Source organism: Vigna angularis, chromosome 4, assembly GCF_016808095.1.
Source record: "Vigna angularis cultivar LongXiaoDou No.4 chromosome 4, ASM1680809v1, whole genome shotgun sequence".
NCBI classification, from domain to species: Eukaryota; Viridiplantae; Streptophyta; class Magnoliopsida; order Fabales; family Fabaceae; genus Vigna; species Vigna angularis.
The window spans coordinates 34049351-34193529 of NC_068973.1; the positions used below are offsets into that span (position 1 = coordinate 34049351).

General features: G+C 33.1%; 12 protein-coding genes, 2 long non-coding RNA genes and 1 pseudogene across 28 annotated transcripts; 5 read left to right on the forward strand and 10 right to left on the reverse strand.

The window, feature by feature from the left end:
• Positions 1-4046: 4046 nt before the first annotated feature.
• On the reverse strand, positions 4047-4892 carry LOC128196097 (uncharacterized). The gene is made up of 2 exons (XM_052875789.1): positions 4656-4892; positions 4047-4573 (listed from the first exon to the last, which is right to left on the reverse strand). The coding sequence occupies exons 1-2, from the start codon at positions 4856-4858 to the stop codon at positions 4369-4371; spliced, it is 408 nt and encodes a 135-aa protein (XP_052731749.1). The 5' UTR covers positions 4859-4892; the 3' UTR covers positions 4047-4368.
• Positions 4893-12927: 8035 nt separating this feature from the next.
• LOC128196098 (uncharacterized) lies at positions 12928-15292 on the reverse strand. The gene is made up of 3 exons (XR_008248213.1): positions 15178-15292; positions 14959-15106; positions 12928-13211 (listed from the first exon to the last, which is right to left on the reverse strand). It is a non-coding gene; the product is annotated as an uncharacterized LOC128196098 (long non-coding RNA).
• A 5415-nt stretch (positions 15293-20707) lies between these two features.
• LOC108330863 (serine/threonine-protein kinase Aurora-2) lies at positions 20708-23394 on the forward strand. The gene is made up of 9 exons (XM_017565444.2): positions 20708-20866; positions 21026-21145; positions 21649-21795; positions 21887-21982; positions 22208-22303; positions 22389-22485; positions 22589-22706; positions 22967-23039; positions 23128-23394. Exons 1-9 carry the CDS (start codon positions 20828-20830, stop codon positions 23227-23229), a joined length of 888 nt encoding a protein of 295 aa, XP_017420933.1. The 5' UTR covers positions 20708-20827; the 3' UTR covers positions 23230-23394.
• Positions 23395-24206: 812 nt separating this feature from the next.
• On the reverse strand, positions 24207-32506 carry LOC108331776 (ATP-dependent 6-phosphofructokinase 6). 2 transcript variants are annotated; one of them, XM_017566692.2, is made up of 13 exons: positions 32055-32499; positions 31904-31950; positions 31767-31806; positions 31352-31414; positions 31125-31262; positions 29845-30003; positions 29640-29693; positions 27707-27775; positions 27451-27580; positions 26812-27077; positions 25487-25535; positions 25168-25322; positions 24207-24768 (listed from the first exon to the last, which is right to left on the reverse strand). In XM_017566692.2, exons 1-13 carry the CDS (start codon positions 32157-32159, stop codon positions 24487-24489), a joined length of 1557 nt encoding a protein of 518 aa, XP_017422181.1. In that variant the 5' UTR covers positions 32160-32499; the 3' UTR covers positions 24207-24486. The 2 variants fall into 2 exon arrangements, 1 of the variants encoding a protein (XP_017422181.1); XR_008248214.1 differs by lacking the exon at positions 24207-24768 and adding an exon at positions 25626-25690 and having other exon boundaries at positions 25285-25322; positions 32055-32506.
• Positions 32507-36296: 3790 nt separating this feature from the next.
• On the forward strand, positions 36297-38750 carry LOC108330670 (uncharacterized). Of its 2 annotated transcripts, none has more exons than XR_001832312.2 (4): positions 36297-36461; positions 37176-37207; positions 38153-38224; positions 38433-38750. It is a non-coding gene; the product is annotated as an uncharacterized LOC108330670 (long non-coding RNA). The 2 variants fall into 2 exon arrangements; XR_008248215.1 differs by having other exon boundaries at positions 36314-36475.
• A 1818-nt stretch (positions 38751-40568) lies between these two features.
• On the reverse strand, positions 40569-43255 carry LOC108330846 (uncharacterized; annotated as a pseudogene).
• A 5793-nt stretch (positions 43256-49048) lies between these two features.
• On the forward strand, positions 49049-54997 carry LOC108331406 (nuclear poly(A) polymerase 4). Of its 10 annotated transcripts, XR_001832386.2 has the most exons (14): positions 49050-49369; positions 49476-49553; positions 49819-49926; positions 50379-50441; positions 50528-50689; positions 51243-51356; positions 51456-51518; positions 51617-51946; positions 52021-52185; positions 52463-53176; positions 53263-53469; positions 53569-53665; positions 54239-54279; positions 54369-54997. XR_001832386.2 is itself a non-coding variant. In XM_017566056.2 (13 exons), the coding sequence occupies exons 1-12, from the start codon at positions 49232-49234 to the stop codon at positions 54277-54279; spliced, it is 2187 nt and encodes a 728-aa protein (XP_017421545.1). In that variant the 5' UTR covers positions 49050-49231; the 3' UTR covers positions 54369-54997. The 10 variants fall into 10 exon arrangements, 6 of the variants coding, with proteins under 6 accessions (XP_052731753.1, XP_017421545.1, XP_017421546.1 ...); XR_008248217.1 differs by lacking the exon at positions 54239-54279; XR_008248216.1 differs by lacking the exon at positions 54369-54997 and having other exon boundaries at positions 54235-54284.
• Positions 54998-55153: 156 nt separating this feature from the next.
• LOC108331405 (receptor-like protein kinase HSL1) lies at positions 55154-59281 on the reverse strand. Of its 2 annotated transcripts, none has more exons than XM_017566054.1 (2): positions 55989-59281; positions 55154-55834 (listed from the first exon to the last, which is right to left on the reverse strand). In XM_017566054.1, exons 1-2 carry the CDS (start codon positions 58618-58620, stop codon positions 55473-55475), a joined length of 2994 nt encoding a protein of 997 aa, XP_017421543.1. In that variant the 5' UTR covers positions 58621-59281; the 3' UTR covers positions 55154-55472. The 2 variants fall into 2 exon arrangements, with proteins under 2 accessions (XP_017421543.1, XP_017421542.1); XM_017566053.2 differs by having other exon boundaries at positions 55154-55900; positions 55989-59279.
• A 3171-nt stretch (positions 59282-62452) lies between these two features.
• Positions 62453-67220, reverse strand: LOC108330987 (amino acid permease 8). Its single transcript, XM_052875794.1, has 7 exons — positions 66933-67220; positions 64519-64752; positions 64329-64422; positions 64014-64231; positions 63483-63622; positions 63132-63359; positions 62453-63043 (listed from the first exon to the last, which is right to left on the reverse strand). The coding sequence occupies exons 1-7, from the start codon at positions 67009-67011 to the stop codon at positions 62621-62623; spliced, it is 1416 nt and encodes a 471-aa protein (XP_052731754.1). The 5' UTR covers positions 67012-67220; the 3' UTR covers positions 62453-62620.
• Positions 67221-74164: 6944 nt separating this feature from the next.
• Positions 74165-77054, reverse strand: LOC108330778 (amino acid permease 8). Of its 2 annotated transcripts, XM_017565324.2 has the most exons (8): positions 76793-77054; positions 76587-76700; positions 75999-76232; positions 75809-75902; positions 75509-75726; positions 75108-75247; positions 74802-75029; positions 74165-74661 (listed from the first exon to the last, which is right to left on the reverse strand). In XM_017565324.2, exons 2-8 carry the CDS (start codon positions 76657-76659, stop codon positions 74239-74241), a joined length of 1410 nt encoding a protein of 469 aa, XP_017420813.1. In that variant the 5' UTR covers positions 76660-76700; positions 76793-77054; the 3' UTR covers positions 74165-74238. The 2 variants fall into 2 exon arrangements, with proteins under 2 accessions (XP_017420813.1, XP_052731755.1); XM_052875795.1 differs by lacking the exon at positions 76793-77054 and having other exon boundaries at positions 76578-76703.
• Positions 77055-82204: 5150 nt separating this feature from the next.
• On the reverse strand, positions 82205-85427 carry LOC108331364 (histidine-containing phosphotransfer protein 4). The gene is made up of 6 exons (XM_017566015.2): positions 85287-85427; positions 84226-84356; positions 84079-84147; positions 83790-83861; positions 82615-82687; positions 82205-82372 (listed from the first exon to the last, which is right to left on the reverse strand). Exons 1-6 carry the CDS (start codon positions 85344-85346, stop codon positions 82346-82348), a joined length of 432 nt encoding a protein of 143 aa, XP_017421504.2. The 5' UTR covers positions 85347-85427; the 3' UTR covers positions 82205-82345.
• Positions 85428-89283: 3856 nt separating this feature from the next.
• Positions 89284-99545, reverse strand: LOC108332001 (tryptophan--tRNA ligase, chloroplastic/mitochondrial). The gene is made up of 15 exons (XM_017567077.2): positions 99366-99545; positions 99192-99281; positions 99006-99093; positions 98663-98704; positions 97820-97909; positions 97599-97721; positions 97095-97166; positions 96757-96869; positions 96610-96631; positions 96454-96519; positions 96097-96153; positions 93740-93786; positions 93526-93607; positions 90880-90969; positions 89284-89771 (listed from the first exon to the last, which is right to left on the reverse strand). Exons 1-15 carry the CDS (start codon positions 99422-99424, stop codon positions 89634-89636), a joined length of 1179 nt encoding a protein of 392 aa, XP_017422566.1. The 5' UTR covers positions 99425-99545; the 3' UTR covers positions 89284-89633.
• A 10071-nt stretch (positions 99546-109616) lies between these two features.
• Positions 109617-115006, forward strand: LOC108332050 (uncharacterized). Its single transcript, XM_017567153.2, has 9 exons — positions 109617-110115; positions 110206-110283; positions 111022-111134; positions 111243-111308; positions 111737-111838; positions 111957-112470; positions 112925-113130; positions 113259-113422; positions 114651-115006. The coding sequence occupies exons 1-9, from the start codon at positions 109866-109868 to the stop codon at positions 114799-114801; spliced, it is 1644 nt and encodes a 547-aa protein (XP_017422642.1). The 5' UTR covers positions 109617-109865; the 3' UTR covers positions 114802-115006.
• An 852-nt stretch (positions 115007-115858) lies between these two features.
• On the reverse strand, positions 115859-120701 carry LOC108330603 (NADP-dependent malic enzyme). Of its 2 annotated transcripts, none has more exons than XM_017565096.2 (20): positions 120559-120701; positions 119971-120134; positions 119445-119565; positions 119121-119195; positions 118806-118957; positions 118616-118721; positions 118465-118530; positions 118262-118357; positions 118076-118147; positions 117906-117989; positions 117724-117822; positions 117559-117606; positions 117426-117479; positions 117222-117320; positions 117033-117122; positions 116869-116946; positions 116673-116747; positions 116494-116584; positions 116224-116352; positions 115859-116127 (listed from the first exon to the last, which is right to left on the reverse strand). In XM_017565096.2, the coding sequence occupies exons 1-20, from the start codon at positions 120613-120615 to the stop codon at positions 116039-116041; spliced, it is 1845 nt and encodes a 614-aa protein (XP_017420585.1). In that variant the 5' UTR covers positions 120616-120701; the 3' UTR covers positions 115859-116038. The 2 variants fall into 2 exon arrangements, with proteins under 2 accessions (XP_017420585.1, XP_017420586.1); XM_017565097.2 differs by lacking the exon at positions 120559-120701 and adding an exon at positions 120225-120359.
• A 3717-nt stretch (positions 120702-124418) lies between these two features.
• Positions 124419-125296, forward strand: LOC128196099 (uncharacterized). Its single transcript, XM_052875796.1, has 2 exons — positions 124419-124619; positions 124702-125296. Exons 1-2 carry the CDS (start codon positions 124477-124479, stop codon positions 125294-125296), a joined length of 738 nt encoding a protein of 245 aa, XP_052731756.1. The 5' UTR covers positions 124419-124476.
• The last annotated feature ends 18883 nt before the right edge of the window (positions 125297-144179 follow it).

Consider the following 144179-nt stretch of genomic DNA (forward strand, 5'->3'; position numbering starts at 1 on the left):
AATTATAAAATAAAGAAATTAATTAATGAATTTGAAAAAATAATTAGCTTCTTTATGATAAAATTCAAATGATAAGATATTTAGACGAAAATAGATTAACACGGACAAAAAAATTATCTGGTACAATGGTGATGGACACTTGGTTAAGCTTAGAATCATTTATAAAATTTAACAAAGTTCAATTCAAAACCAATACTAGAAATTGAAAATATGAGAAGAATAAAAGATATAATTTTCTTTTTCTCCTTAGGAATAACTAATTAATATGAAAATGGATTTGAAAAGAAAAAAAAAAGTTTAAATAAGATTGTTTGGATTAAGAGAAAATGGTGAAAAGAAATTATGGAATGTCTTGCTCAGTTGATAGATGATAGAAATAATTATTTTAATAAACAAAATTGTAAAATGAACAAATTGTAAAATTAATTTTCAAAAATAATTTGGTATATGTAACCTCTCAATTATTTATTATTAAACTATAAAAGAGATATCACATAGTTAATAAAATAAAATAATTAAAAATACGAGAAGTAAAAATTTCAACATAATTATACAAAATATAAGTATAAAATGTAATTTTATATAGTCTAATTGAAGCAAATTTATGTACATAAAACTAGTCTATAAAATATTTGTTGTCTCTTAGTCCAAAGACTATTCAATAGTTTGTTCACACCCACCAAATGATCATAGTTAAGAGAGAAGCACACTAACATACCAACAATGCACAAACAAAAAAGGTAAGATAGTGATACAAAATGATTCATATAATACTATAACATCACAAGCATGAAACATAATTCACATATCATAATCCAACATCTTAAACATGCCAAGACTTAGGGTGTGTTTAGTTGGAGGTAATTGGGGGAGAGTGATTGAGTGGATTTGAGGGTGATTTTTTTGTGTGTTTATTTGAGTGGATTTGAAGGTAATTGAGAGTGAATTTTGGGTGAAAGTTTGTGAGAATTAGTGTAGGATTTGATTGATGTGATGATTTTAAAAAATTAGTTTAATTGGTAGAAATTGAAGATTATCAAAATGTCCCTAGGTATTAAAGTAATATAAAATTATATTTGTTAATGTTATATTTAATTGTAAAAATGTTTATTAAAAGATAAAAATTTGGAATAATTATTAAAATTAATTTAAAAATATAATTAAAATATACTTGATTGAAATGAATTTTTTTTTAAATATAGTACTTGTTTGTGATATAATTTAGTTTTAAGAAGTATAAATTTAATTGTTATGGAAGTAAAATTTATTCATTTTGTAGACTGCATAAAATTAACAGAAGTTATAATTATCCATTACATCAAATATAAACTCATTGCATACAGTGACGTCATAATTACAATACTTAATCATCTAAATGGTGTAGAATCAAGTTAACATTTTGATTCAGTTGAGCAAACTGTCGATTCATGTCGAGAGAAAGGTTTGCCAAGTTATCTTCAATACGCTGAACCCGCCCCTGCATTTGTTCCATACCTTGCATTCTGTGTTGTAAGTCTTGTACCCCCTCCCATATTTGAGTAATCATATTAGGATTTGACTGATCTGGAGGAGGTTGCACAGGGTTGGCATCATGTTGTGGTTGTTCTTCTTCTTCATCATCGCCGACATCGTGTTGCCAAACACCGTTGACTTTAACTATATTCAACCTCTTCAAAGAATTAATTGAAAAATGATGTCTGGTCCCAATATGAGTGCTAACATCGTCATCTACATGCACTCCACAATATTGCATGATTTGGGTGATCAATACACCATATGGTAGGGGTGCGTCACTGGCCTTGCATTTGAGCATATGCTGCATGATGTGATGAGGCCAATTGATAGGTATATTATTTTTAAGCAGCCATATCATAAAAATATCCTCGTACAATACCCTTGCAAAATTTGCAGGTCGGGGAGATAACATGTGCACAATAACATAATGTAGAAGTCTATCATTAATATTCAACGAACCAACTGTTCTAACACGTTGACCCTGCATTTCTGGTCTCACCATAGTAGCTAATGTCATCTCCCGATCATAAGGAAAGTCGTCTGGGATAGTGGAATAACTCAACTTTTGACCCTCGTACTTCATATTAACAATATTCAACCAATCGGCAGGTTTGAATTTGATTCTTCTCTTGTGGACCTCACTAATCAAATATCCATTCCCAGAAATGTTGAGATTAGAATAAAATACTTTTATTAAATCGGGATAGAACGGTGCCTGCAGTGTCAGAAATTCAACAACCCCTTGATGAATAAGATTATGTTGGAAAAATAACCCTGAACCAGCAAATGATTCGAAATTCATTATTTTAGGAGCGACAATATTCCTCGTGTAGAAATCACTTGCATAGTTTTCCATCTGCTGCCTATGAGTAAAGAAACGACGCTGATCTAATTGTTCCGCTAGAGATGGTCTGATATGTGCTGGATCTTCTGACTCAGTGAGGGTTTCTTTTCCCTTACGACTTTTTCTGGACCTTTTGCTTGATGATGACGCCATTTTACAATTTCTTGAGTAAAACAATAAATGAAAACAAATTATTCAATATTATAAACAATAACAACCAAAGTCAAATAATTAGATCATAAGCATAAACATTACTAGCACAAGTAGTGATAATTAGATCATGAGTCATAATTACATTAGAAATAGAAGTCATAATATAATATTAATACAAGTAGTGATCTAACACATCCTATCAATTTCCCCCCGCAAACATTTTACATAATTTATTCCACCGCTTATGCGGTGGAAGTCCCATCAACCTCTTCACACATGTGGGATTTGCACATAAGAAGTCATAGCATTGCTCGAACAAAGTCTCATCAGATATCTGCATCCCACTCAGCATATCGTAAATGTCAGCTTCTGTATATGAGTAGTTCGGGATCCGACGAAGAATTTCTGTTTGAGAACGTAATATTTCATTCCTATCTTTCATCGTCGAAACTTGTTCTACGGCTGCATTAGAAATGACCCCGAGATGCACATTTGAAGAGGTAAGGGCATCAGTGAAACCGTCCAGACTGCTCCTCAATCACCAGTGCAGAAACGGCTTTTTACGTCCGATATTTTGGCCTTTTGACGTCCGTCGTACGCCGGACGTTTATGCGGTAGACGTCCCTCAGACGTCCGTCCTGGCACGACGGACGTTTATAATAAACGTCCGCTGCCTCAGGACGGACGTTTATTATAAACGTCCGCTGCCTCAGGACGGACGTTTATTATAAACGTCTGCTGCCTCAGGACGGACGTTTATTATAAACGTTCGCTGCCTCAGGACGGACGTTTATTATAAACGTCCGCTGCCTCAGGACGGACGTTTATATAAACGTCCGCTGTCTGAGGACGGACGTCCATATAAACGTCCGCTGCTGTCTGAGGACGGACGTCTACCTTGCTGAGTTTTTTTTGGTGTAGGGCTGGGGTGGGACGTCCGTATGTGCACAGACGGACGTCTATAGACGTCCGACTGTACACTAACGGACGTCTAGTGTGCGTTTTTTTTTTAAAAATTTGTTTGTTTTTTCAATACAACCACACCTGAAAAACAACAAAATGTCCCAGAACAATTCTCCAATAACATAAATATGCGTTTTATATAAACAGAATTCTACCTAATGTTCAATCCACTACCAAACTATTAACATAAAATTACAACTAAAACCAAACAATGTTCAATCAAGAAGAAATATAACTATTCCTAACTCCATCTTTGTAGAAGATAAGCGGTCCACTCCTGCCTTATCTGGTTAATTGTGTCCTCTGTAATAGGCGATGTAGTCTTGAAGCGCTGCAAAATTCAAGAAAGATTCATTATTGTTTCATATATATAGTTGAAGATGATTTTGATTTGTAATGTATTGAAGGTATACATCATTACCTCATTCCAGTCATCTGTAATGACAGCTCGAATGATGGTCTTAATCCAACACATCACATAGAAGCCACATTCCCATGAATCTACTTGCTGGTTACACTAAAATAACAAACATAATAGTTAAAAATTTAGATCATTGAATAACATAAATGAATTAGAAACTATAAATGACTTACAACCTTTGGATACAAAATTTGAACCAATTGACCACGAGATTTACCAATAACTCTGTACAGATTGAAAACACAAAGTATAATTAATATGACTATTTTATCATAAAAGTTGAAGGTTAACATCAAATTGAAGTCATTTTTTGGAGAAACACTTACCCTTGAAGCATGGTTCTCAAGTCATTTTTCATCTTCCTGTGCAACGAACAAAACCATATAATTTTACATTGTTTGGGAATGATAACCATCAGCTGCCAGTGAGACCTATCACGAAGGACAAATAGTTATTCAACTAATTAAGGAAACTATAATAATAAACTGACCACATATAAAAACACGTACCCGTCAATGTATGGCACAAGGTATACGTCTCTTTTGGACTCATCCATCCATGTTTGCAAATAATGTTGTCTGTTTTGAAGTGTGTTACCAGACGGTTGAATGGTCTGAGGTTCAACAAATCCGTACATGGAAGACCGACCTTGGTCTACAACGATTGTGTCCATGTACCTAAAACAACAAAGTTAAGTCGTTAGAAACTATATAAGAATGTAAATAAAAGTAATATCAAAGACCAAATTGACTAACTTACATGCACCACAGCTGAATGATGGAAATATTCAACATCCTGTCTCCCTCAATCACCTCCAATGCATCAGAAAATGTGATATAAACTGGCACATGTGGGGGAAGACCAAATACCCTCAAATCCCAGTATAGTTCTAATGATGCTTTCTTCAATCTGGGTAATTTTGTCACTAACTTTGATATAGGATCATCCTCTGCTTCAGCCATGTCATCATCTTCATGTATGACTGTATCATGAATTGGCTGCTTCTGAGCACGTGTGAACTGAAGATAAGAATTTACGACAAAGCTTTATAATATGAAGACAATTAACATAGAAATACTAAGGAAAAAGACATTATACCTGTGGAGTCGCGATGTGGGACATGATCAATGCTCTAGGCCAGGCAATAAATGTTCCTATGGCCTCCCCCACAAAGTTAATTTCTGGAGTGGGTACAGGCACCTGAGCCTGGGGATCCCGAACCTCGTCAATGGTCACACGCACGTGCTGGGGTAATATGGCAACACCATGAATGGTCTCCCCTCCCTCAAGCACTCGTCCGACAGCCACAATGCGTGGGGGATCCCCATCAACCAACAGCTCATATTGACCGTTATACTCATTGGGTTCTACAGCAGAGCATGATCCTCTAGTGCTGACACGAGGTGCTGTGGGAGTTTCATCGGCCCCCATGTGGCCTTCCGTCATGGAATGCAGCTTTTCTTCAAGCGCTCTTTGTATTTCTTTTTGTTCTTGTAGCTGCTCCATGAATCGTTGCTCCATTGATCTCATGCTTTGGTTGAGTCTTTCCTCCCACTGAAGATCCATCTGCCTCAGTGTCTCCTGACTCATTGATTGGGGGGTTTTTTGTGTAGGGCCAAAATAGTCACGAAGACCAATCGCCCCTAGAACTCCACGTACACGTCCTGGGTGCTCGGGCCTTCCTATGGCCGTTGTCAGAATGTCGTCCCTACCTTGGCCAGCAAATGTGCCCTGAGTCTGCTGCTCAACCAACTCATCCTGCACATAAAAAAACCAAGTTACTTAGAAGACATGCTGTGATAGATACACAATCAAATAACTGCTTATAATTTGAACTTACAATTCTCTGTGAGATCAAGGCAGCTGAGGAAGATGTCATGTTCCCATCAGATTTAGTCCTAGCAGCCTTCCACAGCTCGTACCTAGCAGGTGCAGGTGCTAGGTCAGGCGACTCAAGTCCCAAGGCATCGGCTCTAGACTTTCTCAGTTTCTTCTCCAGTTTTGCATATCCACCTCGTGATAACAAGTGGGGTGTGTCGTTTAGCCTTTGTCTTTCTTGGGCGGCTAACCTTTTATCCTGTGAAACCATGTATATAAGTAAGTCTAAAATCATAAAAACTCAATGAAAGATGATCTTAAGAAACATACCTTCCATTCTTCAGACTCTCTAGATGCACGAAACTGCATCCAATCCTCCTCTGTGAAGGTATAATGCTGAGATGGATTTTCATGTTGTCTATCTCCAAAGACATATAGTCGTGTCAGCCTTGTCTTGAAATCCCTAAATCTTATCGCTATATGCGATAACACTTTCCTTCTGATTTGCAATGTGTTTGGAATATCAAAATGTTGCTGTTTAAAACAAAAAACTTGTTACCAAGAGAAAAGTTAACAGATAAGTATATCACAAATTGCATGAAGTCTAAACATACCTGAACATCTTGCCATAAGAGGTTCTTGTCGACCTCTGGGACGTCATCCCAACATGCATGAAGGATAGAGACATGACTTTTTGCTAACTTGCCCAGATAACTCCTAAACCTATCAGCATTTGGCCCTGATGGATGACCTGATTTGGGGTCAATGTCAACATGCCTCCTCTGACCATCCACGCGTCCGGATGTCACATCTGCCACTCGGGTGACGCCTCGTCCACGTCTGCTCTTTCCCGATCCTGAGTCTGAGGCCGACATACCTGAAAAATTAGACAACGTTAGTAATAATTCAATTATGATGAACATACATATAAAGTCAATAAAAGTGAAAATATTAACCTATTAATTAATTGTTTTTTCCCAAATGCCTTCGTTGTGATCACTACGAATTGCCTGCATTACATCGGCAACGTCATCAACTGGGTCTTCAGTGGGTCTACATGCAACAGATGTTGTCTCAAGTATATCAAGAGAATCGTCATCATCATGTCCATGCATGTTTCTACCTTCTAAAACCACTGACCATTTGTTATTCGATGGATCACTTACGTAGAATATTTGTCTTGCTTGACTAGCCATGATAAATGGTTCATCAGTGTAATTCATCTTGTTCAAGTCTACCAATGTGAAACCAAGGTCATCCATCACGACACCAGAATTTATATCAACCCATTTACACTTGAAAACTGGTACTCTAAAAGTAACGTAATCAACTTCCCATATTTCTTGTATTATTCCAAAATAACTGATGGAAGCTGTGATTGGATTTTTGTCTTTAGAACTAGCAAAGTGCACAGACTCAGCTTGTAGTGTGACGCCACTATTTTGAACTCTGCTTTTGTCATCTTCTACCTTTGTCTGAAAAGAAATATTGTTTATATAGTACCCACCATATGTAATGACCTCTGTGTTCGGTCCACGAGATAACCTCAATAAAGTTTCAGAAACATGTGGAGTCGCATACACCTTTTTCTTAAACCATCCCAAGAAGGTTTTCACATGTTCATTAAGATGCCATTTTTCACTCATTTTTGGGTTTGCTGCCTTTATTTCATTAACGTGGTCAGAAATGTAAGGAATCACATCAACAGTGTTGTTTAAGACGTACAAATGAGCTTGGTCAATTTCTTTTCTGCTAACACTTTGAATTGTCACACCTCGAACACCCTTACCTTCACATTTTCCTTCGTTTTTGCTCTTGGGAAGACCGACGGGTTCACAAGATGGCATATAACTTGAACAAAATTCAATGGCTTCTTCTGCAACGTATCGCTCTATGATTGAAGCTTCTGGTCTATACTGATTCTTGACATATCCCTTTAAGATCTTCATGTATCTTTCAACTGGGTACATCCACCTTAAGAAGACCGGCCCACATATTCGAATTTCTCTGACTAGATGAACAATCAAATGTACCATGATGTCAAAAAAGGAAGGTGGAAAATACATCTCCAATTGACATAGTAGTCTTATTCCCTCATTTTCCAATTCATCTAAACCTCGAGGGTCAACAACTTTCTTGCAAATGGCATTAAAGAAAAAACTCAGACGTGTCAGAATACCCCTAACAGAAGGAGGTAATATGCCTCGAATAAGAACCGGTAACAATTGTTGCATCAATACATGACAATCGTGAGACTTTAAACCAACTAGCTTTAAGTCTTGCATAGACACAAGGTTACTAATATTTGAAGAATAACCTTGCGGAACCTTCACACTTCTTAAACAGTTACAAAAACTTTGTTTTTCTTTTTTGGAAAGTGTGTGACAGGCTGGGGGCAGATAGGTGCGTCTTCCTATTATCTGTGGATGTAACTCAGATCGGATTCCCATGTCAGCCAAATCTTGTCTTGCCTTTATTCCGTCTTTGCTCTTCCCTTTGACGTTTAATAAAGTTCCGATGACACTGTCACAAACATTTTTTTCAACGTGCATCACATCAATACAATGTCTAACATCAAGTTCACACCAATATGGAAGCTTAAAAAATATCGATCGTTTCTTCCAAATGTTCTTTGCAGAGGTACTTTTATGATGTTTTCCAAACACAATGTCAATGTTTTTGACTTCGTTGTACACCTCTTGACCATTCCGGGGTCTGCACACAACCTCATCCTCAGCACTTCCATTAAATGCTTTTTTCAATCTACGATAAGGATGATTACGAGGAAGAAATTTTCGATGTCTTGTATATACTGTCTTCTGACCATGCTTCAACTGAAGGTAACTAGTGTTTTCTTCACATATGGGACATGCAAAATGACCTTTAACACTATAACCGCTCAAGTTTCCATATGCTGGGAAATCATTTATAGTGCAAAACAACATTGCACGCAAACGGAAATGTTCCTGAACATGTGAATCAAACACGTCGATGCCTTCTTCCCACAACAGTTTCAAATCATCAATTAAAGGTGCTAAGTAAACATCAATGTCATTTCCAGGTTGTCTAGGACCCGATATCATCATGGTCAACATCACATATTTTCTCTTCATGCACAACGAAGGAGAAAGATTGTAAATCATCAACATAACTGGCCACGAACTGTGTTTGCTACTTAAGTTTCCATAAGGATTCATACCATCAGTTGCAAGTGCAAGCCTTAAGTTTCTTGGATCTGCACCAAATTCAGGGAATTTGTCATCAATATTTTTCCATTGTGGAGAATCAGCAGGGTGTCGAAGAAGATTATCGCACTTTCTTTCGTCAGAGTGCCATTTAAGGTTCTTTGCATCTTCTTTAACAGAGAACATACGTTTGAACCTAGGTATTATAGGCAAATACCACATCACCTTAGCAGGTGCACCATCATTACCTTCATTACCAGTGACTCTGTCAGATTTCTTTTTAAAACGGGATAAACCACATGTTGGACAATAGTTTAACGAAGCAAACTCCTTTGTGTACAAAACACAATCATTAGGACAAGCATGTATCTTTTGATATTCAAGACCCATTGGACATAAAATTTTTTTGGCCTCGTAATTACGAATAGGTAGAGTATTATTTTCTGGAAGCATCTCCTTCAACAACTCCAACAACTCGGTGAAACTTTTATCGGTCCATCCATTCCTTGCTTTTAAACTAAACAACTTTAAAGTTGAAGACAAGCGTGTAAAGTTTGAGCATCCTGGGAACAACGGTTGCTCTGAATCATTAATAAGAGTATCATACAAATTAGCCCTTCCAAAATTATCTTCACCGACATCACGTATCATGTCCTCTAAATGGTCACTCATCCATTCTTCCACATAATTTGTTCCTCGTGACGTGGTAGGCTGCTCAAGTACTTCTCCATGCCAAGTCCAAACGGTATAAGTCCTCATTATGCCGTACATGAATAGATGGTCACGCACATTGCCTAAGTCTTGGCGTATTTGATTAAGACAACGCACACAAGGACAAAAATATGTCCCGTTGACAGACTTAGCATTTTGTTGAACGTATTGCAAGAACTGCGAAACACCCTTGTCATATTCTTCACTCATGCGACGTTCGTTCATCCATCTTCGATCCATACTATGTTCGTAAAATCATTAGTTCAAGTGTTTTAACTCTCACAAGGTTAGGCCCTACCCATTCAAAAAAATTAATTTTCATAATTTGCTCAGCCACATGCATTGAAGTGTACGTCATAAAATTGATACAATTTCGGCAGCATTTCGCATTGGTCTCCAAAATACACGAAATGAGAGTAGTCAACGATGACCACAATCAAATATGCATCCGGAGAACAACACAAGTACTGAACCGAAATTTCATCAATCTTATCCTTAAACTCCAATTGACATGGTATTGCAAATTATGAAAATTAATTTTTTCAAACTGTCCAATCGGACAATTCAAAATTTAACACAAACGATTAAAAGATTAATCGTTTGTCTTAAATTTCAAACGGGAACTAAGTGTCACTCAATGTATGGCAATAACTAATACACATTTTACACAATAACACATACATGCATACACAAAATTTAACAGTCAAAAACGTCTATACACTAATACACATTTCGCATTAATCGTTTAACACAATAACATAAGTCAAAAACGTCCATACACAAAATCCACATACATGCATACACAAAATTTTCAACCAACAAGCTAACCTGAAAAGTTGATTCCAAATGAGAAGGAGGGAAGTGGAGGACTAAACGGCCTAACTCGCAGTCCAAAAAGAGGTCAAGGAAGCCGTCCAAGAACACGCAAGAGTCTGCAAAAAAACGGACCCAAAACAATTTTTAATCGGTTCAAATCAAAGACATTTCATCACAGAGCAATGTAATCGGATTAAATGTAATTTTAAACGGTCCAAAAGTGAGAAAACGCACCTGCAAATCAATGGCGCAGCAGCGTTCTGCGGAGGAAGACGATGAACAGTGGTTGCGCGTTTGCGGAGCAAGGTAACTGGTCACGTTCGCGGGAGCAAAGGTTTTATAATCTTAGACGTCCGACACTCTGGGGGACGGACGTTTATAATAGTATAGACGTCCGTTTCGTCACTAATATGACGTCTTTGACGATTTAAAAATCATATTCGCGGGTGCTTTAAACGTCCGTCCTGGGTCACGGACGTCTATTGTACTGAACAACTGAACGTTTCAACTCCCCATGGCAGCCCATAAACGTCCGTCCTACGAGGGCACGGACGTCTATAATATTATAGACGTCCGTGCCCCCAGACTGGACGTGTAAACCCTAAACCTAAACCTGCAGAGAATTAAATACCCAACCACCCCTGAAAGTACATAAACGTCCGTCCTGGGAGGGCACGGACGTCTATAATATTATAGACGTCCGTGCCCTCCAGACTGGACGTGTAAGGACTGAAGACAATTAAATACCCAACAACCTGTCAGTACTTTAAACGTCCGTGATGCGGGGACGGACGTCTATAATGGCTGCCATGGTATTTGAAACGTTCAGCTTATAAACGTTCAGTTGTCAGCATATTAAATTCATATCATTATAAACGTCCGTCTCAACCTGGGACGGACGTTCAAAAAGCTACACACAGAACAGCCTATTAACCTTATGAACGTCCGTCTCGGCCAGGAACGGACGTTCACAAGTGCACATGACGTCCGCTCACCCAGGACGGACGTTCAGAGATTGACTCTGTCAGTCCTCTGAACGTCCGTTCTGAGGACGGACGTTCGCGCACTCACAGGACGGACGTTCTTTGTTAATGAACATACTCGCCACGCGCACGGACGTCCGCTCACCCAGGACGGACGTTCAGAGATTGACTCTGTCAGTCCTGTGAACGTCCGTTCTGAGGACGGACGTTCGCGCTCTAACAGGACGGACGTTCAGAGATTGACTCTGTCAGTCCTCTGAACGTCTGTTCTGAGGACGGACGTTCGCGCACTCACAGGACGGACGTTCTTTGTTAATGAACATACTCGCCACGCGCACGGACGTCCGCTCACCCAGGACGGACGTTCAGAGATTGACTCTGTCAGTCCTGTGAACGTCCGTTCTGAGGACGGACGTTCGCGCTCTAACAGGACGGACGTTCAGAGATTGACTCTGTCAGTCCTCTGAACGTCCGTTCTGAGGACGGACGTTCGCGCACTCACAGGACGGACGTTCTTTGTTAATGAACATGCTCGCCACGCGCACGGACGTCTGCTCGCCCAGGACGGACGTTCAGAGATTGACTCTGTCAGTCCTCTGAACGTCCGTTCTGAGGACGGACGTTCGCGCTCTCACAGGACGGACGTTCGAGGTTAATCAACGTACTCGCCACGCGCACGGACGTCCGCTCACCTCAGGACGGACGTTCAGAGATTGAAAACGTACGCCTATAAAACGTCCGTCCGCGTGTGACGGACGTCTATAATACTATAAACGTCCAGCTCGACCCAGGACGGACGTTCAAGGATTGACAACGGCAGCCTTTAAAACGTCCGTCCGCGTGTGACGGACGTCTATAATGTTTAAAACGTCCGTCTCGACCACAGACGGACGTCTAGAGGTCCACTTATTTACTATTATGCCACCGGTCACATATATACGTTGGGGATTCGTGGGACGGACGTCTATTGGGTGACGTGAAAAGCCGTTTCTGCACTAGTGAATGCACTAAAGTGAGCATCAACGACATCGACCAGCGGTGCCTTCCTTTTGGAGCCTCTTGAGGATGAAGTTCCACCAGATGGAACGGAAGGCACAGATTGAGTATTCCCTGGACTATATTCATCTATAGATGGAGGAGGTGATGTTGGAGTTGGGTCTCTGTATGTCGTCCAGTCAGGTTGTTCTGGAATGTACTCTATGTTGTGATTCAAATCAACACTAACACGAGGCGTAATCCGACGACGTGTTTGACGAGCGGTCCGAACACCACTCCCAGTAGCTCGATCAGAAGCCCACAACTTCACCATTAAATCATAATGTCTTATGCTGGTAACTCTCCACTTTGATGCAGCTGGCCTCGACTGAAACAACATACATGAAAAATTTAGTGGTTGAAGTTATATATTTTAAGAATGTACCAAAAGTCAATGTTTAACAAATACCTGAATTAGGTCAGCCCAAACCTCGTCTTCAGCTTCAAACCTCATACTGACACTATTCCAAGCAAAGCCACTCAATCCACTAAAGAGGTCATGAGCCTCCCGCCATCTGTCTTTTAATACCTTTTGACGATTTTTTACATTAGCTTTAGTAACATAAACATAACCAGCGTTATGAAGGAATTGAACCATGTTATTGTATGCTTGGGTTGTCCAACTACCATCAATCCTATTCCCCAAACGATTCTCCTCAATCATAGAATGCAAAAGTTTTGCATCCATGTCCTCAGTCCATTTGCAAAACTCTCTCATACCACCACAGGTATCAGTCGCAGCACCCTTACCCCTGTCCATATTAAACCTATTTGATAGAGAAAGCAGTAAGAAGTGAAGTTCAATTAAACATAAAACTAACAGCATGGCATATTCAAATCATAGAGTCATAACAATATATTAATTACAATAACTAAGAATTTTGATAATCTCGCCACATTTGATCCGCTATGGCATCCCTAATAGTACTACCAAGCCTATAATCATCTTCACGAACTTGAGAGGATGACACATTCTGCTCTTCCCTTTCATTTAACTCGTTATCAACCTCATTAAGAAATGGGTCATCCCTATCAACTCCACGGATAAAGTTGTGTAGGATACAACAAGCCAAAATAATATTCATCATCGTCTCCAATTCATAATGTGGTTCAGTGCCACTTGCAATGATAGAGAACCGTTTCTTCAATACACCAAATGTTCTTTCAATAACATTTCTGAGTGATGAATGTCGATGGTTAAAGAGCTCTCGTGCATTTTGTGGTCCTCTGCGAGAAAATTCTTTAAGGTGATATCTGACGCCTCTATATGGTGTCATAACCGTACTTTTCAGCATAAATCCTGCGTCGCCGAGATAGTATTTTCCTACAGGTATGTTCACATCAGTACTGATTAATTACAATAAATTCCCAATCATTATATTCCAATGAAGAGACTTACCTTGGGGGATGACCAACGGATCATCTCGATCAAGAGCATTTTTTAAGATTCTAGAATCAGATGCTGTGCCTTCCCACCCAGCTAGAACGTATGTGAATTTCATAGCAAAGTCACATGCGGCAAACACATTTTGAGTTGGCCAATCTTTTCTACCACGAAATCTTGGAGCATCTTCTCGTGCCACCCTTACACGAACGTGAGTACCATCTATGACCCCTAAGCAATCCTAAACATTGAATTAAGAAGTCATCATACAACTGCTTAACATTAACATCCTTTCATAAAATCACAGTCTGACTAACACATTGAAATCATTACCTTGAAGTAAGGATAAAATCGAGTGTTGTTCAACACATATGGATGAACCTCATCTCCTGATGGCTGAGTTAAAAATTCTGATTCTAGAGTTATAACAGCATCCAGCACATTGTGAAAGAATTTGCTTACCGTCGCCCCAGATCGATGAAAGAAAAATGCGACACTCCGATTCTTGACATTATGCCCAACTATATAAAGAAATTGAGCTACTTGTTCCTCCACTGTAGACCGAATGGCATCTTTAACTAACCCAGTTGATCTTAATCTCTCACAAAGATTAATAAATGCCTCTTGACCCATCCGAATAATGTCACGACACTGAGTAGTATGCACCAGGTATGACATTAACTCCTGTCTGCGACGGTCTTTGTCGGGAAGGAAATTGCTAACACTACTTGGATCACTTGAGAACATATTCAATATATTCAAAGCATGACAAACAATGCATAACATTGTTAGTGCAACCAGGGAGGTTGTTATTTGTAATTGTTGATGTAACATTGCGACTATATTAAAGTCTACACCAACCACATCGTCGTCTATATCTTCACGGTCCAAGTACGACAAATCTAATTCTTCTTCCATCTATTTTTACTTAATCAAATAATCATACTATAATTAAAATCATGCATTCATATATTCATCAAACATATGTTATTCATATTATCATATATTCATATATAAAGAAATTTAACTAATACATTCAAATATTACTAAAATTAAAGGACATATATTTAACCTAAACATTAAAAACGCATTCTTATATTAATTAAAAATAAACAAACAGTCACATTTACCTGTTCAAGATCTGTGTATGTAGATTTCCAAGTATGAATTAGCCAAAAGAGTCAAACCCCAACCACAAATATACTCAAAGATTCATTGATTCTTCAATTGCCAAAGTTGGATGGAAAGTTTATGTATTCCAACTATGTCACACGAAACCTGTGAATATGATAATATTAGATAATGGTTAAAAAGCAATGTCTACAAATTAATTGTAATTATTAATCAACCTTCTTCAACAAAGTAAAGTCAATTCGTGATCCAGAGAAATTAATACAGCTCAATCTTCAATGTTCAACTAAGAAACTAATTTATCTGGGCTTCCCCCAACAACATTCACAAATAAGCTTCTTCAACCACAGAAATTACTCCCGCTTGGTGGACAAAAACATGCACACACAACCTTTTTCACCGTAACCAACAACTCCGGTCCAACACCTGCAAAATAATAAAAGACCGCATGATGAAGTTCATAACAAATCACAACACACACCCTGTATTCTACAATATTGAACCACAATCATCTACTTACACCACGGAGCAGCTTGCAATTCAATGTTTAAGCTTGTAATTCACCACTCTAGCAACACCTGCATCAAAAACCATGACAAACAAATCGTTAGTCGTATCATATTTCACCCAATAACACCACATCTGCGTTCTTCTCAGCATCCTCATGTGTGCCCATCCTCCTCCTTGGTGCACTGCTTGACGTGTGAAACCAGCCGCCGTGCATCCTTCTCCAATCACATCGGCATCGTCGCTGGTTGACGGACCATCAAATGTTGCCTCCATCCTCCATCATCACGGATAGCTTCGTCTACTGGTGAAACCTCCATGCGCAGCGAGCTTCTCGACGCCAAACATCACATGCTGCAAGCTTCTCCACGCCTGACTCTGCCAACGACGAACCAAACTGGAGGACCTCCATCACATGCGCGTTGCCAACTTCTCCACCCCAAACTCTGCCAACAACGAACCAAATTGAACGACTTCCACGGAACGACGACGACCTCTGTATCAGGATCCAAGCCGCAACGTTCAAACCGTATCCGAATACGCATGATAGTATCCGGATACGCATGAGTATATTCGGATAACGTTTCCCAGCGATTTCTTCATCCACTGTGTATCCGGATACGCCATCTCTCATCCGGATACGTTCACACCGTTCTTCTTCTCCGCCTTCACGCAGAGTCATCTTCTTCATCACCGATTCTGTTATTCATCTCCTCACTGATAGTCTTCATCTACCTCCATCACTTGCAACATAAAAACGATAAACAGCTATAAACAACTACAATCAAAACTCACCATAGCTTTCTCTCTTCGACCAGCACCAGCACTGAAACACCTTAGCTTTCTCTCTTCCAGCAGCACTGAAACACACTTCCACTTCGAGCTCTTGAACTTGCTTAACCCAATGCTACTCTCGCTTCTTCAATTAACACAACCAAACAATGCTCTTCTAGGTTCTGCATTTAACATAACAAGGCTAACACTGTGGATGAAGAAACCGTGTGAACTGTTGATAATTCATGCGCGAATCTTCACTGTTTGGTGTTTGGACGTCTGAACCAAAGCCTCAGGAATCTCTTCTGCATATTACAGCTATTCCGTGAGTGCACAGTACCTTCCAGCTTTCGAATACTTACTCAACCTGCAACGTACGAGTTGGAAATTTTTTCAAAATTGGGGGCACATGAGTAATTATGCAAGGTATCCCTCCAAATCTTCTCAACTTTGCAGGTGACCAAAAAGAACGACATCTCGCAATTCATTCGCGTCTCTTCTTCGCAAACTCCTTCAACTGAACACGAGTTTTGTTCCTTTTCATCGCTCGGTAAACCTCATGAACAGTAAATTCATGCGAACTGAACACAGCCTTAAACTAAACTATCCGGATTTAGTATGAATGTTAAGTTATGGCGGGTTGTGCACTTCTGGTGGCTTCTACTACTTTGCAAAGTCATTGTCAATGAGTTTTACCCTACCACACTCACAACGTTAGTTTGTGTCGCGTTTCAAGCCATATTGGAAGCATCTAGACTAAGACATTCTGTTACTCTCATCACATGCATCAATCTTCTCTAATTCAGAATGAAAGACTGTTAGAGTTTCAAGATAACCCCCAAGACTAAGCTTCCTACATTCATACTAACAACACTTGTAACCACCAATAAGAAGTTTCTCCTTATAACTCTTTTACACCACTTTACATTCATAAGTATATATATATAACTTCATGTAACGCATCAGAAACTCACATAAGACAATTATACATTCATCACAGTATCCAAAATAGTGCATCAGTAAAAGGGCGTCCAAGCGCCAAACTCACTAGAAAATAGCGTCCAAAGGGTGCTTAGGGGCGCTCAACTCCAAAGCTTGTGCAAAAAGGGTGCTCAGGGGGCACTCAACGTGACACCAAAACTTGAATTACTTATAATCTGACATTGAACACTAAAACATTTGAAAACATATTTCTCACTCAAAGTAACTACCTTAAACCCAATTTAACTACTTTAAACTTACCCAAACTCAATTCTACTTCTTTTACTATTGATTTCAGCAAATCAAAAGTTTAAACAGGTCATAAATGACTCAACCATAGACCCAAACTCCCAAATTTAGTTAAAATCTCTTACTTCAAAATCTCATTACTTAAATCCTCAACTTAAACCCTCCAAAACACCACCAGATGACTATCTTTTAGTTCTAAATCAGATTTCAACTAATTTACACTTCTAATAGGTCTCAAATGATATCACAACATACTTGAAATAAGAGTTTACTCAAACCAACACTTATCCTACAATCTCGCATATTAAGACCTATTATATTTTAATTGATTGGATAACTTTTTTTTGACATCTTAAATAAATATATTAAGTATGCATTCAGATAAACTAAAATAAAAGAAATAAAAATATATGAAATTAAATATTCTATTAAACTTGTGGTTCATTTTTAAAATAGCGAGATGTATGCCTCTATTTTCATATTTATTATATATATATATGGATTTACTAATTTATTATATATATATATATATATGGATTTGTTAATTTATATAATCTGGTACTATAATTTTAGTTATGTATAATAAATTTTAAGTTTTAAGATCAAGAGTGTTTGAATAATTTTTGATTTTTTATATATTTTAAATTAAAAATAAAAATTATTAAAATATTTTTATATTTAAAGTATATCTTTATTTATCAATAAGAATTTTTTTGTATCTAAATTTTGATACTTAAGAAATTGAAACAGTTGATTGAACCATAAGAAAATAGATTAACTTAGGTTTGACTGTTGATATTCTTCCAATAAAAAAGAATCATTAAAAGTTTTAAGTTGTTTAAAGACTACACAATTTATAAGTTATTATTTTTTTCTGAAAAAAAAAGTCTCCAAAACTTGAAAAAAAAAAACTTCTAAATTGTATAAATTATTTTTACTTTCCGATTGCATAATACAATTTTTTATTTTATTTCTATAATAAAAAAATATTTTCTTAAAAAAAATAATTAAAATTACACAATGTAAAACTTGTACAGCTTCTTGAATAATCTCAAAGATTTTTAAAAAATGACATTTAATTAATGTGATTTGAAAGTTATTTTTTTACTTTTGAATTATATAATTTAAAAGTCATTTTTTTTTTCAAATTACATAATAAAAAGATAATTTTAACTTCGTTTATATAACATGTTGGAAGAAATATTTGAATGTGCACAAAGAAACTCCCTTGCCTCTTTAACTTTAGGACGGGCAACGGGAAATTTGCAAAGATAAATCTTTGTTAGGACATGATTATATTAAACCAATTTTGTTGTTATTAATGTTTAAAAAAATATAGTTATTAAAAAATAAATTAAAATCTGTTTTATATACTTAATAATCTTACATTACTTATTATTATGCATTATAATAATTAATTTTTTCTAATAAAAAATATATGTTTAATACACTTGTCTATCATAAGGAGTACATAGTCAATTTTCACATTCTCTCATTAACCATTATAAATATATTTTTTACAAATTCCTGATTTGTCTGCTTCTAATTATGTATTTGAGATTGAGGGAGGGATATATAGGGAAATGAGGTATAATAATAATAATAATAATATTGTTGTTATCCTTAGAAAGATAAATAGGAAAGAATAATTTTCATAAATGCACTCAGTCCATTCAAATCTCCTCGTTATGAAACATTTTCTCAAATAAATAGGAATAAACATATGGATCATTCCTTCCTCCATCCTTACCAAAATAATTTTCTGAAAGCAAACAGTTTTTCATCTGTGAAACAGTCTTATTTTTTATTAGTTTTTCTTCGAAATTTAAAGTTTTTTCATTCAAAATTCAAACTTTTCTGATCAGTAGTCAACAACTCAACTCTTAAAAGTCTTATTTGTTTTAACCAAATTCATACAAAACAAGATTATATTTGAATTGATGAAAAAAAATTAATGTAAAATCAATTTAAAGTTGTTTTTCCCATTAAAAAAATAAAAATAAAAACAATATATTGTCAAATAATTTGTAACTATGGTACATATGTCATTATTATTTTTATTGATATAATTTATTTTATTAGTTTACCTTTTAAAATTTTTAATTATTTTTAAATTGAATTAATTATTTATAATAAAATTGTTTATTTTTTTAAGAAATTTACAAATATATTTTATTAAAATATAATAATATTATTTATTTTAATAATTATGATAAAAATTAACTTTTCTATTTTTTATTATCATAATAAAAAAGTTGATACACATACATCTAAACACATATGTTTCACTATTATATATAACAAAAATATTTATCGTAACTTGAATATTTATCACATATCATTCTTTCATATCATCATCAATTTGTTTAAAATTATTATTTAACATATTTCTTAATAAATAAAATAACTTTTTTTCCTTAGTTTTGTTATTCTAAAAACAAGTAATTTTTTTATGCTTTAAGAAGAAAATTCCATATATTTCTTAAATGAGTGATTTTTTTAAAATGTTTTATTATTAAATGTTACACATTGGAACACATGTAAAGCAAAAAATAAAAAATAAAGGGTGAGTCGACGACTGATTTTAAAACAATCTTATAATTAAAAAAGTTATAACAAATTTCATAAAAACGTTATTTTGTTCAATTGTTTAAAAGAACAGTAATCGTTTATTTATTTATTTACGAAAAATATTTGTTTATTTTTTTCTGGACATATAATATAACGTGCTAGAAAGGACGCTCCTCTTCCTGTAGAAAAAAAAGGTTTAATAGCCAATTTAGTCCTCACTTTGGTTGGAAAATCTTAATTTAGTCCCTCGTTATAAAAGTGTTTTGAATTAGTCCTAACTTTTAAAATAGTGGGTCAGATTGGTCCTTTCTGTTAAATATAAGTTAACAAAATTAATGGATGATGATGTGACACAACTTAAAACTAAGAAGGGACCAATCTAACACATCAGCTTTAAGCTGTGTCACATCATCATCCAGTAATTTCGTTAACTTATATTTAACGAAAGGGACCCATCTGACCCACTATTTTAAAAGTTAGGACTAATGTAAAACACTTTTATAACGAGAGACTAAATTGAGATTTTTCAACCTGGGACTAAATTGGCTATTAAACCAAAAAAAAAAAGACAAAAAGGAAAGGAGGTATTTGAAAAGCTTAGAAAGCGGGATTGGAACACGTGGCTTGCTATCCGTTATTCGACCGTTGCAGGAAGAAAGCTGTTGTTGTGCTGTGTGTTAATGCAAACACAACCCAACACAACACAGCACAGCCTCTGTGTCCATTAAAATCACTCTCTCAAATTCTCTCTCTCTCCATCATTCTTGCAATTGCGCTTCCATAATCATGGCCATCGCAACAGAGACTCAGCCTCAACAACACAAGGTCTCTGTTCTCTTCTCTTCTCTCTCTCACGCTCACAAATCTAGGGTTTTCGTTCCTCCAAATCAAACCATTTTTTTTATTATTTTGCTTTGCGGAATTAATCGGCAACAAGGTTTCGTCGCAGTTCTGTTCTGATTCTGTGGTGTTTCGTTTTGCCAGGATTCTTACGAGTTGTCGGGTTCAGCTGCGGAGAGGAGGTGGACGCTGAACGATTTCGAGGTTGGAAAGCCTCTTGGAAGGGGGAAATTCGGTCACGTCTATTTGGCAAGAGAGAAGAGTGTGAGTTTTATTTTGTTAGGGTTTCTGCTGTTGATATTGTATTCTTCTGATCAGGGATGATGACTCGTGATTATGCTAATTTCTATGGATTATTTCATTGGTTTTTCGATTTATTTGGGGATAATTGTGCGCCACTGCTTTGTCACGAGTTCTACGGTGTTTTCGTTTTTTCTTTTGTTCTCTTAATTTCGAATTGAGGGTTTGAACGATTAGCTGTGTAGAAGTGTAGCTACTTAAGTTTTTACAGTTGTTGGATTGTGACTACTTGTTGTTATAGTCTTTTGATGAGATGGGATGCAATATAAAGCATCTAAAATGTTTCACGTAACACTGATAACAGGTTTTTGGAATTGTTGGTTTAAGATCAGAGCTGTTATTGACCATTGTATTTGTATGAGATGACTGTGATTTATTGTGCTCTAATGTGTACAGAATGTTTCTCTTTACTTTTTTGTTTTCAGAAGTTAATTGTAGTGTGGGACTGATATGTGGTTTTGGTACAGAGTAATCACATTGTTGCTTTGAAAGTACTCTTTAAGAGCCAATTGCAGCAATCCCAAGTTGTGCATCAACTTCGGCGAGAAGTTGAGATTCAAAGTCATCTCCGACATCCCCACATCTTGCGCCTCTATGGGTACTTTTATGACCAGGTACGTTTGTTTTTACTTTTTATGCTGATATTGTCGAAGAAGTTTAAAATGCTCTGCTATTAACATTTTATGTGAAATAACATTACTGCAGAAAAGAGTGTATTTGATTTTAGAGTATGCACCCAAAGGTGAACTTTACAAGGAATTGCAAAAGTGCAAGTATTTCAGTGAAAGGCGTGCAGCTACTGTAAGTATAGCAGCTATTGTTTTTTCCTCTCCCCTCGTGCACTGTTGTTTGTGTGATGCAAAAGATTGACTCAAGTGTTTTCTTCCACATTACTGTCTTAATGTATTAAGAAGCAAGTAAATACTGGAACATTTGACATAATATTTCACTTGGAGTGCGGTTGCTTAGATACGTGGTTGGCATTCTTCTGATATGGACGAAATGTTTATTTGTGTTTGAGAGCAGTATGTTGCGTCATTGGCTCGGGCCCTAATATATTGCCATGGAAAACATGTAATCCACAGGGATATTAAACCAGAAAACCTTCTTGTTGGTGCACAGGTGATCGTCTAAACTCAGGCTGCTGTTTCTTATGTGGCTCTTTTTGTTGTCCTCGTTATTTAAGTTAACATTTTTTTAATCTCAGGGTGAGCTAAAAATAGCGGACTTTGGGTGGTCAGTGCACACATTTAATCGCAGGCGGACAATGTGTGGCACACTGGATTACCTTCCTCCCGAGATGGGTATGCTTATGCCACATGAACACTGGACAAATATTTTTTCTGTTACTCTTTTCATAAATGGTGCTGCACTATATTTACTGTTTAATACTTTATGTTTCAACAGTGGAGAGTGTAGAACATGATGCGAGTGTGGATATATGGAGCCTTGGTGTGCTGTGTTATGAGTTTCTTTATGGGGTCCCTCCCTTTGAGGCTAAAGAACACTCGGATACTTACAGGAGGTAAAGCACCAATCAGTTGAATATAATTTAGCATCAGCATGATAGACTGTTTTTTCTATTGTCCTAACTACTTTTTTATCATTATTCCCGCTGAGGGGACTAAGATTTAACCAACTAGGGTGATTTTGCTACTGAATCTACCGAGTTTCATGCCGCTGTCCACTTTGGTCTCTTATTAGAAACTGCTTTGTAAACATTAAATCAATTTAAATTGCAGTGCAAGTGGATCTTATGTTCCCTTTTGAAAACCTTATTTACAGGATAGTACATGTGGATCTTAAGTTCCCTCCTAAACCAATTGTATCCTCTGGTGCAAAGGATCTTATCAGTCAGGTTTGTTATCAACTCTCAATGTTTATTATATATGTTCAAACGTTTTTGCCTTAGTAACTCTTTCCTCTATTTTTTTTTTTATTGACAGATGCTTGTCAAGGATTCATCCCAACGGTTACCATTGCACAAGCTCCTTGATCACCCTTGGATTGTTCAGAATGCAGAGCCCTCTGGTGTATATAGGGGCTAGTGAACTTATCATTCTTTTTCGGTATTTTCTTAATCAGGAAAATCACCTAGATGAAAGAATCGAAGCTTTTCATTTGTTTGTAAAACCTATTATAAAGAATAACTCATCAATTGTTTTTCTTTTTATTGTTGTAACCCTAAATATATAAAGGTATCTTTTTCTATATATTAATTTTGATATTATAATACCGAATGATTGGAAAGATTGTAAAATAATTTTTTAATATATCATTAACAATACAATACATTTATTTCTAAATAAATAATAAATTAAAAAATGTAATAATAAATTAAAATATAATTGAGTCTTTACTGTTTTTTTGTTTTGATCTTTACATAATTTAAAGTTAATATAACAATTGACTTAAATGGTTTACATATTAGATACCTAAAGTTTGAACTATCTTAGTTTACAAATTTTTTTGTTATATTAATTATGAGTATAAATTAAAAAATGTAATAATAAATTAAAATATAATTGAGTCTTTACTGTTTTTTTGTTTTGATCTTTACATAATTTAAAGTTAATATAACAATTGACTTAAATGGTTTACATATTAGATACCTAAAGTTTGAACTATCTTAGTTTACAAATTTTTTTTGTTATATTAATTATGAGTATAAATTAAAAAATGTAATAATAAATTAAAATATAATTGAGTCTTTACTGTTTTTTTGTTTTGATCTTTACATAATTTAAAGTTAATATAACAATTGACTTAAATGGTTTACATATTAGATACCTAAAGTTTGAACTATCTTAGTTTACAAATTTTTTTGTTATATTAATTATGAGTATTTTTGTCAAATCAACCATAACTAGAAATAAAAACTGAAATAGAATAAATAAAAACGAGTAAAGGTTTTTTTTTTCCACTAAATAATATTAGCATTGTGCTCAGGAAAGGTTTGGTCTCACTCTACCATGACCATGTCAGCTCAAGAAAAAATCGTGATCACAACAAACGTAAGATTAAAGGGAAAACAAAATGTAGTAAAAAGGAGTTTGTTTATGCCTCGTTCCAGTAAAACTGTTTATAAAACCAAAAGAAAGAAAGAGAACAACAAAAAGCAAATAATCTAGTCCCTTCAAGCCCCTGATTGAATAATTCTGATCAATTCTTAATATAACGATCAAGTAAAGCAAGACGTACCAACTTTCAAAACATGCTCCCAGTACTCCAGGCTTTTGGAGGGGCATTGGGTAAAAATGATACAACATGTCACCAAATACACTTGTAGGTAAACAAATCTATATCTAATTTATCGTCTCGATACCATTGTCTGCATGGTTTTCAGATTGTTGTTGATCTTTGAAATTGTCCCCTTCTAACAATTGACTGAAAGTGTTTTCTTTTTTCTCAGCTTCACCAATATCATTGCAACTGCTCCCTTCTAACAATTGACTCGGAGGTTGTTCCGCTTTCTTGGCTTCGTCTAAATCTTTCGGGCTCAAAAAGCTTGGCTGGTTGGTAGAAGAAAGGAGTCTTGCCCACATTCTATCAGTAATCACAACCTTGTTCTGCCTCTCAATGATTCTCTGGGATCAAAATTTGAACATAAATTCTCCATTTTATAAAGAATTCTGAATATAAACCATCAATGTAAAATTGGAGAAGCAATAGAAAAAGGCTAGCCATGTTCATATGTACACGGTGTGGTAAAACATATAACTAACTCTGTATATTTTAAATATCATCATTCTTCCGTCCCAATGATAGTAGCTAACTAGCGAAAATCTCTGTTTTTTTTTGCTTGACCACAGGAATTTTCCATAGAAAAGAGTCCAGTTCAAGTCCGGCACACTCAAAAATAGAACTCAGTCCAACCTCTTAATCCAACCACCGCTTGATATTAAGCACCAGAAGAAAATTATTGTACCCAACCAAAAAAAAGAAGAGGAAAACATTATGAAACAGTCCAAAATTTAGTAACTCACATTGAATGGGATATAAGTATGTCTGCCATTGACCAGTCCAGATGTAAATCCGGTATACCCTGCCATTGCACCATGCACTGCACTCTGAGCAAGAAGTGTACAGTAGACATTATCTGATGCATTGCTTGGAATTGCTCGGATCATGTAGGTTGGATCTGGCACATACAACAACAATAACAAAGCTTTATTCCACTAAAGAATTAAATAGTTGCCGAATTCGAATTTTAAGAAACCTTTCAAATTCCAAATAAAAATGAAAGACTAAAGAAGCTATAAAGAATTGGTCAAAAAAGAAGAAAATAATGTAAGAGAAACTGACCTATATATTTAAGATTGATGGCAATCTTATCCTTCCTTGCAAAGTGATCCTGTTATAAAATGACAAATGTTTTTTAAAAGGGAAAAGAAAAAGAATTGTACAGTTGATTTTTCTAATTAGAAAACCCTAAAACACTGACTTGTAAATGCACTACTTGATGCCGGGATGATGTCGGTCACCTACACGGACATCAGCTCAGAGTAGCTGAATAAACGCAACTAAATACTCAATAAGGCACTAATGAGGTATTAAGGCTATTGAATCAAGTTAATTTAGACTCACTCAGATAAAAGTCCATTAAAATATTATAAATAGGTTTCCATTTACGAGCTATACATTGTTTATTGATTGCTTATTTGTTATGTTTAAAATAGGCTTTGCTGAATTAAGTTTCAGAGTGTCTTTGTAGACACACCATCCCTCTCAATCAGAGAAGTGCCAAGGAGACATCCTGGCATGCCCTAAAACCTGAAGACGCAAGCAAGGAAAACAACGCACCAGAGAGCAAGTTGAAGCAGGCATCTCAGTCCTTGCAAGAACAGTAAATATATATATATATATATATATATATATATATATATATATATATATATATATATATATATATATATATATATATATATATATATATAAGTGGATAAACAATATACATCTACATACACGTATGCCATCTAGCTATTGGCTGAGATAGAGAGGAGTGTGATAAATGGTGAGCTTTTTACTGATATGCAATGATAAACAGTAGTCATAGTGCAGAGTAAACAAAATCATGAAAAACTCAACTCAAAATGTTTTTCCAAATGACGCATAAAAAATTTCAATCTACTTTTGTAGTTTTTAACAGTTCAAGAATCCAAAAATGTTTTTAGAGCTCAGCAAGGCAGAGATTAGATTATTATGAACGTCAATTTTAAGGGAGTGAAATACAGTCCATTAAGATTGAAATTAATCAAAAGAATATTGTTAGGTAACCACTTTACTAGTTAATTCAACATATCAGTAGTTAGCCTACATAAGTTAGTTGAGTGGAGATAATTAGAAGCATCAAGGGAAGTTTCCGATAGGTAAGACGAGGGAACACAGATGGAGGGATATAATTAGAGAATGGGGAGATAACAGGATCTCTTGCATACCTTGAGTATTCCATTCATTGATTTTATATAATATAATTCTAATTCAGCTTCTATCAAATATAGTCCAACCAATTAATAGTAATTGGAAAGATCTCCCTAAGTAATTAATTCCTCAGCGAGAGTAGAATTATACTACAAAAATTCCAAGGAAAAGGAATTATGTTTTAAAAACCATCTTATGTATAAAAATACCTTGATCTTATGAGATATCCATAAACCAACATCTTGAAGTAGTTTGTTTCCAGAAGCATCTTTCTGGTCCATGTCTTGCATACTTTCAGTAAGAAGATCTTGTCCTGCTCCCTCCGCTATGACTATGACCATATGCCCATTTTCTTTCAGCCTTTTCTCAATAAATTCAAAAAGTCCACCCTTTCCTTCAAGGTAGAAGGGTGACTCTGGAATCAAGCAACAGTCCACATCTCTGCTAGCAAGAGTAGCATACATAGCAATAAAGCCTGCAGTTACAGTACCCATTAAAACACAGGAAAAGGAAAGCAAATAGATCCAGCTCCTTTAAAACAACTGGTCCACTTTATTAGAGGATAAAATGCAATTACACATGTTGATTAAAAAATAAACAGTTGAGGATTATGATAAAATCAAATAAATGTATAAAAAGTTTCAAAGTTAGTAACAATGTCAATCTTTTTTTTTTCTTTCTAATTGACAGTTATTAGTGCCTTTATCCTCTAAATTGCACTTCGCCCAATTTAGAGGAACCAGCTCCAGAAAAAAGAGTGTGACCGAGCCAATTGGGAAACCAATTAGGGCTTAAATAATCTGAATTAGATGCCTAAAACATAACAAACAAATGCAATGTAATCATACCACTATAACGTCCCATTAGCTTTACAACACCAATGCCATTCTCAATACTTTCAGCTTCAACATGTGCTGCATTGATGGCACGTTGAGCCTCCTCGACCGCAGTATCAAAACCAAAGGATTTGTCAATAACCTAAAGACAAACAAGACAATTCCACATGAAGTTTTCTCAAACATAGATAACAAACACTTCAGATGCGTTTAATAGTAAAACTAGAGTTCTAGAGAAACAAAATAACAACATTTGGAACAAGCATACCGGGATGTCATTATCTATGGTTTTGGGAATTCCTGCAATTGCTACTTTCAGACCCCGCCGTCTAACTTCCTGTACAATACCAACATCTGTTCAGAATCTTTAATTCATATATTAAAAGAATGATTTCAGGTCAATCGGGACAGACAGCTATAAATTTTATGCTACCAAATTTCTTTGAGTAAAATCACATGCTCTTAACAATCCCTTGAAACTACCATGAAACTTGGCCTATATGAAAAAGACTGCATTATATTTGCAAACCAGCATAGTTTAAGGTTTTAAGACTCTATTTAATTTGCACTTAAGGACCTGGGTCAACTTTGCCACTGACACTACATCTACATAAGATATATACTATCATCATTGTGCTGTTTATTGGAATAAAACGGAAAGGGCTCAAGCATAAGAGCGGAAATATGCATAAATTACGAAAAAAACAGTTCCCACCTTGAGCAAATAGAAGGAATGAATCTGAGACTTGTCAGTTGTCTACTTGGTGTTGAGATGATGACGGTCACCAACACCAACATCAGCTCAAATTAGGTGAATAAACAGCATTACGCGATTAAATATTAAAAAAGGCACTAATTAGTTATTAAGGCTAGTTGATTAAGTTAATATAGGTTCACCCAGGTAGAAGTCTACTAAAATATTATAAATAGATTCACGTTTATGAGGTATACATTGTAAATTGATTGCATAATTATTACAGTTTTAATGTGTTTTGTTGACTCAAGCCGTTAGAGTATCTTTGTTAGCACACCATCCCTCTTAGTTGGAGAAGTGTGAAGGAGACATAAACAAGCAAGCAAGAGAAAGGGGAATCACTATGGACCTTTATGGAGCACTTTGGCAAGGTGGTGCTTATCATACGAAACATCCCAAGGTATACCACATGATCACCATTCTAAGACTAGGCCCCTTTGCCGACAGTTTGCGGAACAAACCCACAGCCGACCTAGAAGAATTAAGACATCTAGCAGCTAAGTTCAAGTAGTTAGAAGAACTTAAAAGGGTTTCGCAACAAGGTCCAAGTCAAGACAACACCCATCAAGAAAAGGACATACGAGAAGTGCTTGAGGGTATATTGTGATAGCCAAAAAGATCTCAACCACCAAAGAAATGGAAATTTTCTTCATTAGCCTCTCAACTACCTCTTGAGCTTAGGGCCAATGTACTCATTGGTGCTTATGTTGGTCACGACACCAACATCAGCTCATATTAGTGGAATAAACACCATTAAGCAACAAAATATTCAATAAGAAACTAATCAGGTGTTTAGGATATTGGATTGAATTAATCTAGGATCATCCAAGCAAAAGTCCATTCAAATATTATAAATAGGTTCACATTTCTTAAGTATACACTATTCATTGATTGCACATTTATTATGCTTTCAATATGATTTGCTGATTTGAGCATTGAAGTGTTTTTCTTTGTAGAAACATCATTTCTCTCAATTAGAGAAGTGCAAAGGAGACATACTGACACATCCGGAGACCTGAAGACACATGCAAGCAAGCACAAGAGAGCAAGTTGAAGAAAGCATCTTGGTCTTATATGGTTATTTCAGTTCTCGTAAGAACATCATTAATTATTAATAATCTATAATTTGTCATTCGAAATTATTTTATTTGTACTATCTTCTCTTAGTGTCATTAGCAAATAGAGTGAACATAAGTAAGTTTATGAGATGTCAACTAAGATTGAAAAAGTAAATTAAACTTGGAATGGCTAATCATCTGCCTTCATTGAACATAATCAAGAAAATCAACAAATAAACCAAATCAAGTACACAAATATGCTACTCATAATCTTAAAAAGGTATATATTAAACATATTTCTTTTTCAATGAAATGATATTCTTATTTTTCTTATCGTAGATAAAAATAGAAACATTACATTTTTAAAAATTTTGAATTTCAATACCTACCTCATAAATCACAGTAGCTCCTCTCTGTGTACCATCTCCTCCAATAATATAAACCTGTAACAAGAATTCAAACAATGTAAACCCATGCAATGACAATAACCTACTCAAGTTTCAAGCACATCGATATAACTAAACTCTAAATTTGTAATTCCAGCATTCATCATCATTAGAAACTTCACTATAATACAGTTGACACATGGTAAACCTGATTAATTCCTCGATCCTGGATGCTGTCAACTATCTTGCTGGTATCATGCCCCCCTCGTGACGTCCCAAGAATTGTACCTCCACGCTTATGGATGTCATTGACCACCTTAGGTGTTAAAGTAATGGTGTTCTTGGAATAAAAACCTCTATAACCTCCCTGTATAAAGTTTGGATACAATATAGTGGTGAAGACAGTGGATGAAGAAGTGTAACTGAGGTTAAAAGACCAACAACAGGAAAAAAAAGTGTGAATAGTAAATTGTCTCCATGAAACCCAAAAGTTTGTTCAGTCAAGTATCTGCGGGAAATTCTCAATAAACACGTGCATTAATTTGCCAGAACTTGCAAAAACAATGAAATGCACATATCTCATGTAAACACTACATCACACATTGTATTCAATATGCTGTCTTTTGACAATAACTACAAAAATGTAGGATTCCTTAAACTACCAGTTATTGAAAGGTTTCATAGCAGCTAGTCAGCTTACCATCGTTACTAATGTTTTATTCACATATGTTTATCATCATGGCAAGAAGTATTTAAGAAAAAAAGGTTCATGATTTCTTTCATAACCATAGGTCATCAAGGTTCCAAACTAAACAAAACAAAAATTCCCAAATCTAATGCAGTGAAGAAAAACCAACTAGGAGAGAGAGAGAACTTGCTTGATACAAACATTAAAATGATCACAAAGACAATTAGATGTGTCGAAAAACATTTAATGACAGCTAGTTTGTATAAACTTCCTGATAAACATTTATGGAAGAAGAAAATAAAATGAATTAAGGAGATAAGCTGAATCTAACTTCTGGCTGAGTTTAAATTAATTCATGAACCTTAACCTTTTTCTAAAACCTTTTCATTTAACTTCTCCATGAGCAATTATTAAATAAACAGAGTTTGGTATTTTTACCTAGAAAATGTTTAACAAAAGCTCTCCTAAGCAAAAAGCTAAACCAAAAACTGAGATTTAATTCGAAAGTTGCAACTTATACTACATTTAACTGTATTTAAGAATGTCTCTAAAATAGGAAAATAAGGAATAAATCCAAACCAAGAGTTTGTACGAAATCAGAGTCTGTTTGATTAATAGTCCAGTAAACTACACATGCAATTTGATTTACAAGGATGAAATAAGATTTACAAACACAAAGAAGGGACAGAGAAGCACATCATAGCGGTATAAGCTTTCTTACCATGCAAATCACAGGATATACAATTCACAGCAACAGATAATATGATGAACATACAACAAAAGAGAATTTTCTCACTCACATCTATGCCAAGGACTTTGTTAACACCATACATGTAAGAAAGACCACAGACAATTTCCCTTATGACAGTGTTGAGGCCAGGGCATAGTCCGCCGCAAGTGACAATGCATGCGTGCACATCATCCGATCTAAAGTATACCTATTAGATTAGATGTCGGTGAGTTGAAATGGAATAGATTATTCATTCTCAAATATTCTTAATATATGCAAACAACCAAGTGAAATTACCTTTTGTCGAGGGCCTGCACGTCTAAAATGTACACCTCTTGGACCATCCTTGTGAACAACAACCTATCAAAAAGGCCAAATAAAAGCATAAACAACAATGCTTCTTGGTAATGCTGATGTACAATACATAAATCCACGATTCCATTTATTTTCCATCTTCACCGTTGAAAAGAAAGAGGTTCAGTTCAGTGTTTCCGTTAATTATAATTGATCAAGTATCAGTAACCGATGTAAAGAGTTTCTTGTTCCGCCAACCATCGAACGACGAAGCGATAAACATTAATTCAATCGCAAAGTCGTTGTTGATACTTAATAGGCAACGCAAGAATAATACATAGCAGAAGTGTTTAAGATGGATAAAACGGAGAAATAAATGCACAAACAGGTCGCCGTCGCAAATAAAAACAGACAGAACCTTCTGAGGCACAGTGTCGTCCATATGCACGAAATACTGTCTGAACAGATGAAAAAAAAAAGCGAATCAAGGTTTCGAACAGAATACATTCCATTCTCAAATCACAATCACAGCACGAAGCAAGGCGATTCACTTACTTAACAACCGAGTAAGCAGGATTGGACCGAAGCGGATTCGGATACATCTGCAGAAAACAAAAAAGCATTACACAAACAAGCGGCGAGTTAATGCGTCAATGTGACGCGGTTCGCAAATGTAACCGAGTAAATCCTAGAGAGACAGAGATACAGGAAGATTTAGAATGTAATCGGTGAAATGAGGAACGTCTTCGAGAATGTAACCAGCGTCGCCATGGACGATCTTCAACTGCGAATCGGAATCGCTGGACGCCATTGTTCTTTCCTACGGAATCTTCGTTATTTTTCTGTTTATTTTATTTTTGCAGATTTTGTTTTGGACTGTAGAGTTGGTGAACGACGATTCAAAAAGAGGTGGAAAGAGTGTGAAAAGAGAAAGAACACTGGACTTGGTTGTGCGCGGATTTGTTTAGTTTCAACGAGAATCTAAGTCCTGACAGGTCACGATGGATTTGAACCGTCCGTGTGTGCCATCATCGTGATCGTGGTGGATATGGACGATCAAGATCGAATCTGATAGTAGTGAAGAGCTGAGAGTGCGCGAAAAGTGTTTCTGGAATCTAAAGACTCGGTTTTACCCAGATGCGGTGGTCGCAGAAAACTGGTGGCGCAGTTTTACCTGTTACTGTTCAATTTAAACAAAAAATAAGTTCTACGACCTCTGTTTTGGACTTCTTTTTTACTTGTAGAAGCGGTATTTCTTGCTTTTGCAAAAGTGTCTTATTACTAGTTAATTAAACCTGTCTTTTAAATAAAAACTGGATTTGGAGAAATAAAAAAGAAAAGAAATAAAGACCAAGAAAGTGAAAAGTTGTGCTGTTGGAAATAAGAGAAAGAGGGTGAAAAATGTAATGAAAGTTTGTAATAAATATGGTTGATGTAATAAAATAAATCTAATCAAATATTACTTTAAAAAGTGATTTTTAAATGATTCTATTTCAAAATAAAAACATTAAAAAATGTATTAATTTAATTTAATATTTATTTTTTTATATTGAATCATGTATTATGTTAAAATAAAGATGCATATTTCCATTGTATTTTATTTAATTTTAATTGAATTTGTTTATTTGATTATAAGATTATGTTTAATATAAATATTATATATATATATATATATATGAGTGTGCGCGCGGGTGCGTGTGTGTGATTTTATCTATTTTGTTTTACCTTTAAATTGTTTTGCCTTAAAAATGAAAATATATTTTCAACTTAATTAATTTTTTTACTATTTCAACTTAACTTTTTTTAGTCGTATTTATTTTTCTGTTATATGTCTTTAGATAGTTTTTTATACTGTTTTTTACTTTAAAAAACTTTCAAATTAAAAATATCACTCTTTTTAAAAAAGGTAACTTAAAGGAATAAAATGAAAAAACAATTATTTTAATTTTAAAAAATAAGTCATTTAAAGGGTTAAAATGAAAAATAGGAACTATCTTTATATAATACTATATAGTATAAACATAGATACGCAGTCTAACAATAAAAACATTAAATAAAAATGAATTATATTTAAAATATTAATTTTTTATATTATTTCTCATTTTTAATTTGTTATTTTATAATTTTTAATTACTTGATTATTTAATAAAATTAAAATTTTAAAAAATATGTTTTACATTAATTTCTTAAAACAATATTATTTAAATTAATATATATTTATTGATAATAGAAATTGTTTATACTATCATATAAAAACTATAAACAAAACTACATATATATTTTTATGTTAAATTATAATATAAATATTTTTATTATTAAATATTTCCTGTTTTTATCAAATTAAATTATAATACAAATATTTTTATTATAGAACATTTGTCTTAGTATGTAAAAATTAAATTGATATTATTTAATAAAAATTAACCTTAATCATGTGTATATAGAAATTTGTATAAAATTTTAAATAATTATATTTGTAACATCATAAATTAAAAAATTATATTCAATGTCCAATTCAAAGATATAAAATATATATTTATGATAAAAAAGACATTGTTCTTAATATAATAAATTTTGTTTTATATTATTTTAACTCATATTTTATTTTTTTAACTTGGAAATATAGAGTTTAAGATTTTAATAAAATTTAAACAAAAAATTAAAATTGACAAACTAATTATTTTGAAATATATTATTAATGCATGTATATTATCATGAGAGAGGAGTTTATAAATATATATTAGACCTACACTAATTATATATATATATATATATATATAAAAGAATTGAAAAATTGTATAAGTTTATAAATAAGTGAGTTATTCAGTGTTTTGATAATAAAATATGTATTAATTAGTATCAGTTTGCTACTTTGAATTGAATTTTTGTCTTACTTTATTTGATACTTGATTCGTGTTCTCGTTCATTATAGTAGTATGGAAATGTTTATGCTATGATATGTACTAGGTAAAGTCTGATATGATGTTGATTTTGTTGCTTGCTTCCAAGTAAGGATTGATCAATATGTTATTGCCTGATAGGTAGGATCTTTCGTGGTGTAGAATGAGACATTTGAGTTTCAGAGGTTAATACTCAAGGACAAGATGGGATGAAATTACTTTTGTGACCATTAAATAGCTTTTAGAGAGAGTCACAATGTTGTATCCACCATAAGGGATAATGGTTATGTCTCTAGGTAATACTTCGTTAATATAAGGTTGTACCTTTTCTCTCTTGAAGCGTAAAAAGAAAGACAGTCACCTTTCTTCTTGTGAGAAAGTAGAGAGGTGAATCTCTTCGTCTCTAAGAGACGGTAGAAGATATGAGTATCTTCGTCCATAATGGGTGGTATAACGGATTGAGATTCGAATGCTGTCATTTCTTCTTTCGAGGGAGTAGAAAGGATAAATGTTTCGTTCGTAGGGTTCCGACTTATGTTGAGTATGGTGTCGATGTGAGTAGCATTAGATTTTTTATTCATGAGTCCTTGAGGAGTATGGGAGATAAGTCTGAAGTTGTGGTGGAGGACGACTCGAATGAACCTATTTTGGTGAACAAGAGTGATGTAGTGAAGCATAGAAGATGACATACATTTGTAGAGATAATGGGTATTGGCATAATTTTCCTTTAACTGATAGACTTATGTAGGATTATTAATGGTATGAGGTCATGTAGGGTTATTAATGGTATGGGGTCATGAGTGATCTTGTCTTCGTCTCTGATTGTTAATATGATAGTTATTTATTTACTAATTAATTGCATGACATTATTTTTATATGTTATTGTTGTTGGTTCACTCCTGTTGTTTGTGTTTGTTGCGATAATCATACAACATTTGTGTTATATAGGAACAAATGGTGATAGAAATATTACAAAAGTCGGGGTAGGAGCAACCAAAGGATGAGATAGATAAAAGAAAAAGGGGAATTTTCATTAATTTCATTTTGAATAAGATTTACTTTATGACAATGTAATTTTAATTTGAAAATTAGAGTCATTTGGTTACTCTTTATTGTATTATTTGATATTTAGGAATTATTACAAATAAGTCCACTTAGTAAATGTTTTAATTTTTTTTTTAATTTATTGTGTGTTCATGATACTTAAATTGGAGTGTTACAATATGAATATAGTAAAACACATACATTAGATTTTTTTTCAACACCAATTAAAAGTGTATAAAAAAATTAGACGAATGATTTCATATATTAATTATATAAATTTAAAAATATCCAAAAGAATATATACAATGAAAATTATTAAACAAGTTTATTTACATTGATTAAACAAATCATTACATACATATTTTCATACAACTTAACCGAGTATAATAAAAAAATATTAAGCAAATATTCTACATGTATGAGTTTATTGATACACTAATAAAATAAAAATAACTGAATATATCACTTTACTGAAAAATAATTGAAAATAATGTAGTTAACTCAATTTTATAAATTATTAATTTAATTATGTTAAGAATGATAACTTCCAAACGAAACAATAAAATTAAATAATATATAAGTAACTTTGACCATTTTGTCATAATTTGAAAATTGATTTAACTAAGTTTTTAAATCTTTGATAAATTTAGATATACTGACTTGAGTTTCTAATAAATTGGATGTGTACAATAAATTATAAAATAATAAATTTTTGAAATTATAAAACGATGTGATATTACATATTTATTTTTTAATTTTTATTGAAATGCTATTTTCTGTTTTGGTTTAAAATTTTTACACAATTAAATATATATTTTAAAATATTTGATCTAAAAAAAGATAAGAAAGTAGATACAATCCATTATCTAATAAAGATGAAAATGAGAAGAAAAAAATTATCAAAAATATTCTTTGACACGGCTAAATAAATTGACACTCATTTGACATGGGTGGGGTCCAATTTTTCTGAATGTCATTAAGGGCAAAGTTGTCATTTACGGTGCGTGAAAAGTTTATTGAAAGTTTTCGTTCCTAGTCGACCCTTTCATCTTGGAAGAGAAAGTCTAGGGTTAGGGTTGAGAGAGAGCGAGAAAGAAAAAAAAAAGGAGAACTCCATGACTGCCACAGGCTGGACGTGATCGGTGATCAGAAGAGTTGGAACCGGCAAAGTGCGAAGCATCAGGTTTGTCCCCTTTCTATTCCTTTCTTGTTTTGTCATCATTTCTCTATCTTTCGTTTTCTTTTTGATTCATTTACGAAAACCCTAGAATAAAGGGGCAAAGGTGTGAGACAGAGAGTTTTCTTTTTGATTCAGTTTCGAAAACACCAAATACGCCCATTCCTCCAATCCGTCCTTATTCCTCTCTGTATAAGGATTGACATTAGTTTTTATGAAAGGGGGTCCACTTTTTATTGGGTTAATCGAATAAAATTAATTTGCTGCTAAGTACATAGAACCGGGAAATTCATTATTTTTCATGTCAAGGTACTGAGGCAAGAACACATACATTTCTATGCATTGTTGTGGCTAGGTTCTTTGGGTTTTCAATTTCGTAGGCATACATAGTGAATTGAATACTAACTATAACAAATATCATTGTGGTGTTTGAAATTTTGAATGCATGTTTGGGTCTCACTAATTATGAATACTAGAGTAGAAAATGCATTTTTTATCAAATAAGTTGGGGATTATTGTTTGTGGGCTTGACAATTTTGTACACAGAAACAGTAGATTGATATGCTCAAGTTAAAATTAAACACCGTGGTTGTGTTTATACGCCGTTATAGTATATTGTAGCTAAAATGTCATTTTTCCATGGTGATGTTTGTTTTTCCTGTAAAATATGATACGGTTAATGACATTTGATTTAAATGTTGATCAGGATGATGCACATATTTTCTGCAGGGAGTCCAGGTGAGTTTATCTTTAAATTTATGCAACATAAATCTTTGTAAGTCCCTTTTGAGTTTCAGTGTGAGCTATTGATTTTGTTTATTTTACATATAAAGGATGAAGTGAGGAACGCATTGAGTTTCATCAATTATGTGTATAACATATTTGGTTTCACATATGAGCTGAAGCTTTCATCGATATGCTTTCAATCTAAATTGTTATTAATGCCCATGTACCTTTCTAAATGTCCTTAAAATCAGAAAATTCAGAGTTTCAAAGCTTAGTCTTCAATTTAAGGTGCCTTCAATAGTATCTTAGTTGTTCTTGCCTGTGGACTGTTTTTTAGATTTTATTATGATGTCCCATTAATGTGACAGTTTCCTCCAGTAGATTAAATTATAATTATGGCTATACTAGTCTCTTATTTAAATTTACTGAGAAATATAGTTTTTTTTATTGTGGGTCTCATTTATTAGTGGTAACACTGGATTAAATTTTGCAAAATAATGGGGATTTTCATTATAGTCTCGTTTTAACTTCACAGCAAATTTGTTATCTTTCTATCCTGCTTCCTAGTTAAGGAGAAAAGCATAGAAAGTTTTTTCAAATCAATCCTTGTTTTTTTTCTCTTTCAATTAAAGATAATTATTTCATGTGTCGGATACTTCATTAAAGACCAGAGAAATACCTAGGAGATATTGCAACCTGGGATAAAGCTTTATATATATCTTTCTATTTTTACAAAAGGCTCATTAATATTCCACCTTGTACAATATTTTGGAAATAGGAACCAGGGAAATATTTGTAATGATTGGCAAAGGCAGAAAACGTTTCTTAAATAAAACAGGCTATTGACTTTTTATTGTCTGTTTGTAATTTGTTAGGAAACTTGTACTGCTATATATATTGATAGTGAAATGAAAGGGTTTGTTGGTCATGTAACTTTCTTGGACGGCGATTTTCTAGGTGAAAGATCAGATCCAACAAGCAGGATTTCACGTTTAGGCTTATACAACTGATAGGAAGATTCAAAAGAAGGTAAACTAAACCTTTAGGCCCAGGAGTTTGATTTCATTACATATTAGTCATTCAGAGGTTAATAATGCCCAAAATGTTTTCTATACTGCCAATGAAATATTGATTATATGATGGTATTACATTTGAAATATGGGGGTTTAATTTTCCTGTATGTTTTACAGTGTTCACAGTTTGTATATAGTGTAGTAGTTATTGTTGTCTTGTGTAGGTCAAGGTATTGGGCAGAAGGAATCCACATTGCCATATTTAGAACCCGAAGTCACTGGGCAAAGATTGGTTGTCAGAGCCAACTTTGTTTGTGCTGGAATTGGAATTGTCAATACTGGAAGAGTTTGAAAAGTGTTGCTTTGAAAACCCTTGGACAATATTAGATAGAAAAAATCGTAGGTACATTGAATAGATTATTATGAAGTTTTTTGTCTTCGGATATATGTATGAATTCATATGTATTGTTAGGAAACACAATTGTAATTTTGAATGATCTTAACTCTTCATATTTTTTGATGAATAAAGGTTGAATATTTGATCCATTTGTATTTGTAATTATTATTGATTTGTTCATTTTCCAGGTTGAATCAATTTGATCTGGGATACTTTATTTTTGTTTTTGTTCAGAATGCCAATCTAATGTAACAATGTGTTTCATAACAAATAACTAATTTTAAAGTGAGTGTTGTATTCATAAAACATAACCACAACACACAATGAAATAAATCATTGGTATCCGTAAATTATTATTCATGTTTTAAAACAAAATGGTTAAAATAAAAATGGTCAAATTGTTTTACAACAAAATGGTTACCATACAATTGGTCAAATACATTGGTGTAGTAAGTTGTTATACATTAAACTTTTTGTGGTTAGTTATTATACAGATTTTGTACAACAATAAATTAATGAACCTGATTTCAAGTGTTTTGATATCAATAGTTGAGTAAGCAGTTAATGTGCATAAAGTTATGTGGTTAGTTGGATTGATATTATGCACAATAACAAAGTGGTCATTTTAAGTTGTCTGATTTCATCACATGTTGTTTTTTACTCAATTGTTTATGAACAACAAATGTTGTGGTTTTTTAAGGAAAGATTTTATCAAATTTATTGGTGCAGTAACTAGTTATCTAGTCAGTTATATGTGGTTATTTTTTAAAGGAGTTTTGTACAACAATAAAAGTGGTTAAATTCAATATGAATGATCACATTTCTTTGGTGCAGTAAGTGGTTATATAGTAAGTTGTATGTGATTTTTTACTCCATTGCTTATGAACAACAAATTTTGTGGTTTTGAGGATAGATTTCATCAAATTTATTAGTGTACTAACTGGTTATCTATTCAATCCTATGTGGTTATTTCTGAAAGGGATTTTGTACAACAATAAAAGTGGTTAAATTCAATATCAATGGTCACATTTCTTTGGTGCAGTAAGTGGTTATATAGTAAGTTGTATGTGGTTTTTTATTCAATTGCTTATGAACAACAAATGTTGTGGTTTTTGAGGATAGATTTCATCAAATTTATTGGTGCACTAACTGGTTATCTACTCCGTCCTATGTGGTTATGTTTTAAAGGGATTTTGTACAACAATAAAAGTGGTTAAATTCAATATCAATGATCACATGTCTTTGGTGCAGTAAGTGGTTATATAGTAAGTCGTATATGGTTTTTGACCCCATTGCTTATGAACAACAAATGTTATGGTTTTTGAGGTTAGATTTCATCAAATTTATTGGTGCACTAACTAGTTATCTACTCAATCTTATGTGGTTATTTCTGAAAGAGGTTTTGTACAACAACAAAAATGTTAAATTCAATATCAATGATCACATTTCTTTAGTGCAGTAAATGGTTATATAGTAAGTCGTATGTGGTTTTTTACTCAATTGCTTATAAACAACAAATGTTGTGGTATTTTAAGATAGATTTCATCACATTTTTTGATACAGTAACTAGTTATCTACTCAATCTTATGTGGTTATTTCTTAAGTTGTTTATGTACAAGTACAAATGCTTCAATATGTGGTTTTGTATACTAACAACTACAACAAGTTCATTGATTTAAGTTGTTCACCATACCCCAATTAAGAATATGTTAAAAGAACTACCTGGAAGAAAAAACAATAATGACCTTCAACATATATGTAAAACAAAATACTCTTTTAAGATATGGCTCCGTTTTAATCCAATACTCTTTTATTACTTTAGTTTTAATCAAAACAATAGATGCACAATCTATTTATTTCAAATAGATTAAATAGATTAGTCCTCTCACAGCTACACCACACACAACAGTTATATCAATTTAATTTGAAATGACTCACTAGGTAGTATCAAAGAACATACAAAAACAAAAAAAAATGCTGTAATCTATAACAGTTTACTACACCAAAAATATACACATCAATATTCTTGCTAATTTGACCATAGAGTGCATATTGTGGACCTAGCATACTCTCCAGACCTAGACTACCCTCAGCACCGATGGAAAGAAGATAATTACAGGGAAAGACAATAAAAGAAAGAGGTAAAGCTTAGGTTGATCAGAGATGATTTTAAAACAAGCAATAACACTAGAATTTAAGTGGAGGGTGTCAAGGTTTTCTTCTAAAATAAGGGAAGGTGTCGGAGCTACTGCTCTCTTCATGCTCATCTGATTCATGAGTAATTCCACTACCGACAGAAGATGAGGAATCGGTCTTGCTCTGCCAAAAAGTTATAGAAAACCATCTTCGACTTCCTCACCTTCCTATTATCCACTCCGCCTCTCAAACTCTCCATCTCCTTCTCCTCCCCGTTTCTACAACCACTTCTCCTATTCAAAAATATCCGACACAGAACCCAGTTTTCCATGGGAACCTGAACACACAAACAAACCAAAAATAAAATATTGTATGAATAATTAATGCGCACTATTGTATGAATAATTAATGTGTGCGCGAGGATAATTGCGAGTTAATTTACTTTCTTTGAATCCTGACCTGAGACAGAGCGTTGAGGAGGCGATACTCGTGCATGATCCAATCGGTTATGGATCCATGAGGTGGTTTTCCTATGTAGAAAACAAGTGTCTTCTTCATTCCCACTAATTGGTTCCCTTTTGAAGTTAAAATTTGTTTGTGTAACCCAATGGCCTTCTAGTAACCTGAACCGGTGGCTCAGTTGGAGCGATAGCCGTTAGGATATTTGGGTTCTTTGGTGCTGAAAAAGTACCTCTCTTTCTCTAAATCACCTAAACACATCATCAACAAGGAATTGCAATTAGTATTAATTAGTTAAGAAGAAGAGAGAGGGGAAGACAGGAAAATTATCAACAATAAAAATTCCTCCAAATACAGAAGAAAAAGAAATAACAGAATAAACAACCAAATCAAGCTTACAAATTTCATCAAAAGAAACCCCACAATGAAACTTTACAATCAATATTTATATATATTACCTTCTGAAAACAAAGTTGTTAAGCTTTACAATTTTCATACAACAGTAACTAAGAAGGTTTGTTTCACAATGCAATCTTTACAAAAAAGATCCCACAATAAGATGAATCATATCTCTTAAAATTAAAACAATCAGTAAAGTCTATGATATTTTTTCTCAAAAGCTATGGAGTCTCCCGACATTGATAATATAAGACTCTTTTTAAATAATGATCATTTTTTAAGATAATGTTTAGCCAAAAGCAAGGCCAGCTCGCTCTCTTAGGCGGTGTTTTGGAGGTTCTCCAGCCAGAAAAAGATAAATAAGTTGACACAGTAGATGGGTGGCCAACATGTGTCCAAGGTGTATGGACAAGTGTCCTGGTTTGTGTTTCAAAAATGTCAGGCACACCATTCTATTGATTTGTGTCAGTCTTTATAGACACAGGATAAAAACACTGAATTAGATTCAAATGATATAATCTTATATCTAACAAAAATCATCAAAACCATGGTTAGATTTTATTCATAAATACAATTCTCACTCATGTGGTAGGTCCAGCTAATAAAATTACAAACCATAATACACAAACTGGAGAGAGCGCATAGTTTATAGAACACGAGCATAATGTAAAGTAGTGAAACTACTACATTCAATGGTTAGAAAATACTACCTAGGCTCATATATATATATATATATATATATATATATATATATATATATATATATATATATATATATATATATAAGCCAATAATAAAAAACTAATTCATGCTAATTTAGAAAATTAATATCATTAAATTTTACTACATTCTTTTTAAAAAAGATTTTTTCCCAATCTGTGAAAATACAACCCACTAAAATAACCGGGGTTTTGGGGATGATATCATTAAATAAGGTTAAATTAGTTAAGATTTGTTTATATTTTTGTTCACTATATATGTTTTTCTTGTCACATTTATTTGAGTTTAGAAGGAGTACCTGTTAATGTTGAGTGCCTTGGAACCACCATCTGGCTCATCAAAATATTCAATACTTTGATAAGATGAAGAGTTGACATTTTCATTTTCTCCCCCCTCAACTTTCACGGAAACCAAATAACCACAGTATCTTATAACAGCAACACCTGAAGTGGTAATGTCATGCATGCAGAATGTGGAGTGTTTATATGTTATATGAAGGCAAAGAAACAGCTTTAAGGAACTACAACCACTCTTTCAATGTAAAAGTTATCATACATGGGCTGTAGTATTCTCATCAGCAATAATTCCTTTCCGTAGATTCCTCTCTATTAGATCCTTTTGATTTATTCGAGTAGTTTCAACTCCATCAATTTTTGAATCAACCTTGCAGTTAGCGACAGACGCATCCTTCATGACTCTAATACTCAAGTCACCTACTCTCTCGGTGAAATGAATACCATTTTCTGTAGGAGAATTGTGTACATCGGACTCTTCCATTACATGTTTAACAGGCTTAATAGCTCTGAAAATGGCAACATCAACAAATAAGGTGTGGAGAAGGAATGCTTTTTTATCACGAATTTGCCTTTCTTCTGTTGTCTTACAAGGCATAAATGCAATAAATGAAAACTCCTTGGCCCAAGGAATCAAAATCATTGTAAGCATGTGAAAAACTTTCGGAAAAAGGAAGTCTTTTCTGTTTTCACAACATTCATTCAGACTATATGGTATACAATGATGACCTTTGATTAAAAAGATAGTCTAAACGAACATGACAAATATTGTTTTGGTTACCTTCCAAAAAAATCAAGACAATGTTATTTCTTTCCTAACCGAAATCAATCTTAAGCCTATACAACCCACCCAAAAGTCAGTTGTACCATTCTTGTCTTTGGTTCCCACATCCTCAATGATAAAGCACCACAATATAAAATGAATGTAAGGACTGTAGAAATGAGTTTACACCACAATATACTTCAAAATGGAAACGTGAAATCAAAATAGAAAAAAACCTCCCTTACCACTACCTCAAACTCACTTACGAGAAAGCTAAAAATGGAAATACTCACGGATGATGCAAAACCCCGGAAACCTGCACAACCACCGATTGGGAGCGGCACAATGATGCACCCAACAATAACCTCCACAGCCACCGATTTAAGCAGCTCAAAAACAGAAATGACAATCAAGGGCACCAATGAAGAAGATGGAGAACAATGCAGGAGAGAAAGAAAACGGGATTTTCGAATGAAGAGCGAAAGAAGAACTAAATCGAAATTTCGCTTTTTACCCTTTTATCCTTACCCACTGTGCAATTCTTTTTCAAAAATGCTGAGGTGTACCGTGTCAAATGAATGTAAGTCACACGTAGTCGTGTCAACGTATTACTACTAAAAAAATATACTAATTAAATATGGGAACGAGATAAAGACGACTTTCTATAGGTGGGATGATGAAAACCTCTGTACCACTCTGGCCATGTCTACTTTATGATTTTAGCAAATTATAATAAGAAATAAATTTTAGTGAAACTTCAAAAACAACGTTCCAATAATCAATATTCTTATTCAACGATATAGGAATCAATGCTTTTTTCATTGAATATTTCTTATGGCTTCTTCCGATGATAATCAATCGGAGAAACATGATTCTGGAACTTTCGTTGCTTCCAAGAGTTATATTTCTAGTACTGTCGGATTTGTGATCAAGTCAGGTATATTTAGCTCTGTCCTTAATCTTTTTATTGTTACTAAGGGTAGTGATTGGATAATTGATTCGGGTGCTACTGATCATATGACCTGTGATCCTCATATATTTACTAATTTTTCCTCTAATTGTTCTAAAACTGTTATTATTAATGCCAATGGGTCTCATCTCCTATTGAAGGTATATGTACTATATCCCTATCACCCTCCTTATCGATTACTGATGTTTTATTTGTTCCTACATTAAACTGTAATATTATCTCCGTCAGCAAGTTAACCAAATCACATTTTTGTGTTGCCTTGTTTTACCCAACCCATTATCTTTTTCAAAACATCCATTCCAAGGAGAAGATTACTAGTGGTAGAAAGAGTGAAGGACTGTATTATCTTGAAAATGTCTCACAATCAAACCATAAAAGATGGTTGGTTTGTCTTGCGAACGTTCACATACAAAATAAAAACAAAAAAGAAAGTTGGTTGTGACATAGACGGTTAGGACATCCCTCTTTTGGTTATTTAAAAAAATTATTTCCATCACTAATTCATAAATGCAATATTTTTTTTTTTTGTGAAACTTGTGTTTTGGCAAAAAATCATTGTGTTGTGTTTCCTTTAAGCAATAACAAAACTGATTTTCCTTTTTCATTAATTCACATAGATGTTTGGGGCCCTGCCCCGCAATCTACACATAATGGAAAAAAATAGTTTATTAGTTTTGTTGATGATTGTACTCGGGTAACTTGGGTATATTTGCTTAAATATAAAAGTGATGTGTGTGATGTGGTTCGTTCCTTCTATCATCTGATTGTTACACAATTTAACACATCTATTAAGGTCATTCGATTAGACAATGAAGGGGAATATTTTAAGACTGAATTAATAGAGTTCATGAACTCTAAAGGCATCTTGCATCAAACTACATGTCCTTTTCACCACAACAAAATGGAGTGGCTGAGAGGAAAAATAGACATATATTAGAGGTGACAATATCGCTTTTGATAGATGGTAATGTCCCATGTCATTTATGGGGTGAGACTGTGAGCTCTGACGTTTATTTAATTAATCGAACATCTTCTAGTGTGCTTAACTTTCGAAGGCCTTTTGATGTGTTGTTTGATCATTGTATCCTTCCTCCCATAGTTTATTTACCACCTCATATTTTTGGATGTGTTATATATGTTCACTTACACCCACATCAACGTACAAAGCTTAAAGAACGAGCGATCAAATGTGTTTTTGTTGGGTATGGATCAATTCAAAAAGGTTATCGTGCTTACCATCCACCATCAAAGAAATTTTATATTTCTATGGATGTGACATTTAATGAGCATGAATTTTTTTATGTTGATTCTCCACTTCAGGGAGGCAATGAAAGTAAAGTGCATAATCATGATGTTGGTATGTTTGATTGTGAAGATAAATTATCGTGTGATGATCATTCTGCAGGAAGTGAGCCAATCCTAAATATAGACCCTTCTTTTCTGGATAATACAGTGTCTTCTGGTCATAACCAATTGACTCAATCTTCTCCACAGATTCAGCTTGACTCTTCAGAGGTACCTTTTGATCCTATCTCTGATAATACTAATTTAGATGAAATTAATCATGAAATTGATTCTTGTCTACGTGAGACCACCAACACACCAAACACTGAGTCTAACCTTGTTCTAACCATGGTCAACCTCCAGTTAAATATGAACCAAATCTCCAAGCCAAAGTTAAATATCCCATTAGTAAATATGTGTCATCTCACAGGTTATCTTAGTCATATGCATCATTTGTATCTCAATTATCTTCAATTTCTATTCCCAGTAATATACAGGAAGCTTTGGCAGATCCTAGATGGACCGAAGAATTGGTTGAGGAGATGACAGTTTTAGAAAAAAACAACACTTGGGATCTTGTGTCCTTACCAAGAGGGAAGAAAACTATGGGCTGTAAATGAGTCTTTACAATTAAGCATAAAGCTGATGGAACTATTGAGAGGTATAAAGCATGACTTGTGGCTAAAGGTTACACTCAGTCTTATGGTGTAGATTACCAAGAGACGTTCGCACCGGTAGCCAAGCTCAATACAGTGAGAATACTTTTGTCGCTAGCTACAAACCAAGATTGGCCTCTTCTACAATTTGATGTGAAAAATTATTTCCTACACGGAGAAATTTAAGAAGAAATTTATATGGATTCTCCACCAGGCATGACTGATTCAATTGGAATGAAGGTTTGCAAATTAAAGAAGGCTCTATATGGATTAAAACAATCCCCAAGAGCATGGTTTGGAAGGTTTACCAAGTCTATGAAGGCTTTTGGCTATAGAGCAAGTAACTCATCACACCTTATTTTTTAGGAGAGGAAAAGGAAAAATTACAGCTTTGATTATATATGTAAATGACATGATTGTTACAGGAAATGGCCAAGATGAGATTTCTAGTTTACAACAATACCTTGCATCTGAATTTGAGATGAAACAACTTGGAAACCTCAAATATTTTTTGGGTATTGAAGTAGCTAGATCAAAACATGGTACTTTTCCATGGCAAAGAAAATATGCTATTGATTTACTATCAGAAACTGGCCTGCTTGGGAGTAAACCAACTGATACACCAATTGAACAAAATCATAAACTCTTTCAATGCTCAAATTTAGCAAGCATAGATAGAGGAAGATACCAAAGGCTGGTAGGAAAATTAATTTATTTGTGCCATAGACGTTCAAATATCACCTATGCAGTGAATGTTGTTAGTCAATTTATGCATGACCCATGGAAGCTTCATATGGATGTTGTTGAAAGGGTTTTGAGATATTTGAAATATGCTCCTGAAAAAGGAATTTTGTTTTCAAATCATGAAAACTTAAAGGTAGAAGGGTACACTGATGCAGATTGGGCAGGTTCAAAAGATGATAGAAGATCTACCTCTTGATACTTTACTTTTGTAGGAGGGAGTCTTGTAACTTGGGGGAGTAAAAAACAACCTGTAGTAGCAAGATCTAGTGCTGAAGCAGAATTCAGAGGCATGACACTAGGTGTGTGTGAACTTTTGTGGATTAAAAATGTGCTATCAGATTTGGGCTTTAAACAAAATGAAGCTATGAGTTTGTACTGTGACAATACTTCATCTATAACAATTGCTCACAATTCTATGCAACATGATAAAACAAAGCATGTGGAGATTGATAGATATTTCATCAAAAAGAAGCTTGAAGTTGGAATAATTTCATTTCCTTTTGTAAGATCAGAATTACAGTTGGCTGATGTTCTCACCAAAGGTGTGTCAAGAAGATTGTCTAATGAGTCTCTATTCAAGTTGGAAATGTGTGATATCCATGCACCAACTTGAGTGTGGGTGTTAAGATATGCCAAATATTCTATTAATGGATATTAGGCAATCAAATTTTGTGTTAGTTATAATTTAGATATTATTATAATTTGTGCACCTATCATTCCTTTAATAGATGAAGAATTATAAGATCCTTGAATGTATATATATGATACTCTACTATTTGAAATAATACATCAAAATTATTCTTTAAACCTTTTATTAGTTAGCACGTTAGATTAAGAAAAATAGTTTGGAATTTGCAATGTGTGTGTATATAATAGGGTTAAATATGTTTTTCGTCCCTTAAGCATCACACGATTTTGGTTTTAGTCCCTACTCGAAACTTTGATGGTTTTTAGTTCTCATAGTTTTGAAACTCTTACTATTAGTCCTTAAAATTGGACGGCGTTAACTTTTAGTAGATGTGGCTAACGGCCAGCCCACGTGTGATGCCACCTTCCCTGACTACTTTTAATTGACGTGACAGTAAAGGTGTGGTGGTCGGTCAGACTGGTGGATGGTCGGCCACAATGTCTGGTGGTCGGTCGGCCTAGTAGGTTCTATTACAATCAACAGAACAATGCAATAGAAGCAGACTATATTAAAGACCGAATGATGTTGGGCAAAGACCGAACGATTATGATGACGGGTGATGTTCAATATATGAAAGACTGAACGGTATTGGACAAAGACCGAATGGTGTTGAGAAAAGACGAACGGTTATGGGCAAAGACCACCATGCCGACCACCAGACCGAGTGGTCGACCACCCACCAGGCCGACCGACCACCACACCTTTACTGACACGTAAATTAAAAGTAGTCAGGTGACATGACACGTGGGCTGGCTGTTAGCCACGTCAAACAAAAGTTAACGTCAACCAATTTTAAGGACTAATAGTAAGAGTTTCAAAACTACGAGAACTAAAAACCATCAAAGTTTCGAGTATGGACTAAAACCAAAAATCGTGTGATACTTACAGAACGAAAAACATATTTAACCCTGTATAATATAATATATTTTACATGACTTAATTACATAAGTTATTTTATAATAAATTTATAATTACTTGATTTTTTTTGTATCAACATACATGCATCTTTGTAATATATAGTATTTAGCTTCAAAAGTTCGATGAGTGCTGTAAAAAATGTTTTTGAGGAGAAATATGCAAGAAAATAAAGTATCTAGAAAGCAACACTATGGATAAGAGATACAAAACTGAAAGTTCTAGTCCTGAAGAAGACAGAATTATTGTCTCTCTCTCCCAACAAAAATAAAAATCTCAAACTTTATTTGCCATTTGAGGCGAGAGATGAATTAAAAAAAATAAAAGAAAAAAAAGTACAGGTGGAACGTTCCGAGTGGATACAACGACGTTAACACAACATGAGTCCAGTCCGCGTAATAAAAATGATTTTTTAAAGTTCCATTTGCGATTGCGCATCAACACCAAACGCTCCCTTAACCCACCCAACCCAAACCCCAAATCCGAAACCGTCCTATTCCACGTTCGAATCAGGGGCATCTCTGAACTGGAAAAATCAGATGCCAGCGATTTGAGCGATACACTGTGAAGAAGCTGCGTAGTGCGTTTCGCTCTTCCAAATGGCGGTTTCCGATAGTCCAAGCGGTGCCTCCACGCCGCCTCAACAGGAACAAGCCAACAAGTACGGTTTCACGAAGCCTCTATCTCTCGCGGGTCCCACCGACGCTGATCTCCACCGTAACAACGAATTGGAGAGGGTAATTAGTTTGTGATTCGTCTCATCTCGATTGTTTAGGGCCCGCGCCTTCGCATTCTCGCTTTCGTGTCAAACCTAAACCTCAAATTTGTTTTCTTTTGCTTCAGTTCTTGCTCGATTCGGGGCTTTACGAGAGCAATGATGAGTCCGCCGCGAGGAAGGAGGTTCTTCACCGCCTCGATCAGGTTAACTGTCTCTTCGATCTCGCTTTTGTTGTTATTTGAGCGCGTTGATTACTGCGTCGGTGTTCTGTTCATTAGCCTGTTCAGTTTTTGTGAACAGTATTGTGGAATTTGTTTCATGTTGAGGAACATGATTTGAATTGAAACCTTTATGCTTGTCTAGGGTTCACCAGGGCTTTCGGATGGTGCCCTTTCTTTTTGTGATTGTGGTTTTTCACTGTCCTTTGGATTGGATTTTTTGTAATGACCAAGTTAGCTTGCAATGTAGATTGTGAAGAGCTGGGTGAAGCAGTTGACGCGCCAACGTGGCTACACAGATCAGATGGTTGAGGATGCAAACGCAGTCATTTTCACTTTTGGTTCTTACCGACTAGGGGTGCGTATGACATTGTGTAAATATTCATGCTTGTTTGGATTGTGGGGGTTTACATTAAAGGCTTGCTTTGTAGTAGTTGATATCTGATAATTTATCTAGAGAATGCTTGTGTTGTTTAGATTCACCATAGAAATTAGCAAGTTATGAGTTGTCAGTAGAAGAAGGAAATTAAATCTTGAAGTAGAAAAGATTTGAAGGAGAATTAATTTTATGAGCAGGAATGCATTTATTGTTATTAGGATTTGCGAATAGCTAAAAGTCCGAGAATGCTTAGTCTGGTGGATCCTTTATACTTAACTTTTTATAGCTGCTTAAAGAAAGAGATCCCTGATGATGTTAAAGGTTTTCTGCTTAGATTATATTAATGTACACGTTTAATTCTCCTGGACTCGGGAATGCTGTAGTTCCAAGCCTTTTGTTTGTAACAATATTAATATTTCAATAATTTGCAGGTTCATGGACCTGGAGTTGACATTGACACTTTGTGCATTGGTCCTTCTTATGTGAACCGAGAGGTGACACACTTCTGCTGGTTATTTCTCCTCAATTTAGTAAAATCCCTGACACTGGTTATATTTTAGCCAATTTCTCTCTTTTGCAGGAAGATTTCTTCATCATTTTGCATAACATTCTGGCTGAAATGGAAGAAGTTTCTGAACTTCAACCAGTTCCTGATGCACATGTTCCTGTAATGAAATTCAAATTCCAGGGAATATCTATAGATTTGCTGTATGCAAGTATATCACTTTTGGTTGTGCCAGAAGTAAGTTTGGTTATTCATTCGTCAGGGTCTTTGTATCTTCTGAGTGCACACTTTCGTGGGGGACAATTTTATTAAAACTGCATTCTCGTACACTGTCCTTCACAAATCTTTTACAGTTTAAACCAATCACGTGTCGTATATAAGTACTGCTCTTTTGTGATTTTATCATGTTTGGTTTGGAGGTAGGATCTTTGTCTTTTTACCCACGTTCCATGGAACACTATTGCAATTATTTAGGGGTAGATGTTTTTGTTTGATTTGAGAGGGAAGATATTAAATTAGTATGCTGATTATTGACCTTCATGTAACATGTTAGGTTGGCAAACTGTATTGTATTTATAACCTGTCACCATGTATCCATTTCCCGTTGCCTTTTTGCATTCTAATTTTGTGTGTTTGGTTGGGTGGAAAGCAAATAGGAAGGAAAGAAAACACAGATAAACACAGAGAACATGTTTCTTTCCATTGTACTTTCTCAGTCTTCCACCTTAGAATCTAGTTTATTTAAACTTGCCTTTAATTTGATTCGGTTATCTAACATACTTATCTACAGGACCTGGATATCTCTCATGGTTCAGTGCTGTATGATGTTGATGAACCAACTGTTCGAAGTCTTAATGGCTGCCGTGTGGCAGATCAAATTCTTAAACTTGTTCCAAATATTGAGGTTAATACATATGTTCTTTTGTTTGATTAAATGAGATATTATATTTAATGGTTGTTCATCTTATTAATTTGGTAGTCCATTAACCCTTGATAATGATAGCACTTTCGAACTACACTGAGATGCTTGAAGTTTTGGGCTAAAAGACGTGGTGTTTATTCAAATGTAAGAGCCGCACCTACATTCTTTGGTTGTATTTTATTTCAACACCAATGGTATTTTCTTTTATAATGATTTTAAATACTGTTTTTTGGTGTGCTTAGGTTACTGGATTCCTTGGTGGTGTAAATTGGGCTATTTTAGTTGCTCGAATATGCCAGCTTTACCCTAATGCAATCCCTAGTATGTTGGTTTCCCGGTTCTTCAGGGTCTATACACAGTGGCGATGGCCAAACCCTGTAATGCTATGCTCTATTGAAGAGAATGAACTGGGATTCCCTATATGGGATCCTCGTAGAAATCCCCGAGATAGATTTCACACTATGCCAATAATTACTCCTGCATACCCTTGCATGAATTCAAGTTACAATGTCTCAGCAAGTACTCTTCGTGTCATGATGGAACAGTTCCGCTATGGCAATAAGATTTGTGATGTAAGATAAGTCTATTATTTCTTGGTGTATTTTATTTGTGACTGTCTTTATTTGATTGATACTTCTACTGTTAGGAAATTGACCTCAATAAAGCCCAGTGGAGCGCACTTTTTCAGCCTTATATCTTTTTTGAGGCATACAAAAACTATTTACAAGTGGACATAGTTGCATCGGACACTGATGATTTACTAGCATGGAAGGGCTGGGTAGAATCTCGATTGAGGCTGCTTACCCTTAAGGTACAGTCTTGTCATAGTTTAGTACAAGATATCCCTGTATTGGGTTTAATTGAATTCTGCTCTCCATTGAAAAAATTTAATCTCTGAACATTTCATAAATTCTTTTCTCGGTAGTATAGGTTTATCATGGTTTGGTACGTACAAGCTTTCTTGAACCTGGATCATTCCAGTTCTATTTTTTTATTCATTGAAAATATTTAATTGTTGAACATATATGTATATTCTTTCCTTCCCATGTATTAAACATTGACAATATGGTTTTCAATTATTTGAGTAGATAGAGCGAGATACAAATGGTATGCTGCAGTGCCATCCTTATCCACATGAGTATATAGACACATCGAAGCCATGTGCTCATTCTGCATTTTTCATGGGCTTGCAAAGGAAAGAGGGAGTAAGAGGTCAAGAAGGACAGCAATTTGATATACGTGGAACGGTTGATGAATTTAGACAAGAAATAAATATGTATATCTACTGGAAGCCTGGAATGGAAATTTTTGTTTCTCATGTTCGTCGAAAGCAACTTCCTGCATTTGTTTTTCCTGATGGTTACAAACGCACTAGAATGCCAAGACACATAAGCCATCCGACCGAAAAAACAGGTGATGATGCCACGAAGTGCTACTCTGGATCTGGGCCATCTGAAAGATGCACCAAGAGGAAAAGTTACCCTGAAATGGTGGAAAAGAAGCCAGACAAACCAGATAAACGGGCATCTATTAGCCCACAGAGGTTAGAAAGTGTTTCTCCTGAAAGTTGTACTAGTAAATCAGGTGGTACAGCTCAAATGAGTATTGATAGTATGGAAGGGGTTTGGGTAGCTGGTTCAACAACCAATTATGCTAACAGCAATTGTGAAATTAAGTCATCTGATGTGCTCCCAGGAAGTGGACTAAGCTCTGTCGTAGCTGACATGCAGATAAGTGAACCGGGCTTTGTTGACACCACACATGATATGTTGAAACCGAGGTGTGTAGAAGTTCCTAATGAGGTAAGCTGCTGAATCAGTGGTGGAACCTTTGGAAGTTGTTTGGTTCATGTGAACTTCCTTAATTAGACGTTGGTGATGCATTTCAGAATGGAGTTGTCGATGGGGACAAAGCTCAGGATCTGGCTTTAGATTGCTTGGAAAGTGAAGAAACCGAATCTACTAACAATTTTTCGAACTGTAAAGCGGGTGTCGTCGATATGGATCAGCAACTAGACAAAGCATGTAATTTCATCACAAGGGATGAATGCTCAGATTATGTACCAAATGCCAGCTCCCAGAACCTCAGTTGCGAGGTGAGTTATTTCGTTTGAGGACTTTTTGGATTAGGACTATTGTGGATGGCAGTGAAAAAACTGGAAGTCTGGGAGATAGTGAGTCAGGGATCTGTGCAGGGTGATGTTTGTGTGGCTGTTCCAGATCAGTTCTGAAGAGAGTGGGTGTTTTCTTGGAAATAGAGTATTTCAAAATATCAGGGCTCAAGAATATAAGGTTTTGAATTTTCTAACCTATTTGTTTTCTCGGTAATAGAGGCCTGTCTGATCTTACAATGATACTATTCAGTTCACCTCATCCTTTGCTTCGTTCTTTCATGGAAGTTACCAAAAATTTATATTTAATGAGTTTTCAGAATAAGGAGTCTAATCTTGTTTTGTTTTTTGGTCTGATTTGATTCTTTTTTGTTTGATTTTAGCTTTGTTTGCATATTTATAGCCAAATTTAGAGTATGGCCTGCCCTTTCTCTCTTCCCATCTTTTTGGGTCTCATTTCTATGAACAACTGTTTTAATGTTGTATATTTTTCTGTTTCTTTCAAGATAATTTGACTGTCAATTTCCATGGTAATTTAATTTCTTAGTTTTCTGACTGGTGAATGTGTGGTCGCAGGTCCTGCACCACTATACGTGCTATGTTTCCAGTAACTGTGCTTAAGAACCTAACTTGTTTTGTGTGTAGAGAGACTCAGAGACCAGACCTTCCTATTGTTTCATTTAAGATTTTTTGTTTAATACATTTTTCCCTAATTGTTATTATTCTTTCTATTGTCTATATTGTGTATAGCCAGATTTCAGACTCAGAAGTGTTGTAAAATTGAAGATGGGCTAGGTCAGAATCTCTGCGGAACTTTTGAAAAACATGTTTGTCAACTCTCTAAGATTGTTTTTATACTGTGCTCTTTGCTTTTGGTTTTGTAGGTGGACGAGTTTGGACTGAATCCCATGATGTTTGAGAGGGTTAATGGCTGAAATTCCTGTCACGCTGCTACCCTGTGCATTGTTGGTGGCTGTTGCTGTGCTGAGATCCTGTGAGCGGGACTAAGGCTGTAATAGAACAGTGAGAAAAGATACAACAAATGATGGCAGTGAAAGAGATTGGGGTTTGGGGTATATGGCATTGCGATGATCGTTTCTGTACATAGATGAACAGCATGACGGAGACTCTTAAATTGTGGTCTCGTCCTGTTGTGTGAAACATGCGCTCATCTCATCTTCAGAGCTCTGAATTGTCTCATAAACCTTAACATATCTACTTGGATTTTAAAGGAGTGGGAACTTTGTATTTTGCTTGTGACGTAGATGTGATCGATACGTTATGTAAATGTGAAAAATGGCTACTTCGGCTAGGTTATTTAGAAGAGAAAGTGGTAAAACAAAAATATATTGGCGGCAGAATGGGGGTAGTCTTCCTTGTTTATCCTTTCTTCGAAGTTTCGGTGGGAGGTTCCTTCTGTTTATTGCGTTTCGTTGGTCTTTCAATTTAGTGAAAACACTTTATCTTGTGAAAATGGTTTCTTTCATTAGTGCTCTTACATGGCTTTCTTTTATGTTTTTGCTACTTAATTTGCTTGACATTAATTTGTCTTAGAGTGAAAAGCCCAATGAAGCAGGATTATTCTGAATTTCACGCTGGTCACTAATGTATGTAAACCTGTTACGGGTAAACCTAGTTAACAAATTGTGGTGCTTACACGTTAATCATATCCAAAAAACTTTGCATTTTCATTGCAATGAAACACTGGGTCACTGGTATAAATATAAGACGTTTAAAACATTTTTATTGGAATTCTTCTTTTGGTCGTTTGTGTATCTCGTCTACCTTTGCCTCACATTCATCGAATACGCTGTTGGTATGAAAAAAAACTTACGTGGGAGTATACTATGCTTTTCAAAATAATACTCTTTTAATGAGAAAACGTTAGTAATTCACATTCGCGCATAATACTATCTTTACATGCCGTACCAACAGCTTGCTTAATTTTTTATTACAACATTCTCTTGCAACTAGAAATGTACCTTGTATCACCAAGATGAGTTATTGGTTGCAGCCTTACTCTCCTTGTAACTACAAACGTACCTTGTGTCACCAAGTAGAGGAGCGATATCAAATTCATTTCCCATTTTTCTACGTGTAGAACCTGAATGACAACACCGAAGTACTTGCAAAATCTCTTTCGTGGAAGGTCTGGTTGACGGCAAGGTGCTTGTGCAAAGGAGGCCCAATTTGAAGACATTAGCCATCTCTTGCGCATAACGTGGTTCTTTGATATTCTCATCGAATGCATCAGTAAGGCTCTTGGCTTCATTAAAATGCTCCCACGCCCATTCAACTAAGCTGCATGCACGCTCGCCGCTTATATTAGGCTTCCTTCCCGTAACAAGCTCTAAGAGCACAACACCAAAGCTATAAACATCAACTTTCTCGTTAATCTTAGTTGAATAAGCATATTCTGCAATGCAAGTGAAGCACATTATCAGACCAGCTTACTTCAGTATCAATATAAAAACTTCTGTAGATGGCAATTTAGCATCATTTACCTGGTGGAATGTAGCCAAAAGAGCCTGCTAGTGCAGACATGGTGTTTAGTTCACCGGGCTTTGCCAACATCTTGGCGAGCCCAAAATCTGCTATTTTAGCTCTGAACTCTGAGTCCAACAGTATATTGCTAGATTTGACATCTCGGTGGATGACGGGGGGTGAGCATTCATGGTGCATGTAACACAGGCCTTGTGCAGCCCCAATGGCAATATTCAACCTCGTTGGCCAACTCAACCCAGGAGGCGATGTTTTTTCCTCTGCATGAAGCCATTTATCCAGGCTCTGATTTTCCATGTATTCATAAACAAGAAGTTTGGAGTTCTCACTTGCATAGCAGCACAAAAGCTTCACTATATTCGAGTGCCGAATGTTGCCCAGGATCTCAACCTCAGCCTGGAACTCTTTCTCTAACTTGTCATCCACATCCTCGCGATTCCAGATCCGCTTCACCGCAACATACTCACCTGGACGATTTGAAGCAATCCGGTAAACTTTCCCAAACCCTCCACTCCCTATGAGGTTATTGTCTGTCAAACTCGAGAGGAAGTTTATTTCCGTGAGATCAAGCTTCTGGAATGAAGTGAGCCTCCACGTTGCAACCTTATTTTTATGCCCGCAGTGCTTTTTGCCCCATTGCGTTTTCAACATATAGAAGAAGAGCAAGGAAGCTATTGCCGATAACACAACCGCAGTGGCAGCCAGAACCAGGGCCAGTGATTTCGAAGACGAATTGCTCGACTGTGGTGCCGCTGACGCGGTTTTGGTCAAGCAGTTGTCAAGGTGGACGTTTGGATTGTAAGCACATAGATGAGGATTGTTCAAGAAACTATTTTCAAATGCGAGGTTATTGAACTCATCAGGGATTTTCCCAGATAGCCGGTTGGAGGACAAGTTGAGGAAAACAAACCGCAACCTATCAAACTGAGGAGGTATTTCACCTGATATGTCGTTTTGAGACAAGTCCAGGTAAGCCAGGCGGGGAAGAGCAGTAATAGCCGTGGTAATCTGGCCAGAAAGTTTGTTTCGTGATAGTGTCAAAATGTTCAGTGATTGCCACGAAATAATCTCAGATGGAAGTGCACCCGAAAGTTGGTTACCATCCAGCATGAGAGCAGTAAGCTGTGAAAGTTGAGTCAATTCCCTTGGAATTTCACCCAAAAGCATGTTGTTTCTGGCATCAAGAAACATCAGATTTTTGGCCGAAGTAATCCCAACAGATATCCCACCCGAGAAGTTGTTGTTGGCGATCTCAATCCTCGTCATATTCCAAAACACTTGACTCGGAAGAGGCCCAGAAAAAGAGTTGTTGCTCAAAATCAAGGACGAAAGGTTATTCATAGTCCACAAACCCAAAGGAACCTCACCCGAAAACTTGTTATTATAAAGCTGAACCGTGGCTAGAGAAGGACAATTCCCAATCCACTCAGGCAAAACCCCACTAAAATTGTTGGAAAATGCAACCACACCAATAAGGGCACCACCTGCACATAAATGTTCCGGCAACCCACCACTGAGCTGGTTCTTAGAAACCTCAAACACTGTAAGCTTGGAATGCAAGCCTAGTTCTGGAGGCAGTGTTCCACTCAAGTTATTGCTAAAAACCCTGAAATAGATGAGATTAGGAATTTGGCTTAAACTTACGGGAATCTCACCGACTAAGTGATTTTCGTACAAGTGCAAGGTACTCAAGTTCTTTAATTTTCCAAACTCTGGCGGTATGGAACCCGTCAAATTATTCTTCGCGAAATCAAGCTCGATTAATTCCAAACACTGCATCGTATCACTAGGAATCGCACCCGACAATCTGTTACTGAACAGGTACAAGAACCTCAACTTCCTCAGCGAGAACAAATTCCTCGGAATGCTCCCTGATATCTTGTTCTTCCCCAAATCCAACCGTTCGAGGTTCGTGAAAATATTCCCGAAATATTCTGGAATCTCTCCGATCAAGTTACACTGCGGCATATACATAGACCTCAAATTTCTTAATTTCCTAAACTCCAACGGGAACTCCCACGGCGCGAGTTTAAGATTATAACCCAAACCCAAAAATTCGAGGTTCAACAAGTTTCCGATTTCCCTGGGGACGGTTCCCTCGAAGTTGTTTGCGGAAAGATACAGCGTTTGCAGTTCCAGCAGGTTCCCGATCGCGGCCGGGATCTCTCCGGAGAAGGAGTTGGCGGTGAGGTCGAGGAAAGTGAGGGTTTTGAGGCGGTCCACGTCGGCGGGGATCGCTCCTGCGAGGTAGTTCTGCGACAGGTTGAGGTACCGGAGGTTGGAGCATTCGTACAAGGTTGTCGGAAACTCGCCGGCAATAAAGTTGTTGAAGAGGTTAAGCTCGAGTAGGTGTGTGAGGTTGCAGATTGTGGAAGGGAGGCTCTTGGTGGTGGTGATGCCCTTGCTGGAGAGGACTAGCTTCGTGACGGCGCCGCCGCTGTTGCATCCAATCTCCGTCCAATCGCACGGCGCAGACGGCGACGGTTTCCATGATCGGAGCGACGGTGGGTCTCCCAGTTCACGTTTGAGAGTGAGTAGGATTGTTTGTTCAGTTTCTGAAATTACCCGAGAGGGTACAGCGACGCTGAATAACAGGAAGAAATGAAATGAAATAAAGAGGGGCACTTTGGACATTTCGCAGTTTCAGTTAGGGATTTTGCCGGGAAAACGTGACCATCAAAATTTCGAACATGAGGAGCTTGAGGTTTTGTTCTGTCTCTCTTTACTCTGTTATGTGTTTGATGTATTGTGATGTGTATGAATGAGTTTATTATATATTGAAAATAATCACGGGAAAAATAATATAAGCACTAGCAATGAACTTTAATTACACGGGCGATGCTGAAAATGATGGAAGCAAGAGGAAAGTGATGTTTAGCTAGGTTAGAGTTTCGTTCAAACACGACTGATTAAGATATTGTGTGGCATTTCTTGGATTTTTTTCAGTGGATATCTTTGGTTAGTTAAAACTACACAATTGAAAGGACATGTCATCATTGTTTTTCTTTTCTCTTTTTTTTCTTCTTGTTTTGGTTCCATTTTCTACCATCAATATTTATTCTCTGGCAAATGGATTTGGTTTAAATTGTTTCATTGGTTTCTTGAGCCTCTAAAGGGGAATTGGGCCACAAACGCATGGATGATGGAAAAGAGAAAGCTAGTCAACAGTGCTGAAGTGAATATCTTTATGTTACTAGACTGAAGCACGCTACCTTCATACTTTCTACCTCGAACCACCATTTTTCTTTCCATAATATGTATTCAATATGGGACAAAGGACACCTAATATCATATAGACCAAAAATTCAAATTCGTTTTTTTTTTTTTTTTAATTTTAAAAATAAATAAATATAATCTTTTTAATATAATAATGTTCATAATTTTTTACGTATTAAATGATGTTTCAATTTAACACAAACTAACTCAAAAAGTATTTTACAACATACTTTGACATGTCACAAAAATACAATGTAATTAAATTAACAGAATCACATTTATTTATTTTTAAAATTTAAAGGTTAAACTGTATCAAAATTTGGAACTTGATGAATATCAATTTTAAGTTAAAGTTTAAGAGAAAAAAATATATTTAATCCTGTAATTAAAAATGAGTCTAAGTTTTAGATTAATTAAAAATAGAAAATTGAACATGTTTATAAATTAGAAATTGAGTCACAGATTTTTTTTTTATTCTCAATCTGCTAGACGTTAAAAATTAGTAAGTTGTTTTGATTATATAATATCTAATTTTTATTAACAACCTCAAATATTCTTTTAATACCTTTTTGGAACTAATTTCAACAAAACATGCATTACCCTTTTACTCATATTGTATGGAGTGTAGAAACAATTGGTACAAGAAGACCCATATACAAAGGAATCTAAGTTAAACACTTGCATACATAAGGAAATTTAGATAACCTTTGTGAGATCAACAAACCCAAAAGCCTCAATTCCTAACTATATTCTCTTCGAAAGCACACCCAAATGCTTCAATTTTACCAAAAAGATTCACAATGCCACTTGCTTCTTTGTGCATCACCACTGCACTTTTAGAAAACAATTCTCCACAGCTGCAACATACATTTGTCAGCTATAGGGCCAGAACTGAATTAATTCCTTTCCATTTAGTATGATCACTTCCAAAATAAGATTGCACAATATTTATGGGAAATAACTCATGACTAGTATTTAACCTCCTTTCTATCCTAACACGCCACTGAGATTCCTGTATTTTGTATTTCACCCTTCAAAAACATTTTACACACAGCAGAATTTGACCAAAATGTAGATAACGCAACATACACTACACCATTTGAGCTCTTTCAAGTACTTTCATCAGAGTCTTGTAATGTAGTACACAGATTGTAGAATCATTAAACAGAATACCCAACAGAACCTCCCTGCCAACTGGAATTGTAATATGTTTTTGCTAACACAGTCAGTGCCAATGAAACATACACTAAAGGTAGGAACAACTTTCACATTCAAAGAGCATTTTACTTTTATTTTGCCACACGTTATCTGTTTTGTCATCTTTCATTTTGTTTGGCACATCTGCTAGTACTGGCACAACTTTAATTCAATAATTTAACTTACGAACTGTTTAATTTTGCCCAAACGTAGCCTGTTAGCATTATTGGTTCATGATCTTCTTACGTGAAGAATTCATATTTTCAGTTTCGAATATGGAGGAAAAAAAGAGAAGGAAATTAAGACCACATCATGTGCCTGTGATTCTGATTCCCCCGACTTGAATTTGATTAGCTACAAATAGAACCACTCAGAAGAATTTCCGCAAATAGAAGACTGCATATTAGCTTGTTTATCATGAAAAATTTGGGATCAAACTCAAATTTTTAGTTCAAAATCTTAATAGAATAATTTTATAATATTTTTTTATTTATTTAATATTTAATATTTAATTTTTTTTATGTAACATAAATTCACACTTAGATTCTTAATAATAATATTGTCATTTAACTTAGCCTTTTAAGATTGGAACTTATATTTCTTGAGTTTACATTTGAACATTACAGCTTGTGATATTTACTGTGGCCTAAAGAAAACAGAAAAGAAGTTGGAAGTACTATTAAAAGTTTATTCATAGCAGGAGGGTTTGCATTTTAAATTTACTTCTCTTAGTAATAATAACTAGTAAGACTCTTCTAAGAATTTGATCTGATCTTACCATACCACGAATTACAAGTTGATATTTTGAGAAATTGGTTTGGTATTACCAACCATGAACCAAACCCCACTTCATTATTTGTCTTAGTTCTTAGAAGATGCTAAATTGCTTTATTTGTTTAGTTGCAACTTGTAACAGACCAGAATAAGAAGTGTTTGACATTGGAGAAGGAAAAAAAAACGCAGGAATTGGCACAAGTTGTAGATATGTTTTCTTCAAGAGCAATGGACATAAGCACACGCAAGTTGTTTTAATGTTTAATGGAGAATAACTTATTTCCAAAAGTAGCTAAAGCAAAAGAAAGCCCCAGTGAACTTATATTGCACTTGTTCAGTCACTTCTCTTACTCCTCTTCCAGCATATATACGTAACAAACGTTCATGAAAATGTACCTAAAATTTGACCTAATGTGTTTGGTTTTTCTTCGTATCAAACGTGATTTTGTTAACAAATGTTTATTTGTTGAATAAAATTGATTATGTTTTGTTCTGAGATAGGTTTTCTCTGTCTATTAAGAGCACTCAGAGTTCTTTGAATGTCAGCGTGCTCATGTACCTTATATGTGTAAGTTACTTCAGATTAATGATATGACAGGCTTACGAATTCAAACTTGGAATTGATACTTTCACATTAAAAATGCCAGTGAGATAAATAATATATATATATAATAATCGTAAATTTATTATTATTTTCAGAATATAAGTGTAAAAAAAATAAAACACTTCATAAGATGTTTCACCAACTATTCTATAATTACATTAATGGTAGTGGTGTAGCGAAAAACTATATTGACAAATATTGTATTGTTCTATGAAAAGCTTAATATTTTATAACTAACACAAAAAAGTTAACACTTCTCACAATCAAAATATTATTAAAATACACTGATAGTATAAAGTATTTTATATTATCATATAAGTATTGTATACAATAAGTTTGCTAATTTTAAAATTAGATTGTGTAATTAAAAGGAAAATGTGATCAGTTTTTTTCATAAATGGTTGTGCATTTCATACTTGTAACCAGCCATTTAGAAATAAATAGGAAAATTGTATGGATCATTATGAGATTATTTAACCACATTTTTACATTTATACTAAAATGATTTCTGACATTAATGTTTCACGACAATCAGACTCAGATAATTGTGAAGTTCATGACAATCAGCCTTCACACTTATCATCTCAATATAAAGAATTGACAAATGCAGATAAAATATGAATCAGAAGAGATAATTAAATGAATATAAAACGAAGATAATTTAATGTAACCAGAAGAGTTTTTTTACTAGTTGGAATAATGCTGTTCACAAATGGTAAATTGAAATAATGCAGCTAATATATATATAATTCCACTTTATTCAGATAAATTATCTTTTCTGCCTATCTGTAGCTATCTTCACACATCTCAAATGAAAGTCATTTGAACGTGCAAGCAAAGGCCCTATTGTTTATACATAAAAAGTTTGTATTTTGTTATGTTCTTGCAAATTCCACGAATGGATCCAACTGCAGCAACACCTGTAACGAGGAAGCACATGAAGCTCAATAATTGAAGCATATACCACTTCAATGATTGTGTTTTGATCTGTTTCTGTGCAATGTGCATTTGTATAGGGAAGAAAACAATGAGAGGCCAGAACCCAATTGCTCCAAGCAAGCCAAGAAACTCATTGAAAAATGGCATGGCCATGGCAAGAACTGTGGCTATTATCACATATGCTGTCCTCCAAACAAGCCTAAAAAAGTTGACTTCACATGACAAGAACCCCATTTTGATTGGGTAGCCCTTGTTTATGAAATCTGAATGAGGCCACGCCATGTTAGCTCCCATCTCAACTACACGAAATATTGGTTGAGCCATTACCTGTGCCACACAATGTTATATCCACACTGCAGAAAAGAGAGAGAGGTTGAAAACTTGATAAATAAATAAATAAATAAAAGGGTCGAACCTGATATGCTCCCACCATGTGGATTACAATGAAAACATTGCCAAGGGCGACCAACCAGAATGGCTCATAAAATCCAAAGCCAGTGAGGATGTTCCCAGGTGTGTTATTTCCGAAAGCAGCATACCCCAGTCCACCGCATAAGATGAAAAGTACTGTCATTAATATGATTCCTAACACATTGGCTCTTTTCATCTGTACGCTTTCTGGTGGATTTGACTTCAATGTGTCCTAAATAATATGCATGCATGTAAATCCATATACTACCAAATTTAATGAAATCACTTCTTTCTATATAGTATTTTCTTAGTATAATTAGCTTACTTTAATAACGTGTTCTTGCTCATCACTTACCATTATATCATAAATAACTGTAGCAAAAGAGGAAGCAAGTGCAATGTTTCCCAAAGCACCGAAAACCTTCCAAACTTTTTCTCCTGCAGATTGGTCAGGTCCTATTTCTTTTCCAAATAAACTTGTTGGATGTCCTTTACCTGTTCACAACCCCAAATGTTTCCATCGTAAGTTGTTAGGACACTGCTGTATTGAAAATCTATGACGACTATTCCGTACTAGGACTAATTTTTAGAAGAATTCTCTGCTGCCCATTCACATAACCATTGTAATCATAGGATGATGTGCTTCCTGGTAGTTCTTTTGGGTCGTGCAATTGGTTGGATCGCTATCATAAGCAGTTAAACTTACTCAATTGAAAGAATGTTTGTGGCATCATACAGAGAATCGTTGTATACATCACTCTTGTTTACAGTGGAAATCTCCAGGAAAGAAATTGGTGCAAATGTCTAATAAGCTAGTGGCATTCTTTGGAAATATATAGTATAAAAACTAAAACCTCGGAATTAATATAGGTGAGTGCTATAATACCTTGGATCACCGTTGCCAGAGAAAGCCCGCTTCCAATGAAAGCATAACCAAAAGAGGTAGCGGCAGCAACGGTTGAAATCCACGTTAACTTATGGAAATTTGGGGTTTGAGACAATAAAACTTGCACGAGCCCAAAACCAATCATATAGGGATTATTTGAAAACTTGCAATAAGCATCATGGCCTTCTCTGTGAAAGCAAATGGCTTTTTTTATTGCCCTGCATGCCACAACCATGGCATTATCATTATGTGCACCCACCAACACAGATAGAATTAAGTAGTTGAAGAATGTGATAAAACAAAACAAAAACGTACACCATGCTTATAGAACTAGTTATACAGTAACCCACTGTAACCCCAGCGAGCTTCGCATACAGAACCGATCCACAAAACAGGTGCATTGTTCCGCCTAATTCATCAAATGGCAACATGAAACTCATAAAACATGTAATGGGCAAGTAAAGAATTTATGCACAGGAGTTGCTAAGGAAGTAGATTATGATACCTAGGTATGAATTGACGGCTTGCATGTAAGTGTAGTTTCTCTTGCCACTGATTGGGTCAGGAAATCTGTAGCAATCAGCTATGCAATGGTAAGTGTACATGGAAATGCATGCAAATATGATCATAACACCTATCCCAGCAAGCCATCCAAGTTGGGCCATGGCCCATGCCAGAGCCAGCACTCCTGCTCCGACCACCACCGTCACTATGTGCGTCGTAGCAGTGAACACGTTCCCTGCAACCAACCATGTCAGCCCACATAAACTTTTTTTCAGCTTATTCTGGTGCAGGTGAAACGATGAAACGATATCATTTATATTACTTGAAGAATGTATTTTCTTTTAAAAAATCAGTACTTTAAGGGACATTCTCTAAGGTTGAACATTGGAAGAAACAATCAATAGATAAAATCACTTTCGACAAATTGTTGACTAGTTGTTTATGCTCGAACTTTTTTGATTTGGATGAAAATAACACTTTTGACGAACTTTCCAACTTTTGGTCAAATCGAATGCGTGACTTCATTTTTCTTTCAGTTCACGTGTCTAAAAAAAATAAACACTTAATTCCACTTCAAAAATATTAAATGATCGTTTAACATTATAAATGTCAAACACTCCACCCGTTTCAATATATAAACATAACTTAATCCACTTAATGTTTGTCTTACTAAAATGTTTCACTGGACAATCCAAAACACGAGAATTTGTTAAAAACGTTCAAACAAGTTGGTGAGCAAAACGAATGATAAACAAAGAATACCTGAAACACAACTTCATACATACAACTGTTCATTAAAAAAGTTGACCTAAACTTCTGTCTTTCAAAAAAAATTATTTGTTTTTGAATTTATGTATTTAAACAATTTTCTTTTACGAAAACAGACAAATAGTAAAGATCTACGCAACTTTAAATAAAGAAGTAAACTTCAGTCTTAAAAAAAGTAATTTAAATTAATTAAGTTATTAAAATAGTGAAAATAGACTTCTATAGTTAAAGTCCTATGTTTTCCTTACATCACCAATTTTTTTTAAAAATTAATTAATATAAATTATATTTACTTAATATAAATTAATGAAAATATAATTTTAATAAAAATTGTTTAAAATTAATTAATTGACAAAATTAAAAAACAAAATTAATTTAATTACAAACATAATTACGTAAATTTACTTTTGGGATGAAAAAACATTTCTGGGATGAATATTCTAACAAGAGACACCCATTTCAAAAGGGGAAGGGAGGCGTGAAATTTTTGCAGGATAAGCAAGAGATACAGTAAAAATATCCCGTGAACATGGGACTTGTCCATTTCCCTGTGGAAATGGAGTGAATGACTTGGGCAACACAGAATAATACGCGTCTTGATTGTATAGGGTACGTTAAAAATGGCCAGAAGATTTTCTGGCATTTGATGAAAGTGTGTCGGCATCTTTATCTTCCCACTCTTTGATGTCTGAATTATAAAGGATGAAACTTTGCACGTGGTTGGTAAGAAACTTCATCAGTTGCCTCTTTGGACCAGCTAGCTAAATAAAATAACACTCTATTCCTTCAACCAGTTTCTTAGAAGTGAAATTCCATTCAACTCATATTACATAGTTAGTAGTATGTTTCATTTGTCTTTTCTAGGTGAATTCATTTCTCGTGAACTTGAGCAGTGCTCTAAAGGGCATATCTACATATACTTGCGTTACATCACATATGCAGGTAATATAGCAGAAGATGAAATGTTCTGAGAAGGATAGATACATGAAAATAGGGAAATGAGAAATATGTGGAAGGAATACCGAGTCCTGGAGAAAACTTAGTAAAAAAATTTGATAGATTCGAATAATCAGGGAGTTAGCAGAGAGATAGGAGAGGCTAACTGAAAAGAAAATGAAGAACAAATAAATGAAAAAAAAAAAGTGTGGATTAAGAATTGATTAGATCCGAGAATTCCATCACTCTCATTTTTTCTCACTGTCTAACTTAACAGTCTGTGTTCACTGTCAGAATCAATACTACAAAAAGTGGCATTCTCTTACATGACAAGATTAGCTTCAATTTTAAGAATCTTACCCACTCATGCATGAACACGTTTTAAAGGAATATCTCAAATAGCGTGTACTGATCCAAGTATATACATAAATGAAAATATGCTGACACGCAAATCAGCCTTCACAAACGTCCATGAAAAGTAGTTTTCTATATTTATGACAGAAAAAAGTTGTCATTAATGTTAAAAACGCGGTATCAATCGATCCAAACGTGAAACGCACGGTTTTTTAATTGACGTTTTTGTCGTATTATAGGAACATCGGTTTCAGATGGCATCCATCGACAACAGGAAGATGCGTTGAGTGCAACAGATTGAATGAACAAAATGATGAAGAAAGAAAGAGAGAAGCAAAAGCAAGCACATGTACTAACCGGTTCTTTTGGCTCTTCCATCATCATCGAATCTCGAGGAGTCTCTCTCGTGAGCGTTTTTGTCTGCTTCAACGTCCATGGTTGTGAGTGAAGAAAGTGAAAACAAAAGGTTGAGAAGTTAGAGCATGAAAATGTAGAAGAGAAGAGAGCAGAGTGATGATTGAGATGAAATTGAGAAGAGGCAATGAGTTTATATAAGCGGTGTGATAGCAGAAACAAGTGTTGTAGCCAAATGGCTTTGCATGCGACATTGTCTTAATCCCAACCCCTAATTACTGCATTCTAAACTATAACAGCTTTACAATGATTTTCTTTTTTAAAAAAACATGACTGTAATGAAACATGTATTCCCTGATCACATGCCGTGTTTTAATTCATCACGTTTATCACACATCACATAGTATTTTTTTTACTTTTTACTATTTCAGTTAACTTCAAATCTATTAATGGTGTTTATAATTAGAGCTTAAAAAACAAATATAAAAATAATCAACATCCTTCAATCTTATTAGATCCGATCCTTATGATATGCAAATCAGATCTCGATACAATCCTAGATCCAACAAATACGAGTAACAAACAACACATATTTCCTTTGAATCTTACATTAACTAAAAATGAATCTTACCTTAAATCTTCCCTTAACTAAAAATGATAGAGTTATCCCAAAGAATCTATAAACTTATTACTTTATCATTTTGGATAGATACTCACCCAACTATACCTCCACGAATTTAAGTCATTAGATTAGATTTCAAATAAAAGAAAAATTTGTAACATAATTAAAATTGTAACTATTTGATCATACGAGTTCGTGATTCACGAAATTTTCCATTACCGAAAATTGGTTCACTACATTAACCGAAAAATATTATTTTGTAGAAAAACAAGAACAATATGTACGTGCCGAATAGACCTTAGTCGTCACAATTCGGAAAGAAATTATATATATATATATATATATATATATATATATATATATATATATATATATATATATATATATATATAATTTAAACAAAGTTATATAAAAGATTCTAATCACTTTAAATATTGAAACATTATATATATAATTTATTTTTTGTTATGACTAAGATAATTATTTCCATCATAGGTTAAAAAACGCTCTACAAAAAGTATCATTTATAAAAAAAATGATTGTTTGACACAAAAGATTAGAGTTAGACTCTTTTTTTATTAATTATACTTGAGATTGAAGTTGGAAAATAATTTTCGAGAACTTGAAAGATCCTTTCACTCTCATTCTATATATATATATATATATATATATATATATATATATATATATATATATATATATATATATATATATATATATATATATAAAAGAAAGTTTTGATACAAAATATATGATAAATAAAGTAATCCTAGACACAATATAATGATGATAAATAAGGTAACCCTACATACAATATAATGATGATAAATAGGGTAATTCTAGACACAATATCATGATGATAAATAGGATAACCCTATACACAATATAATGATGATAAATATTCTAACACTCCTCCTAGAGCTAGAGCATACAAATTACATGTACGAAGCTTGGAACAAATAAACTCAATATGAGGACCCCTTAATGATTTGGTCAACATATCTGCGAGTTAATAGTTTGATTCAACAAACTCAGTACATATTTCTTTAGTCAACAACTTTTCACGAACAAAATGATAATAAATTTCTATATGTTTAGTCTTATCGTGAAACACTGAATTTGATGCAACGTAGAGAACAACTTGATTATCGTAATGCATCTTCATAGTATGAACACTAGTGCAAAAACATCCTATAATGTCACGCGTTCAACGTCGAACCACTCAATAGCCAACGTCGTTTAGAATTGTAATTCGACGTAAAAGGATATAAAACGTCGAATGCCCCAGCGTTAGACGTCAAAATTAGTGAATTCAATAAAAATTTGAGCGGGAGATTGAAAATTCATTCACTTTATCTTAGCGCGCGAGACCCTCTCCTTTGCTCAAACTTTTCTCGAACGAAGTTTGACGACCATCACATGTAACATTTCTTTCATTTGATACAAATGCATGTTAATTTACTACTTTAAGTATGATTTTTGTTTGTTTTGACCGATTATTTTCGTGTTGTTGTCCTTCAAAGACGCATTCTGCTTTCTCTCTCACGTGTGACAACACTTTATTCCGATGAACCAAGGTTAGTTTTCGTTTTCGTTATCGTTTTGAAGAACTTATTTGTTGAACTTGTTTCTTGTTATTTTTTGTTGAACTTATTTCTTGTTATTGTTTGGGTGAACTTGTTTGTTGTTGTTGTTTGATTGAACTTGTTTGTTGTTTTGATTGAACTTGTTTGTTGTTTGTCATTGTTGTTTGTTGTTGATACTATATTACACGTTCATAGTTCATTCTTTACAAAATACCAAAAAGTGAAATTTGTTGTTTTTCTGCTTTTCAGATCTTGTAGAGTTGTAAAAAAGAATCACAATTAATTTAAAAAAATAAAAAAATTGATTAATGTCGTTTATTGATAAAATTCGACGTTAAATTTAACGTCGAATTTAAAAATTCGACGTCAATTTAACGTCTCCTGATATGACGTCGTTTTCGAATTCGACGACGGCCCAAAATATTCAACGATGTACGCTGTTTTTGTACTAGTGGAATAACACAGAAGTTAAGTTCTTGAAGAAATTGTTTCACCCATATAAGTTCACATGTTAGTGATGTTGTCGCCCTATACTTGGCTTCAGCGGTTGATCGAGCTACTACATTTTGTTTCTTACTTTTCTACGAAATAATGTTTTCTCCCCGAAAAACACACCTATAGCCCAATCTGCATCACAATACCTAGAGACCTGAATGCTTCATTTATCTTCATTTAACAATCCTTGTCCGGGAGCCTTTTTGACATACCTTAGAATGCGAATGAGAGTATTCCAATGGTCAACACATGGAACCTGCATGAACTGACTAACCACTCCAACTACAAATGATAGATATGACCTTGTAATAATGAGATAAATCAGTTTTCCAACTAGCCTCCTATACCTCTCTTAATCGGAGAATAATTCACCTTATTTTGTCCTTATTTTCTGTTTTGAGTCCATGTGATTATCTATCGGTCTGCAATCAACCATGTTTGTTTGTAATATATTAAGAGCATACTTCCTTTGGAAGATTACAACTACATCTTTTGATTACGCTACTTCAATGTGTAAGAAGTAGTTGAGACTTTCAAGATCATTGGTTTGAAAATGTCTACATAAGTATTCTTTCAGTTGAGATATTCCAACAAAATTATTTCTTATAATGACAATATCATTAACATATACTATTAATTAAATACATTTCCCAATAGAAGAATGACAGTAAAACACTTAATGGTCTACTTCACTGCGTTTTAGTCCAAATTTTAAATAATGAAGCTAAAATTTCAAAACCAAGCAATGGTAATTGCTTGAGGCCATATAAAGATCGATACAATTTGGATACTATATATCAGACTCCCCCTAGCAACAAACTCAGGGTTTGCTCCATATAAACTTTTTCCTCAAGATCACCATGTAAGACATTATTGATATGCAATTAATGAAGTGACCACTTATGAATGACGGTCATGACAAAAAAGAAGTGAATAATAGTCATCTTAATTACAAGAGAAAAAGTGTTACAATAATTAAGACCATAAACTTAAGTGTAACTTTTTGTAACAAACTAGCTTTTAACCGATTAATTTCACCATCAAAATCGATTTTAACTACGTACATTTGATACAAAGTATATTATAAATAAAGTAAAATGTAACGAGGTAAATATTCTAATAATTATATAACTAAAAAAAATGCAACTGCAGTGATTATGAAATGTCTGTGAACTGCGTGAGTGGGAGACAGATTCGAATAAAACAAAACGAACAAAGCACGAACTAAAGGGAGGAAAATTTGGTGCAGAGAGGAGAATGATACAACATTTTAGTGTTGAAAACTTTGTTTTTTTTTTGGTAAGGTGGAAATCCTTGATCTTAGTCAGAAAGGAGAAAGGTATGGTTACAGTTAAATTACCTATTTATTAATGAAAAAAGTGAAATATATTTTCTTTTGTTTATTATCATGTATTTGACGAAAGTAAATGACCAATGGTTTGTTTCCAACAAAAATTACTTGTATTGGTTATTGATGATTTTGATAGTGTTATTGTTTGGGTGAACTCGGATTTTTTTCCCTTAGTGTTGGAAGCATGATTTAGTGATTGACTAATTCTGATTATTCAAAAGGTCTTGATATTTATGATATGAAAAATTATCAATGTTTGAGTCATAAAGACTTTGAAAAATGTATAATAGTTTAAAGCCAGGAGACCATTCACTAACACTCACAGGTGAAGTCTTCGGACTAATTAATAACGTTGAAGATAAATTTGAAAGAATTTAACAGTGTAAACGACAAAAGTAAATGAAAGAGTTATAGTCTTTAAGTGAGATAATTTGATTTAACTTATATTAATGAAAATTTAAGTGGCCTTTTGAATATTGAAAGGACAATAACCTTTTTTGTGGTAAATATTAAAAGGCCAGATATTACATTAAATAGAAACCTTTCTTAAATTTATAAAAGTCTAAATTTCACTTATTCTTTTGAGTTTTTTATATTCTTGGATCGATATTTTGTAAATGTTGACCTTTCAAAGCATATAATTAATTAAATGAACTGATAAATAATTCAATATTTAAAAGTGGCAACAAATACATTATTTTAAGATGTGTTAATAATAACAGCAATAAATAATAATACACAGTATCATTATTTTTAATAATACAATTAAATGCATAAATTAAATAGTACAAAAATTGCTTTAATTTAGATTCGGTTTAATCCTTTTCGACATCCCTATTTGTGTAGGATTGTCTCAGATAGGTCCTGATTTTCTAAAGTGTGTCAAAATGGTCCTTAATTTTGAAAATTGAAATCAATTGAGACCTTCCCGTTAAGTTGGCTGGACGGCGTTAAAATTGAGCGTGCGTGGCAGGATGACATTACTGACGTGGCAGTGTACGGTTTACTGAGTTGGATTTGTTTGATTTACAAATTAAATTTTATTGAAATAAAATGATTCAAAACACAATTATTAAATAAAAAACAATTAACAAATGATTAAACCTTTCCTAAATCAGAATCCTTTTAGAACCCTAATTTAAAATTTGCATAGAACCCTAAATTAGTTATCTTTGTATCGCATATGGTTTCTGCCATCATTCTTGGTTTTTATCATAACTATAATTCTTTTGAAACCCTAAATTTGAGAAATGGCACCTTTTTTTTTTAACCCTAAGAAAATTCTCAATTTTCTAGGGTTCCTTCTTCTATGCGTGGGAGACCCACATCAAGAAGCTTCTACTTTTCCCAGGTTCAGCTCGTGCATATGCAGGCAATGGCAAAATCCTTTCACTCGCAGATCTGGTATCGCGTTCACGCTGCAAAAACCATTTGTACATGCGTCTCTCCCCTCACCAGCTTGCCAAATTAATTGTGATGGACAACTATAGGTTTCAAATTCAAATTCAACTAAATGTTTCAAATTCAAATTGTTATTTTCTATCAAACAATTCAAAAATATTCTGTTTCATTTTTTTTTCTGACTAATATCTCTTCAAAATCAAGCACGTCAGTCAAATTCAAACCGTCATGCTCTTCAGCGTTCATAAGTGGTGCTCCATGAAATTCCTTTTTCTGGTTGCTTTCTTTCTTCTCCGGTGCTTCCATGGAGGAGCGACTTCCTTTCGTTCTCGTTGGTGGAGATGTGAAAGCTTCTTTCGTTCTTGCTCTCCTCAGGCACACGTTTCATTTCTCGGATTTCAGTCTTCCAATTTAGGGTTTTTATTTGTTAACTGCTTTTTACTTAAACGATGCGTTTTGAATCATTTTTTGAATCATTTTATTTAGGGATTCTTCATTTAAAACGTTCATTTATTCTGTTAAGATTTAAAAATTTAACTTTTTTAAATATAAAAACTCACCATTAAGCCAGGTCAACAACAGTACTGTGCCACGTCAGTACTATTTGGTCATCTCAGCAACCCACGCATCAATTTCTTTAACGCCGTCCAACCAACTTAACGGGAAGGTCTCAATTGATTTCAATTTTCAAAATTAAGGACCATTTTGGCACACTTTAAGAAAACGAGGACCTATCTGAGAAGGGATGTCAAAAATTAAGATTCATACTACCATTATTGTTACTAAATGCATGTAATTGACACATTTTACTATTGGTTTGATTTAGGTTCACTAAAAATTTTTCAAAATCCAAATGAAACTAATCCAATTAAATACTTCATTATCACTTTTCAGTATAACTAAAAAATGTAGACATTATTAGGAAAAAAAATGAAACATCGACATCGAATATGGTTGTGGAGCTCTGCTATATAGAAATTATTTAAATACAAAAATATAAGTATTTTTAAGAATTTTAATTGATTTGTTTATATTTTGAATATAAAATTGATTAAAAACAATACAAACAAAACCATTTGTTTTATTAGCTCTCTTTCATTCAACTAATTTATAATGCTATCTCACTATCACTTGCAATTCCAAAATAGTACTATAAAAAAAAACACTGTTGTTACTTTGGATCAGTGTTGAGTGGAAGATGTTAAACATAGTGTTGCTGGGGAACTTCTTATGAACCACAGATTCTTTCAATGGTACGCGCTTTGATATCGACAATCATTAATTTGTAAGAGTTGAAACTATTGAGAGTGAAAGGAACAAAACACTTTTGGAATATCTCAATATTTTCAAATATTTTTCTAGATTTCTTATTCAGACAGATGCAAATGGGCCATTTAATCCTTAGCTACGTTAGCTTCTCCTTCTCTAAATGACTTCGTTTGGAAAATTTTCAACCAATAATTATGAATTTAAAAATGAGTTAAATTTAAATATATAAGAACAATTAGACCTACGACATGTAAAAAATAATGTCATTTTTTTCTTTTACAAATTTTAGTTGTTAATTTTTTTTAATAAAAAAGTTAAATCCGCGACTTCTTTTTACATTTTTTTTTCAAAGCCTTCAAACCAACTTTATATATTTTAAATGTTGAAGAAGTTGAATCATCTTTCCTCTTAATTATCTAACCAATTTCTACATCCCAGAAATTGGAATGTTACATTTAATAATGTTACATCTGCATAATTTGCAGCCCAATAATAAGTGGTTCCGTATGCCATTTTCTGTTCCTATATATTCATTAATATATCTTAAATGCACATGATACAGGTGGTAATAATGCGCAATATAGCCTATTGTTTATACATGAAAAGTTTGTATTTTCTTATGTTCTTGCTAATTCCACGAATGGAACCGACTGCAGCGACTACTGAGACAAGGAAGCACACAAAGCTCAATAGCTGGAGAACACACCATTTCAATGATAATCTTTTGATCTGTTTCTGTGCAATGTGCATCTGTATGGGGAAAAACACGATGAGAGGCCAAAACCCAATTGCTCCAAGAAGAGCTAGAAACTCATTGAAAAACGGCATGGCCATGGCTATAGTTGTTGCCACTGCCACGAATATTGTCCTCCAAATTAGCCTAAAAAGGTTGAAACTGAATGTCAAGGAGCCTATTTTTGTCGGGTATTCTTTGTTTATGAAATCTGAACGTGGCCACACCAAGTTAGCACCCATCTCAATTATACGAAACAGTGGTTGAGCAAGCACCTGTTCCATTACGTAACATCAGACATCATGGTTTAAAATATACAAGTTGAAAACATTTATGTTTAGTTAGTTGTATGATTTAAGTTCACTATTTTTGCACCTTTCATACTCAAGAAATGTCACAGAAAGAGAAATGGAACCTGATATGCTCCCACCATGTGGGTTACAATGAAGACATTGCCAAGAGCAACCAACCAGAATGGCTCGTAAAATCCAAAGCCAGTGAGGATGTTTCCAGGAGTGTGATCCCCAAAAGCAGCATAGCCAAGGCCACCACATAGCAGAAAAAGTAGTGTCATTATGGTGATTCCTAACACATTGGCCTTTTTCATCTGTTTGCATTCGGGTGGATATGACTTCAAAGTGTCCTATATAATACACAAATAATCAAATGATTATACCAGTCAAATCTATTTGTTTAACACTATAAAATAATGCATTTTTACCATTATATCATACACAACAGTTGCATACGAGCAAGCAAGTGCAATGTTTCCCAAAGCACTGAAAACCCTCCAAATTTTATCTGCTTCTGATAATCCTGGCCCTACTTTGTTTCCAAATATATAGCTTGGTTCTCCTTTACCTGTTCACTCAAACAGACTTCGTTTAGATACTTTAGGTGTAGGTGAGGTTTGCATCATAGGTTCTATCTCCTTTACCTTTTAAAAATTAAGAAGAGAATTTTAAACTTAATTCAATTTTACAACACTCATTCGTAAAGTAAGGTTTGTATTTATTTATATACTATAAAGTTGTTTTATTTTTAGTTGACATGAGATCTCCGACAGATGTTCCTATAACCCCAGAATAGAAATTGGTGCAAATATTGTGTTGGTATGTATACCTGAGACCACGACTGCCAGAGAAAGCCCACTACCAATGAATGCATAACCAAAAGAGGTAATTGCAGCAGCGGTTGAAAGATATGTTAGCTTGTGGAAATTTGGGATTTGAGACAGCAAAATTTGCAACATCCCAAAACCAATCATGTAGGGATTATTAGAAAACTTGCAATAAGCTTGGTGACCTCTTCTGTGAAAGCAAATAGCCTTTTTTATAGCCCTGCCAAATCAGAGGAATTCAGAGTCCCTCATGTCATTTGAGCGTGATTACAACTCTATACATAATGTGATAACGTGCTTACACTAAACTAGTAGACGAAGTTATAGTGTAGCCAACAGTAATCCCAGCAAGCTTCCCATACTGAATCAATCCACAAAACACATGCATTGTCCCACCTAATTATCAAGTTGAGATACGAAAATTAGAACATTCCGAAAGAGTGTTGAGTTGAGTTTACTTACATAGATGAGTATATAGTACTTATATGATACCAAGATATGCATGGACTGCCTGCATGTAAGTGTAGTTCCTTTTGCCATTGATTGGGTCAGGATATCTGTAACAATCAGCTATCAGATTGTAAGTGTAAACGGAAATGCATGCAAATATGATCATGGTGATTGTGCCGGGTATCCATCCTAATTGAGCCATGGCCCATGCCAGAGCCAGCACTCCTGCTCCTACCACCACCGTTATTATGTGCGTCGTTGTGGTGAACACGTTACCTGCAAGTAACACCAAATCTTAAAGTTGAAGACGGTGAAAGTGAAACTATAATAGAATATAGTATAACATGAGCAAACTCAATCCAACATCTGAAACACCTATGAAAACAGAAAATAGAAAACAGAGTTGTTCTTCTCCTAAATCTTTGTTTTACAATTTTTTCTTTTCAAAAGGAGAAGTTCTTTCAAATGCAGAATCTCTTCAGAAACACAATAGGGAAATTAAAAGAGTTGTTCATCGGGTTTGAAACTCAGCCAGATAAGGATATGCATATATGTATAAACAAGTAGTCTGAATTGATAAAAGAAAATAATATACGCACTGATGTAGATAATGGAACCAACCATACTAACCAGTTCTTTTGATTTTGCCATCATCATCCACTTCTGCACTCCTACTAACACTCTTACCAGCTTCAACTTCCATCAAAAGTTTCTTCCTTGCAACTCACAATCTTGTAAAGAAATCTGATTTAAAAACACAGCACCCAAACATCAAGCATGAAAGTTAAAAAAAGATAATTCAAACCGAAAAATGTTCACAGTTTATATATACATACCTGTTAGCTTCAAATCAGAATGCTCCGTTAACTTTCTGCACTAAATTAAGAGTGTTTCTGTGTGAAATAAGAGTGTTTCTCTGTTACTCGTTTTATCTTATGTTAATTGTACTGCTTAAAAACGCGCTTCCCTGCACCGTCATTCTTATTCTTTTCTTATTCATTATTTTTTGCACAGTAATAAGTGAAATCTATAACTAGAATGGGACACGGCAAAAATCTTACACGTCTTGTCTGTTTTCTGGTTCTGATATGATTTATTTGTCATTCGAATTTATTTATTTTGGTTAACTTCGACCTCAAATTCATGTACCAAAATGATTTTCCACTGTTTGAAGTATATATTTTCTTTATAAAGATAAGAACTAACTATGATTCGGGGAAAAGAATGACGTAAAAGAGGTAATTAAGGCGCCTTATCAATGGGTTCCAATTACATTTTTGATTTCTCATCTTGCTTTTTAAAGTAAGCTTTTTATAATTTCAGAACACTAGCAATCCTAAAATACTCTTCTAAGCACAAAACATGAAGCAATAAAAGATTCCTAAAAGTTCCTTCTGGAACTAGCTGACTCATATTTTTGTGGTAATAATATAACAAAAGAACACTGTTAATGTTCCTTTTGGGCCTAACAATAGAAGATGGGTCGAATCAATACTACCTTCTTTGAAAATAATCTTATTCCAAAGCTGTGTAAAGATTGAAACTTTCCTCTCAAAGAAGACTCCCCTTCGAGTGGATTCGGATTCATTGATCATGGCGTGAGAATTTTCATCACAATTGAAACAAGGTAATTTTGATATAAATTAAACCATAAACAGTGCTAAAAAAGCAACATTGGATTTTTCTCTTTTCTTCTCACACTTGTCAAATGAAATGATGCTTTTGGGGAAATTTAGCTCATGAGTGTACGTGAGACATTACTGGTGGTCATGTGAGGGGTCAGTTTGGGGAATGTGGTTATAAATAAGTTAAAATTGGTCCATTAAAACATGAGTAAAGATTTTTTTACACACGTAAATCTTTTACATTCATTTGACACTACCTTTACTCACTTTTTATTCTTTTTCTTTTCTTGAAACAATACAAAATTTACATTTTTTGACCATTTTATTCTTGTAATCTATGTCAAATAAATATAAAAGTGTGTCATGATATCGTTACTCTTAAAACAATGATGAATAGATAATTTTTACTTTTCGGTATGCTAATTGAGAAGAAGGTAAAAGGTTGGATTCACCTTCAATTGAATAAAATACTGAACACATTTTCTTACCTGCAACAGAGAGGTAAGTTAAACAGTAAGAGAAATGCGAGAACCTCAAATTCATTAGTAGAGACAGTGACTAAGAGATTTGAGTTAACTTGAATAGCTTAGAGCATAGGTTAGTAAATTCAAAATCCTGTATCAAATATAGGGAAGACAAGATTATTTTTCCCCTGGACCACACATAATCAATTTAAAAAGTGTTTTTTTTTTAGTTTATTCAACATAAAAAAACATAATTGTTATGTGTCATTTTTTTTAGTAGGTAGTTCTGAGTGATGGCACATGTAATGTTAGCTATGCGTCATTTTCATAGGCAATACTATCATTAGTGTTGGCCTTGAAGTCTATGCTAATATAATTGATTTAGCATATGCACAGATCGACACCAATGTACAGTATCTTTCTTTTTTCTCGTGAGGATCCAAGTTAGTCTCTATCTATTGGCCAACCTTAGTTATTGTTAACTAACCAAAATATGGATGCAACTGTGTAAGGAGATAAGAAGATTCAAAACACGAAGAATAGTTACATATATAGCAAAAGTGAGGAAAATCATTATGAGGAGAAGCTAATGATGTTGGTGGAGCAATTTATGTGGTGACTATGAAACGTTTGTGATTGAATGAGTTTGTGGAGGGCACTGAACCAGTGGTGGTGGGAATGTTTCTGTCGTGATTATTACATTGAATATAACAACACACGGAGAGACAAAAACACAGTAATGTTGAGAAAGAAAAGTCCAATAACAACAATGACTCTTCTGAAACTAAACGACCATATGTGTTTGCCAATTGTCCTACCACATCCAGCTTCTGTATATGTGGATGATGCGCTATTTTTGTTTTAATTTTTTTTTTCTATTGTTTCTTTTCCTTTTTATATATTATGGGATATGCAGGTACACATTATAAAACGAATAAGAAAAATATGTCATGAATGGTTATAGATTTCGTACAAATATGTTAGTTTGGTTTGCATTGAGTTTTGAGAATGAGGCAACCTCTTAATTAGAGATGTCAAAACGGCCACCCGACCCGATCCGGTCCGGTCTACCACGGGTTGGTTACTTAGTGAGTCAACCCAACCCAGCTCATTTATTAGTGAGTCAGAAAATTTTGAACCCAGTCCGACCCACCACGGGTTGGTGGGTAAACGGGTTGGTTCAGTGTCTGGCTCACTTAATTACAATTTTTTTTAAATAAAAAAAATTACAAATTTTCTATAATTCAAATCTAAACAAATTTCACCCCAACATGGGTGTTTAATTAATTTTGAAAATAAGAAACTTAAATAATTTTTTCAAACAAAAAATAATAATAAATTTTTTTTTATAAAATTAAAATTAAAATTAAATTTTAATAAAATAAAATTAGGTAAGTAGGTTGGTGGGCCAACTCGGGCCATCACATGTTCAACCCGCATGAGCCGGGTTTAAATGAGTCAGGTTTAAGTCTGACCCGCATAAAAAAATACAAATTTTTCAAATTCAATCCGACTCAAACCTGTGGTGAGCCGGGTTGACCCACATGTTGTGACCCATTTTGATAGTTATACTCTTAATAGTGTTTCCAACTTGTGATTAACATAGTGTACCTAAATAGAGTTGAGAAAGATGTTTTGGTAAAAGATTGATGAGAAAAAAAAGGAAAATACAAATCTAAAAAGTGATCAAATAATGCATGATCAATATTGTTTAATTTTGCAAAATAAAATTGTAATTATATTTTTATAAATTCAAATTAATATAATAAATATATTATAATTTTTATAAACCCGTGTGTTCTACGAGTATAAATACTAATTTATCACAAAGAATAGCATTCTTTAATTATAAACATTGTATTCTAAACAAATAAGTCAGAGAAACAATTCTCTCAGCAAAAATCAATTTCAATTAGGTTTATTAAAAGTTTTTTCATATTAACGGGGCATAAGAAGTGAAAAAGGAGAAGAAAATATAACTTTTTGTTCATCTTTTCATTAAATGTATAATGGACATTTGACCACCCCCATGGGGTGCAAGGGTAAAACATGGGGGGAGTGCAGGAAGAAACTGGCAATGATGGAAAATCCAACTAGGGTCCAAAGTTACAAGCTCTTATTCTAGGGGTATAAACACAAGTCTTCCACTTGGACATAATTTGGCAGTTGTTATGCTAATATTTTTTTCTTCTATATTAATATTTTATTTAAAAATTTCATGCGTGGGTGTCAAAAATGGCTGTAGTTGGTTCTCAACTAACCAAATAATAATAATAATAATAATAATAATAATAATAATAATAATAATAATAATAATAATATGTTAAATATGTTTTTATTAGTAAGTTTAGATAAAAAAAATTGAACTTTGTTTATATTCTAAAATTTAATACATTTTATTCATTAAAATAAATGAATATAATTTTTTTAATATTATTGTGATATGTTAAAAGTGTTTAAAGATGAAATTTGTAAAAATTAAACGAGTGGAAGAGAATTTTATTCATTCCCAATAACAACTTAATAACCAACGTTATTATCTGAATATTAAAGAATATGTGGCCAATACATTGGCAATATCAGCAAAAGGAAAAAGATAAAGAAGCTAAATAGTATATATATACTAACCCTAACTAAACAGAAATTATGACATTAGTTGATAAACAATTTCAACAAATCAATCTTGACGTTTACATAATTTGAGACCTTTTTGTTGTTCATCTTCACTTAATTTCTCCTGAGTCACCAGGGAGTGATAGAAAACTCTCTCTGTACATACCACAACTTAGGAAATCTGCTTCCCATATCTAAGCTTGCCTTTCTTGTTGTTTTTTCACTAACGTGTTGTTTCTGTTGAATGCCAAATTTTCCCATTTTCTGTGAAGCATATGGGGAAAATAAGATAAAAAGACATCTCCAAAATTGGAGGAGAAAACAATTGTTCTGATCCAACACATCACTTGTTTGAATTCTTTCATCGACCATATTTCGATCAGGACAACATGATTACGCGTCATGTGAGTAAGACAGAATCATATATTATTAACTGGTCTTGCATGGATTTAACAAAGAGATGATTAGGAGAAATTAGTAGATTTTTATCATCATAAGTTATTAAGTTATTAAGTGATTAAGAATATCATGATATCATTTTAGTCGATCTCTATACTATATATTTAAGTTTTTCAACTTACAGACTAACACTACTTAAAAATAATATACTTTTCTAAATCAAATAACAGCTGCTACAAATAAGCACTGACACACCAACAGAACCCTTTTCCTCTGGAAATGGAACGAACAATAATCATGAAGAGTTGGATCGGTGGCCATAAGTTAATTAATGAAGAATTGGTTCTAGCAACCATGTAATATTGGAAACTTATGTAAAGAGAATTTCTGATAAATAGATATTATGAGTTATAAGGCTGAAAATGTTTATTTTAATAGATTGATAAGCCAACAATATTACAAAGATGTTTATAAACAATGAGAATATGGGTGGATCGTCTACACGTTGTTACAATAGTAACTAATAATATAAGCTAACAGAACATTAATTGGCCCAATGTACCAGTAGTTGAGGCTAACTCATACAGATTAGCAGTGATAAAACCGCAGAAAAACCTAAAAGCTTAACCCACAATAACGAGGGATTATAAACTTATATTATGGAGTTTCTATGAGAAATGATACTGGACATCAAAATAAACTACACCATATACTACACTTATTTGTTTGAGTTGTAGAAGGTAAAAGTTTGATTAGAACACCATAAAAAAATTTCATGTCTTCACAGACAACATAATAGTAGTCAGACTTGTTCTGGTAATATAATTTTCGTCATACAAGGATAGTGTTTCATGAATTGTGTCAAATGATAATATGATATACTAAGGATATACCATTTTTTATATTAATAGATAAATATATACTTATTATTAAATAATTTTACTATTTTAAAACTAATGCATATCGTCAATGCATCATAATATTAGTATATAAATATATAACACTGATAATAAAAAATAATTTTATTAGATAAAAGATATTAGATATGGAGAATATAAAAGAGAGAATAGTTAAGTAATATGAAGTGATCATAAGGAAAAAGAAATAAAGTGAAAAATAAGATATATAATTAATATAAAGGTATATATATGTTATTATATTTTTTTTATTCAGAGAAAATTGTGTGGTAATGGTGTAATGATGCATAAAATCATTATTGTTCTGCTACTGTACATAATACTCAAATCTTCTGGATAGGATATATGAGCACCAGCTATACAAGTGTTGTTTAATCTGAGCAGCTTTCCTTCATTAACTGATGAATAATAACATAAAAGAGACAGGTCAAATAATTAAAGACGCAGTTAATGGAAAGAAATCTAATTATTAGTTAAGCAATTGCTTAGTTCATCAAAGAATTATTAGTATAAATAGACGAATAACTAACAACAATTGATGGCCTTACACGCAAAACATCAAAGTTATATACACACACACACGTGTGTTTGATAAAAGGGAATAGCATCACCAGAAAATGACATTAAAAGTGATTGATACCTGAAAGTAAGTCTGGAGCTTCTTCTTCAAAGTCGTATACTCTACATTGATCTGTTGGAAAGTCATGAAGCATCTGAAAAGGGTATTCTTATTAAGGGGTGAAAAAAAAATTCAAATTCAATTCACAATAATATAAATCTATATTATTTTAAGTTTATTTAAGAATTTATTTCAAATATAAATTTAATTTTAAGTTAATCTACCTAATTAAATTTGAATTGATATAGATTTGATATATTTTGGATTTTAAAAATCTAAATTTAAGGTGTGTTTAATATGATTAAAAATTAAATTCAGTTAAGTGAATTTGAATCTAGGATTGAGTAGAATCAACTTAAGAAAGATTAAGTCGAATTAATTTAAGTAGAAGTAGAAGATTAAGATAAGTCAATTTAACTTAAAGGTTGAGTTGAGTTGAACTGATTCGGGTCGAAAAACAAGTCATAATTAACTTGCAGTCAAATAACTTAACTTGACTTAGGTCAAAGGCAACTTGATTCGATATCCGGTCAAAGTTGAGTCAGTTTGACTTTCGATTGGGATCAATTTGATTAAAAATTCGACTAAAGTCAACTTAACTAGATTTTTGACTGGTGCCAACTTGGTTAGACCTTTAATCCTATAGTCAACTCGACTCAATTTTCATCGTTTAAACTGACATGACTTGACCTTAGATTTAAATTGTCTTAACTCAAATTTTTGACTTTGGCTAATACTAAAGTGAAATGTCCAAATCCAAGTTGAATTAAATCAACACAAATCTATATAAACCTAGTGTAACTAAGTTAGTACAATTATGTCTAATAGACCTAATAATCAAAGATATTTTTATTTTATTTTATTAGATTTAATATAATATGATTGTTAAAATAGATTCAATATAAATTTAATTCGATTTAAATTGGATAGAAAAAATAATCCAATTAAAATAAATTTGAAGATTTTAAAAAAAATCTAATACATGACCATCCTTAATTTTATCCATAAAAGCAGCAATAAGATAAAATCAAAACATATGAGAGATTAGAAGAAATTTGCGAGTTACATGCACGTTCATTTTTATTACAAAATTAGAGAAATAGATGAAAGTATTTAAATACTTTATAAAAATTATATATTGTGAAAAAGTTATCGGAAATAGTCGTAGCGGAAGCAAGGAGGTAAATATGAGTTACCCCTCAAAGTTTTCTGCTGCGCAGTATTCACTGAATCTGCTACATTCAGTCTTCACCTTCTTTGCTCCAATGCTGCCAATGAAAACTTCAAGGTTGTTTTTACTAGTTTAAAACATAGGAGAGAAACAATGATGTTCCAATCCAAGACATGAATTAAGAAAATCTCCAAACTCAGACATGTAACACTTAATATATAGTTATAACCTTGATTTGAAACAATATCTGCATTAATGAAGGAAAAACTGAAATTAAGTTGTTAAATTATAAGAATGAGAAGCATGAACTTCACCTTGAGCAACTACCCTTGAATTGATGCATGAAATCATCTAGCTTGGTGAAATTTGGAGGGTTACTCATCCTGCGTACAGTAGCAGTCATTACGCAGCAAGGAGAAGAAGAGAAAAGTAATGTAAAAATTTCAGTGATTTTCACTCACAGTCCTCTTTCTATGTTGTAGATCAGTCTTACAGAGTCACTGTAGAAAAGGGTCACAATTTCTTCAACAAAATTGGGATTAACATCGTCTTGCAGTTCTTCTAACTGAATGAATTGCTCGTCAAGGAATCCCTGCAATAACATCAATTAATGCTGAGAAAATTTTAACAGATATATGGACTCAACCTAAAGAACATAAAAAGAATACAAATATAATATGTTTTTCCTCAATATAGTTTTTGCCAATATCAATAAAAACAAATGTGTCAGATATGAATAATTTTTTGTCAAAATTCTAACACCTATTTTTATTGAATATACTGTAAATTGTTAATAAAATTCGTTAATTAAAGTGTAAAACTCACAAAAGAGATTAGTTTAACCCAAAAGTGATTAACATTATTTTTAGTATAAATTCTTAAAATAATACATTTGTAAATCGCCTCTATCTATAAAAAATAATTTGTTTAAAAAAATATAGTTGTTGACTTTGCATATATCTAAGTTTAAAGAAAAAAATGATAAAAAATGACCAAGTCTAGCCGACTAACCCTCTCATCCGGTCAAAAGAAAGCAGGTTGCAATGACATTTTTAATTCGAGAGTTCAAACCAATTCAGTCTGCCAAATTTGACAGTTTGACAGATTAGTCTCACATGCCAATTGGGTTAATCCTTCGGTTCGATTTCATTAAAAAAGATTAAAATATGTATCACAACACTTCATAATTAACACAGACATCCAATCGAAGTCTGATATAGCTCGGACGACAACTTGTTTCAGCCTTTTTAACTTAGAATCATTTCGACAATTCGTCATCAATCCATTTTTCATATAAAAGTAAAAGAATTTAATCTATTTTCATGTGATATTAAACTTTTAATGATAAAAAAAAGCCGACCAGGCTGCTAGTCCAACCGTATTGTAAAGTTTAACGTAATTTTAATTGGCAAATTAATTCAACCTAATCTATTTTTGGTGGACCATGTGGGACCAAACCATTGACCTTAAGTAGAGATAAAAGAAAGAATAATAAATAAATATAGAGAAGAAAGTTAAAGACCTGATCAAAGAGTGAAGTTCGTATGAAGAGCGCTTGTTGTCTCAACTTAGTCTTGTCCATGTCTCCCTTTCTTGAGACCGATTAAAATTTTCAACAAAAAATCAAATCAAACCAAGAAAAAGAACGAGAGTCAAGAAAGGATATAGATTTTCACTTGTTCAAGTGGCTAACTACAACAATGTGGCATCTAATATTTATAGCAATGTGATGATTGGGAGGAAAAAAAATCAGAGAATATTATTTACTAATAATCCTTCCTTTCTTGAAAGCAACTACAAATTCATATGTTTCCTCTAATAAATTGACCACTCTAAAGTAGAAGATGACAAGATGTAATTAAAGGAAATATTACTCAATGTATATCATCACTTTTTCTAAAACTTTACATGGATTTCCACTCCCACCCTAAAATAAAGCCTATAATTTAAATTTACTATATTCATGCCATTAAAGTTTTAAGTAAACATGAAAATTAATTGGATATTTTATTGGATGAGAGTGTAAAATGTCTTTATTCTTTTTCTCCAAGAGTAAAATTATATATTTTTTATTATTATAATACTTAGTCAACAAAAAAATATTGTAATAAAAAAATTAAATTCAAATATTTTATAAATATTCTTTTTTAAATTGTTAGAAAATATTAGTACTTTTTTTAATTGATGGATCTTAAAAAGTATGTGATTATTTAAATATTTTTTTAATGAATCATATTAGAGATGACTATGAATCTTTCATATAAGTTGGTATTCTCAAGAATCATCATTATCACATGAGTATATATCTGTAAAAGAAGAAACCTAAAAGAGATATTCATAGTATGTTAGCATGAAAATAAATGCTACAAAAACAGTTTTATATGATCGTAAAAATCAGTAAAATACAACACAATATGAGAGTGATGTAAGAGCAAAAAAGGGGAATCTTAGTACAGATGTAAAATGAGATATTTTGATTGATAAAAGAAAGTAAAGAAAGAATATAAAAAAGGAAGGATGAAGAAGGCCCACAATATTTTTTATCTGGCTTTTTTAGAATATCTATAGGTAAATGACAACCACATTCTCGTTACTATTATCTCAAATATTAAACCCTGCATTTTCATCTTTACTTCAAACAACATCATGAAGATAAAATAAGTAAAAATCAAAGTTTTCTTACAATGAAGGATAGAATGCTGTAAAAAAAAAAAAGTTGTAACTCGCGAGTCAATCCGGCTCACCACAGATTTGAGCCGGTTGAGTTTGAAAGAAATGTAATTTTTTTTATGCGGATTAGTTTTCAACTCGGCTCACTTAGAGTCTGGTTCATCCGGTTAAATTCGTGGTGAGTCGAGTTGGCTCACCAACTTACCTAATTTAATTTAATTATTTTATATTTTAATATTATTAGCATTTTTTTTATTATATTGTAGATAGGATAAAAAAAATGTTTCAAACGAGAAAAATTTTATAGATTTATCTATTCAAGACTCTAATATTATAAAAATAGACAAATTATACAAAAAATTATCAATATTAAAAACTTATTTGTTCGTCTTTTGTGCTTATTTTTGGATTATGCTATGATATATTTTTTTAATTTTGAATTGTGGGAGTTTAACATCATTTTAAAGTGAAATTTATTTAGATTTGAATTAAAATATATATATAATTTTTTTATTTAAAAAAACGTATAATTAGGTGAGTCAGTGAGTCAATCCATTTAACCCACCAACTTGAGGTGGGTCAAACTGAGTTCGAATTTTTTCAGCTCGCTAATAAGTGAGACGGGTTAGATTGGCTCACTAAGTGATCAACCCGTGGACAGAGCTGGGTCGAGCCGGATTACCCGTTTTGAAGCTCTAGATAGTATAATATATTTTTCTAAAAGGGGATATAATTTGCTCTTTACAAATATAAAATTAACTTAAAATATTAAAATTGAAAGTTAATTATATATGTTTTCAGTAGCGTTAAGCCAAATCAAATTAATTGCTAAAATTAGGTTCCGTTTCAGTCAGCTTTTATGATAAAATTAAAATATTACATCGAGTTAAACTAAATTATTGGATTAGGATGACTTTTCATTTAAAGTTAAATTCGAAATGCAAAGAATACTAACCAATCTTATTAGTTTATGAATTTACTTTTTTCTTTTCAAATAATCAATCATATAAAAAAATCCTCCTTTCAAAGGGAAAAAACTATTTACATGAAATAATTGTTAACAGGTATTTTTTTAGACAAAACTCTATCAGACCAAAAATATTCTAATTGCTAGAACGTTAATTTTCTTAAAATATCAATGACTTATCTAAATGGAACTTATAACTTCAATGATATTTTAAAAAATAATAAAAATCAAAATCACATTTTTTTTGGAACTTATAACTTCAATGATATTTTAAAAAATAATAAAAATCAAAATCACATTTTTTTTTGTGTTTGTTTCTCAATTATTGATGTTTTTTTAGAAACATACTCTGCATCAGGAAAAAAGTTCTCAATCATTTGACAACTCTCATATAAGAGTAAATAGTCAATAAAACAAAATAATTTTTTTGTATATTTATAAAAAAGAAAGTAAAAAATAACAAAAGCTAATGTATTCTAAAATAAAATATCACTGACCTTAAAAAGAACAAGAACATTCCTGCGTTGTCGTCTTCTGCAAAAGCATTGTCTTTCTAAACTCTAAAGACGACAACAATCCACACAACAGAACTTTAGTAGCTACTTTCTCCCAAAGCATAGCACCTTGCCCAATTCTATTCAGAGAATATGTCTAGTGAGATGGGAAGCAAGATGAATAATTAAAAAGCAAAAAATATCATTACAAATGCAAAAGATGAGACACAGGGAATCATGATGATCAATTATAATTTTTTTTATGAAAACAAATAATCATTATTTTAGTTTTCTGTGTTAATTTCAATTTTTGTAACGACCAGAAACTAAATTAAACAGAGTTTAAAATCTTATTGAAATGATAGATTATTTTTAATGAGTTCCCATAAAATCAGTTGTCTTACCATTGATTATAAGCTGGTATAAATTAAAAAAAAAATGTCTAACAAGTAATCACACATTATTTTTCAATTTTGAAAATAAGGCATAAATTGGGAGTCTAATTGCACATAAAAATGTATTCAGTGTGCGTGAATTGCATAGAAGTTTACGGTATACATGAATCACACAACTGTTGATCTTTATAGGCGCATATAACCGTCCTCACATAAGAACTGAAATAGCATAAACATGACACTATTTTTTTTATTTTTTTTTTTCATTCGAGAATCTCACTTTAAATAATCAAATGGTGGACCCTGTCATGTCCTTATAGAGTTCATCCCACCTCGACGAAGTCAGCGTACTGTTTCTGATAAGAGACACATCATTATTCTGTTGGTGCCCATAAGGAGAGAACAAAAACTAGCACACATTTTGCAGTGCCATAGTCATTAATTTTCACTTCTCTCCAATGGTTTCTGCAGATGCTCCATCACAATCACAACTATGCCTCGAACTAATTCTGTGGTGCATCACAAGACTCCTTGATGCCTTAATCCACAAAAAAAAAAAAAAAAAAAAAAAAAAAAAAAAAAAAAAACTCCTCGCTGTACATGAAACAAATAAACAAAAATGTTCTAGATGAAAAATATAACTGATTGGAGGATTTATTATTCTCCTTTGCAGTAAGTATTCGGTGTTGATAAGAATGTCGGTGTGGCCTCACTAATCCCTCTGCCAAATGTTGCTTCCACATTTCACCAGTTTCATATGGGCACGCATGTTTATTGTACTGATCAACAAAATAATGGCCCTGCCAAATTTCTCATGTAATTATTTCCTTCAAGGATATTTATTTCCTAAGTATCATTTGCCTAGAAATAGATTGAAAAACAATAGGTTGTCCAGTGCATTTGCCCGGGGAGGGTGGAGTAAGCACACATGAAGTTATTCCAGATGGTTAGTAAAATAAAGATCCAATTAGGGAGCTAAAAGGGGTTGTGATGCCATCAATCATCATGAGAACTTGATGATAATAGAGTTAAGATGACTGGGTCATGATTCCATCAAATACAATACAATGACAATTTGAATTCACTGTAAAATACAAGTAAATAATGGAAGAGATAGAGATAGAAAAAATAAAATAAAATGAAGGCAATAACAAATTTCATCAAGAACTTATGAGACCTTTAGGCTTTGTATAAAATATTATCTAAAAAATAATATTTCAACTTCCAGTAGCCAAGTATACGTTCACAAGATTACGCCAAAAAATCCTGAAGCCGGTCACGATCGTCCATAAGTTAGCTTTTAAGTTGCTGTATCGCGATATTAATTCATTTGGTATCAATTATCACTTTCTCCTCAAAAATCCCATTGCTTGATAAACATTATCAAGTGTGGCATCTGCTATTTCTGCTGCATTTCTAGCACCTTGTGCCAATACTTCATCTAAATAACCTGAATCGGACATGAATTCCTCATAGCGAACCTGCAAAGTTGGGGGGAAAAAAGGAGTGATAGCGCAGACCCCATGCTCACTAGTAAGTAAAATATAAAGAGACCAACTTTAGGAAGAAAAAAAATCCCGCTAAGCAGATAATAAATCGAATAGTAGATAAGCTGGTGGCCTACTAAAGCTCAAGAAATTAGCAATCCAATTCAAATCAAAGCAACTTTAAACATTGTTCAGCTTACTAATCTCCAAAGAAAATAACTTATGAACTGACTTTTTTCGTATAACACTAAGATTGTGTTTGGATAACTCTTTCAAATATAATTCTGAGTTTATATAATACATTTGACTTAAAAATTTCTCTCTTTAAACAGTTAGTTGATTATTTGGGCAGTAAAAAACTGAAATAGCATGTCTCTTGTATGCCGAGAACACATTCCAGCAGAAAAATTAATATTTGGGAGATTTATATTTTTTATCTCCTAAAATATCTTGAAATTCAGTTTTAGTTGCATTTTTAGCTCATACATTTATCATAAGTGATGTGATTATAGTCCCTCGTGAGGGGCTAAAAACGTGTTTTTGTAGAGACAAAATCATAAATATTTATAGGAACTAATTTCAAGATATTTTGAGAGACCAAAAACATTTTACCCTTAAAATATTTGTTATTCTTGTTGAATGTCATTTTGTAGATTTGGCAGTTCAGAACTACTTTACAATAATACTCTCTCCCTACTTGTTATAATCAAATAATATTGCATGGTTACTTTATTTGTAATCCATATCACATTTATATTATGACATAAAACTGTCCAGGTTTTGGATGTCACCATTTTATAGATTCTTTCCCGCCTAATCATTTTCTTAGGGAGAAATGAAATTGAATTGGTTGTGTTTTGTTTACAAGTGGGATTTTTGTCTAGTTTTTTTAGTACAAAACCATCCAAACAAAACTTATTATAATATGATTAAATCCAAACGTAAAAACCAGTATTTTAATATTGAACTTTTCACAAGTAATTAAATACTACTTATAAAGCATACTTACGCCAACTTAGTAATTAGAAATGCTGACTAACAAAAAGAGTAATTTAGAGAAAACAATCAAGGCATTCTTCTCAAGTAATTTACTATATGAAACCTGAATGGGATGTAAGTGATCAATCAAGGCATCTGTCAAAAGGGTTTTGAAAGTTCCCCAGTTCATATTTTGGCATTCCAGAACAACTTCCTGCATAAAGAATGAGTTTCAAGTAGAATTGACCAATTAGAAAATCAGGAATTACTACATGATTGGGGATTAATTTAAATAAATTAAAAGTTGGATATTTTAATAGGAATTTTCTACGTACACAAAAGTTCAGCAGCACATCTGATCAACTAATTTTTGGTTGGCAGATTAGAAAGAATTATTTTACAAATTAATGCCCTAGAATTATTCTCAATTGGCAGCAATATGTTGAGGAAGTTTAAAAGATACTCATGTTAATGCCATAATTTGAGAAGACTAGTTCATTATAATGAATTTAAAAACAGATATGTGTTCCTCAAGCATATAACAGATCATCCTAGTAAACTATTTCGCATCTTCCCATAGCCTAATATCTCTAGTTTTTTAATAACAAAAGACATGCACAAGACAACCAGCCAGTCCTAATACCTGTATTTTAGTTTGTTATAGAAAAGAAACTGACAAGACCAATCCCACCATACAACTTAAAATCCGACTCTTCCCCGTTATAATGAAAACATATAGCCTTCATTTCTCAGGTAAGGCCACTCCTGCTCTAATGCTGATTTGGTAGTTACCAAAAAACAAACGACCCACTTCAGGGTAGTGGGTTCTACTTGGAGGAAACCTAATTAACAGAAGAGGAAGAAGCAAAACAGCTTCCAGATTCAATGCAAAAACTGCGTAGTGCATACTACACTATTATAGCAGCAGCTACATTTGAGCTTATGTATCTTGAGCAACTACAACAACTAAAACCAGGAGACATTCAGGGCACGAAACTTATCTGCAACAATCAAGCTACACTTCATAATGAATCAAACTCGATCTTCCATAAAGGATCAAATGCATAGAGATCAATTGTCATTTTGACAGAGAAAAGGTGCTTCCCTGAGAAATCATAACCAACTTGGTAACTTCAACGACTAACTAGCTGGCATGTTCAGTAAATCACTTCAAGGTTCTTCGTTTTGAATGAATTTGTAACAAGTATGCTCTAGTTTGAGGGGGCTTTGAATAACATGTTTTACTTATTTTGCACACGCCAATATCTGTGGATTATCCAATACAGTAAATTAGGGATTCAATTTAAATCCTTTGTATTTATAACTGTACACTAATTTTTCATTAAATAACACGTGTGCAACTCTAAGATACACAATATTAGAAATCCTCCTCTCTTTATAGGCATTTATGAAGATGTTTTTCTATATCTTAAGAACCTTGAAAACTCAAGGATCATAATAAAATCAAAAGGGAGACTAAAGATCGTAACTCAACTCATAAGAGTTTCCAAGTATACGAAAAACTATATTTATAGAGTTGTGCATGATTAAAAATAACAACACCAGTGTTGCAATGGCTAACAACATCAACGATGATGATAGTGTCATTGATGATGAGAGCACCCTCAATAGTTTTTCTATTTTTTTCTCATTTGCAAACGAGAACCCTAGCGGAAAAGGGTCATCCTTACAAATTGGGCTTCTTTTTGGGTTGGGTTTCTTTAGCAAAATAAAGGGCTTTTTTAAACACAAACCCTGGTTGCTCAAACAAATCAACAGGGCACAGTACGCAAATTTCATAAGAAACCATGAGATCCCACTTCGATCTGTGCATCTCCTGATTCACTGTGCTTGTTCACTTGCTGTGTCTCCCATACCACAGGATCATACGAGCACACAAGTTATACTCACAATTTTCACAACATTGCTTTGAATCTCCTTATGTTGGGTCAATGGCTGTGTTTTTAAAAAGAATTGCTGATCATATTTATGCTGAAGGATATAAACTTCAGAAAAAGTTGGCAAATCACCAATGGACCACTTGGAGAGTAATTCTCTGAAGGAGCCCTAGTCTAAGAAACAAGAAACTAAAGTCAACACTGTGCCAACTCACCAACATGTCTCGATACCCACCATCAAACCCAAATACTAAGCACCACCACGACCACCACCTAACAACCCATACCCTCACCTTCCATATCAAATGCTAATATTAGCAAAATAGACCTTGCTATATCCTTTGAGTTTATATGACACAGGCCTCATTTTTCAACCACCTCACCAATAAACCTTCACTTAATGGCCTTTTCAAAATTTGGAATTTAAAAGAAGTAGAACACAATGGCATTGTTTGGTCTAAGTATTATATCTAATGATAAAAGGCTTTGTCGTTTTTCATTTTGTAATGAAATAGAAGTTCATCCAGAAAGAAAGAAACAGCTTAGAATAAAGGGGCAATGGCTAATCTCAGTACCAATAGCCACTATGACTGTAGTGGATGAAATCTACAATAACCCAATGTAAGCATAAGGTGATTCTGCCTTGTGTCACTTTTTTAGGCCAACTTTTTTACTTTTAAAAGACCAAAAACACACACTTCATTACATTTCACAGTAAACGTAAAATCATAAAGAAAATAAAGAATTACACATGGAAAAATTGAAAAATTAATTGAACTAAGTAGATTCAGAACCACTGAGAACGTATTGATAACAGAAAAAACTATAATTATCAGTGCAAAAAACATAAATATATATATAGTATTTCTGACCTCTTTCGCCTTTCCTGAAACAAGCTGGTATATGGAAAGAAGATTGTTACATTCAGGCCTCTCAGAGTTGTCAAATTCCAAGCTGTACGATTTGTCATAAAGTGCACACCAAAAAGGATTTATAGAAAACAGGTCAATGACAAAAAAAGAAAGCATTTATAGACTAAAGCTCTGAGAACCAATATCATCATATAGTAATATTGCCATTACTAACCTTGGAAATGAATCAGTTTTGCAACGTTTGATCTTGTTTGCTATAAGCTACAGAATAAAATAAGTAAACTCGTCAACAGCAAGCAAAAGCAAACTAAAATTTAAGGACAGATAGAAAACTTATATTCATAGTTAAATTTACTCAAATATTAATATGTAAGTTGCAAGCAACAAATCATTGAGTACAGGTGGCAACAAAGATTGCAAATTAAGCACACCTAGTAGGGAAGCCTGGTCAAAGAAGTAAGGGCAGCAAAAATATTCGGTATTCTCACCAAGTGGGGATATAGGGAGGGGTAGACACAGACTAACACCCCCACCCCAAATTTGAACCCATAATCTAGGTCACAGGGCAACAACTATGCCATCACACCAAGGTTCATCACAAATTAAATACACATAATCGTATAAAATATAGGTCATGTCATGTAAGGGTAACTTCAAGCAGTCAAGTCTACTATGCCTGAGAACAAATAAGAAATTTTTACCCAACACTTGATAATGCTGTGGATCTATCTCAATGAGAAATTATAAAAGAAATTTGATTCTCCTCTTATTTTTGTGAGTAAGAACCTCACTGTTTCCAATGTAAGTCTCCATGATTTAGACACTTTGTTCACATCATTTAAAAGATTTGAAACTAAACCTCTAGATTATTCATAAATCCTAAACTGTGCTAGTGTCCCAAAAACATGTGTCCTTACCTCCTCCATTTATCTTTATCTTTCTTATAAGGATATAGAACATGGATTAAGAAACACATAAGCACCCTTGATTCCTCATTTATAATTTATATTAAAGTCATTGTTCCTGTCATACCATTAAGCTCTCCTTCTTGTTATCTCTCTAGCTAATTAATTTCTCTAACACTACCTCCACTCTTCTCTCTCGTATGATAAAAATATTTAAAAATTAGGTGAAGGCAAAAGAACAATGATAGGATAATGTTGAAGATATCACATTAACTAAAGAGATGAATAAATTATATTACCGAATGTAAACATCACCTTACAAACTGGTTTTGCAAGGTTGTGAAATAGGTTTAAAACTACTTTCTAAAAGATAGCAATGATGCTCTTTTAAAACAACAAACAATAACAACATCTCGTTTCTTCTAAAAGGACAAACAAAAAGCAATGGTACTAGTAACAAGATCTAGCAGTTCAAATTTCATCAAATGATGCATATGCAATTTATGTTATTAGACTATGAAAAATAATGGACAAGAGAATATGAAGGGCTAACTATCAATCAAGTATGTTATTGTACTACCTTACAAACTATTAAACACAGTAAAAAATGTAATGTCTTTCATATCCATCGCATCATATAGACATAGTGTTAGGACATGGAAGGTTTATGAGAGGAGAAAGGTGAGAAAGAGTACTTAACTGCTAAACAGTTAAGTGGGGCGGGAAAAGGGTCTTTATAAAAGGACTTCTTTTATTGTTTTCAGTTAGACAGTTTTGTACTTTGAGTTGTAGACCGGTTCAGACCTGGTGAAGGAAGTTAAGCTCCTCGTTTTTCCCAGTTGTATTCTTGATTCTTTGATGTGAATACAACCGATTCATTACCATTTCTTGTTGTGAGTTTTACTAAAGTGTGTGAGTGAGGTAGAAAGTTAGGATTCTTACCCAGATTCCTAACACATAGTAAATTTCATATCCACTTTTATATAAATTATAAATAAAATCATTAGCAAAGGGAGAGGTCAAAATAAAAAGGAATATCCTAAAAAAGAAAGACAAACGTTAAGAAATGTAAAATAAAACAGAAATTAAACCCTAAGAGTACGAAACCAAGAATAAAATATCAGTGTGGTGCAAACCCCACCAGTCATGAATCATCATACCCATCATATTGCCCCAGTCCTCCTAGATATAACATCTAAAACAAATGCTAAGAAGCCATCATAAAATTTGCCTGAAAGATAACTGCTTAGTTTTTACCCCATTACCTTTCCATCCAAAGTCACGGACAGGATAACCTCTAAAGTTCTTTCAACTCTTTCCCACAGTTGTAGAATTAACCCTTGACCAAGATGAGAGGATTTACAATGACAACATATATACCTATCAACTTACAACCATGATCATACAGTCATTTAGAAACAAAAAAACGTATACCATAAATTCAATATTTTATAGTTGAACGCTACTGCCTATAAAACTATGCCTGTGTTGAGATATAAATTTACTCATCGTGTAAAAATCAGAATTGCTGCCTTTAGCATCAACCTATTACAGATCACGCCAAATTCCCATATAGAATCATAGATTACACGTAAACAGTTCAGAGAGTAATTATACATTATGCACCATGCAGTTAGACCTACAAAATTGAATTATTCTTACTTACATCTTTAGGATCAAGAATGTTGATTCTGGATTGATCAGAAGGTGCAGACTTCGACATCTACAAAATTGAATCCAAAATAAATGTAAGAAAATATATATAAGTTAAAATCAATAAATACTGTTCTGTTTTCCATTTCCTGGAAAAATGGCATTCACAGCAGGCAACCTCCCTTAATTTCTTTTATCTAGCATTCTGCACTCTTTGATGGTAAAACGGAACTATCTAACATACCAGTTGAATATTCAAGAGTTAATGATTTATACAGCAAATGAACAGGCTGATAATTACAAACAGAAATGTTGTGTGTGTGTGTGTGTGTGTAGTGTAAGTACATATAAGCAGTACAAAGTAAAAAACCTTGGACAGGCCATCCGTAAGCGACATTATCCTGGCACCAGCTGGAGGTATAAGGGGCTCTGGAACCTACATCCCAGAAAGTGCTGTAAGAAAAAAATACAATTCCATTGTGTAATGATACATTAGCTCCTTTTAATGGAATGATATATAACTTGCCTTAAATATAGTACCACCTCGGCTGTCATAAAGATGCAAAATAAAAGTAAAATAGGTCAAACCCAATGTAAAATCTATAAAAAGGTAAAGAATTTCAACCACATGATGTGGATAGCATTTATCTCCAGTTTAGAAACAATTACTCACCCCCCTAATTTCTTCCACTTTCTCCCTCCATATAAATTATTAACCCGCTCAGCTAAGTCTCGAGTCAACTCCAAATGCTGCTTTTGATCTTCACCAACAGGGACAAGATCAGACTGCAGAAGCATGCTGCAATTATAAGAATTATTCTTATTCAAGGTAAATTTAATATAATGCATTTTAAATAATTTTTTCTAGAAAAATATTGAGGTTGCAAAAACTAATCAAGCAAAGCAGCAACCATATTATGTAACATTAGCTTATGTATTTGGGTTTTTTAACTTTCACTGTTACATTCAAGGACCTACAAAATTTCCACAAGTTAGAGTGTTAGAAGTCACCTGATATAGAAGTATATCAGAAGCCATCAGAACAGGATAAGTCAAAAGAGCAACCCCCACTTCTTCATCTCCCTGCATATCCAATTCCACAATAATCTATTACTTATACAAATGAAAACATACAAGCCAGTATGAGAGTACAGAATAAAAAAGTGCCTGCTTTAGCAAACATACACTGATCAAAGACAAGCTACATAGTACAATCCATCACGATGGAACACGCATAAATAGCACATACAGTGATTGAGAAGTTTTTTTTATTATTTATGTCAATATGAAAAGATAAAGTCAGTCCAGAAGAAATATTACTCCCAATGTTTGCTTGACTAAAGAATCAAGTTGATCAATATTACTTCAGAAGACCACTGCCTAGAAGGAAAAATACTGATATAAATTAAGTAATGAGATAAGACTTACAAAAATCAAATTATATGCATAAAACAAGAAAAATAATAAATAATTTTATAAAAAAGAAATTAAGAATTCATACAGCTATGAACGCACCGCCTTGCGAGATTTCTCTTTAAACTGTATCATCTTGTTCAGCCAACCAATCGGTGTTGTGGAACTTAGCAGCCACATCAATTCTACATGTGAGCGAACATGAGACTGTACAAATACTGAGGCCTGTATGCACAAAACGAATGCCATTTATCCACAGTGATCTTGACACTTCCAACATAAATACACTTTACAAAAGGTTCACAGAAAAAGTTGAGAAGGACCTTGGAAGGATCCACTCCACATGCTAGGTAAATAGCAGCAGTTGACCTTGTAGCCTTAGATAATTGTTGGGTGTCATATGGTAATGTAATCTGTAAGATGAAAACTAAAGGGATGAGAAATGGGACAGTATCATTCAAAATCAAGAAAACAGAAAACTCGCCTTTACCAGTAATTAAGTACAATGAAAAGAAATTTAAAGCATAAAATTAGTTCACAAAATCCTCTCAGAAAATCAATATACTTAGCCTTTAAAGCGCAACTTTGAAGTGATGACATAGAGAGAGAAAAAAAAGGGCAGTATGACATAGGTCAAACATGAAGTGATGTTACATATCCTAACAAGACACTAGAAATTTGCTGGAACAGTGCTATATTGTCTGTGTCCATAACCTCCAGCAACCATGATTCACATGTTGTACATCTTTGACATAGAAAGTCTGGCCTTTCTTTAGACCATCAACAAGGATAAATTGTGAGGATTCTAATTAAAATAAACTCTAAATAAAAATGTACATCTAAAGAAAGGTGAACTTAAATTATCCTAATATGTAAATTTTCTTGGAAGAACTGCTAAGCCTCATTAATGAGAAACCCTAAATTAAATTACCTATCTGCGAATTGGTCTCAGAGAGAGTAAATGGTACAATAAATTAAAGTACACACTTGAGCTAACAGTAAACTCACGACAGAGCAGAAGCAGCACAAACAAATCAATTTCAAGATTCTTTGTCACATGATATTATATGCCAAAAAGTTAGTTATATGAGCTCAGACTTGTGGCTCAGACAAAAACATCATTGAGCACTTCATAAGTCTAGGTAGCATAAGGAAACTGGACATACCGCGTGCAGGTCCACAATGAAGAAAAGTGTTTCATACACATTCTGCAAAATGAAAAGTATAATGTCTTAAATAATATGCAAATTTGTGAATCGATACAGTCAAGCAGCATTTCAATTATGGAATCCAATCAAGGGCGTATCTGGATAAACTACCCCATGAGTACTTAGGGGAGAAGAAAATAAGATGAAAAATTAAATAAACTTTATCTAAGTTAAAATTACCTCGTGCATAACCCAATGTATCAAAGTCACATTATACCACAGCCATTGTCAATTAAATTACTTATACAATTCAAAACAACACCCTGGAATAAGAAAAAGAAAGAGGCCGTGAATAGTAAACCTGAAGGGCAACCCAATTCTTGATTGCTCCAAAATAGTTTCCAAGGTGAATTGAGCCCGTGGGCTGAACCCCCGACACTACTCGTTTCCTGTCAAAAAATGAAGCATCAACAAACGACACAGACAGCAACATAATTCACACCAAAAATTTTAAAAAATAAAATAAAAATCCAATGATTAGTATTACTTTACGGTGGTTGGAGTTGGAGTCTCTGTGGAGGTAGCAGTGAGAGTAGTACAACAGCATATGCGAGAACGGAGCGTTGAAGCACGGGACCTGGTGATTCCAACTTCCAATTAAAATCAGAAAAACCTAAGCGTGAAGTGAAGAACAAAAATGAAGAGAGCGAGAGTAGAGTACAGTGAAGGGACGAAAAGTGGACGACAACACGATAGAACAGCGAAATGCGAAACGCTCATCTTCTTCCACTCCACGCACGCCTTACCGTTTAGCTTTATCTGTCGCAGCGACTCGCCAGTGGTTTAAGGCGGGTGCAGCTTTGGATGTTCCTTCTGTATCTACAAAAACGCATCAACGGCTGTCATTTGAAGAATCAATTTGTTAACCCAAAATGGCTAATCTACTTTATACATTTTTTTATATGATTTTTTTTATGTAAGGAATTATAATTTGTATTAATTAATGATTTATAAAAATATTAATTCGCACTGACATGATACCAGTGATAAATAATTGAAGGAGTTCAAAATTTTATAAATACACATTAATGTCGAAGAAAATGTTTTAATTCTTTTATGATAATCTTTTATATTTATTTTTTTAATGAAAAACATTTTTAAGGACATTAAGTTTTGTAGTTTTTTATTCATAATATAAATAGGTTTTCACCATTTTTTATAAGAAATTTGAACCCATTTGTAAGAAAAACTCTCAAGTTATTTTAAAGAACTTTTTATCATCGTATTTAAATTGTTTACTTAAGATTAATGAATCTTCCTTTACTTATTAATTGTTATTGGTTGTGGTGTTTTTTCATTTTTTTTATTTCTTCTTACGTTTTCTATTTTCTAAGTATTCGGTGAATATTGTGAGAAATAGTTTGCTATTTTCAATCCTTGATTAAATATTGATAACTTCCATATGCCAAAAAAATCATAATTATGTTAGCAGATGCCAACTTACAATCAAATTTTTAATTTTAATTTAAACAAATTAAGAAATAAGTTATTTGTAATATAATACTTATCTAAAACTATTTTTAATGTTATAGTGTAGTTGTCTTTTGTGTAATGCAACATGTTGAAGAAAAAACTTTATTTATGAAAAAAAAAATATGTACATAAGAAAAGGCAATTCAAAGTTTTACGCTAGAAAGAACATGTTATAAAACACTAATGCTTTGTTTAGTTGATTTGGGAGGAAATGATTTAGTTGAGATTGATTTGGGAGGAAATTTCAGAAGATTTGAGAGTAAATTTCTTTTGTTGTTTATTTGAGTAGATTTGGAGATAATTGAGACTAGATTTGGAAGTAAAGTTTTTAAGAATTAGGATAGGATTTGATTAATGTGACAAATTTAAAAAATTTATTTAATTAATCAAAATTAAAGATTACCAAAATGCTCTTAGTTATTAAAGTAATATAAAATAATATTTGTTAATGTTATATTTAATTGTAAAAATGTTTATAAAGAATAAAAATTAAAAATAATTACTAAAATTAATTTTTAAAAAGTAAAAAAATTATAATTTAGAAAAATGAATTTATTTTTAAATTATAACCAAAGTTACACTCAATTATTAACCTCTCAAGAACTTAATATCACCAAAGAGACTAAATAGAAAGAACAGTTTATAAATTATAACCTTCTATACAAGATATCAACCAATCAATTTCATACCCAGTATAAAAATCAAGTCACGAGCACATTATATTTCCAACTCTCAAGCACCTTAATTCGGGAAATCAAAATTCAATCTCAACGACCACTTAATAATCCCCAAGTTATAATCTAACTCCAGTGTCACCTATATACTAATTCAGCAACTAACACCAACCAATTTACAACTCACTAACTAATTAAGCCCTTGAATTGAGCAGATCTCTAGTTCTCCACAAATTAACAACTCCACCACATAACCCACTCTAACAACTCAACAGCCAAGAAAATAATAAAAAACTTAAAATAAAAAACTAAATTAGGGAAGAACCGACAGAAGTCTTGACCATGTCTGCTTCGGGGTCGAGGCAGTGGTCAGGGGCGAAGCGGTAGCAGTCTTCGGGGCGGCCAAGGGCGGTTTCATGGAGTGCATGATTTGATCGGGAGGGTTGGAGGAGGCAGTGGCGATGGCGGCAACAGAAGGAACGCGTGGTATTGACATCCGCCGCACAGAAGGGGGATCGATGGGGTTTGGGAGTTAGAATTGGGGGAATCGAAAGGGATGGGAGAGGAGAGGAGAGGAAACAAAGATCTGAGCGTTTGTTGAGTGGGAAAATAATAAAGCGGGGTTCTGAACAATGGGAACCGAATATCACCCACTGGGAACCGAATACGGGTTCTTCAGAAATTCTTCACACCTTTGGAACCGAATACGGGTGAAACTCCACTGTTCTTCCTCTTCTTCAGCTTTGAACTCGTCTTCATCTTCAACAATCATCTTCATATGGCCATCAACGTCGCCTACCATAGACAACGCAGCTTCGTCTTCTTCATCTACAACTTGCAATGTCAAAAACAGCGCCAAATTTTCCAAACAATCTTACTTAAAAACTAACGTCAAACTTGTTCTTCAATGCACTAACCACACAGAGTACACTTTCAAAACGAGCTGAAATTTTATAATGGACAAAGGGTAAATAAGACATTAGATAGTAAATCCCTTTAAATCTCTGCATTCTCGCGGATGATGAAAAATTGCCAAATCCCGCAAATCCGCACCTTTCCTCGTTCGCATATCGTCTAAAGTGAACATGCCATACATCGCATTTCCTCGCTCTCAAACCTGTAGTTCTTTCTGTTTAAGTGAACACACTGTAAAGTACGTGTTTGTTAAAAAGTTAATTGTATAGGTAATGGATGTGAACATAAATTTATAGTATTAATATCATTCCTTTATTGTAATTTGTTATTTAGTTAAAAAAATAAATATGCAATTCACGAAAAATGATAAATATCTACATTTATTTATACTATTTTACTTTTTGTTGCTAGTATCAAATGTCATATTAGTTCAACCAATATTTGAACTTTACTTCAAATACTTATGAATCCACTTCATAATTCATTACTGAGTCTTTTCTTGATTAACTATGTAACAGCTAACAACGCCCACCATGAATACATGTGATATACACGAACTTTTAAAGTGCATTAGAATAAGGCACTCAATACATTTCTTCTTCCTCTTCTATTTGAAGTTTGGCAAAATATGAAATGGGTTTCGAAAGGTGTACTAATTGGTATTCAAAAGGTGTATTCAAGGTATTTCAAAAGGTGACTTTCTTATGTATAAAATAATCATGTGTTTCCTTAATGTAACATATCATTTTAATAATGTAAAATTAAGAAATAAAATTTATATAAATGATAATAATGAAACATGTGAGATAGAAACAGAGTTATTATATTACAATTATTTATAAAACATGTATTGAGTATATAACACATTAATATGTAACTAGAATTTTTAAAAGAAGGCTCACACATGATAAAATATAACCTAATGGAGCAACTCTCTCCCCAAATCAATTGAAACGTCTTTATTGGTTCACATCATTAAGGTGATAATTGCAAATATCAAACATGCATAAACACCATAATTAATCTCCACTAATGCAAAATAAGGTTTCAACATCAAAAAACGAAAAAGCCAACATTAAAAATTATCAGTGATATTTTTGTAAATAAAATTTCATTTAAGAGGTCGTAATTTAGACTTTTCTTATATCAATTGGTTATTAGTCATCGGACATTGAGAAATCTAGCGTCATATTGGTAAAATTTTGCAAGAATATTTGGCGCGAAGGTGAAAGTATACTCATATGATGTCGGATGCCCTAGTTTCAGACGTCAAAAGGGTATAAGATGTCAGAATATCACTTTTTCAAACGTTATATGTTAATTCGATAAAAATTCAGCAAGTTGAAAATTCATTCACTTTATCTTAGTGCGATACCAATTTTTTTGCTCAAACTTTTTTCGAACGAAGTTCGGCGACTAGCACATGTAATATTATTTTCATTCTATACAAGTGCGTGTTGGTTAACTACTTTAGATATGATTTTTGTTCGTTTTGACCGATTGTTTTCGTGTTCTCCTTCGTAGGCGCGTTCTCCTTTCTCCCTCATTGACGACAACACTTTATTCTGATGACCTTCAAAAAGATTAGTTTTTGTTTTCATTTTCAATAAGGTTGAACTTGTTGGAATTGATATTGATATTGTTGAACTTATTTGTTGCTCATACTACATGTAACACCCCTTTTTAGAGTATTACAGTAATTTTTTTTTTTTTTTAAAACAAAGCATTGATTCGCATTTGAAATCACAACACTTAATATTATTACACAATAATATCGTCAAAGTTTCAAGAGTATTTATTGAAGTACAAACTAAATATTAAAACTCTTTAAAATTACAAACCACACATTTCACAATTTAAAATACATGTTCTAAAATCCCATAGAGGTTTTCCCATCGCATCCTCGCACTAAACTTCTTCAACTTTACCTGAAACATCATCTACTCTCGTATAACGTTACGAGTTATACGATCATCGTAGACACATAAATAGGGTGAGCTAACCAATTACAAATAGATATACATTATAAATAAACTTATTTTCATAGCTTAAATATCAATAGTAACATTAAATGTTAACTCCTGATATTATATCGTATACAATTAAATGTACACAAGTCTCACTTCTTTTTCCATTCCTTACACATGAATAATAGACTTATTATCCTTCACACAAAGTTAATGGACACTAGCCCTTCACACGCAGCTATTGAACCTATCTCGGTTCTATCCTTCATATACATATATCAACACCGGTTCCTCATATGAACCGCGGATAAGAGTTGTCCTTCACCCGCAACTTCGGACATATTTTCCTTGTTCTTCAAGGTCTTACGAATAAAAACTTTGGTGATTAACATCTATTCACCAAGCACAATACTCAGCACGAGAGAGAAACTTAAGGTAAGACATCCATATTCCCTCATAAGAGGAAAATAACAGGACTCGAATCCTCCTATTGCCTTACTCAGGCAAAAAGGAAATTTCCTTTCTTTTAACTACCGAGAATAAGCATAAATCTTCCCCATATGAAACTAAATAATCATCCAAGACTATTTTAAATACCTTAAGAAACTATCCAAATGACAATTCAAAATAAATCCCAAAAATCTTGTTCAAGACTGTTTGTTGTAAATTCTGACCTTTGCTCAGTGTTTTACTCATAACTCTTTCTACAGAACTCCAAATGAGTTGATTCTTGTTTTGTTGGATTCTATATTCAAATATCTTTCATAGGACACAAAAATCGAAATTTTTGGATTTTAAGGTTAGCTGCAGTAAAATATTTAACATCAACATTTTAGTTACGTTTTTCTGTAATTTCAGCAATGACCTTGGCTGACTATTTTGGTAATAACTCTATTTACATAACTCCAAATGAGATGATTCTTTTCAGTTTGGAATCTAGATTGAAAGAACTTTCATTGGACACCAAATTCATAATTTTTGGACCATTGTACTAACTGCAGTGAAATTTTCAAAATTGATGTTTCTCTAATCTTCTAAGGTGAGTTTACTTTCAATCTCTCTTTAGTTCAAGTTTCTAATTAAGATTGAACATATGGTTTACGTTACAGAATGGGTTAGCAACTCAATTCTATTTTTACTAATTGAATGAGTATTATACTCTACACTTAAGGACCCACATCTTTTGACAACTTACAAAATTTTCTACATTGAGAGATAAGGTTGGACATGTTTGATTAAAAAGGGAATTAAAAATTCATTCCCATGCCTATCTTCTTCTGAACATTTACGTAATGTTTGGTCATCCAAAGTTAGAAAGGTCAAATTTTAAAGAAAAACACAATCAAGTTTTAGAAGGAAATAATTTAAAATTAAGATATGACTCATTGAAAAGGAGAGGATCAATAATTCAAAGGAAAACAATTTCCTTCACTTATTTTTTTTTTTTTTTTAAGCTTGCCGTGAGTATCCCACAACACCTCAATTACAGAGAGAAAAAGGAATTTGCAGCATACAACATATTGAGAATCAAGATCTCTTTTTTCTTTCACATTTTGAAGTCAACAACACTTCTATCAAGCTATATCATTCATTCAATATAATCTAGTTCACACTTTCAAAGTCAAGATGTGTATTTCAACCAAGTTCATGAGGTAAACTATAATTACATGTGAAGAAATTACACTATCATGCATGTTGAAGTAAAGAAAATGGTTTAGCTTCCCTACCTATACATGTCTAAAACCTATAGTAAAAATTCCAAATCAATCTCACGGTTGATGAGATGAAACTCTTAATTTCTCCTTAGTTGGTCCAGGCATAAAACCATGCTGGAAAATTGGCTACTTCAAAATGCGAAATCTATATCTATTACTTTATAACTTTAATTGATAATCTAAACGGTCAAATTCAAAATCTATGTCTTAGGAACCTCGTATCAAAATTTCAGATCCATCCGACGGTTAAATTGACAAGAATTTATGTTCTCCTGAGGGAACTTAGTAACAGAAAATAAGGTGATTATTAACTTATTCCATCATGCGAGACTTATTCCTTTAAATACAGGCCTCAAAATAACAATCCGAACGGTCAAGGCAAAATAATATATCTTATGGTCCATATATCAAAATTTACGGTCGATCTAACGGTTCACTAGGTAGGAATGTATGTTTTACCGTGGAGACTTAGTAGCAGAAATAAAGCAGTCATCAAATTGATCCAACATGCGGAATTTAATTCTCTAACTACAGATGATAAAATAATAATCCGAACGGTCAAAGCAATTTATTATGTCTTATGTCCCATATATCAAATATTTAGCTACATCTAACGGTAAATGAAGTAGAATTGGACAGTTTACTGAGGTAACTCGAAAAATAGAAAACAATAGGAAACTAAGATTCACAAAAGTAGACAGCTAGCTATTGTTAATAAATTCCAATATGCTTAGATTCATGATCATGAAATATGAAATTGTAATATCTAAGAGATGGTTTAGCTGCCCCTACCTCTTTTCCAGCAAAGATCTTGAAATTTCAGAGTGTTCTAAGTCCCCAACTATTCTCCTTTCTTCTTCAACCAAGAAACCCTACTCACCCTCACGATTCTCTCTGATTTACTTAGTACTTTTGTTATGATTTCAGTGAAGAGGAGGATAGGTTTTTATGCTTGTCCTCAGCAGCCTACGATGTCGGATGGTTTCAAAAGAGGGAACCTATTGAAGTAGCTTCTTTATAGCCTCGAAGAAAATTTGATAATGAAGCCAAAAGACATTTCAATTCCTACGATGGAAAGTAGACTACCTACTGTGTGTGGGGAAAGGAGAAATTGTTTTGCATCAATAATGAAAGTTTATAAGTTTGGATGTCTCTGTGTTATGTCTTATTTGACTATTCAATAAAAAAAAATCAAATTTTTAGATATTCAATCAAGTGGTATAAATTATTCGGATGTCATTGTGAACTTTGAACATTACTATGTAATATAGCCGAATAATTAAACTAATATAATCCTATAATAACACACGATTTTATGAATATTGTCACACAACAAGAGATTCTTACAACTAAATTATATATAAACAAAATAATATTGATCGTAATTATTTTGGGTCTTACACTACACGTTATACATTTGTTGTTTATGTTATACGTTATACATCCAAGCTTAGGGTCAAACTAATAGTATATTCAAAACAACTCCAAATGACTTGAAACTATGTTCAAAGCACCAAAATATCATGAGAAGCCCCCACAAAAAAATTTAGATCAAAATTCAAAGTTTAAGTATGTAAATATTTTTGCAAAGGTTGGAAAAAAAATAAAAAAAATCAAGGAAAAATAGAAAACAACATTTTCTTGAAAATCTAGAAGGAACAACCTACTAGTGGGCTGCCACGTGATTTGATTTTTTTTACCTCAAATCGATATATAATAATAGCAAATCGGCCAACCGGAACAAATGTCATAGTTGTTTAAAGATCTATCGCAATTAACTTTCCAAATAATTTTTATACTTCCCAAATACCCAAAATAAGGGTTCCTGATATATTTTTTTTTTCCTAAAAAAGGGGTTTTAAGGAATGGTAAAAAAAATTCAACCAAAGCTAATAACCATAGGTATCAAAACCAATAATCACAATTTAATACTACTATTGTGATAATTGTTATGCTTTTATTTGTAGTTCATAGTTCATGTTGTATAAAATGTCAAAAACTTGACTACATTTGTTGTTTGTGTGCTTTTTCAGGTCTCGCAAAGTTGTAAAAATAGATAATTATTAATTAAAAGATACAATAGAGTTGATTAATATCAGAAAATGGCAAAAAAAAAAAGACGCTGATCAACGTAAAAAAAATTATCATTTTCTGATGTTAATTAACGTCGAATATTGTCCTATGTCCAACGTATAATATCTAACATTAATTAATATCGAAAAAAAGGTATTTTTCATCAATTTAAAGTCTCTCAACATGACGTTGGTATTTTTTTTACCATTAAAAGTCGAAAAACACAGACGTCAAAATTCCTTTTTGCACTAGTGCTCAAATCTATAATAATCATGCACTGAATCTAAAATAAACCACTTCAAACAAACAAAGAATCAAAAAATCACAAAAAAATACATTGACATTCAGTGTAAAAACTCTCGCAAAAGATAGAGCTTAGTGTCAGTTTCGGGCACTCAACGCCACGAGACATAAATAAGCTCCAAACCTACAATGTTTAATGGTGCTCAACGTGCTCTGTTCACCACTTAATTCTAAATCATTAACATTTTGGTATGCACAGTTGTGAATCAGACACTCAACACCATACCAAAAAAATACAGAAGTCCAGTTTTGATATGATTCAATCTAATTCTGATTTGATACACTTAAGACTTATTCAAATGACCAATTAAGTATACCTAACTAATAGTTAGGTCTAAAAACAAGTTTCAATGTCAACTAAGATACCAACGTACCTAAATAGTTATAAACTTAGTGTATCATATTAACTTCAAACTAAACCAAATCCACAAACAATACACACCATCGTATTTCTGAAACAAATTTTACAATCAAATTTTATAACAAATTTTAGCATACAATTTTACTCATTCAAGACCGTAATCTCCTTTAATCAAAATCATATTACACTCATAAATTCATCTAAACAAAATTTATAACCCAACTATAAGTTAAAATTTAACATGTAGTAAAAACTATAAATGTATCATTGATATTAAAATATAGTAATTAACTAATTGATATTAAAATAGAATAATCAGCTAATTGATATTAAAATACAATAATTATTCAATTGATATTAAAATGCAATAATTAAATAATTGATATTAAGATACGATAATTAACTTCTTTAAAAAAAAAAAGCTAAAAACCTACCATCAAATACACCATTAAAATTACTAATTAATAGATATGCAAAGGAACACAAAATATATTAGAATAAAAAACCAACTTATTTTATCCAAAAAAACTGATCATGAATCGATCATTGTTAGAATCAATTAGATGAAAAAATGATAAGAATTTCTAGGTAGAGAACTTGAAAGTGATTTCTAAATAATTAATTGTTTTAAAATAATAAAACTTAATAATTAATTATTTATATTAAAACATTTTAATATTAAAATAATCAAAAGTATATTATTTTCCAATCATCTTTAAAATGTCAATTTTTAAACTTTTACATTATGATCAAAAGTCTTTTATTCCTCGTAATTTCACTAACCATTATAAAACTCTAATATCACATTTTTCACATTAAATATAAAATACTCCACACAATTAATTATAATAAAATTTGTAGTTGTAATATTATTTTTCTATTATGACTTTTGTTTATTAAAAATAAATATCATGTATATTAAATAATTTAAAAATTATAAATCCACGTGAACTTTTTAAATTAATAATCACAAATTAAATTTTAAACCATTCTACCGAGCCTAATTCACCAATTATAAATTTTCGTCTTTTCAACTTATCCTAAAAAAATTAAAAAAGATGACATTTTTTTTTTAAATGGTACATTCTTCGAGCAAGAAATTCAATAGTTCAAACCAAATAATAAATAATAAAGAAAATCACCACATTTAAAAATCAAGTAATTCATAGTTAAAATCATAAATAAAAAAATACAATACACTTTAATTGAATATTCTAAATTTCATCATATACCATTTGAAAGTCAATTAATCATTCAAAAGATAATGTAAAGAAAAAATACCTTTAACATGATAATACCAACCCGATATAAACATTGAATTAACTAATTAAGTTGACTTTTATGAATATTTTATAAAATTATAATTTTTTGACGAGACATATTTAGAACCTAGGATGGTTGGGTTAATTGATCATGTTCGGACTCACTTGACACACATCGAATTAGGATAACAAATTATTTTTAGGCACTAAACCTAAAAAAAAAGTTGTCCGAAAATATGCCAAATAAAAAAAAGTTGATATTAATCCAGCGTCGTTTCAGTAAAAGTACGGAAGTGCAGTGTTTAAGAGGCATAAACCACGACGGTTCGTCTCCTTTGATGCGGCACAGTGCGGGGAACGTATTTCCCTCTCCCCTTCTTTCTCTGCAAATCTCAAAACCCTTGCATAGCACCTGAAAATGGATGACGATGAGAGAGAGAGGTTACTGGAGAGGGAGAGATTGCAAATCCAGATGATTCGCCAGCTCGATCTCGAGCACCTTGAAGTTGAAGAAGTCGATTACTCCGATGAAGACGAAGACGCCGACACCGAGGTCGACCAGGATTATGCGATTTGGCTTTCACAATTAACTTCGTCCGGTTCTCCTCACTCTTCTGCTGAATTCACTTTCGACACCTATATCACGCCGTTGCATACCTATCTCGGAGGTATGCATTTGTATTGTATTCTTATCTTGAGTATCTGCGCCTTTTTTTTCTGGAATGCATTTGCATATTGCTCTGTTTTTTTCCTTGCAGATGTCGAAGACACGCGTCACAGGACTGCGTTTTTGGACGGTGGAGCTGTATTGAACATTCCGCTCTTTTGTCTCCGAGGTATTTGTAAAATTGATTTTAAATGGATTTTGAAGTAAAGTGATTCATGTTTGTGTGTGTGTGTTGAGTTAGTACTGAAACTTAACATAATTCTTTTTATTCTGCACAAAAGTTACTTTAGTGTCTTCAATTCAATATCGAGTTGGGATTCAGTCAATTTGTCAACATGAAACCAAGCATGCGAACATTGACATAGAATCTTCTTAGCTGGCATTTCAAAGTGATTTTGGATCAGTCAACAGGATCTAAACATGCACTTATCCTCTGCTTTTTTAGAAGGTGTTTTGCTTGTTGATGAGACAAAAATGAGCTACTAGTGAAGAATTTTTTGAAAATCATACCCCCCACAAGATGGAAAATGTGTAGACGATTACACATTGTATTTTAAGGACCATATCGTGCTCCGTTCTCATTATTGTTAGAATAGCAGGGTTTTACCTCTGTACATTTTGAGTTTCAAATCAGATTTCGGTTTAGTCTCTGCCATTTTAGAATCGCTTGTGTCTGGATCTGAGCCTTTTTATCCAGCTGCACTGTCTTGTAGTGTTTTTGGAACCCTTTTTTTTTCCTGTATCTGTATGAAACTTTTGAATATCATTTTGAAAAATGTTATATAAGTTATTTCTCGTAGCTTCAAAGAGGCAAAATGTTGTCTTCTCATATGGCTTGCCTTGGTATTTTTTTTAGGTTTGTTTTATAGTTTAACTTAAGAGTTTAACTATTCCTTGCAACATTCAGGAGTCGTACTCTTTCCTGGGGCTACACTTCCCCTTAGAGTTATTGAACCTCGTTTGGTGGCTGCTGTGGAGAGAGCTCTAACTCAAGATGATGTTCCTCATACCATTGCTGTGGTAAGTTAACTTCCTGTGATGACTGTTTACAGTTTATTCATGCTTGTAATTCAGTTTTAATCTTTCTCTTAAACATAAATAAGGTGTGCACATGCATTTGCCTTTCAGATTCGAATCCACAGGGATACTGCAACACGTAGGACGAAATCAGCAAGCGTTGGGACAACTGCAGAGGTATTACACCTCAACTCATGTATCGATACACATTCATGCCTACATGTTACCTTCCCGCTTCTCAATAACTTGTCTTTAAGAAACATTATAAAACAGTAGCAAGTCACTTTGCTTCACAAATTTAAAGTTGGCACAGCTGCACTATGTATCACTCTTTATTTGTATTTGTGCAAAAGCTGTTCTAATGCAACTATGGATGCTGGGAGAGGCAGAGCTGAATATATTGTTTACATAACTTCTAGTTCATCAATACAAAGCCTGATTTTTGTAATGCAGAAGTCATCAATTCCATATCTCTTAATGGAGAGAAAACAGTAAAAGAGTCCATCTATAGTTACAAATTTTAGTCTCCTTATTTTCTTCTACAATTAGACATTGGTGCCTATATGTCTGTTGGTTTATATTGCTTGCTAAACTAATATCTATAGATTCGACAATTTGGGCGTCTGGGGGACGGTTCGCTGAATGTAGTTACCCGTGGACAACAACGATTTCGCCTAAGACGGTCCTGGAATGATGTGGAAGGAGTGGTTAGCAGAATATTATTATCTTTACTGCCTCTATATTTTTATTAACTTGGGCATTAGCTATGTAACTTAAGGCTGACAAATCCCTCATTCTTTGTTTGGTTGGGGTGCCTCCTTTTAGCCTTATGGAGAGATCCAAATTATTGAGGAAGATCTTCCAGTGAGAATTCCAAGAGATGCTTTTGGCAAATTAGCACCATTGAGTAACATGCCCTGTAGTCAAGCTGTCTCACATACGGTGTCTTCACCATATTCTCATGTTAAAATGCAAAGGTCAAAAGATAAGGAAAGTGATTCAGAACCAAATTCAGATGACAGTTTTGAGAATGAACTCTCACCGGTGGAAAGGAAAATCCATCTATCAGTTGTTGGCTCCAGTTACGTAGATGATACAATGGATGAATCAGCAAACAGCTGCAAACCTAAATTCATGTGTAAGTCAGATCAGGAAATTAGATCCAATCTGGATTCAAGGACTGGGAATTGTTCCACTTCTGGAAAGCAGTCATGGAATGAAGAGCTTAATAGATGTAAAAACATATGTGCCTACACATCTCATAAAATTTCAAAAGCATTTTGGCCCCACTGGACATATCGGATGTTTGACTCTTATTTGCTGGCACAAAGGGCTGCAGGTAGGCTATGTTGTTGTTCTTCTATCTCCCGATTAGATATTTCTTGCAAATTTCCCCCCGCCCCCTCATTATTATGGCATCAATGTTATTAGCTAAATAAAATTTCTGGTTATCTTTTCTACTTGCTGGTATGTTATTATTGGTTTTAAAATTAAAAAAAAATGTCATGAATGGAAAATTCATGAGCAGGTTGTGTATTTCTAGAATTTTCAGAAATGGTTTGGCAATATATATAATAATACTATATTAATCTGTGTTTTTGTCCATTTATTTATTTATAATTGACTGAAATTGAATAATGAAAGTCTTCATTTTCTTAATGAAATCTTTACTGTGGTATAAACAATTAAAATTAAATAAAAGATTAGTCTCGGAATATTGAATTTTTTCTGTAAAACAAGTATGTAGCTCTTACAATAAAGGCTAATGGTTGCGTTGTATTGATAATCTATAGATATGTGGAAGCGAATAGTTGGGGTGCCTAACATGGAAAGTCTCGTTAAGAAGCCTGATGTTTTATCATTTCACATAGCTAGTAAAATACCTGTGTCTGAGTCTACAAGGCAGGAGCTTTTGGATATAGATGGCATTGCATACAGATTGCGTAGGGAAATTGAATTACTAGAGAGCATTGATCTTATCCGGTGTAAAAGCTGTGAGGTAATAGTTTGTTGTGAATATTGCTTGTGAATAATAGAGACAATTTCAAATGTGCAAATCTGTTTCAACCTTCATCAAATGTGGAAAGTAATATTTCGCACTCTTTATCACCATCTTAAAATTTGCAGACTACGATTGCAAAACGAAGTGATATGTTGGTGATGTCGAGTGAGGGTCCTCTTAGTGCTTATGTGAATCCAGGTGGTTATGTGCATGAGATAATGACTCTTTACAAGGCAAATGGTTTATCTCTTCTTGGACCAGCAGTAGCTGAATACAGTTGGTTTCCTGGGTAAGTGTGTCACTCCATTTCCATATTATATGATGTTAGGAACATAGTTTCTTTAGGGTTTAGAAGAATTAGGTATGTCAAAGGTCAAACTATTGCATGCTGTGAATCTGTACAATGTTTCGTTAATGGTTATTAAACATGTATATTTTCTCACCTAGTTTTGTGTCCTTTAAATATGGTTGGCCGGGTTCTATTTTCAAATATGGTGTTGGATTTGTCCTCTCTTTTTTCAGAGACATTTTCTACCTGATATCTGGGTTTTGAGGAAAGAAAGGCAAAAGTATTGTCAGTTTCCACACTCTTTTATGGGCATGCAGTCCATTTTTGTTAGATATACACAGGAATTGAAGAGCTCTCGTTCTGTTCAGTTAACTTTTTAATTTCATTTGTTTCTATGTATTAGATGTGTGCATTTATTGTACGTAAATACGGAAAGATGGAAATACGTAAATAAGGAAAGATAGAAATAGTCCATTATTAGAAGTTAAGGATTTCATCGATTCTGTATCATTAATTGTTCGCTTATTTGATTATGAATAAATAAAAAACATGTGTGTGGGTACAACATATAATATTAAATCCTTTGTACTCTATGTGTGCTTCACGTTTGGGAAGATGCATATTCTGTATTTCTGTTTTAACAAATTTTTCTTTACTAGAAAGGTTGATGTTAAGTTTAAATTAATTCAAGAGTAATAGAATATAAAAAATATCTTGTATTCCCCTTACCAAATGCCCGTTTAATTTACATTATTATAGATATAAATTAATAGTTGATAAGTGACATGCTTTTCATTTATTCGCCCAAAATTCACTTATTGTTATTTTTCTAGCTTTTGATCTAAAGGAATCTCGATGCAAATGTACTTTATTTATTGAGGAGTACATGGGTAGAACGGAATGCCACTGTCCTTTAGCTGATAATTCCATTAGGGCTGAGGCTGGTATGCAGGGGGAGTGGAAAACTCTCCATTAGCTTTTTCTTTATTTTATTTTCCTTCTGCTGTATGGAAATTCTATTATAAACAATTCAGAAAAAACGTATCTGCTATACCCAGCAGTAAAAATAGAAAAGAGAAAAGGATGAGCCAGTAGTTCCCTCAAAGTTGACGTATTCTGCAACTCATGTTTTTCGTGAGATTAGTGCTGAGGATGCTACATAATGTCATGTACATGGTTATTTAATGAGGAGTGAGAAGCTAACGTTCCGATGTTCTTTTTTTGGCAGGTATGCATGGACAATTGCTATTTGTGCTACATGTAAAACCCAAATGGGGTGGCTTTTCACGGCCAGGAGCCAAAAACTAAAACCCAGCACTTTCTGGGGAATTCGGAGCTGTCAACTTGCAGAAGAAAAAACGCGAAAACCCATAGTTTGATAGTTATGCAATCATCTCTCAATGAAAAGCCATGTTCAAGTAACTCGGCATGGCTAATGTATATAATGCAGCTTTGTTGTAGCACTGCGCATGTTGATATTACGTATATTAGAAAGTATATGTTTGTAAGGGCTTGGAAGAAATAAAGTGACACATTAAGTAATTTTAAATGAGAATCATTGAGAACTATGAATTACCTGAACAATTATATTCTATTTTTATTTTAGTTGTTTGGTTTTAAACCTTATGTAAGTGGACTTGACTAGTATGAGTACGGCAAGTTCTATTAATCTGCCTATATTTCTGCGGCACTCCATATATAAACATTTTGACACCAACCAATAAAAAATTATCTCTGCCACGATTTTGAAGTGATTATTATCATGTTTGGAGTAAAATTGAGTTACGATAGTTGTTTCAAGGGATTATTATAAAAGTTAATTTTATCACACATGATCAAGTATGATTGTGTAAAACACTACCAATGTATCTTGTTTTTTTTGTGTTTACAACATTTGGACTCCTGATGCTTTGTATTCTTTTTATTTGCTCGCTATTATTTTATTGCGAGAAGATTCATTATGTAACACATTTAATGTTAGTAAAATGTGCAAAATATGTCGGCAAAATATGCAAGAAAAAAAACTTTAGGAGTAAAATTTGCAAAATAGTAAAAGTTGAATGACAATGTGTAATTAAACCTAGTTTTAATGAATAGTTTATTTTTAATTATTATATTACAAGAAAATAAAAGATGAAAATTAGAAGTAATTTTTAAAAAACTTACTTTCATTAGATGGAACATCTGTAGAATATTATTATTCTGTTAAATATATTGTTATCTAATCATATTTTCTAAAATTTCACCGTCAGAAGTTTATTTCACATATATTATATAATTTTTTTAATTAATTTAAAATTATCTGATTGCTTTTTTATATACATAAAAATTGACTATATATATTTTTCTGAAATATTTTAAAATACGAATCATTTAATATTTTGTTCCTGTTCCTGTTGAATTTTAACATTATATATATAAACAATGCAAGCAAGCTGACGGCACTATCAAAATCATATTTCGTTCAGCATAAATTTGAATATATATAATATTCCCCGATACAAATAAAATCCTTGAAGAATAAGCAATTATTCAAAGTTCAAATGGGCCAATGCCTTATACCACAAGCCTAACAAGCAATAAAATAAATCTGTTCCTAAGAAGCTTATTGTGTACTCAACGGTAGCTTCGGTAGCCGGGGCTGTACATGCAACTTTCTGCATATTTAACAAGATCCTTTGGTCGAGGCAGATGAGAAGCCAAACCTGTCCACCAAAAAGGGAAGACAACATTATGAAATGAAAAAGAATAACATCATTAACCATTTTTTGTCTAAACTGAAAACACTTGAAGAAACTCACCTAGATCATATGCCTTAGCCGCCACTTTAGCCGCAATGTGGGCTGATATCTTCCTGATGTTTGAGAATGGAGGGTAAATCAGTCCCTTGTCATAGTTCTCCTCTGATACTTGTGCAGCCAAAGCTTCGGCTGTTGCAAAATATTAAAGGGTCAATCAAGCTATCTATTTCATCATTTTCTATACATTTTTTCACTTTTCAACAATTCTTTTTTATGCTATATATTAATCATGCTCAAATCATCTAGCTGCTATGGTTTGTATGTACTCACAGGCTGCCAGGAGCATCTCATCACGCACACGGATTGCACCAGAGATGATCAAACCCAAGCCAAAACCAGGAAATATGTAAGCATTGTTGGCCTGAAAAACATAAGAAAAAGGTCAGCCACTAACTTTGATAATGTGTGACTGTTGAATAAGAAAATGCTTAGCGAGTTTTAAGTTAAACCTGTCCAGGAACAAAAAGTTTTCCTTCATATTCAACAGGATCAAATGGGCTTCCACTAGCAAAGATTGCTTTACCCTGCAAAATATGAGAGACGTAATGTGGCATGCAAGATTTTTTGTTTGTTCATCTGCTTTATCATTTAACTCTCAATGTGTTGTTCCTTGGGCTATGTAAAAATGAAACAAGGAAAATTTACCTTGCTCCATGCGTAAGCTTCTTCAGCTGTGCACTCAGATTGTGAAGTTGGATTGGAGAGAGCAAGAATGAGTGGTTTCTACACGCCAAGAAATATCACAAACATCAGAGATATGATCTTCTCATGAGGTAGCAAAAAAATCATTAGAGAAAGCCAGAAAGAACCTCATTCAAGGATGCCATGGTTTCAACCACCTCCTTGGTAAATGTCTTCCCTACTCCAGATGATCCAATCAAAACGGTTGGCTTGATTGCCTGATGGAGAGCGAATTGTAAGTTAGTGTTCAAGAATCAAGGCTAATGAATATTAAATATTACATGAAATTAAGGAAAAATCTGAGACACTTTCTTTACCTTGACAGCATCTAGTAGCCCCTTCACAGGTTTATGCGCATGTGCCCAAGGCTTTTTGAAGTGCTGAAGTGATTCCAGACGAGAGCTAACAATAAGTCCCTGGAAAGGAACAAACTTGTCATGAGAAACTAGGGAAGAAGAAAGTGTAGAAGGAAAAAAAGAAGATTTCATTGTTCTTTTCCAGGATCCTCAGGCATTATTTACCTTTGAATCCACAAGCCAGATCTTCTTTCGGGTCTCTTCCACTGGAGCATTTGTCTGGCCAACAGAATAGTATTTAGATACTTCATAAAAATGAATAGTAAATGAAGATTAATACCAAAATCAAGCTATATACCTGCTTTGAAATCTCAAGAGCAATCAGCTCTGCTATACCAGTTCCAGCCTTCAACAACCAAAAGATACAAGCAATAAGAATATTCCTCCCAAAAACATAATCATGCATTCTTAGAAATCATGTATTATCAAAATGAAAAATGAATTTAGGCCTGAAAGCTCTTACCTCTCCAGCACCCAAGAACAAGAAGGTGTGGTCAGCTAAGGCTCCCCCAACTAATTTCAGGGATGCAAGCAATCCTGCTAACACAACAGATGCCGTGCCCTGCGTTTAATCAAAGGTCAGAATCATTAGCATGAATTAAAATAAGAAACCATGCACAATTTAAAAGCTTTCAACCATTCTACCTGGATATCATCGTTAAAAACAAGATGAGATGAACTGTATTTTTCCAGCAGATCAAATGCATTATGATTGGCAAAATCCTCAAACTGAAAAAGAATCAAGAAAATTAGTAAAACAATAAACTCATGCAAACCAAAGCCACCGATTGCAGGTGTTGAATCTGATATACAACCTGTATGAGAACTTTCTCTCCATAGTTCTGCTTAACTGCACGCATAAACTCGTCTAGAAGCTCCGCATATTCCTGAACCACAACAAACAATTATCATGTTAACAGAGAAGAAACATCACACTCAATAACTACTGTTGAAAGAATGTACATTCAGTTTTATGCATGTAATGCCAAGGATGATCAGACCTTCCCAGTTGCACGCCTTTGTCTAAGCCCAATGTAAAACTCATCATTCAGCAACTTCTCGTTGTTTGTGCCAACATCAATGGTAATAGGCAAGCACTGAAATCATACAAGATCACATATAGCAAATTAATATTTGATAGACTATGAATGAGGAAAAGGAAAAGGAAAAGGGAATAGATATAACAGCATTAAGTAGTTCTTACGGACGAAGGGCGAACACCTCCTAAAGCAGTATAGAGAGAAAGTTTCCCAACAGGAATTCCCATTCCCTGACAAAATTTTAGAGAAAAATGTTATCATAATTGTGTTTATGATGCAGATTAAAGAGACTGGCACTTTATTTTATGTTTTTACCTGGCAGCCAAGATCTCCAAGTCCTAATATACGCTCACCATCAGTCACAACAATAACTTGAATACTCTTTTCTGGCCAGTTTTTTAGTACTTCAAGGATCTTGCCCCTGAAGAATTCAAACACTTAGTATTCTCTCAAATGCTTAGTGAAAAAACATAAAGGAGCAATGCCATAGAAAAAAAAGGCTTACTTTTCTTTCAAACTGATATATAGACCCTGAGGACGCCTAAAAATGCTGCCGTATTTCTGACACGCTTCTCCAACCGTTGGAGTGTAAACAACAGGAAGCAGTTCCTCAACATTATCGATCAGAAGCCTGTAGAATAGCCTTTCATTCCTCTCCTGTCAATAGAGAAATGTCAGAGACAGTGAGAAACTCCGAAGCAATGGTTCTTAGTTATATGTTCCTTACAGTAGCATATGTACTCAAAAATTCCGATTTTTAAAAGAGAGTACTACATGGTGTATGCACTTTACATGGGCAGAGTTATAATTCAGAAAGTACCTGGAGATCCATCATGGCCATGTACCTATGCAGAGGAACCTCATACTGGCGAAGATTGTGCATCAACCTCTTTTCCTGAACATCAAAATAGCAAGGGAATTTAGCCAAAAATCCTCAGATTGAACTGCATATAGCATACCATTTGCATAAAGGATAAAGCTAGATGCAACTTCAAGTGTTTTGGTTCTGTTCTCTGATCAAAATAGGAGTTTCATGTAGACAACATATGCAAATTTTATCACGTAGATTATCAACATGAAAATCTCATTCACTTGAGAAATTGAGTAATAAAGTGACTGAACGTGATACTAAGAAGCAAGTAACCTGAAGTTCCTGATTGAGAACAGCTGGGGGCAAAAGGCCACGCAAGTAATGAGCATCTCTCTCTCCCTCAGTAAAGGCCAGCCCTTTGTTGTAGCGTGGATCTCTCAGCAAACTGTATCCACTGTTGACAAAATTGCAAATGCTTGTTACCACATCAAACTCTAAGCAAGTAAATCAAACATTTTCATTGAAACACAAAAAACTAGCCATTGTGCAGATCACACATAATAAGTCAGCAGAACAGCCTCATAAAGCTTTACATCATCAAATAAATCCACTATCTGGTGATCTACCAAACCAAGTACTCCAAACAACACAGTCCAAGAATGCCATGAAATGTTAAAAAAAAAAATCTCCCTTTTTTAAAGATGATCAGAAAATAAGTCTGACATCGCCAGAAATGAAACTCCCCCATTAACAAGATGACAGATAAATGACCACAGATCCATACACGTAAACTAAAAGCTACAAAAGACAAAAACTCCATGTTGTCTTTTTCGACATGTAAAATGTTAAGTAGTGGTACCTGGCCACAGAGAAGGTCCATGGAGTGATGAGATGGTCCTCAGTGGCGCTATCCTCACCATACAAGTCCCTCACACCCCCACCATTGCTATAATCCTTCGTGGCAGAAACCTCACCACCGTTCTCCTTCAAGGAAATGCTCGACATGATCACTGGCAACAACTTCTGTATGACAGTGAGAATGAAATCAAAATCATGTTCAGTGTATCCACATATGCAATAAATGCAATACAAGCAATGATTTCCACAACTTACTTTGTACCTACGCAGACAAAAACAAGCAGCAGAAAACAGAACACGAGTTTGGTATGTGTCAAAACAACCTTGTGATGAATCTATATATAAGCTCTGAAGACACCCTTTTTTATTCCTTTTACTTTGGTTTATGTTGTTACGTGACAAAACTGAGCTAGGTTTCAACGTGAATGGGATGAAGGTGGACCAGTAGCACGCGTAATAATTAAATAATGGAAGAAATTGTAGTCCTTTCTGTCTCCTTTTACAACTCCAACAACATTTATTATTTGATTTCACAGCATACAGTACTTAAGAAATAGTAAATGAAAATAATAATGAGAAAGGAAATTACTTTTGTGTGTTGTAACAGAGTGATAATATTGTGTCTACGCCTATTGAGCCACATCATATTGACTTGGCGGAAGATTGAAGTGAAGATTTTTAAAAGAAGCTTTGCAGATTCCCCGCGTTTGGTTGAAGAGTCAATATTGCCCTGCTCATCTAACCACTGCTGCTGGGGCAAAATCGTTAAGAGAGAAAAAAGTTCTTATCTTTATTCTCTTCAATTCAATACAACATATTCCTTTTTCATACTTCACACATTATTTTTTTTCTCAATTTTTTTATATTTTAATTTGTAAACTTTCAAAATAAATAAATATATATATATAATCATTTTAATTGAACATCTTGTTAAACGGCTTTCCAACATTTAATTTAGAATATACCAAACTTTATAAATTAAAATGTATTTTTAACACTGAAAACACAATTAAGGCAGTTAAATTAAAAATATTATATTTATTCGTTTTTAAAATTTAAAGATAAAAACATATTTAATATTTTTTTCTAGGATAAACTTCAAATGAAAAATAAATTCACTTATACACCTAACTCTTGTTAAATGCATTTAATAAGAATTTAATGTCTATGATGATGGGTCTGAATTCTAAAGTGGGTCTTAAAAAATACTTACATTTTCATTTTATTAACTATAAAATATAAAAATTTTCCCAATTGTGACTCGCTTCCTGACCCACAGTTAATTTAAGTTGAGGTGCTAATTTAAGAACATGGTTTGAAGTACGTTAGTTCTCCAACGAAATGCTGCAACTAAGACAGACTTTTATTTATTGAATCTAATTCCATGTATAGCTATGATGTTGATGGCTTAACCTAATAATGCAAATAAAGTAATAGTAAGGGATAATTGCTTCCTTAGTCCTAAGTTTGGTTGAATTGTGTCAAATTCATCCTCACTTTTAAAAAAGTTTCATTTTCGTCCTCACGTGGTATAAAAGTGTCAATTGAATCCAAACATTAAAAATATTTGTGTCAATGTAGTCATCTCCGTTAAATACACCCTAACTGCGTTAAGTGGTTGATTATGTGGCACTAGCTTAGTAAAACGTGGCAAATGAGTCACTAATGACGTGTCAATGGCAAATGAGTGACGTTTAGGGTATTTGTATGTGTGAACGAAAGCAGAACGCGTTTCTGAGTTGAGGAACGGTCAAAAATCGCAATTGGGGCTTTTGAAAGCAGAACGCGTCTGCTGATTTGGAAGCGTTTGGTGATTTGGAATTGCGAAGTGGGTTCCATTCGAAGGTCCATTCGAAGGTACGTGTATGTTTGCTTGGGTTTGGTGTTTGCTTCGTGTGTGTGTTTGCTTTGGTCCATGCGAAGTGGGTTCCATTCGTTGGGTTTATGGTTGCTTTGGTGTGTGTGTTTGCTTCGTGTGTGTGTTTGCTTTTGTTGTGGTCCCCCATAAACTATTATCTCTGTTTGTTGTTGTCCCCCATTATGGGTGTTGTGTGTGGTCCCCCAATCTTTATGCTGTGTTTAGGGTTCAGTACAAATTTGTTTTAATTGTTTTTTACCCTGATGGGTTCAGAGTCGTATCCTGATATGTAAATGTAGTGTTATTTTGGTCAATTAAATGTAGTGTTATTTGGGTAAAGTTAGACTGACATGATTTTTTATATTAGTTTAGGATGGCTAACTGTGATGTCGAAGTGGTCTTTCACCATGGGGGCAAATTTGTGAATGATGGGTCATTTAAATATGAGTTTGGTCAAACATCTACTTTAAAAATTGACCCAGATAGATGGAGCTACTTTGAAATTATGTCCATTTTGAAGGAGATGGGCTATATTAATGTTAAAGAGTTGTGGTATGCAGTGGGTGGTGGTACTGTGTTAGAAGGAAGGTTAGAACTATTATCTGATGACAAGGGTGCATGTCATGTGGTCAACCTTGCCATTTTGAATGGTCAATCTCACCTGTATGTTGTACACATGGTGTCAGATCCTGAGTACGTTCATATGTTGGGGGAGGGTGACAATGATAATCGTGTAGAGGTAGAGTGTGAGGAAGAGTGTGAGAAGGCTGTTTTGGGGGAGGGTGTAGAGGCTGACAATGATAACATTGTGGAGGCAGAGGTTGTGGGAGAGGATGTTGGGGCTGTTTTGGGGGAGGGTGTAGAGGCTGACAATGATAACATTGTGGAGGCAGAGGTTGTGGGAGAGGATGTTGGGGCTGGTTTGGGGGAGGGTGTAGAGGCTGTTAATGATAAGTTTGTGGAGGCAGAGGCTGAGGGAGAGGATGTTGGGGCTGGTTTGGGGGAGGGTGTAGAGGCTGTTAATGATAAGTTTGTGGAGGCAGAGGCTGAGGGAGAGGATGGGGGACATGATGACTACGATGTTAGAAGTTGGAATGGAGATGAAGAGGATGTGTTGAGTGAAGATGATTTTTGTAACCGTAGTGAGGAAGTTGAAGTGGGTGGACCAAGTGGGAAGTGTCCTCCATTACAGCATTTACATGACAGAGATTTATCTGACAATTCTTGGGAATCTGAAAGTTTAGACAGCCTTGTATTAAGTGATTCATCAAATGATGATAGAGACCGTTATGGAAATTTTGGCATTTTTTCATTGCCCAAAAGTATGGAACACTATAACTGGGAAGTGGGGACATTCTTCAGTGAAAAAAAAGATTTCACAGAAGCAATAAGAAGCTACGGTGTAGAGAATGGTCGGAAATTGAAGGTTTTTAAAAATGATAAAACAAGAGTTTCTGTTAAATGTTGTGGGGCAAAAGGGAAGTGCCCATGGTACACATATTGTGCATATAAGGCTGCCCAAAATACATGGCAGTTAAGGAAGATTATAAACAAGCATACCTGCAGTAGAGAATTTAATGTGCGTTTAGTGACATCAAAATGGTTAAGTGGGAGGTTAGAGAAGACCATAGAAGAAAATCCAAATATTAATTTGACTAACCTCCAAAACAAAGTTTGTAAGAAATGGAATATTAATGTGTCTCGGTCAACAACCTTTAGGGCAAAGAAAATGGCACACAAGAAAATTGAAGGTGATTTTGAAGAACAATATAAAAGGGTATATGACTATGCCAATGAGCTCCTTAGGTCAAATCCTGGATCAACTGTCAAAGTTAGTGTAGAACCTAATGAGGGCAACCAAGTATTCAAGAGACTTTATGTTTGTTTGAAGGCATGTAAGGTGAGTTTCATATCATGTAGGCCCATTGTAGGTTTGGATGGGTGTTTCTTGAAAGGGAAATATGGGGGTGAATTGTTAACAGCAGTTGGAAGAGATGGTAATGACCAAATGTTACCTTTGGCATATGCTGTTGTGGAGGTGGAGAATAAGGAAACCTGGACTTGGTTTTTGGAATTCTTGATTGATGATCTTGGTGGTGTTGAAAAGTGTTCAACGTATACATTTATCTCAGATCAACAAAAAGTAAGTTATATTTCATTGTTTTTTATTATGAGACCTTAGTCTTCCATGTTCATGTTCAGTAAATTTACTTGTATCATTTGATAGGGACTTCTGCCAGCAATACAAGAACTTCTACCTCGTGTTCATCAAAGGTTTTGTGTCCGCCACATATATGCAAATTTTAGGAAAAAATATCCTGGAAAAAATCTGAAACGTCTATTATGGAAGGCAGCATCATCAACCCATCCTCAAGCATGGGAGGCAGTCATGAGAGAAATAAAAGATGTCAATGTAGAGGCCTTTAAGCACTTGATAGGTATTCCACCAAGGTATGTTTTCAAGAGTGTTAGCGATGTCAATTATTTAGAACTGTTTGGTTGTGTTATAAATGTGTGTGTTTTTCTTTATATAGATTTTGGTCAAGGTCAAGGTTTACACCCACAGCTGCTTGTGACACCATAGTAAACAATATCTCTGAAGCTTTTAATAGTGTGATCTTGGATGCAAGGGCTAAGCCCATCATAACAATGATGGAAGACATTCGTATGTATCTAATGAAGAGATGGGCAAGAAATAGAGAGAAGATAAGGTTATATGAAGGTTCCATTTGCCCCAAAATTTATAAACGATTTCAAAAGGAATTAAACAACACAAAATATTGGATACCTAGGTATGATTTCATAATATGAAGTTTTATTTGTTTTAATTTCTTTACTTTACTTACTCACTTGAATCCAAATTTCATTTTCCAGCTGGTCAGGATTGAAATTATTTGAAGTGAGACACACTTCCAACATTGGTGACAAGTTTGTTGTTGACATAGATAAAGTGGACTGTAGTTGCAGGAAATGGAGTATAACAGGAATCCCATGCTGTCATGCCCTCACTGCCATGACATTTTTAAACATCAATGGAGAAGACTACATCTCACATTGGTTTACAAAGTCAACCTATGAACAAACATACTTTCCAATGATATATCCAGTCCACGGTGCTCATATGTGGGAAATGACTTCAATGCCTGATGTGTTGCCTCCACCTAAGAGAATTTTGCCTGGTAGACCGAAAAAGAAAAGAAGATTAGAGCCTTGGGAGCTTAAGAAAGATGACACTGAACTAAGACAAGGTGGAACACGTAAGAGATGTGGCATATGTAGAGAGCTTGGACATAAAAGAAATAATTGTCCACAAGCTGCCCAAGCTGCTCCAACAACTCCAAATGCAACTCAATCAAGTCAAATTACTCAATGCGAGGTTGAACAACCCCAACAAAGTCACCCATCAACAACAGCACCTCAGACAACTTCAACACCAGCTGACCCAACTGCCACAGCACCTTCAAACTGATTTAGAAAGTCATTAACTATTATTAATATGTATTTTGGTACTTTGTTTCGGCTAGCACCTTTTTTTGGATACAAACTTCAATATGTATTGTGTGCTGATGTATTATTTCATGAAGAAAAGTATTGTCTGTTCAATGAATATGATGTCCAGTTTGAACCACAGTTTCTGATTTTATATTCAATGTGCCGTTTGAATCACAGTTTCTGATGAATCTTATATTAATTATTAGTTATTTTCATCAGAAATGACAGTTTCTGATGACTGAAATTTGAATTGAGCTGCATTTAGCTGTCTGCACTCAGCAGATTCATGAATATGCACGTATGAACATTGGACGCTCGTCAAGACGCTCATCCAGAGAACATGAAGTGGACGCTCGTCACCAGGACGCTCATCGCCCAACACGCTCGTCACATACCAAGGGCACACTCGGTTCATCGCAAGCGGACGCTCGTCGCTCCCTACACGCACAAGAGGACGCTCGTCCAGAGAATATGAAATGGACGCTCGTCAAGACGCTCATCCAGAGAACATGAAGTGGACGCTCGTCACCATAACGCTCATCGCCCAACACGCTCGTCACATAGCAAGGGCACGCTCGGTTCATCGCAAGCGGACGCTCGTCGCTCCCTACACGCACAAGAGGACGCTCGTCCATAGAATATGAAATGGACGCTCGTCAAGACGCTCATCCAGAGAACATGAAGTGGACGCTCGTCACCACAACGCTCATCGCCCAACACGCTCGTCACATAGCAAGGGCACGCTCGGTTCATCGCAAGCGGACGCTCGTCGCTCCCTACACGCACAAGAGGACGCTCGTCCATAGAATATGAAATGGACGCTCGTCAAGACGCTCATCCAGAGAACATGAAGTGGACGCTCGTCACCAGGACGCTCATCGCCCAACACGCTCGTCACATAGCAAGGGCACGCTCGGTTCATCGCAAATGGACGCTCGTCAAGCATTTCAAGTGAATTCTGCTGTCATATTCAATGTGCATTCCAAGCTCTGATTTTATACTCAACTGCCATTGAATCTTATATTATTTATTAGTTATTTTCATGTGAAGATAAATGACAAGTGCAATATTGTTTCTACTGCAACTGATAACTGTGTACAGTAGCCATTAAATTGTTGCTGTCATCAAATTTGAATTTAGCTGTCATCAAATTTGAATTTATTTTATTGTCTGCATGTTATATTTGGAGAGTTTACTTAGCTGTCATCAAATTGTTCCTGTCTCAACCATATCACTACAACTTAACTATTGAAAGAACATCCACCTTCTTCAACAATATCACTGCCAATTAGCTATTGAAAGCAGAAATTGAGATTTTTCATTCATTTTCAACAACTGTCTAAAACAACACATTGTCTAATACAAAATAGTCATGGAATTTTAAACAAGATACAAACAAGGATCACATTAATAAACCCCATAAAACATAGCATCCATGTTAATTGCTTCTCCCATTTCTGAGAAACCATAGCAGATTTCTCCAGACTAATAATTTTCCTCCTTTGCCTAGCAATAATAGTATCCCTTTCATCCAAATTAGCTTCATTGCACCATTTAAAATAATCGCATCCTTGAAGTTCTTCGTTTCGAGTCCGCTGTTCAAAACATCCAACCACAAACATTTCATTACTCAAAAAATAAACTAATCACTAAAATGAAACTACAGCCATTGAACAAACCTTGTAATTAGGGCATCCCCAAAATTGTTTGCCTTCGTTCTTCACAGTTTTCACCACTCTCAACACAGCAACTTCCCCACAATGACATATGTTAGTTTGAACCAATCCTCTGGATGAAACGGCACGACAGCTCCCCCATGAGCAAGACGAACAACACTGATGAGTCAATGACATTGCCACTTCCTAAGCCAACGAAAAAACTTCCACAAAGCACTTTAAACCTTCCATAAACAATTAAAACAAATTTGTACTGAACCCTAAACACAGCATAAAGATTGGGGGACCACACGCAACACCCATAATGGGGGACAACAACAAACAGAGATAATAGTTGATGGGGGACCACAACAAAAGCAAACACACACACGAAACAAACACACACACCAAAGCAACCATAAACCCAACGAAAGCAATGTACACGTACCTTCGAATCCACCTTCGAATGGAACCCACTTCGCACTTCCAAATCACCAAACGCTTCCAAATCACCAAACGCGTTCTGCTTTCAAAAGCCCCAATCGCACTTCGTTCACAAATACAAAAACCCTAAATGAATTCTGATTTTAATTTCCCCAACGTTCACAAATACAAAGCCCCAATGTCTTTGACACGTCACAACCACTACTGTGACTCATTTGCCACGTTTTACTTCTCTAGTGCCAAATAATCAGCCAATTAACGCAGTTAGTGTGTATTTAACGGAGATGACTATTTTGACACAAATTTTTTCAATGTTTGGATTCAATTGACACTTTTACACCACGTGAGGATGACAATGAAACATTTTTAAAAACGAGGATGAATTTGACACAATTCAACCAAAGTGGGGACAAAGGAAGCAATTAAGCCTAATAGTAATTATTTTATGGCGCTTGAGAACTGATTGAATAGGAAATCATGTTATAACACTCTAAACTTTACTAGTGTTATAAATATACATTTAAACTCTAATTTCATTTTTGATATTTAAACTTTATCTTCTCTATTAAATATATATATAGTTTAATTTTATTATAACTATTCTTCTTATTATTACTACTACTAGTATTGTTAAGATTATTATTATTACTATTATTATTCTTGCTATTTTGGCTATTTATTAATTAGTTTTAAAAAAATTATAATTAAATTAAAAAAATTTAAATATATATTTATGATAAAAGATAAAGTTTAAAAATCAATTAAAACAAAATTAAAGTTTCAGGTGTCTTATAAATTGAATAAATTTAAAGAATCAATTAAGATAAAATTAAAGTTTGAAAAGAGTAAAGTTTAAGTACTTTAGGTTAAATGTTTCTTTCTCTTAAATAATAATAATGTTTGGTTGAAATTTTAATTTGTGATATAATTATGTAATTTTAGTATCCTATGTTAAATTCAATATCTAATTTTAGTTTATTGATAATTTTTTTTAAATTTTTCATTCTCTTTTACTATAATTAATTGATGTATTAAAATAATGAGATCTACAACACGTGGTTGATTCAGATGATATTGGACTCTAAATATTAAACTATCTCGCGGATGGAAAAATTATTTATTAAAAGAAAGATTCAATTGAAAACAACCTTCGAGATTTTCAACCCTAGTTGGCTTTGGTTGACTTCCAAGTAAAATATTAATAATTTATTTGTGAGAAAGGAATAGTATTACATGTCTCTTTGAATGGTTCATTCTCTCTACACTTTGAAAATCGAACTCAGAAATTTAATTAAGAAACCTAACTTATTTCTTGATACATATCCTTTTAGAAATAATATTTTTTATATTAATTACTTTTAACGTTTGTATCAATTCAAAGGTTAATATAAATAATATCAATATAAATTATGAAAAAAAAAACATTTTTAATTAATAGCTAATGTATAGAGTAGATATATATTAGCTATGATTACAATTAATGTAGGAAATAGTGTTATTTTTTAAAACTGGTTTTGATTTAAACATTTTACTATTTCTGATGGAAAAAAAGAAATCACAAGTCACGCAGAGGATTTTAGACATTTTAAAACCAATATTAAAGACTAAGCACGTATTATTTAGCTTAATAAATCATAAAATTAATTCATAACAATTACTAATATTTATTACATAATAGAGATATTGATGATAAATTTCTTCGATTATCAATGTGACAAATGGCTCGGTTTCGAAAAATATTTAACAAATATTCATTTTGTGTTATGGGAAATTTGAGAAGTCACGAGTTATTTTAGAAAACTTAAAATTTTGTATTTGTTATTTTTTTATTACAATAATATATCAATTTTAATTAAATTAACTTGTTAAACTAATAAGCACGGTTTTAATAATTCTAAAATAGAAAAACAAATACTTTAGAATAAATTAAATATAAATTATGTGATAAGAAAATAATTAATAAGTAATAAAATTATGTAAAAAAGCATTTGGAGAAGAACAATTTAAAAATCCTTTAAACAATATTTAGTTTTTAAGATTGATTCATCTTAAAACAAGTAACTATATTTATTAAGTCAAAATCGTTTAAACGAATATTATTTCAAAATTTAACAAAATGTTAAATCTGATACATAAAAAGTATTCTAAACATTATGTGTTATTCAAACATTTAATTATGTATAATGTACGTAATAGTTTTATTGTTTTTATATCTTCTCTACGAGACTTATTTTCTAATTTTATATCTTGAAAAACATTTTATTGTTTTCATATTCGTGAGTGAATTCAAATACTTATCAGTTTAATTTAATTTGGTTAAATTTAATTTGGTTAAACGGTTCAGTTAATTGGATTAGTTTATATCAGTATTACTATTACTCTTCAAAACTATTTGGGTTAAATAGTTTTAATACCAAAAATGGTTAAATTTGTATGTAATCTTTTAAGATTTGTAAAATTCTTTAAAATTGTTTAAGAGAGAACTAAAATAAGCTCTTATTACTTTAAATTACTTAGATGTTTAACATTTATTGTAGACAATCTAATCCCTATAAAAAACACTTAAACACTATTTAAAAACACTTCTCTATCTAGAGTTTTTACTGTGTTTTTTCATATATGTAATTCTTTTTTTCTAAGTACAAAATTGTTAATATTTCATATTTTTTTATTAATTATCCTCTTATTTAATAGTTCAGGCAATAAAAATAACATGGATTTATTTAAGAGGGTATTCCAAATTTTATTTTACCTTTATTTTTCATGTGAGAAAACACTATCAATTTTATTTGTAAGTAGTACCTAACATCTTTAAAATGTCAACCTATATTATAATGAGAGTAAAAGTTGATATACAAATATATATATATATATATATATATATATATATATATATATATATATATATATATAAGGTTGAAATATTTTTGGTAGAAAAAAAATCTTATCTCACTAAAATTATCTCTTTATATATATATATATATATATATATATATATATATATATATATATATTTAATATGTTTAGGGGATTTTTTGTTATTATTAACAAGTGATAGAAACATAGTAAACACATATTCACTATATGCTATATAGTCATACATTTGCATAAAAAAAACATTTAATCTTATATGCATGTACATTTATATTAATTTCTTAACATATATGAATTGTTAAGTATTAAATGAAGGTGCTTACTATTAAAATATATGCATAAAGATCATGTGTTGATCCTCTTTCGAAAAAAAGGACAATGACGATCTGTACAGATTCTTACTAGAGTATCTCAATTAAAAAATAAAACAATCTTTTTAATGTAAACAATAATATTATTAATACAAGCAAAATTCTCGTGGTATTAAACTCGCTTTTTTATTTTTAAAATTACACACACACACACACATATATATATATATATATATATATATATATATATATATATATAAACATATTGAATATTATAAATATATTTTAAAATTTTAATTGATTAATTAATATTTTTAATTAAATAAATTATAATAATGATTATATTTACTTATTAAATACTCTATTATAATTAATAATTAAAACTTAATTTATAAATATCAATTATTTAAATTATAATATTTTTATATTTATATCTAAAATAGTATAATATAAAAAAATTATTCATTTAAATCGTTTTTATTTAAATTTTTAATTTGAGCAAAACGAGTCAGTCGCCTAACTAATCGGATTCAGCTTTGAAACTGGTAAACTAGACAAAAGAAACTAAAAAGTAAAGTATGAAATTAAAAACTAAACATAACTTATCAAATTTTAACAAATTAACCCATAATCCTACTTTCTATTACCTACTTTTTTAAAGTGTGTTAGACATTCATACACAAAGGTTTTTCTTATATTTTCTACCTAATTAATTTAATATATTATATTTTCTTGTATTCAATTTTGTAGGAATTTCAAAAGGGTTGTTTTCAAAACTTTCAGACACAAAGTTCAATTTTGTCGGATTTTCAAATAGTTTTTTGGATTTCAAACCTTTCAAACACATAGTCATATTCAAGAATTCATCCATTTGACGTTGAAACTCTTTTTAGCTTTACATTTCTTGGCTTTTATTAACACCAGTTCCTTTAATTGCTAAAATAAGAAATAAAATATCAATTAATATATTTAAAGACCTTCCATTATATAAATTATAAAGAATACTGGTGTTTACAATATTAAGATAGGTATTTAAAAGTTAAATTCAATGTACATTTAATATTAGTTAATATTTTCTTTATTTTTTTAATTAATTGCAATTAAATATATTTTTATTATACTCAATAGTCTCCTATAGTTTAAAAATTTAAATTCAAGATAATTTAAATAATTTTTTCTTTTTTTATCTTCAAAACACTTTTTAAAAATAAAATATTAACAGATTTTCAAACTTTAAAATAGTCAATAACTAAAATAAAAATGGGTGAATTTAAACTATTTTAATAAGATTTTAATTATTTTATAAATTTAATGTGAATAAGCATAACATATTGAACTTTCACAGGATCTTTATAAGAATAGTCATTTTCATACTGAAAAAACAATTATATTTATTATTCTATTAAAAAGTTCTGTGTGTACCCGCTAATATAGAGTCTTCGTTACTTTCTCTTTCTAAAATAATTTAAACAATATATGGTTTCAAAGTTAGGTTGGTAAGAGCAATGACTGAAAACTGATGTAATTATTACGCATGAGATTAGTTTAACTTTTTACATAACTCGAGTTTGTCAGGATTTTTTTTTTTAATTGAATTATTAGAGATGAGTTTTAAGTTTAACTCAATCATACAAAATCAATTTATAAGATTTCTACCTCATTTATATATAAATAATTTAAAAAATTATTTACTAAGAAAAATATATGTCAAAGTAAATATTTTCGATACTTCTTAAAAGCTAATTAAAATGCATACAATACATATATACATACATAATACTTATAAATTAAAATATATAATTATTTCAAAAGAATAATTTTTATTATATGTTTATTATGTAAATGGTTGATCAAATTTATCAGATTTAAAATACATAATTCAATTCATGATGTATTAAATAAAAATTATCTTTTTACAATTAAAAGTGATTTTAATTCAATGTATAATTCACACTATGTTAAGATAATTGTTAATATAAGTCTTTTGTACCTTTTCTGACTTTTATCTGTCCATAAATGTGAAAGTTTTAATAACCTTAGGTCAACAAAAAGTGGTAGCTACGCGTTGAGATCAGAAGTTTCAAATAAGACTTCTCTTTTTCTAGAAGCCATAACAGTGATTTTATTTATGTCTGAAAAATTAACTTTGATTGGTCCTGTATAAATATATTAGTAAACAAATTTCCATTCAAAGTTTTCGTATTATTCCATAATTGTGTTAATTAATAAGTAATTTGCTTTTACATTAATGAATCAAAAAATAACTATTTCAAATAAAATATGGACAAATTATTGTTTGGCAATCATAACCATCCACCAATGAGATGAGTTGAAGGACACATGTTTGACAAACGAACTTCTTCACAAATATTCATTAAGGAGAAAGTAACAAACTAAATTTGGCTAAAGAAAAATTAAAAATCAACTTATGTTTTAAAGAATATATAATTTTGATTCTTTTTTATCCTAATATATATTCATACAAAATTTTATTAAAACTAACTCATTTTATTTTCACATTTTTCTAGTTTTATTCCATGTGTGTGAAAATTCGTGAATCATTGAAAAGTAAAAGGAAAAAGAAAATCACCATTGTAGATATTTAGCTACTCTACACCTCCCTAGAATATTTTGGTCACTAGATACACCTCCCCTGGATGTGCTTATGAAGAAGTTTCTTTAGATATTACCTAATATTTCTTGCAAAATTAAAAAATGATTTATGCTTTTAATTTTCAACAAAATTATTATTTGATTCTCAAATAAATTATGAATAGGATTCATGGATTATATGAATATATATTTTTTATCCATTTTTAAATTATTGAGTAATTGTTTTTGTAGATAATATCTTTATTTATTCTAGAACTTCTGAAAAATATGAGAACATTTTCATACTGTTTTGCAAATTTTGAAAAATAAATAATAGTATGCTAAATTGTCTAAAATTTTGGTTAAAAGCTCTAAAATTTTTAGAGCATGTGATTTTCAAAGAAAAAGTATCAGTGGATCCAACAAAAGTAATTTAGCAATGGGAAACACCAAAAATAGTTATTGAGATTTGTAGTTTTTTTGGCAATATTATAAAATATTCATTAAAACAATTTCTAAAATAGTTATGCCTTCACTAAATTCACCAAAAATATCAAATTTTTGTGTGAACTGAAAATGCAAAAATATTTTTCAAAATCTTAAAGAAAATATTAACCACTTCTCATGTATTAACATTACTTGATTCTATTACACACTTTGTGATATTTTATGATACTTTTTGGGATTAAATATATTTTTATACAAGATAGAAGTGTAGTGACATATGCTTCTAGTCAACTAAGAGTACATGAGAAAAATTATCCCACTCGTGATCTAGAATTAGCTGTCATTGTTTTAATACTTAAAATATGGAGACATTATGTTTATGATGGTAAATTTGAGCTTTTTAATGATTATAAGAGTTTCAAATACTTCTTTGATTAGAAGGAGTTAAATATGAGACAAAAAAGATGAATGAAATATTTAAAAGATTATAATTTTGAATTATATTACCATTTAGGAAAGATAAATGTAGTAACAGACACTTTAAGTAGAAAATATTTACATATGTCTTCATTGATGATCCAAAAAATAAATTTGTTAGAAAAATTTAGAAACATTAATTTGTCAATTATTAAACCATGATAATATTAAATTAAATTTTATTTAAATTACTAACAATTTGCATAAGTAAATCCATGAGACTTAAGTAAGTAATAAATTCATCCAAAAGAAAAAAAAATTAACAGAGGACAAAAGAATAAATAAAACTTTGGCATTTGATAAGACATTATTACTCAGGTTCAAGGATAGAAAATGTGTTCCTAAGATGAGAAAATTAAGAAGATGATTTTAGAAGAGACATATAAAAGTAAATTGAACATACATCCGAACACAACAAAAATGTATCAAGATTTTAATGTTTTGATGACACGAAATGAAGAAGAAAGTACCACAATATGTAATAATATGTCTAGTTTGTCAAGAAGCTATGACAAGAATTCTACGTTAATTATTGTATGTAACAATATTAATTTATAAATTTGACATGATATGAATATTAAATTACAGGTTTAAGTTTTAAATGCATAAAAGTTATCAGTTGTATAAAATTATCATCTCTCTACAATAACATTTTTTTTCTTAATTTTCTAACTTCCTAACTAAACCTTGTAAACATATATTTTCTTGATCAGATATCACTGTCTAATCAGTGATTGAGAATACCAATTAAGAGAGATTGAGAAAAACTCATAATTGTTTTAATTGATTTAAACTATTTATTACAAATTTAAAGTATAATTTATATGTTCAAAGTATTTATTTATTATAAATTTTCACTATAGTACAATCTATATATTTATTTTATTCAAAACAAAAGTCAACACAAAACTGTACAGCATGGAAAGCCATGAAGGCTACAAAAGTTAGAATATAGCTTTAATTGTGGATTCTAATATGGTTTATAAAATGAAGTCAACTAGTTTTTATTCAGACATGACACTTGAATTGCAAAAGCAGCCTGTGAAATAGTTAAAAATTTGAACAATAATATATTAAATGCAGCCTTAGGTCATGCACATAAAGAATTATAAACTTTGGTCACACACAATATACTGTACATAGCTAAGACAACTTTAGTAAGATATTAAAATTAAGATAAATAATGAATAGAAAAATTCCTCATACTTGAATCTGTCTTTATTTACATTAATAGTTAAAATATATTAGTGTGGATGACTTTGCTGTCAACCACAACTTCATTCCTCACAGATCATGCAAACTTCAGCTCTCATCACTTGTACATCATTCTATGTTTTTTAAATTAAATACTTTACACATTACTTTTTTTGTAATTTTTATATATTTTAGAATATTTAAAATATAATTAAGATTTTAATTAATATCAAAATATTTAAAATTTAAATTAATAATATAATTAAGATTAATACTTTAGTTAAAACTATCATTTAAAATTAATATTATATTAGGATTAGAATTTAACATTGATGTTGTTAAGATTATTATTGATATTATAAAAGAGTTTATCATTTTTATTAAATAAAATTAGAATCAATATTATAGTATTATTTAATTATCCTTAATTAAAGTAACATTCAATCTAAGATTATAATGAAGATGGGTGTAAGAGCTAATTTAAGATTAAATTAACATTCACAAAATGTTGTGTTAATAAGATCTAATTAACATTATAGTTAAATTAAAATTTATAAATACCATTAAAGTTTTAATTAATTAACTAATTTGAATTAAAATTAGAATTAAGATTTAAATTAAGTTAAGCTAAATTAGGATTGAAATTAATATTATACATATTAAAATAAGTTTGTAGTTAAAATTTTTCAAAGAAGGAGTGAATTGGTTTTACATAAATTTTTTTAAAAGAAATTTTGAGTCTTTAACTTTCTCAAACTTAAAAAGAAATGCAAGATTGATTAAAGATAATAAAGAAAGAATACAAAAGTTTTATATTCAACTTGAATCTATATATCTAGTTTTATTCCAAGAAACATGAGCTTGAAACGTTTTCCTCTATAATCATATGGTTTAGAGACTTACAAGAACACCTTAATAATCTTAGATCCTAAGATATAAAGAATCAATATCTAAATGTAATTATTTGCACAATTACATTAAGATACTCACTTGCACAGTGAAAAACTATAAATAATGAACAATAAAAAAAGTAAAAAAAAAAATGTATACCTAAAATACAGATATTACTAATCAATCCTATATCAAGTAAGAAACCATATAATTAAACATATCATCCTATATCAAGCAAGAAACCATATAATTAAACATATCTAGATGGGCTTATTGAAATATCCAACTCTTGTTCTCTTGAAGAATTAAAAAACACTTATTTGTCATATAATTAGCTTTTAGATATACGATTTTGTGTTTTTAAAATGAGAGAAGACTCATGTTTAAAGAAAAAACATTCTACTCATGTTATCAATCGATTATGAGAATATCCTAGTCGATTAATATCATTCGGATATGAATTATGAAAATTTTATTTTTATTGATTATATAAGAATAATGATCAATTAAAATAATGTATATAACCGTTATGTATTTATATATATATATATATATATATATATATATATATATATATATATATATATATATATATATATATATATTAGACTTGGGTTTTAATGTCACTCCATTGACGTCGGACAGCAAAATAATTAACGTAAATTATTGACCGGTGATATTTTCGTAAATAAGTGAGCATATAGACGTCTGCTAGGATGGACTCCGACATCTATAATATTATAGATGTCGGGACCCCTCCTAACAGACATCTTAATGCCTGACAGGTAGGTGAAAAGTCATTTTTTTCCGCCTTAGAGACGTCTGATCCCGCCACACCGACGTCTATATTTGATTATAGACGTCGGTGCCCCTCCTAATGGACGTGTATATGTCTGACAGGTAGATGAAAAATTATTTTTTTCTGCAGTACAAACGTTGAATCCCGCCATCCGACGTCTAAATGGTCTGACAGGGTAGGTGAAAAGTTGTTTTGGACGTCATATTAGTGAGGGCCCCAACGTCTAGGCCAGAATAGACGTCGGTTCACCTGGGGAGCCGACGTCTAGTTTGTTGTTAAATCAGACATCAAACCCGCAGTTACGAGCACTTCATCGTTCTCGCCTTTTCTCTCCGCGACATTGCTTTTCCAGGTGCGTTTTTGTCTCTTTTGAACCGTTTAAACGTACTTTTATTCCGATTATATTAGTCTTTAGTTGATTATCTTTCATTTGAACCGATTAAAATGAGTTTTTGTTGTGTTTTGGTGCAGTTTTTCTCGTGTCTTTGGGTAGCGTAGTACCGCATTCTCCCTTTGCTAGTTTCCTCATAAGAAAATCTTGCGTCTTTTGGATGTCTTATAGTGTTTCAACCCAAAACCGAATTTCGCTCCTTGCCTAGTTCTATTGTCACCGTTCGTTTTCATTGGCGGTTTTATATATATATATATATATATATATATATATATATATATATATATATATATATATATATATATATATATATATATATAAAATGAAAACTCATTATAAAATCATTTTTTGTAAGAAATTATTTAACAACGAGTGTTTCTGATTTTTCCAGGCCAATTATCAATTCCTTTGATGTCATTATGCTTGTGAAAATTAGATAAGATAAAAATTATAAAATGAAAACTCATTATAAAATCATTTTTTGTAAGAAATTGTTTAACAACGAGTATTTTTTATTTTTTCCAGGTCAATTACCAATTTCTTTATATAAGACAAAAATTATAAAATGAAAACTCATTATAAAATCATTTTTTATAAGAGATGAAAAAGAAAAGGTTGGGCTACCATAGGATGACAGAGAAAATGTTATAATGAAAACTCATTATAAACTCATTATAAAATTTCTTTAACCGCCAATGTTTCTGATTTCAGTTGGGCTACCCTAGGATGACAGAGAAAATGTTGGAGTGAGAGATGAAAAAGAAAGGGTTGAGAGGAATGAGGGAGGTGAGTAAGGGTTTGTGGTTTTTTTTTTTAGTTTTGAGAATGAAAATTATTAAAATACCCTTAACCTTAAAACTTATAATCCATGATATATAAGAATATTTTTGTCTACTAAAATCCGGTACACATTGCTAAAATGTACCAACTGAAAAACAGGCGTACGCGCGTTAGCAAATATATATATATATATATATATATATATATATATATATATATATATATATATATATATATATATATATATATATATATATATATATTATTTTTGCGCCAAAAATGTTTTTAATTAATTTAACTTGAGTATAAGATTTTAGACATGACTTACAATCTAGTTTTACCAACGTATTTCTTTCAACTACCGGACTAAACTCACCCTACTTACCTTTCGGACTGCTGTCCTTATCGGGTTATGTTGCCAGATTATATAATGCCCGACTTATTTATCTAATCTTGAACATTCTTAATTTAACTCCGACATAATCAATTCAGCTCGGACGTTATAAAATCTATATTTGTATTATTTCCCTTTCAACAATGTAGAAAATAAAATATTAATTAGATCATATATTATATTTCTATTATTTGTGATTTGTTAGATGCATGAAGAGATAAAAGGTTTTGTCAAGTGTTGATTCTAAAAGGGTAAGAGTTGGTCTTTGAAATATTCAAGGGTAATGATATAAGTACAACATAAGTTTATACTATTTATTAAACTTATGTATATGTTTATGGAGTAAATAGTAGATTTCTCAGGATCTTTTTATTGTCTTCTTGATGAAGAAAATAATCTATCAATAGAAAAATTAATTATAGGTAATAGGGATGATAACAAGTCGAGTCAGTTATGGATAGTGTTTACTTACTGTTATATTTATATTGCAAAGGTCTTCCGAAAATGTTGAGAAACATTGTTGAATAAATGTTTCTCTCTCCTTCGGCAAATGCTCTCCCGCAAGGCTCGGGAGTTGGTTTAGATATTCAATGAATATCTTTCCCTGCAAGGCAATCCCAACGTTCCTCTTTCATTGCAACGTTCCAAATTTATTAAAAAAATCAATTTCCTAATAGATATTTTAGGAGATATTTTGGATCTTTTGGATCATGGGCTTGATTCCCCAACTCTTTAAATAGAGCACTTCATTCACTCCAAAATAATCATCAGAATCATTCTTCTCTCATTCTCTCTTCTCTTAGTTTCATTCTTTCTCTTTTCTTCTTCTCCTAAAAATATTATGGGTTTATTTTTATTCTCTACTTAAGAGATCCTTGCTAGTTCTGAGATCCTCAGAAATTCTGAGAAGTTCCTGTTGTATCCTGGGGGCTTGCGCAATACACCGCGGATAAGTCCTTAAGGACAGTGATCTACACGCCTCAGGAAGTCTTTTGTTCGTGATTTTTATTCTATTATTGTCAGCTTATGGCTAACAACAATAACAACTCAATCCCGGAGAATCAGAATATTGTTTCCGGAACTCAGACGGTCTTCGCGAAACCTTTCCCGTATGTATCAAAAATTGAAGTTTTCTCTGGTCAGAATTTTCGGTGTTGGCAAGAACGCGTGCCAACCCTCTTAGACATGTACGAAGTCGCTTTTGCTCTTTCATCTTCAAAACCCGACTCCAGTCTCCCTCCAAATTCAAAACAAGTTGAAGACTGAGTTCATGCGAACAAGGTATGCCGTCATACTTTACTTAGTGCACTCTCTAACGATTTGTTCGATGTATACTATTCCTATAAGAAAGCAAAAGATATTTGGGATTCGTTGATTCTCAAATACACTGCTGAAGATATAGTCAGGCAAAGATTCATCATTAGGAATTACTATCACTGGGAAATGGTTGAAGACAAGGACATAAAGTCGCAAATTAATGAGTACCAGAAGCTACTCGAAGATATCAAAGCGGAGAATGTTCTTCTTCCAAATGAGTTTGTTTCAGAGCTTCTGATCGAGAAACTGCCGTCTTCTTGGACTGATTACAAGCAACAACTAAAACACAGGCACAAGCAAATGCCACTTTCAAAGCTGATCACTCACATAATTATTGAAGATACCAACAGGAAAGAATGTGCTGCTGTGAGGGCCAAAGCATTGTCTGCAGAAGCAAACATGGTAGAAGACAAACCTGCTCCAAAAAGGTACGAACACAAACCTGATCACAATAAGAAAAATAATTTTCGAAAATTTTGCCCCAACACATCTAACCCCACCTTTAAGAAGAAAGGAAATTGCTTCGTATGTGGGAAGTCGGGCCATCATGCACCGTAGTGCAGGCGCAGAGTAAGAAACGACAATCCTCCTAAGGCTAATATAGTCGAAGGAGATGACATTATTACTGCGGTCGTTTCTCAAGTAAATCTGATGAAAAATGTGAGCAAGTGGTTGGTAGACTCTGGTGCTACCAGGCATATCTGTGCAAACAGAAGTGCCCTTACCTCTTACACTAGTGTAGGGGATGAAGAAGAACATGTTTACCTCGGTGATTCCAGGACCACTCCTGTTCTGGGAAAAGGGAAAGTTCTTCTCAAACTCACATATGGAAAGACTCTGGCCTTGAGTGATGTGCTACATGTGCCATCAATCAGAGTTAATTTAATCTTTGTAGCACTGCTGGGAAAAGTAGGGGTTAAAGTGTCATTCGAGTCTGACAAGATTGTAATGACAAAAAATAATGTTTTTGTGGGGAAGGGATATTGTGATCAGGGTCTCTTTGTACTTAACATTTCTGAAAACATTAATGAATCATCTTCTTCTGCTTATATTATTGACTCATATAATATATGGCATGCTAGATTAGGACATCTGAATTCTTCCTATGTTATGAAATTAAAACAACTAGGATTAATTAATATGCATGATAAACAGAGTAGTAAATGTGATATATGTGTAGAATCTAAAATAACAAAGAAAACATGTTTTTCTGTAGAACGTCAAACTGAACTGTTAAGGTTAATTCATACTGATCTAGCTGATATGAAACAAACCATGTCTAGAGGAGGTAAAAATTATTTTGTGACCTTTATAGATGATTATTCTAGATACACCAAAGTATACTTAATCAAACACAAAGATGAAGCCTTTAATGTGTTTTTAACCTATAAAGCAGAAGTAGAAACTCAATTGAATAAAAAGATTAAAAGAATTAGATCAGATAGAGGTGGTGAATATGTTTTGTTTAATGACTTTTGTGTTAAAGAAGGTATCATCCATGAGGTAACTCCACCATATTCACCTGAGTCTAATGGAGTAGTTGAGAGAAAGAATATAACTCTTAAGGAGATGATGAATGTTATGCTTATTAGTTCTAGTGCACCTGATAACTTTTGGGGAGAAGCCTTGCTTACTGCGTGTTTTTTACAAAATAGAATACCTCATAAGAAAACTGGTAAAACTCCTTATGAGCTGTGGAGAGGTTATCAACCTAACCTTAAATATCTAAGAGTATGGGAGTGTCTAGCTAAGGTGTTGTTACCCGATCCTAAGAAAAGGAAAATAGGCTCTAAAACCTCTGATTGTATGTTCTTAGGTTATGCTGAACATAATGCTGCCTATAGGTTTCTAGTTCTTAAAAGTGATACACTTGAAAGAAATTTTATAATGGAGACGAAAAATGTTGAGTTTTTTGAACATGTTTTTCCTTTAAAGGTTAGTGAGACGTCTCAACCTATAGAAAATAATAATAATAATAGTGATGCCTTGTGTGAGGAATTAAGAAAAAGTAAAAGACAAAGGAAGGAAACTTCATTTGGTAATGATTTCTATACCTATCTAGTTGATAATGATCCAAGTAACTTTGTAGAAGCCATTAGTGCTCATGATGCAAACAGTGGGATAAAGCCATTAAGACTGAAATTGAATCAATTCAGAAAAATAATACTTGGACCTTAGTAGATTTGCCTAAAGGAGCAAAACCCATTGGTTGTAAGTGGATCTTTAAGAAAAAATATCATCTTGATGGATCTATAGAGAAGTATAAGGCAAGATTAGTAGCAAAAGGTTTTACTCAAAAACCCAACATAGATTACTTTGATACTTTTGCCCGTGTGACTAGGATTTCCTCTATTCGAGTTCTGTTAGCCTTAGCAGCCATCCATAAGCTAGTGTACACCAAATGGATGTTAAAACTACCTTTTTGAATGGTGATTTAGAGGAGGAAATTTATATGACTCAACCTGAAGGGTGTGTAGTACCTGGTCAAGAGAATAAAGTTTGTAAACTTTTAAAATCTTTGTATGGGTTGAAACAAGCACCAAAATAGTGGCATGAAAAACTAGATAATGTATTGCTATGTGATGGTTTTTCACCTAATGATGCTGATAAATGTGTGTAATCTAAATCTGAAAATGGTGATTGTGTCATTATATGTTTGTATGTGGATGACATGTTAATTTTTGGTACATGCAATGAGATTGTTATTAGAACTAAACTGTTTCTAGGATCGAACTTTGAAATGAAAGACATGGGTGAAGCCAATGTAATTTTAGGTGTTAAAATCATAAGGAAGGGAGATAATATATTACTATCCCAAGAACAATACATTGAGAAACTTCTTAAGAAGTTTGGGTATTATGATTTCAAACCCGTGAGTACCCCTTATGATGGTAACTCTAAATTAATGAAAAATAGAGGAGAATCATTATCTCAGCCTCAGTATGCCCAGATAATTGGGAGCTTACTACACTTGATGAGCTTTTCTAGACCTGATATTGCTTATGCAGTAGGTAGACTGAATAGGTACACTCAATGTCCAAATCAAGAACATTGGGATGCACTTTCTAGGCTTATGAGATACTTAAGAGATTCAATGGATTATGCCATTGAATATGGTGGATTTCCCGCTGTACTAGAAGGGTATAATGATGCTAACTGGATCTCTGATTCATATGAGACAAAATCCATTAGTGGTTATGTATTCACACTTGGGGGTGGTGCGATTACATGGAGATCAGCCAGACAAACTATTATTGCAAGATCAACAATGGAATATGAGTTTGTCGCTCTTGAGATGGCTGGTAGTGATGTTGAGTGGTTGAAAAACTTCTTAGCAAACATTCCACTAGGAATGAAACCAACCCCATCGGTGTCAATACATTGTGATTGCCAATCGACAATAGTTATAGCTAAAAACAAGAATTACAATGGAAAGAATAGACATATTCAATTGAGACATAATTTGGTGAAGCAACTGCTAAAGAGTGGAACTATTTCCATTGACTATGTGAAGTCAGAACAGAATCTAGCAAATCCTCTAACAAAACCCTTGGGAAGAAATATGATATTAGAAACATCGAGGGGAATGAGACTTAAGCCACTGACAAACAAACAACTGATGGTAACCCAACCTTTGTGATTGGAGATCCCATGAATAAGGTTCATATGGGTAAAAACAAGTCACTTGTTAGTTCTGATAGCACTAATTTGATTTTAAATCAAATATGTCCATTCCTATGGTGTGTGTGAAAGTGCTAGAGACTGCAATTGAGAGGTTAAACTTTGTAATTAAACAAAGTTTTTAATGATCTTCATATCCCTTATGGGTGGTGTATGATTTGCAGAATACACTTGATGAAATCACGTATATGAGTGTCAAGTGGGACCGCTTGCATGAGATCTTGGCATGATCTCTAGAGCACTCATGAATACCGAGCACGCGCATGGCCTAATAAGCGCATCACAGCGATAACAACAAGGATTGTGGGGGTGTACTGTGATTGATAAACCTCTAACACACTCAAGTGTCTTTGGTTCATATAGCTTGCTATACCAACTACATTGTGTGTTAAGTTTGTCGATCTAGGACTGATTCATATAGCTTGCTATACCAGTTCTAATGCATTACATCTTATAAAATCCAGGATTTTTCTTCTTTTCTTTCTTCCAATCATTATCTTTTGCAATATGTGGGGGATTGTTATATTTATATTGCAAAGGTCTTCCGAAAATGTTGAGAAACATTACTGAATAAATGTTTCTCTCTCCTTCGGCAAATGCCCTCCCGCAAGGC

What these genes read in the sequence shown, in the direction of transcription:
- LOC108331405 (XM_017566053.2), bottom strand. Translation starts at nt 58,620, where the DNA reads ATGTCCAAAGTGCCCCTCTTTATTTCATTTCATTTCTTCCTGTTATTC. An exon ending in TTTTGGCTACATTCCACCAG is followed by an intron (nt 55,901 to 55,988) that starts GTAAATGATGCT and finishes CTTGCATTGCAG; the next exon opens with AATATGCTTATTCAACTAAG.
- LOC108330863 (XM_017565444.2), top strand. Translation starts at nt 20,828, where the DNA reads ATGGCCATCGCAACAGAGACTCAGCCTCAACAACACAAG. An exon ending in GTGAAAGGCGTGCAGCTACT is followed by an intron (nt 21,983 to 22,207) that starts GTAAGTATAGCA and finishes GTTTGAGAGCAG; the next exon opens with TATGTTGCGTCATTGGCTCG. An exon ending in TTACCTTCCTCCCGAGATGG is followed by an intron (nt 22,486 to 22,588) that starts GTATGCTTATGC and finishes ATGTTTCAACAG; the next exon opens with TGGAGAGTGTAGAACATGAT.
- LOC108330987 (XM_052875794.1), bottom strand. Translation starts at nt 67,011, where the DNA reads ATGGACGTTGAAGCAGACAAAAACGCTCACGAGAGAGACTCCTCGAGA. An exon ending in TGGAAGAGCCAAAAGAACCG is followed by an intron (nt 64,753 to 66,932) that starts GTTAGTACATGT and finishes GGTTGGTTGCAG; the next exon opens with GGAACGTGTTCACTGCTACG. An exon ending in TCTGGCAACGGTGATCCAAG is followed by an intron (nt 63,623 to 64,013) that starts GTATTATAGCAC and finishes GGTTGTGAACAG; the next exon opens with GTAAAGGACATCCAACAAGT.
- LOC108331776 (XM_017566692.2), bottom strand. Translation starts at nt 32,159, where the DNA reads ATGGCGTCCAGCGATTCCGATTCGCAGTTGAAGATCGTCCATGGCGAC. An exon ending in GCTAATGGGACGTTATAGTG is followed by an intron (nt 27,078 to 27,450) that starts GTATGATTACAT and finishes CTGTAACTGCAG; the next exon opens with GCTTTATTGCTATGTATGCT. An exon ending in GGATATCTCATAAGATCAAG is followed by an intron (nt 25,536 to 26,811) that starts GTATTTTTATAC and finishes ATTTTATAACAG; the next exon opens with GATCACTTTGCAAGGAAGGA.
- LOC108331406 (XM_052875790.1), top strand. Translation starts at nt 49,232, where the DNA reads ATGGCGGTTTCCGATAGTCCAAGCGGTGCCTCCACGCCGCCTCAACAG. An exon ending in CACTTTTGGTTGTGCCAGAA is followed by an intron (nt 50,690 to 51,242) that starts GTAAGTTTGGTT and finishes ACTTATCTACAG; the next exon opens with GACCTGGATATCTCTCATGG. An exon ending in GTGTAGAAGTTCCTAATGAG is followed by an intron (nt 53,177 to 53,262) that starts GTAAGCTGCTGA and finishes GATGCATTTCAG; the next exon opens with AATGGAGTTGTCGATGGGGA.
- LOC108332001 (XM_017567077.2), bottom strand. Translation starts at nt 99,424, where the DNA reads ATGAGCGTTTCGCATTTCGCTGTTCTATCGTGTTGTCGTCCACTTTTC. An exon ending in CTGATATACTTCTATATCAG is followed by an intron (nt 96,870 to 97,094) that starts GTGACTTCTAAC and finishes ATGCTTCTGCAG; the next exon opens with TCTGATCTTGTCCCTGTTGG. An exon ending in TTACGGATGGCCTGTCCAAG is followed by an intron (nt 96,154 to 96,453) that starts GTTTTTTACTTT and finishes TCAATTTTGTAG; the next exon opens with ATGTCGAAGTCTGCACCTTC.
- LOC128196099 (XM_052875796.1), top strand. Translation starts at nt 124,477, where the DNA reads ATGATGGAAGACATTCGTATGTATCTAATGAAGAGATGGGCAAGAAAT. An exon ending in ACAAAATATTGGATACCTAG is followed by an intron (nt 124,620 to 124,701) that starts GTATGATTTCAT and finishes TTCATTTTCCAG; the next exon opens with CTGGTCAGGATTGAAATTAT.
- LOC128196097 (XM_052875789.1), bottom strand. Translation starts at nt 4,858, where the DNA reads ATGGCTGAAGCAGAGGATGATCCTATATCAAAGTTAGTGACAAAATTA. An exon ending in ATCATTCAGCTGTGGTGCAT is followed by an intron (nt 4,574 to 4,655) that starts GTAAGTTAGTCA and finishes TTGTTGTTTTAG; the next exon opens with GTACATGGACACAATCGTTG.
- LOC108330778 (XM_017565324.2), bottom strand. Translation starts at nt 76,659, where the DNA reads ATGGAAGTTGAAGCTGGTAAGAGTGTTAGTAGGAGTGCAGAAGTGGAT. An exon ending in ACTTCGTCTACTAGTTTAGT is followed by an intron (nt 75,727 to 75,808) that starts GTAAGCACGTTA and finishes CTGATTTGGCAG; the next exon opens with GGCTATAAAAAAGGCTATTT. An exon ending in ACATGGTGGGAGCATATCAG is followed by an intron (nt 74,662 to 74,801) that starts GTTCCATTTCTC and finishes GTAATGGAACAG; the next exon opens with GTGCTTGCTCAACCACTGTT.
- LOC108332050 (XM_017567153.2), top strand. Translation starts at nt 109,866, where the DNA reads ATGGATGACGATGAGAGAGAGAGGTTACTGGAGAGGGAGAGATTGCAA. An exon ending in GTTGCATACCTATCTCGGAG is followed by an intron (nt 110,116 to 110,205) that starts GTATGCATTTGT and finishes TTTTCCTTGCAG; the next exon opens with ATGTCGAAGACACGCGTCAC. An exon ending in TTCCTCATACCATTGCTGTG is followed by an intron (nt 111,135 to 111,242) that starts GTAAGTTAACTT and finishes TTTGCCTTTCAG; the next exon opens with ATTCGAATCCACAGGGATAC.
- LOC108330603 (XM_017565096.2), bottom strand. Translation starts at nt 120,615, where the DNA reads ATGATGTGGCTCAATAGGCGTAGACACAATATTATCACTCTGTTACAA. An exon ending in TGGCCATGATGGATCTCCAG is followed by an intron (nt 118,958 to 119,120) that starts GTACTTTCTGAA and finishes CTCTATTGACAG; the next exon opens with GAGAGGAATGAAAGGCTATT. An exon ending in AAAGGCGTGCAACTGGGAAG is followed by an intron (nt 118,148 to 118,261) that starts GTCTGATCATCC and finishes GTTGTGGTTCAG; the next exon opens with GAATATGCGGAGCTTCTAGA.
- LOC108331364 (XM_017566015.2), bottom strand. Translation starts at nt 85,346, where the DNA reads ATGGACAAGACTAAGTTGAGACAACAAGCGCTCTTCATACGAACTTCA. An exon ending in TTCAAGGGTAGTTGCTCAAG is followed by an intron (nt 83,862 to 84,078) that starts GTGAAGTTCATG and finishes TTTCATTGGCAG; the next exon opens with CATTGGAGCAAAGAAGGTGA. An exon ending in AGCTCCAGACTTACTTTCAG is followed by an intron (nt 82,373 to 82,614) that starts GTATCAATCACT and finishes ATTATTCATCAG; the next exon opens with TTAATGAAGGAAAGCTGCTC.